This window comes from Myotis nattereri (assembly GCF_964212035.1).
Source record: "Myotis nattereri genome assembly, chromosome: 9".
NCBI lineage: Eukaryota > Metazoa > Chordata > Mammalia > Chiroptera > Vespertilionidae > Myotis > Myotis nattereri.
The window spans coordinates 10656609-10800787 of NC_138084.1; the positions used below are offsets into that span (position 1 = coordinate 10656609).

Sequence of the window (144179 nt, forward strand, 5' to 3'; positions counted from 1 at the left end):
TTAGTAGCCAGTTTTTCCTTGCATGTATTCAGCAAATAACTATTGAGCACTAAGGTATACTAGCACTAAGGTAACTTGGGGAGACAGAGATGAATCATTCAAAGATTCTGTCCTCAAGGAACCTACGATTTGGGCGGGAAGCAAATAAGATGGTACATGTGTATATATGATGAACCATGGGTGCTGTGTGCACTTCGGTACACGGTATGGAGACCAGAAGCAGTGTCAGAACCGGGGAGGACTCTGTGCTCTGCTGTATGATCAGCATCTAAAGTAGGATATTAAAGTAGGAGGCTTAATAAGTCACTTTTTGGATGAATTAATGAGTGAATATTTGAATGTATTAATTTGTATGCCTGCCGAGATACCTCCATGGGATATGGACATTTTTTTCCTAATATGACTTGTTTTCATTGTTCCCAGGCACCTCAGCCAGCATGGCTGTCTCTTTGCCACCCACTCTGGGACTCAGTTCGGCCCCAGATGAAATCCAGCACCCACATATTAAATTTTCTGAATGGAAATTTAAGCTGTTCAGGGTGAGATCCTTAGAAAAGGCACCCGAAGAAGCTCACACGGAAAAGAAGGAGTCCTCTGAGGGGAAACTCCCTCTAGAGCAGTCTCCTGCAGTCCTGGACAAGGCTGGTGGTGAGAAGCCGGCCTTGACGCAACCAGCACTGAAGCCTCACCCTAAGTTTTTGAGGAAATTCCGTGACGATGGGAAGGCAAGAGACAAAGCCATCCACCAAGCCAACCTTCGGCATCTCTGCCGCATCTGTGGGAATTCTTTTAAGAGTGGTGAACATAGTAGGAGATATCCAGTCCACGGGCCCGTGGATGGTAAAACCCAAGTCCTTTTACGAAAGAAGGAAAAGAGAGCCACTTCCTGGCCAGACCTCATTGCCAAGGTTTTCCGGATCGATGTGAAGGCAGATGTTGACTCCATCCACCCCACTGAGTTCTGCCATAACTGCTGGAGCGTCATGCACAGGAAGTTCAGCAGCGCCCCATGCGAGGTCTACTTCCCGAGAAATGCAACCATGGAGTGGCACCCCCACACACCATCCTGTGACATCTGCCACACTCCCCGTCGGGGACTCAAGAGGAAAGGTCGTGAGCCAAACGCGCAGCTCAGCAAAAAACTCAAAACTGTGCTTGACCGAGCAAGACAAGCACGTCAGCGCAAGAAGAGAGCCCAGGCAAGGACCAGTAGCAAGGAAGTGATGAAGCAGATCGCCAACTGCAGTAAGATACATCTTAGTACCAAGCTCCTTGCAGTGGACTTCCCGGCCCACTTTGTGAAATCTATCTCCTGCCAGATTTGTGAACACATTCTGGCTGACCCCGTGGAGACCAACTGTAAGCACGTATTTTGCAGGATCTGCATTCTCAGATGCCTCAAAGTCATGGGCAGCTATTGTCCCTCTTGCAGATATCCCTGCTTCCCAACTGACCTGGAGAGTCCGGTGAAGTCCTTTCTGAGCATCTTGAATTCCCTGATGGTGAAATGTCCAGCGCAAGAGTGCAATGAGGAGGTCAGCTTGGAAAAATATAATCACCATGTAGCAAGCCACAAGGACTCCAAAGAGACTTTTGTGCATATTAATAAAGGAGGCCGGCCCCGCCAGCATCTCCTGTCCCTGACCCGGAGGGCTCAGAAGCACCGTCTCAGGGAGCTCAAGCTACAAGTCAAGGCCTTTGCTGACAAAGAAGAAGGCGGAGATGTCAAGTCCGTGTGCCTGACCTTGTTCCTGCTGGCGCTGAGGGCGAGAAATGAGCACAGACAAGCCGATGAGCTGGAGGCCATCATGCAGGGACGTGGCTCTGGCCTGCAGCCAGCTGTTTGCTTGGCCATCCGCATCAACACCTTCCTCAGCTGTAGTCAGTACCACAAGATGTACAGGACAGTGAAAGCCATCACGGGGAGGCAGATTTTTCAGCCTTTGCACGCCCTTCGCAGCGCCGAGAAGGTCCTTCTGCCGGGCTACCACCCCTTTGAGTGGCAGCCACCTCTGAAGAACGTGTCTTCCAGCACCGACGTGGGCATTATTGATGGGCTGTCTGGACTGTCCTCCTCTGTGGATGATTACCCCGTGGACACCATTGCAAAGCGGTTTCGCTATGATTCAGCGTTGGTGTCTGCTCTGATGGACATGGAAGAAGACATCTTGGAAGGCATGAAAGCCCAAGACCTCGATGACTACCTGAATGGCCCCTTCACCGTGGTGGTGAAGGAGTCTTGTGATGGAATGGGAGATGTGAGCGAGAAGCATGGGAGTGGGCCAGCGGTCCCCGAAAAGGCGGTTCGGTTCTCCTTCACAGTCATGAAGATTACCGTAGCCCATGGCTCACAGGATGTGAAGGTGTTTGAGGAAGCCAAGCCTAACTCTGAACTGTGTTGCAAGCCCTTGTGCCTTATGCTGGCAGATGAGTCCGACCACGAGACCCTGACGGCCATCCTGAGCCCTCTCATTGCTGAGAGGGAGGCCATGAAGAGCAGCGAATTAATGTTGGAGATGGGAGGCATCCTCCGGACTTTCAAGTTCATCTTCAGGGGCACTGGATATGATGAGAAACTCGTTCGCGAAGTGGAAGGCCTGGAGGCTTCTGGCTCCGTCTACATCTGCACCCTTTGTGATGCCACCCGCCTGGAGGCTTCTCAAAACCTTGTCTTCCACTCCATAACCAGAAGCCATGCCGAAAACCTGGAGCGCTATGAGGTCTGGCGATCCAACCCCTACCACGAGTCTGTGGAAGAACTCCGGGATCGGGTGAAAGGGGTCTCAGCCAAGCCCTTCATCGAGACAGTCCCTTCCATAGATGCCCTCCACTGTGACATTGGCAATGCGGCCGAGTTCTACAAGATCTTCCAGCTAGAGATCGGGGAGGTGTATAGGAATCCCAACGCCTCCAAGGAGGAGAGGAAAAGGTGGCAGGCCACGCTGGACAAGCATCTCCGGAAGAAGATGAACCTCAAACCCATCATGAGGATGAATGGCAACTTTGCCAGGAAGCTCATGACCAAAGAGACTGTGGAGGCCGTTTGTGAGTTAATCCCCTCCGAGGAGAGACACGAAGCTCTGAGGGAGCTGATGGACCTTTATCTGAAGATGAAACCCGTGTGGCGATCATCATGCCCGGCTAAAGAGTGCCCCGAATCCCTCTGCCAGTATAGTTTCAATTCCCAGCGTTTTGCTGAGCTCCTCTCGACCAAGTTCAAGTATAGATACGAGGGCAAGATAACCAATTATTTTCACAAAACCCTGGCACACGTCCCTGAAATTATTGAGAGGGATGGCTCCATCGGGGCCTGGGCAAGTGAGGGCAATGAGTCTGGCAACAAACTGTTCAGGCGCTTCCGGAAAATGAATGCCAGGCAGTCGAAGTGCTACGAAATGGAAGATGTCTTGAAACATCACTGGCTGTATACCTCAAAATACCTCCAGAAGTTTATGAATGCTCATAATGCCTTAAAAAACTCTGGGTTTACCATAAACTCGCAGGCAAGTTTAGAGGACCCATTAGGCCTAGAGGACTCTCTGGAAACTCAAGATTCAATGGAATTTTAAGCAGGGCAGCCGTGTATGAGTTGGTTTTGCAAATGAGTTTTCCTTTGGGTTGCACTGAGGTCTTCTCCTAGCACCCTTCGGTCTCGTGTGCGGGGCTTTACCACTGAAGAGGTGGTAGGTTGGAGAGGCCACCGGGGCTGAAACCATGTCAGGAATGGTGGCTGATGAGCCGATTGCTTGTGCTGTTTAGGGAGTTCAGAGAAGCAACAGGAGAAATCAGTTATTTGAAAAGCTCAATAACTCAGAACAGAAGTAACTGCAGGGGACCAGAGATTAACAAGATATGTGTGTGTCTGTACGCATGAGTGACGTGAAAATCAAAGCCAAGGTTGTCAAAGAAGAATGACCAGAGCAGCTAGGGAAGTAATTTGTCTTGTGGTTTCCATTTCACCCCTCATTTATTATAGTTTGTATTGAGATACAAGTGTTTTCTATATCAATTTTGTAGAATTCTTTATTTTGTAATGTTCACATATCCTGGCTTATTTTACAGGATATGAAAGAGCTTTTCAGATTTCTCTAATAATAATAATTACAATATCTTACATTTGTATGGAACAATGACCCTTGCAAAGGATATTTAATGTGTTTTCTCATTTGGGATATACAGAAATACTTTATATCCAGAAAAATGTTTGGAAAATTAAACTTTTCCTAGGTTTAAATGATGTCTCTATTGGAACCTTAAAAGGTCAGGACGTCATCCACTGCCAAGCATTTTTAAATAATGAAGTGTAAAGAATACAGCTGTTAGCTACAGTTAGTTATTGAATCTTTTGGTAATACATGCCTACTTAGCTATCAGGAACCAGGTGTGATTTTTATTTTTACTTTTTAATTTTGATTAATTTAGTCTCCAAATGTTTTGTTCTATAATCTCAGAGCCACAGAGGCTTCTAAAACCTGGGTGTGCTCTCTGTGTAAAAACAGATTTAATAACTTGGTGTACATACCTGCCATATTTTCTATATATGATACCTGGGTCAATTTTACGAAATCCAGGTTTCCCGGGACCTTTCTTTCTACAATATATTACTCTTTCTTTTTTTAAAAAAAATTAATTTTAGTGAACTTCTGTATATTTTTTAAAAAATATTTTTATTGATTTCAGAGAGGAAGGGAGAGGGAGAGAGAGATAGAAACATCAATAATGAGAGAGAATCATTGATTGGCTGCCTCCTGCACGCTCCCTACTGGGATCGAACCTGCAACTTGGGCATGTGTCTCCAGGCCGACGCTCTATCCACTGAGCCAAACCAGCTAGGGCATGTGTTACTCTTTCTATCATGATAAGTGTACTGAGATTTTTGTAGCTGGATACCTTTGGACTTCTCCTACTTGCTAAGTTTAGGTACAGCCTGCTCACAGTACAGTGGAAGAGTTAACATTTGGAGGGTGTTTTTATTTTATGGCACTTTTGGAATATTTTTACATTTATTTTGCCTGATTTTTCTGTGGGGTAGACATAGACATTGCTGTTATCCCTATTTGATGGAGGGTTAAATGATTTGCCCAAAGTCGTAAGGGTAATAGATACCTGACCTGGAATTTGAACTCAGGCCTTTTGTCTCCAAATGCCATGTTCTTTCTACCACAACAATTCACTATTTTTTTTTTTTTTATAAGTTAGGATCGGACTTGCTTAGGACCCACCATTAATCCCTACAGTTCATAATTCTGGGATTATGTTTCTTGGAGGCAGGGATGGGGGGTGGTTTAAGCTATTGGTGTGCTTTAGGACTTTTGCTAGAAAGTGATGCTAAAGCTCCCAAGAACCTCCAGACTTCTGGTGGTTTCAGTTATTTGGAAACTATTGTCTGCATCCCTTAGGAATTTGGGACTTGCCAATTGCTGGCAATTTAGAGCAGGCATGGGATTTTATGTGTAGTGAGTCAAAACGATATGTTAGTGTTAATTAGTTTTTCCTTCTTTTGATTTTATTGTCTGTAAGTGTCACGCTTCATACAAAATATATATCGAGGAGCTTTGTAATTTAGTTGTCAAACATGCATCAGTGACATTTTCCTAAATGATATGCATTTGGTGTTTTTAATGGGGATTGAACCCAGTATTTTGTCATTTAATAAATATAGCAGTTTTTTTCTTACTTTTTATATATAGAATATATGTAAATCACAATGACATTTGTAATTTAGTCATCAAAACCATATACATATTTCAGTTTTCTTTTGTTCTTGAAAAATGAAAGTTTTGCATTTTATAAATGAATGGACTTCTAAGCCACCCATTTTTTTTTCATCCTGTTGAATGCTTACAGCATGTCTCTGTGCTAATAAACAGCGGAATCCATGCCATCAGCCTACTCCCCAAAGCATGCTGGCACTGGTTTGTGGATTTCCCCCCATTTCCACTGTTACTCAATTGGTGGCACTATAAATACTTTCCAGCATTAAATTCCCTTTTTCTAGCCTTGTAGGAACAATTTTCAGTGCATGTGACTAACAGCATGATTTCCAGCACAACCATCCCTATGATCCCTTAATCAGATCACATTTCGATAAACCCCAGGAACGTCTGGCCACGGGAATTTCAATATGTAGAAATTCTGCCTGTGGTTGTTTTTGCCCTTGTTGAGACCACAATATTGCAGACCCTGGTTTTATGCTCCAGTTTGACTTTTGACAATGCGCATTGTAAATGCAATCACATACTCCAGGGAAATGCAGCACAGTGAATGGAGCATTTCTTTGAAGTATAGGTGGGAGCTTCGCAAGTGCAATGCCTTTTCCTCCCGTGAAACCGATTCTACAAGTTTTCCTTCCAGCCCACCGAGGGGCACTGCAGGGACCAGCGATAATGGCTGATGAAAATGGATGAATGGTCTGTGTGAAGTCAAAAAGCACTTTGGGATGAATAAACGCGCTCCGAGAAGCAAGAGCAAGAGGAAAAGATATCTTTTCCTTCCATGTGAACTGGAATTTAGTTTTGCCTCAATTTGTTTTCACAAAATATAGATGAAGATAAAGATTTTGGGTGAGCGTGTGAGTCTTGCATTACATCAAACAGAATTCAAATTCCACACAGCTGGGAGCTAGGATCTGTAAGCACCAGTGGTGGTTTGGAGGAACAAATCACCCCTCACATGCAATGGTTTTTGATTGCAGATTTGCACGTATCTTCAGTTATTGTATGAGAGAGGGTCTGTCCTTTCAAAGCTGAGAGATTTTAAATGAGTGGCGATTTGTCCCTATTTTTTTTCTTTAACGACAGTAATTTACCTCAGATCATTTTTGGTGAGATTTTTTTCTTTTTGTGGCATTGTAGTTCACTTTATTTTCTTACAAATAATCACAGTTTGTTTCATGAACTTTGTTTTAGGGAAAGTTCAGGTACCAGGATGAAATGGATTTATTTGATGTGGGGAGACCTATATTTCCATGTCATATGTTTTCAAATTCAATGAAGCATGTGTTTCGATACTTATTTTTATATTTTAATATTTCTACTCCTCATTAATATTATGGTTACTATTAACAATGTTATGTTTAAGTATTTGAAATAAAAGTTTAAAATTTGGAAATAATGGGTATTGTGATCTATTTTCAAGTAATAATATTGAGTCCAACATTTGAAAAATGAAGTTACACCATTTTTCTTCAGGAAAAACAAAATAAATTTGTTGATCTGTAGAATAAAGGACAACAGAATTGTGATAATGAGTATCATTTATCCTAATGCAGAATGAGACAATTTGGTCCTGGATACTTGAGGTGAATAGTTAGCCTTTGAAAATTGTCGCATTTGCAAATCAGTAGGTTTTAACTCCTTTCAGAATCTGATAAAAATATGGATCTGTTCCCTAGAAAATTCACATATTCATAAACTCAACATTTTGGTCGGAGAGGATGACTTGTCCAGGGCTATGCAGACATTGGCAGAACTGAGCTGAAACCCAGGTTCTTTCGTCCAGTGCTTTTCCTAGTGATAATAATAATAACAACAACAATGGCTACCGCTTAGCAAACAGTGTGGCAAGCACTCTGCATACGGAGTTCTCACTGGATCCTTTTGGAGTTGGTACTACTCTTCTCTCCATGTTACACTCAAGGTCATGGAAGCTTATTTCAGATAGAAAATGGCCAAGTCACCTCTACACAATTTCCCCTCTGCTTACATCCTCCTCCCCTTAGCACTGCTCAGTCATCTCTCTGTCATCTACAGGAGACATCCTAGTTCCCTTCTACTCAGAACTGAGAGAAGGGCTGCCTCAGTAACCATACAGCTTTAAAACACCGAAGTATGCTTGTATTTGTTGGTAAATAGCTTGTGCTCCAAGGCCCCCACTACCCTTCCCTATTCCAGCAACTCTGCCTCATCCTCCAGAAACCCTCAATCCAGCAAGTGGCAGGTTAACTCCCAGCACAGCAGGAGCCTTATGGATCCAGCACCAGACTAGCATCTTCTTCGATTTACTTTACTTTTTTACTAGTATTTCCTTGCCTTGTTTCATTTCCCCCCCAACTTTTTTTGTGGTATCATGGGCAAACAAAATTATATACATATTTAAAGGTGCAACATGATGAGTTGATATACATATGCATTGTAAAATACTTACCACAATCAAGTTAATTACTGCATCCAATACCTCACATACTTGTGTGTGTGTGTGTGTGTGTGTGTGTGTGTATGGTGAGAACACTTAAGATCTGTCTTAACAAATTTTAAGTGTATAATATCAGTAACTATAATCACTACCTTGTAAACTAGTTCCTCAGAACTAAAACTCATAACTGAAAGTTGGTACTCTTTGGCCAATTATTTGAATATTACCTTTGAATTTAAAAATGAAGTATCTTATCTGGCCAGTGTGGTTCAGTGATTGAATGTCAACCCATGAACCAGGAAGTCATGGTTCAATTCATGATTTGGGCACATGCCTCGGGTTGCAGGCTCGAACCCCAGTAGGTGGCATGCAGGAGGCAGATGATCAATGATTCTCTCTCATCATTGATGTTTCTATCTCTCCCACCCTTCCTCTTTGAAATAATTTAAAAATAATGAAGTATTTCCTTACCCTTGAAAACCCAGCTATATTCTATAGTGTTCCCGGTACTTTTTCGAACTACTGCAGCCTATATTTTAAACAAGTATTTATAGAATGCCTTCTATGAGCAGGCAATGGGTGCTTGGCACTGGAGCTACAGTAACACAGATGGTTATGGCTCACAAAGACTTTGGGGGAGGTGACATCACCAGCAATAAACCTAATAAATGCATGACTACACACTCTAGCTGGCTTCATGAAGGAAAAGTGCCAGGTGCAATAAAAATACAATATAGCACAATGGGGTTTAATCTGGGGAACCAAATAAACCGCCTAGGAAGGAGGAACCTTTAGGAGGAGACTGGTAGAATGAGTGGATGGAGACAGGTGAGAGGTGATGGACTGGAGAACACTTAGACTGTGAGCAGATGCTGAGGCAGGATGTTTTGGAACAAAAGGAAGGGCCTTCCTGTAGGAGCTGAGCGAGCGAAGGTGAGGGAGGGGCTAGTGCGTGTGGAGAATCAGGCAGAGGCCTCATTGCACGGGAACAGGTTGATTGGGTCATGACTTTATTTTATTTTTGTTTTAAAGCAACAACAGATTGTGGTTTTTTTTTTAAAAAATGTTTTTAAAATTTGATTTTTAGAGAGGAACAGAGAGAAACATTGATTGGCTGCCTCCTGCATCTCCCCTCCCCCCTCCCCCGCTCCTCCCCCCCCCCCTCCTCCCGACTCACTGAGGATCAGGCCTGCCTAGAAACCAAACCAGGGACTCCTTGGTTCATGGGTTCATGCTCAACCACTGAACAACACCGGCCAGGCTAGGTCAAGACTTTCAATCCTACCCCAAATGCAAATGGAAACCATTGAAGAATTTGAGGCAGACAACTGATACAGTCCATGGCCAGAGAGGAGTGGGATATGAGTGGAATGCGTTAGGAAGGTGTCAAGTGTGAGGGGATTTGTCCAAGAGTGAGAAAAGTTATGCCTACACATTTAAATGACGGAGTGGCAACTTCAAACATCTTGACATGTTCTACATGTCCTCCTGCACACATCTCATGCCCTCCGACGACTGTGCCCCACCGGGAGGAGGTGAAGGGAGGGTCTGTGGGCGCCTCCCTGGCAGACTCATCCTCTCATGAAGTCAGCATTCCTTCCCCTGACTTGTTTCCTTCTTTCTCATGGAAACTTCCTTTTCCTTCTGACTTTTACCCAATCATTTTTCCCCCTGCTGATGGTGACAATGCTGTCTCAAAATACGTACTGACTTACTGTTACAAAAAAGGGAAAGTGTTCCTGCATGGATACCCAACTTTAAATTTGTCACCAGTTGCTTGAAGTGTATTTATTTTCTATCACTTTCCTGCCTTGTCCCCTTGCCTCATTCTACAGTGAGACTGTAACTTCCCCAAGGATCGGGCTCCACTTTTACATTTCTTTTGCAGGTCCCACCATATTTTGCGTAGACCTTGGACTGTCTATAAATGCTTACTGGTGGATACCCAAAGAGGCTACTCGGCTCTTTATCTTTAAGCTATACATGCTAATCAGCTTTTTAAAAGGAATGTTATTGGTAAGTTTTCCTATCTAGTCTCATAAAATTATGACTTAAATAAATACACATCTACTAGATTGACATCTGGAGAGAGAATGAGGTATTAGTTCTTTTAGAAATAAGATCCCTACTTTAGGTGTTTCCTGATAGAAGTAGGTTTGGCAAAAGCTGGCATCATCTATGCTAAATTCCCAGTCAAAAAGCAATATTCTATGCTATGGTGGAATTTGGTAGCATATAAATTATTTGGAATTCTTGTCACTGGGGATTAGAATGGCTGCCTTTTCTACCTAAATTTACCATGTTATCCATTCTAAACCTGTGTGACCTCTTTTCACTACAAAAGAGAATAAATTTAATCAAGACCTCACCCCATCTTCTGTGCAGTACACTTTTGTTTTTTTTGTTTGTTTCCAAGCTCTGCGGGATGAGATAGTTTGATTGGTAAAGATATTTGGAACACAAGGGATGCATTTCCATATCTCATCTTTCACTTATTTAGGAATCAGAAGGATAGTGAGACAACAACTACAGAAGTGAGTACATTTCAGTCGATATACAGTGAACTTAATTCAATGGACATTTATTGAGCATTAACTAATGTACGAGAAGCAGGGTTTGGTATTAAGAATACACACACATATATATGTATAGGTTGTCTCGTGCGTGTGTGTGTGTGTGTGTGTGTGTGTGTGTGTGTATCTTAGTGTTATGTTAGACAAAGAATAGGTTGTCCTTACTGGAATATAGATGGAATTCACCAATCAATTTAATTTAATTCAATTCAGTTCAACTGCACTTTAGAAGCCTACAATAGGCCAGGCATAATGCTAAGTACTAGGAATACCAAAATTATAAAGTCACCATTTGAGTTCTCATGAAATTCATAGTTGGTTAAAGTCAGACACTTAGTATACTTAGTAAATAGTAGTTTACTGGTTTAGGTGTAAGAGTAGAAGTCATTAGATGATGCTGAAACAGTATTGAGGAGAGATGATGAAGTCTGTGTAGTGTGACAATAATTTGAGATACTATTTAATTTAATTAAGATGCTATTCTGTAATTCTGTTACAAAATGAGTTTAAATTTCAGAACATGTCTGAAAATGACATTGCCCTTTTAAATAATATTCTCTAAAGATAATATTTTAAAAGATTTTACTAACTTGGATAAGTATAATTTTCTTATATTTGAACAATGGATATTAATAAAAACGACCTTAGTATGTGGCTCTTTTGCTATGTTTATTAACACTATATCTTTGTACCTGTATTTTACATTTTGATTCTTCCACAGAGAACTAATGAATGAATAACAATTTTACTTTTTCTAATCTGTAGACAAATCAAGATAAGAGTTTGTATCTGCCTCTAGAAGGAATAACTCTTTTGAACTCTGTGAAGGACATTTTAGCTCTACTAGTAACTTATACCAGTTTCTACTAACAGATAGAAAAGAAATTACCGGGATCCTGAGACTATTAAATAGTATAATTTTGCCTTTCATTGGGTAACTATAAATGTTAATAATTGGAGTAAATCAATATAAACAAGAGGCATTTTAATATTTTATTAGTTTCATGTAGATGATAGAAATAACAAAAAATCAAAACAATGGCACAGCAAATTGTTCAAAAGGAATGTTCATCAAACAACATTACTGAAACAAAGTTAACATAATTTAATTTATTCAAGTTAATTTTAACATCTAAGACATGAAACTGTTAGGAATAAAAGAACTTGGGTTCCAGGGTTTTATCTTTTGTATGGTTCATATATTTCAAAAATTTGCAATAGTAACTTACATTGTGGACTCTCATTGAAGACTGATGACAAGAGTCTATGGCTTAGGCTCTTGGGTTAAGGTAAAACTCCTTTCCAGAAAAATACTTTGGTGGTGGTGGTGGTGGGGAGATATTTGTTTCAAAGGTCATCTAATTATCGATTGATGTCTCTAAGCCTCAAATTAACAGTCCTTTTAACTTGCATTCTAGAAAGTATTTTATTGAACCTTAACTGAGGTTCATCAAGCTCACTGATTTTACAGTTTCACTGGCAGCAAACTCCTCATATTAACTAGACACATACATAAATTATTTCCCTTTGTTTGAAGTCTTCTACCTGTTAACTATAGGAAATTCTTTAAACTTTTTATTTTTTGGGGAAATAAACAATACTGTCTTTCTCTGTGAGATTTATCCCGTACCCCCTAATTTTTTTAGTGTACTCTCACTCATTTTTTTTTTTTCAGAGTACTAAGCATCAGTGAACTGATTCTCTCCAAGAATCAGTTCAAGTGACTGGCTTTGGTTTATCATTTGTATACCATATGATGAGGGATCCTTCAAAGAAAGTTCATGCAGATACTTGATAAAAATTTAACTAACTTGAGGATTATTCCTTTTCTATTTATTCATGCCAATGGAGTCTATCTATCTATCTATCTATCTTATTATTACTAATTCTGCATTTAAGATTCTTTGAAGAAATTCAGATCAGAAATATTCATTTAAGATATCTTTGAGTAAAATATTTTCAATTACTTAGTACTGTATTATAAGTACTTTTTACTGGTACCAAATTTCATCTAACTAAAAGCAAATGCAGACATTTTCAATAAAGGAAAGGATGAATATAATTTTATCATTGCTATGATTCTTTATAATTGGTTTAAAAACTCGATGTACTTGAATCTGGAAGGTTTTTGTAAAACTAATCAAACAACCTTCTAAGAAAGGATTTCTTGGCAGGAGTAAGAATTTTCCCAGAACCCTTTTTGTGAAGGGATTTCAGTGGAGGCCTTTTTAAGGGGGGAACTTGTTTTGGGGTTTGCAATGCTCTTGCTATCTTCACATGCTCATTGCAGTAATACTTGTTGCTTCCTTCCGACAGCTGGATGAGTGTGCGTTCCGCCAGATCCATGCACTGGGCATGGACCCAGTGCCCATCTCCATGAGAGCAATAGATCATGGCAGGCTTGTTTAGCTCAGTTGAATAAAATGGTACCCAAGTGTTGATATCCACATCACAAGTAGAGCAACATGTAATCCAGTAGCCAGTTACAGACTCATCTTCCTCATCATCTTCATTATAGGTGTCAAATTCATCATCACCATTGAAACTATTTGCTTCTGCACTGAAACAAAATTCTTCTGAGTCTTCGAAGGGCGTGGAGTCCCCTGGGTCTTCTGTTGATGTCTGACTATTGGTGAATGTTTTCTGATCTTCGTTCACATCATCTTCTGCACATTTCAACATGTAGAAATAGTATGTTTCTGAAACAGCTTGTTTATTGTCTCCTGGTATGCCAAGGAAAACAGTTCCATTGCCCATGTTGCTTCCAAACCATATCTTGCTGTGCTTAATATCTGGGGTCCAATCTGGGGTCTCCATCTCTCGAATCTCTATCTTGTTGTCTTCAAAAGAGATGATGTTGCAGACCATTCTCTTTTGATTTTCAAGCTGATAGCCACCCACAATAACAAATTCATCATTGTTTGTCTGAGTCAGGATTGCACTAGAGACAGAGATTCCTCCCGGCAAAACTGTGCAATTCACAGCTGGGCTACCCAGGGGGAGATCAACCCTTATTCTGTATAGGTTGGCAGGGCGGATGTTATTGGCAAGTGAATGTCCTCCTAAAATATAAATGGTATCATTTCTGGCAATGGAGACATGGAAAGATAGCCCATCCTGAAGTTCTGGAAGAATGTATGATGTAGAGCACCCAAACTCAAAATCCACCAAGAAAACATGGGGCAGGCAGTCTGCTACAGTATTCCATTTTTCTGTGGTTCTCTGGGCAGAAGATATGTATGACCGCCCTCCAAAGACAACACCCATGCTCTTGCCTCGACTATATACCACATCAATGGAATGACCGTATCTGGCTTCAGGAACATCTCCTACCAAGTCTTTCTCAGTGCAGCGAAAAGTAACTTTTTTGTTGTTCTTGCACACAACAGACATAACATACATCTTATCTGAAAGCTCATTGTTTGGTGTTTTCCCTCCGTGGATAATGTATTGTTGCCTTTCAGACTCTAAGCCTCCTTTGAATGTGCAAGTGGCTGGGTAGCGAAGAGGAGGAAGGTAGCAGGAATCCTTAGAGAAAACGGCAGGCTTCAATTTGAGATTGTTATGTTTTACATCAAAATGAAAAACTCCAGTGGGGCAGGACCTCTTGGGCCAGCCTTTTTGGCCGAAGAAGAAAACTTGTCCATCAAAATTCATTAGTGAGAAGCCTGGTTGAATTAAGGCTATGTTATTACTGACTGTAACCATCTGAAGTGACATATTTTCTGATTGTGAATAGTTCTTTTATCTGAAAGAATTACAAAAAAAATAAGTTTAAAAAAAAGTAAGTTAACTAAAACTCGTTCTATAAATAACTGTGTTTAGATCCCCTCACACGTTTTAAACAAAAGTTCTTCCACAAGCTTGTAGTGGGACTGAATTAGTACAATCCAGGCAGTTAGGTAAGCAAAGAGCCACAGAACCTTCCTGTCTAAATACTATGCAAGCAGCTGGGACACGTTTTAGAATTGGACAATCCGCCCTTAGATTTCTGGGAATTGTAGTCCCTTTTCCTTAAAACTCACCACTTAACGTCAGAAAGAACTACATTTCCCAGGAATCAGTTCTCTATGGGTTGCATGGCTAAGACAGGGTCCGTTGCTCCGGAGGGGGAGACTCCTAGGATTTTTTTTTTTTTCTGAAGGAGGACGTCAAAAGTGCGAGGTGACTAGATTTGGAGCCAGAGCGGAAATCTAGGGATTGGGAGGTGAGAGTGGCTACCGCAGCCCCAACATCCGGGTCAGGGAAGTCTGCAGCACCGGGAGCGGCTGAAGCCAGCCCTCTGCCCAGGGCTCCCGGGTGCTGCTCCGGGGGACTCTTAAACTGGCGACCTAGGAGGAAGAAGAGTTGCTGCGGCCTGAGTGGGGTTGCCTGGCAACCGGAGCCTGAAGGACGCCGGGCCGGGTGTCCTTGCAGAGGGCTGCCTGGAAGCCGTAGCGCTCCGCCAGGAATCGCACCCCTGAGCATCCTCAGGTGGCCGGGGCTGGGAGCTCAGGGGCGCGCCGAGGTTGGAGAAGCCGTGGCTGTTTTGCAGAACAGAAAGGCGAGGCTCAGAATACCTGGAGTGCAGGGTAGAAGCGACCTGATAATGATTTTACCATTCTTGTATTTAGTCATGAAAAGATACATTAATTAGACTTTGAGTGAGTGCCACGTCAGAGGCCCTTTGTTTTCTCAGCTGCGCTTGCTCTGGGTTTTAGGGTTCTTTTAGCGAAGCAGAGAGGACCCCTAAACCACCCTCTCTCTTTCTCCCCCTCCCTCTCCCTTTCCGAAAATAGAGTTAGTGGCTGTTAATTCAGGCCTCTCCTTCCAGCCCAAAACGTTTGAAGTAATTCTTCAGTGTTAAGCAGGCATTAAGCCAAAAGGCGCCACAATTATCCAGGATTTTAATATTTGTATGACAGTATTTTTCCCAAAGGTATCTGCTAGGTGAAGTAAGCTTGATGAATTTTTATTTTTATTATTGTCACCTACCTTAGAGAGATGTCAGGAGCCTTAATGAGAAGCACCTTCCCTGTTTGCAGAGTGAAGTCCTAGGCACTACAAGGAGAAAGGAAACAAAATAACACAGATTCCTTGACTTTTAAGAGTAAATTGTTTATATGCTTCATAAAACAGTGGCTGACAGTATGGACTCTGAAGGCGGACTGGCTGTATTCAACTCATGGCTCTGCCACTAAGTACGTGAATGTGGGCAAGTAATTTGATGTCTCTCTGCTTCAGTTTCCTCATCTGTGAAATGGGATAATTATTTTACCTGCTTCATAGGTTGGTAAGTCTTGATGAATAAGTTAATGCACACCTATAAAGGACTTCGAACAGGACTCTGCACATGGTACATGATAGTTGTTATGATTATACTTGAACTTATCAAAAGGAAGGTTGTTAGTACACAGTTACCTGCTGGTCATGGCCGATCATACTTATAATACTAAGATGATTAGAAGGGCTTTAAGATTCGGGAATCTGGTTAGTAGGTATAGACTGGTAATTATTTTTAGACTAATGAAAATTGGATAAGCATATGTAGTGGAGATGCTGGTGATGGGTTCAATTTAGATCAAAGGAAATATTTCACCCTTCTTGTGGCCCTTTCTGTAACCCCTCATTAAATATGCAGACTTATACTGGATTGTCTGAGTCCAAGTCTGGGCTCTAAAACTAGTTGCTCTAGAACCATCTTGGACAGGTTACTTTCCCCCTGTCTTTTCATATCTGTAAAATGAGGATAATATTAGTATCTATATATTGGTCTTCTAAAAATATATATTTTTATTGATTTCAGAGAGGAAGGGAGAGGGAGAGAGAGATAGAAACATCAATGATGAGAGAGAATCATTGATTGGCTGCCTCCTGCACGACCCCTACTGGGGATCGAGCCCAATAGGCATGTGCCCTTGACTGGAATCGAACTCGGGACCCTTCAGTCCACAGGCCAGTGCTCTATCCACTGAGCAAAACTGGCTAAGGCTACATTGGTTTGCTTTGAAGATTAAATGGGGGTAATGTAAATCCCTGTGTATGTAAATCTCATAGCAGAGTGCCTCGCACATAATAAGTATTCAGTAAATGTTGATACTATAATTTATTTTTATACCCCCTCCAAAGGTTCCTGGGACTATTTAGGATCTATGGTCAGTCCGAGATGTTGGTGGGGCTTTCTGCCTTGAATTACTTCTGTAGACGGATGTAATTAATTGCTAAATATCCTTTCTACCCATTAGTTTTAGTTGGGAGAGTCCTCAAGGTGAGATCTTTTAATAATCAATCATCCTGTGGGTTATTAAACCAAGTGAGAAATGAATGGTGTATGAGACGGACTGTTGCTAAAGCAAGCTTCTCTCTTCCTCAGACCACAGTGGTTTGTAGGTTCAGCAGCTTGCCCTGCTTTTGAAATAACGTGGGCAAGTGTTTTCTTTCTTTGTGGCCTACCCAAGTATACATGAGAGAAGGCATCTGTGCCACTAAGAAAGTGGAAAAGGAACTAAAAGGAAAAACTGTTGACCCTCAATTCCGTAAATGCAAACCCTAAGTGATCACACCCAGCATACTGTGCGATGATGGGCACAGAGTTGCCCACTTTTGGGTGGAGGGAGTCCTGAAGCCAAAGCCTGTTTGTTTTAAACACTGGTGAAGGCTGTTACTAGGATATAAAGCAGCCCATCCAGGGTGAACATACGCCAAGAACACTTGGTTTTAAGCAGCAAGCTTTAAAAAAACTGTTTTCATTGCAGCCCATTGGCTTCATGGTAAGGTTGTCATAGGGATATCGGCTTCTGATGAGTGAAAACATGATTAACGTAGATGAAACAGAAACATTTTCTTGGGCAAGGCATAAGGAATACTACCCATTTGTTGTAGCTTAGTTCAGATTCCTAAAGATTTTTGACCTGTTCTCTCTTTGATGCCCTGCCATTGGCCCACCTCATCATTTCAGGCACCTAAAAACAATGCTCAAGTTTACTTCTGTTAAGATGAATTAACGCCTCTTGTAACACAGTTCAGCTATTGGTGTACTTAATGTTAGATTACCCATAACTGAACTGTGACCAGATAACGTAGGTATGTAAAGAATAAACAGGAACATTGAAGGTGTTTTCACATTATTTTGCAATATTTATTTAGTTTTTGAAATTTTGCTTTCTTCACTTGAATATGTTTTTACTAGAATAGACTATTGTATATTTTCCACGGTTTTAATATGCCTATATTAGTGACATCTTTTCTTGTAAGAGTTTTTAAAAGGTTATACTAGAATTAAAATAACTAACTTTCATTAAATAGGCTGGATCGAACAGGCAGATTTTGAAAAAGAAGACACTGTTCTTCAACCAAAGGAAGTTTCAAAACCAACACATTCAGTATTCTTCTTAAAAGACAGAACTATAGGCTCAATGAACTTAAACAATTTTCCCAACCCCATGCGGACATTTCTCAGCTGGGAGATGTTCATTTGTGCACCGTGAAGCCAGGGCATAGCTGAGAATCAAAAGAGGACTGATGGTGTGAGGTCTGGGCTTGTAGTTTCTTGTGCCTGAATGGACTCCTTTCCTCTCAAAGAAAACCACTGTACTCCAAAGCATGAAAACTTACTCATCAGTGTCACCAATGTTTTTCTGATTGCTCCAAAATAGCAGGTGACCTCATGCAACTGCAGTCGTTTGGTGCATGTATTAACCATACCTGGCGCGGTTAATCAGGTTTGAGGCATACATTATCTGATTTGTTTGTTTGTTTTGTTTTGCTGGCAGTGAAACCAGAATGAGGTCTTCCTTGTGACATTTAGGCCAGAGAAGCATTTATGCGCTAAGATTAATAATGGGCTCTGATGCCACAGGGATTAAATCCTTGCAGCAGCTTGAGACCAGAAGGCCCCAGAGTTTCCAAACTCGACATCATCCCTTCCCCATCTGGACATCCAGTCCACCTGCTAACTAACATGCTGCTGAAGGGTCTTTCCCTTACAGTTGACAAACATAGGTGCCCATCTTTCAGCTTTGATAGAAATGAAGGTTTTGGACCTACCTGAGTGCCAGAGGGGCCGCTTCACCCCTCTTTGAGTCTTTGCCGCTAAGCCAGGTATTAAATGTCAGCGGGACTTGGGGAAGATTCACTGACTGCCCACTCTGGCCGTGGCAGGCAGAAGGCGGACGGTAAAGAGAGAGAGAGTGTGTGTGTGTGCGCGCGCCTGCAGATGTTCAGGCAAACACTGCTCTAACGGGAGTAACTGACTGTGACCTTTTTTTCTTTAGATGGTTGAGGGAGATATCCACCAGGGTGCACCCTCAAGATTTAACTATTTCCTTGCTGGTAAACAATGGACACACAGCCCGCTGTTCATCTGTAAAGACAAAGGAAAAATCTGGTTGAAACCTTATTTATATTTTTATTGAAAAAATTTTAGAAAAACACAGAAGAAAATGAATATCATTGCTGTGATTTAAATAAATACTATTATGAATCAAATGGGAAATTATTTTTCCTAAAGCAGTGACCATTAATACCATTGTTAATCACTATATATATATATATATATATATATATATATATATATATATATCTGAAATATATATATATATTTCAGAGAGGAAGGGAGGGAGAGAGAGATAGAAACATCAATGATGAGGGAGAATAATTGATGGGCTGCCTGCTGCATGCCCCACACTGGGGATCAAGCCTGCAACCCGGGCATGTGCCCTGACTAGGAAATGAACCATGACCTCCTGGTTTTTAGCTTGATGCCCAACCACTGAGCCACACCAGCTGGACCCATTGTCAGTCACTTTGACTTGGAATTGTTCTTTGACAGTTTCATTTTCTCTAATGTAAGCCTCAGAAAGGAGTTCTAATTATTGGAGATCTATTACTAGCTTATATGCGGGAGCTTCTGTGTAATGTTGTACAAGGGAATGATCGAGACGGTGGGCTTTGGAGTCAAGCTGACCTGATTTTCTTTGCTCACTCTGCCATTTCCAGGTGGAGTTACTTAATCTCCAAGCTTCTTTCCCCATCTCTGAAATGGGGATAATAGAAATATTTACATTAAAAGTTGACTTAATTTTTGAATAGACTTTCTTTTTTAGAGCAGTTTTAGGTTCACAGCAAATTGAGTGGAAGTTACAGAGATTCCCATATACCTCCTGTGTCACTCATGCATAGCCTCCCCCATTATCAACACCCCCACCAGAGGTACATTTGTTACAATCGAACCTACAGTGACACATCATTATCACCCAGAGTCCATACTTCGCATCAGGTGTGATGTAGTCTGCGGGTTTGGACAAATGAAAAATGACCTGTATCTACAGTTATGGCATCATATAGGATAGGTTCACTACCCTAAAAATATTCTGTGCTCTGTGTATTCATACCTCCCTCCTCTTTTTACTGTTCCCATAGTTTTGACTTTTCCCGAATGTTACCTGCAGGCATACCTAGGAGATATTGTGGTTCCAGACTACTGTAATAAAGTGAGTATTGCAATAAAGCGAGTTATGATCATTTTGCTGGTGGAGGGTCTTACCTTCAATTTGCAAAAAAAAAAACACACACACACAAAAAAGAAACATTTGTGAAGCACAATAAAGTAAAGCACAGAAAAATGAGGTATGTCTGTAGTTGGAATCACACAGTATGTAACCTTTTCAGATTGGTTTCTTTACCTTAGTAATATGCATTAAAGCCAGAACAATTCCTGGCTTGATACCTAGGTGTGTGTGTGTGTGTGTGTGTGTGTGTGTGTGTGTGTGTATGTGCGCGCGCGCTAAGGAGTGTATTTATCCATTTTCCTACTGAAAGACATCATGGTTGTTTCCAGGTTTGGACATTTATGAATAAAGCTGCTATAAGCATCCATTTGCCTGTTTTTGTGTGGGCGTAAGTTTTAGCTCTTTGGGTAAATACCAAAGAGTGGGATTGATGGATCATATGGTGAGTGTATGTTTTGTAAGAAAATGCCAAACTGTCTTCCAAAGTGGCTGTGTGACTTTGCATTCCAGCCATGCACTGGAGTTCCTGTTGCTGCACATTCAGTGTTGTCAGTGTTCTGGGTTTTGGCCATTCGGATGGTTGTATAATGGTATCTCATTGTTTTAATTTGCACTTCCCTGATGACATATTATGTTCCTGTGCTTATTTGTCATCTGTATATCTTCTTTGTTGAGGTGTCTGTTAAGGTCTTTAGACTTGTCTTTTTGTTTTGTTTAAAGCAATTAATTAAATATGGCCACCTATTCTTTAAATTGCTCTGTTTTATTATTGTTGAATTTTAAGAGTTCTTTTTGTGTTTTGGATAACATTTTATCAGATATGTCTCTTGCAAATATTTTCTCTCAGTCTGTGGCTTGTGTTCTCATTCTCTTCACAGTGTCTCTCAGAGAGCAGAAGTTTTTAACTTTAATGAAGTCTCTCTTATCAATTATTTCTTTCATTGATCATGCCTTTAGGGTTGTATCTAAAAAGTTGTCGAGATATCCAAGGTCATCTAGGCTTTCTTCCACATTTTCTCCTAGGAAATTTATGGTTTGTGTTTTACGTTTAGGTCCATGGTCCATTTTAAGTTAATTCTTGTGAAGGGTGTGCTGTCTGTGGTTAGATTAATTCTTTTTTTTGCATGTGGATGTCCAGTTGTTCCAGAATCATTTGTAGAAATACTCTCCATGCTACATTGTATTGCCTTTGCTCCTTTGTCAGAGATCAGTTAACTATATTTGTGTTGGTCTATTTCTGGGCTGTCTATTCTGTTCCATCAATCCATTTGCCTTTTCTTTCACCAATGCCGTAGTCTTAATTATTGTAGCTGACATAATTTTAAAACAATTAATTAAAAACTGTTGCATCAAGAAAAATATATACCACGTAGTAAGCCTATCACATAACCATAAAAATGTTCATTTCTTTATGCTCTATTCTAATGTTTATCCAAGGTCTCAGTCTGCCAAAGTGCTCAGCATAGAAACTAAACGTGAAATAGTAAACAATTTATTGTATGTCCACTATGAACAGTCATGGGGAGAAATGGGGAAAAATCACGGACATAGATCTTTTCCTTAAGGAACATGCATGATAGTAGGATGAAGCAACTTTTGATTGTGGATAAAGATGCCCCACATTCTTCCCATACTTACCCTTAAAAGTTCACCAAGAAATCTCAATTATAGGTTACTCAGCCCATTCTTAAACCTTGAGGCAGAATCAAATTCAAACTCCTCCTGAAATATATTGATGAAATATATTGATTTTGCCTACCTTAAATCCAAGAAACAGTGGACAATTAAAGAATACAAATCAGTGTAATTACAGAATAAAATAATTTTTATTCCACAGGCGACATAAAAGTAATGAGATATACTGACATAGTAATTGAACAAAAAGCAAGCATAATTGGAGAAAAATAGAATGTCAGAAATGGAAGACAGCTTCAAGTCCAGTCCCTTTATTTTTGCAATCAAACAACTTAAGGCCAGAGAAGTTAAGTAACTTGACCAGGGTGACAGAGCTGCAGGTGTGTGTACCTAGTGGGTTGAGCGGAGGTAGGGGAGAAATGCTATTCCGTGAACTCATGACAGTGTTAACCAAGAAGCCCAGGGCACTCCTCAAGCATCCCCACCCCTATTTTATAAATGTAGAAACAAATTACATCGTTGCTCAATGAGTTAGCGTTTGAAGTAAGGCTGGTGAACTTTACGTAGCATTTGGATAGGCATAGACAATTTAAGAAATTTTAATAGATGGTTGATTTTTTAAAATTTTTTTTTATTGATTTCAGAGAGGAAGGGAGTGGGAGAGAGAGAGAAACATCAATGATGAGAGAGAATCATTGATTGTCTGCTTCCTGCACACTCCACACTGGGGACTGAGCCCGCAAACCGGGCGTGTGCCCTGACCGGAATCGAATCATGACCTTCTGATTCATAGGTTGACACTCAACCACTGAACTACACTGGCTGGGCTAGGTGGTTGATTTTTAAGAAAATAATATGAATAGAAAAGGAAAGGGAGAAGTTTGGCTTGTTGAGTGAATCCCACAATATAGGAGCCACAACCGAAACTGACAAAGAGGAGAAAAGAGGAAGGAAAAGCAAATATATGCACAGAAGCAATCTACAGTTAGTATGATGGATTGTCAAGAGAAGAACATGACAAGTGACTTGTCATTTTTTTTGTTTAAAGCAATTAATTAAATATGGCCACCTGACCAGAATCACTGGTATTTGTCTATGTTCCATGTTTTCTGATTTGAGGTGTACTTTTTGCTATAAAGTTAAATGGGGGGAAATTTCATAGGTGTTTTACAGTGGTGTACTAATAAAAATTTCACTTTTAGATGAGGGAGTTTGTGTTCTTAATTTCTACCTTTGAGTATAGAAACCATGTTGGAAAGAAGAAATTTTGTATGTGTGTCTGTGTGTTTGTTTTGTGTACATTGAGGCAAAATTACAAATTCAAATGCTGAGATTAAGTGGAAGCTGGGGAATCACTGCATTATCTTTAAAGCCCATTTATAATTTCACATTCTTAGGAATTTAGAATTAAAAATAGTTGGGAAATACATCTTTAAAATCTCATTTCTCTTAAGAGAATGTCAAATGAAAAGGTCAATTTTATTTGCAAGATCTGGCATTTTGAAATACTTAGAAATGAACTCCTGCAAGCAGAGTTGATTTAGTTCCGTTGGTCTACACCTGCTCCTAACCCAGTGTGCACATTTTGCTTTAAAATAGGCTTTCTGGTGTAAAGTGCTCTGCACCGCACTGGGCGCAGGTGGCCGACAGGCTCAGGAAGCTGGAGAGAGGGGGATACCTTTAATCAGGAGTGGATGCCTTCCAGTTATAGTTGTGCAATACAGATTAAATAAGCATTAATGGGAGATTGCATCCCATGTGAAGGTAGGATTATAATGAGCTAATAAGCCTTTTATGATTTAAACATTATTGCATGATTATAGAGCTGTAAGTTGACTCTGGAACTACTTCCTTATGGATTCTTTGAAAGAGGCCTTTCAAGAAATGTTCACTCAAACACTCACTGTCATTGTCCATAACTCATTGATGTAGTTGATCACAATTCCGAAGGTAGGAAATCAATTTTGAATATGGTTGATAAATGTACATTGTACATTTTTTCTTAATAAATGTGCTAGCCTAGAGGTCAAATGATGTGGGAGTTTTGTTAGGGGATGAAGACAGGGTAGTTACTTGTGGTTACCCACAACTCTAAAGTTTAAAAAAAAGCAGGTAAAAGAAACAAAAATGGTGGTAAAAAGGTATTCTTCCTGATTTCAGAAACAACGGATTTTCTGAAATTTGTCTTATGGGTGTATCCTTCAGATTCCACATCCAAGGGTGATCTGTTTTTTAAAAAACGACAGGGATTGAGCAGAGAGAGGAAGTTTGAATGCTTAACTGTTTGCATTTTTCTTTGTTTAATGGAATGCAGAACTGTGTAATTGAAAACAGTCTAATACTCAGTTGACCTGCCTCAGTGAGCCAATGCCGATATGTCTGGATTGACTTAAACAACTTGGAGGAAGAGTATATTTGGGGGGAAATAAAATTGATTTTATACAATCTGCTGATGAACAGCCAGGCTTAATGAATGATAGCCTCAAGAAACGTCATTATAGTAGCTTGGATGAATGAGCAGGATAGGGAAGCAAATTTTTCAAGAGGAAAGTTTCTGCTTAAACATGTAATTTTATAGATTAGCATTATTCCCACCCCCCAGAGCTTTCTGCAGGGGGAAAGCAATCAACATGCTGAGTGCCAACATTCCTGGTAAAACGTTTAGTGATAATTTTTTCTTTTCCTAAATCTCTTTTGCCTTAGGTGGCTCAGCCTTCTTCTACAACTCCCCCCCCCCCCCCCGCCCTGCCTTTTCTTAAACTTTTAGTTTTGAAATAATAATAGATTTACAGGATAGAGTCACATGATGTTGTAAAGAAATGTCCAGGAAGATTCCATAATCCAGCCTTTTGCAATGTTAACACCTTGTACAAATGTAGTAGTATGATGTGGGAAATTGACATTTGTAGAATCCACACAGTATATTCTGATTTCACTAGCTATGTATATATATACACTCATTTGTATGTGTGAGTAGTTTAACTATAGCACACGTGTTGCCTTGCATAACCACTACCACAATTAATACATTTGTAATTGATCAAATTTTCTTTTTATGAATCATACATTTCCCTAGTCCCACTATAGGAATCTACTAACTAATCTAACACCACTATAGGAATCTACTAACGAATCTAACACCACTATAGGAATCTACTAACTAATCTAACACCACTATAAGAATCTACTAACTAATCTAACGCCACTATAGGAGTCTACTAACTAATCTAACGCCACTATAGGAATCTACTAACTAATCTAACACCACTATAGGAGTCTACTAACTAATCTAACACCACTATAGGAATCTACTAACTAACACCACTATAGGAGTCTACTAACTAATCTAACACCACTATAGGAATCTACTAACTAATCTAACACCACTATAGGAGTCTACTAACTAATCTAACACCACTATAGGAATCTACTAACTAATCTAACACCACTATAGGAGTCTACTACGTTACCCCATTGATACTCACCCATCTCCTCCCCTTGTTTATAACCCCAGCAACTACTAACTGTTCCCCATCTATCTTGATAATTGTCATTTCATGAATGTTATATAAATGGAATCATGCAGTCTGTACACTAGTATAGCCCTTTGAGATTGGCTTTTTCTCACTCCACGTGATTTCTTTGAGGATCATCCAGGTTATTGAATGAATCAATAGTTTGCTCCTTTTTATTGCTGAGTAATATTCCATGGTAGGGTCGTGCCACAGTTTAACTATTCACCCTCTAAAGGACATTTGGATAGTTTCCTTTCTTTTTACTATTGTGAATATAGCTGCTATGACCATTCATATACAACTTTTTGCATGGGAATAAGTCTTTATTTCTCTGGGGTAAATGCAAAGAGTGCAATTGTTCATTTGTATGCTAAGTCCATTTTTAGTTTTGTCAGGAACTGCCGAAATCTTTTTCAGAATGGCTGAACCATTTTGCACTGCCACCAGCAACATACGAGTTACTCAGTTTCCCTGCATCCTTGCCAGCATTTGGTGTTAACACAATTTTTTATTTTAGTCATTTCTAATAAGTTACTCATTGTGGTTTTAATTTGCATCTCTCTAGTGGTTAATGATATTGAATATCTTTTCATGAGATTATTTTCCATTTATATATCCTCTTTGCTAAAATATCTATGTGTGTCTTTTGTCCTTTTTAAACTGGATTTTTTCTTTAGTAAGTGTTGAGAGTTCTTTCTATATCCTATATGCTGGCCCTTTATTGGATATGTGACTTATAAATATTTTCTCCTAGTCTGAAATTTTTCTTTTCATCTTAACAGGATCTTTCACAGAGCAAAGTTTTTAATTTTCCTAAGGTGTAATTGATCAAATTTTCTTTTTATGGATCATACTTTTCCCTATTCCCATATCCTACAGATTGTTTATATATATATATATATTTCCTGTTTCCTTTATAAAATTCACTATTTTGCCTTGATATGTTTTATTGTCCTTATTCCTACTACATCCTTTATTTTAAAACTAGGGCCCAGCGCATGAAATTCGTGGATGGGTAGGGTTTCTAGGCCTGGCTGGCGATCAGGGCTGATCTGCAGGGTGATTGGCAGGGCAATTGGGGCCTCCTGCTGGCACCTGCCTGACTGGCCTGGCACCGCCCACTCGCTGGCCCTGCCCCCCCCCCCCCCCCCCCCCCCCCGTCACCAACACATGTCAGGACCTACACACTGTGGGAAGCTTCAGCTTTGAGTGTCTGCCCCCTGGTGGTCAGTGTGTGTCATAACAACCGGTCATTCCATGGTCATTCCACTGTTCAGTCAATTTGCATATTAGGCTTTTATTATATAGGATGTTTTCACTTCATTCCATATCACTAATCATGAAACAGATCATCATAGTCATTCCTGTTACAAAAATAGAGTCCTGTATTGAACATGTAGATTACAATCTTCATTAGGAGAGGAACTAGAACCTGTTCTGTTAAGGCAAACTTCATGATATCTATGTTCATGGTAAGCATGTAGTAAGCCCGAATTTTTTATTACATGCAATTCTTCGTCACTTTTCCTTAAGATGAGATTTGGTCAAGGAAAAAAGTATAGCTAAGACATGCCTCCTACTGAGACCTTTGCATGGATGACAACACAACTTCTCTTTTCTAAAGTCCTCTCTCTCAGTGCTTCCTTTGATATTCACTGCAGTGTACCTGGGAGAATTTTTGTAAAATATAGATGCTTATGCCATCAACATTTTTGGTGATAATGAAAAATTCCATGCCTTTTCAGTGTTAGAATAGATTTGTTGGCAGAAGCTTATAACTTGAAGTGCAGTGTATTCTTTGATGTTAGAATTGTATGTTATTATCTCATCCTTAGGGGGAAAAATGTAAAGGAGTTGAGATTCTTTTATATTTTGTAAGATTTGTATTTATGCCTTCTTCTTTATTCCTTTTATATTTTCCTTTGTTTCCTTGTTTGTATTGGTAAGTATTTGAAACAACAGTATTACTGGGTACAGAATATAGTCGGAGGCATAGATATACCCATCCAGGGGGGAGATAGTTGCTTTTTGCTTAATTTCCTGCTGACTTCATATATACCCTGAGATTCATAATCATGAGCATGTCATTATTATTTATGACATTGAGAGACACACAATAGTTCTCATCAATAGAGTCATTAGATGACAAAAACCCCAACTAAAGTTTCCCAGATTCATAGATTCACTCACGGTGGTTGGACTAGATGACCTTCCTGTTTCTCTCAAGTCTAAGAATCTATGGCAACTTCTGTCACTGGTCTTTTTTCTCTTTTCTTAATATGAACTAAAAGACCTAAAAAAATTAGAGGATGCAAAATAGGTGTAGTTGTCAAGGAAGAAGCAATTAGTTCACACCGGGTCTCTTCTATCATAAATTAACTCAGTACCCTTACAGTGCAACTTGGTCTTTTTGAGATTTGTCCATTTTCCAAACTACAAAGGGAGACCCATTCTATGATATATCAAGGTTGATGGTTTCGTTTCCTTATGCAGGGAGACTTATTTTGATAATATCCCATCTTACCTTTGAGCACAGTAGATTTTTGTTGAGCAGAACTATGAGAATTTGAGGAAGTGCGTTTTGATGGCTCCTGGACAAATCTTTAAAAATGTGTTATTTATTTAAGTATCAGTGGTAAGGCTCCCAGTTTTTTTTAAAAAACCTGTTTGTGGACATAGAGCTCTCTCTGTACTGTTAAAAAGCAGGTTATGGCCCTGGTTAGGTCACTCAGTTGGTCAGAACATTGACCCAGTATGCCATGATTGTGGGTTCGATCCCCAGTCAGGGCACATACAAGAAATAACCAATGAATGCATAAATAAGTAGAACAACCAAACAATCTTAATCTCTCTCTCTCTCTTACTCTCTCTCTCTCTCTCAGCAATAAAATAATTTTAAAAAGCAGGCTATGCACATTGAGAGGAGACTAGCTCATGGCATCTTGTTTCTTAAGGCTTACACTCTTGTCTTTGAAAGTTGTGTGTAGGTAAGCTGCATGGAGCAGGCATCTGAAGGTAAACATCAACGATGTGCTAAGTCAATGGTGGTAATTCCACATCCCATATTTCATAATAACCTCCTTTCAGAGAGCACACACTCTGATGGGCTTGGGTGGTGGTAGAAAACGACTCCAGGGAGGGCTCCTGTGCTGTAGCTCAGCGGCTCGATAAGAAGAGAACCCTGTTCCTCACCAAACCTGTGGTTTCCTGTGATGTTTAGTCGTCCGAGGAGAGCAATGCTTCCTCCCAGTGTTTCCTACTGGAGGCTGTGATTGTGATGGTGATACTTACGATTTACTGGTAGATATTTATACACATTGGCTTCTCATCATATGTTCTGGGTCTTTCATGTGGAGCTTCTAAGCCCAAAAACATGAAAACCAAAGCAAAACAAAGAATCTTGTTATCCAGGCAAGTCTTTCTCCCTCTCTCTCTCTCCCTTTCTTTTAGAAAAATACTTTATGATAAAAACACAAACACAATATGAATAGTAACTGAAAAAGCATTGCTTCCTTTTAGAAAACCACTGGGATTTGCATAAACCACTCGACTGTCTGGCGAACGCTGAGCTGCTCTGTCAGTCCCGGGGGACTTTTCACATTAGGTTCTTTGTATTTTCACAGACAGGGCAAGTTCTACATTTGAAGGTGGGTATTTGTTAAGTGCTTCCTATAATGACATTTTGTGAAACTGATTTTCCAAAAGTCTTTATAAAAAAGTCAATGAAAGCATAACCTCTTCTTTACTGTGATAATCATGTGAAGGAAATTAAAGGTCTTGAAGGATTTTGAATTTGTGCTGGGCACAGTCTGTTAATTATTTGCCTTTAGTGAAGCTGACATGTGTTAAGGCGAACTACTCAAACTATTCCAGTTTGAGAATTGGGAAGTTTAAAGGAATTTCTGTCATCACTTAAAGTCTTAAAGGAGACATCTACAGCAATCTCCAATACGGATGATGGTTGCTGTGTGGTGTTTGCTTGCTGAAGTAGTTACCCGAGATGGTTCGAGCAACATTGATATAATTCAGTGTTAGAGTTTTGTTGGGGTTCAATTCTGGAAAATTGGATTGACACTGACATTCTTGGAATTAAGTACATGTCCTATTGGTAGTCGCATAATAGCTACCTGGGAATTTCTTATTATTTTTTTTTATCTAGGAACTCCAAACATAATTGATTAAACTTTGGATTGCTGAAGGTTGGCAGTGTTAGAAGTAAACTTTCATAAACCTTAATTGATGCTTTTTCCTATATCTAATTCATACAGTAGTTTGAACCCTAGCCAGTTGGGCTCAGTGGATAGAGCATCGGCCTGCGGACTGAAGGGTTCCAGGTTCGATTCCAATCAAAGGGCACGTATGTGGGTTGCAGGTTCAATCCCCAGCCTGGTCCTCTGGCCCAGGTCAGAGTTCCTGTGGGAGGCAACCAATCAATGTGTCTATCTCACATCAATGTTTCTCTCTCTCTGTCTCTCCCCTCCCCTGCATTCTCTCTAAAAATCAATGGAAAAATATCCTTGGGTGAGGATTAACAACAACAACAAAAATAGTTTGAAACAGTTTCTTTCATTTTGAGTTGGTACAGAGCTCCACGTTTTATTTTCACCCCGTCTTTTATAGCACCCTGTTTTATCTGGGGTTGTAGTGAGTGAGAACTCATCTTGATTTATCTGAAGGTAATAGCAGCGCCTCCAAAGTCAGAGGAATGACAGTCAAAAGAGGTCTTTGTGTAGGCAGAGGACCAAGTGCTAAGCCCGATCCACTGTCATCACCATGATCATCGTGGCTAACACTTCTTGAGGTGCCGTGTCTATTCATTTAATCCTCACTCCAATCCTGGGAGGTACATGTAGCTTCACAATTTCTTATTTAAAACCTTGGGGTCAGGTGTATTTCAGATTTCAGAATAGTTTGGAGTTCACAAAGGTAATCAGGGCAAATGCCACATATTACACAAAATCTCCAGTGGGGTCTGGAAAAGCATCGCAAAAGCAAGCCAGATAGTATTTCTACAGGGAACTATGTGAATAGTTACTCTGAGTGAAATAAAAATTAAAGCTGTAAGTACTTTCATGTTAATGCAGATCATATCCTTCCCTCAAATGAGGTTAGATATCATCTTGTGAAAAGATTTTTTTTTCTGAGCTAACCAAATAAATATGATTAATAACAGAGAACTGATTTTTTTCTTGTTTTAGCAAAATATAAGAATCTTGGTGCTTTCTCTGTTTGTTAGACAGTATTGGAGAACCCCTCCTCTTTACTATCCTCCCTGAATCACACCAGCTACTTAGGCAGTAACTGCTCCTGTGCTTTTCATAGATAGTCAGTTTTCTCAAAGCGAGGTGAGACTAACTTTCCATCCAGAATGAATGGAATTTAACAAGGTGAAACATCATCACTAAAGACAAAGTTTAAACTGTGTGTGGATTGAGGCAGTCACTGTGTCTTAGCCATCGGGCATTTAGTTATGGCAAGTGAACTGACACTGGAGGGGCCACCAGCGACGTGAACGCAGTCTTCAGCTATGTAGCAGGAGTGCAGTATTTAGGGTGGGAGTTAGTCCCATCTCAGTGTGTCCAGACCGTGTCCGGATTTCATTTCCGGATGGAAAGGAGGCGGTGTGTAACCTTTTCCAGGTAGCTTAGTCAGGAGGATGAAAGGACTTGAACCCATGTCCGGTGAGGCACAGGTGAAGTAAGTGGGCAAGTTTACATGATTGTTTTACCAGTTTCTAGCCACATCAGACTGTAGTGCCTGCTCAAATGAGAACAGATATTCCTTGACTCATGATGGGTTTGCATCGAGATAAAGCCAGCATAAGCTTTTGAAAATATTGTATGTTGAAAATGCATTTAATACTGCACTAGACAGTATCAGTTGTTTAGCCTCATAATCGTGTGAATGACTGGGAGGTGCAGCCTCTTGTCACTGCCTAGCATCAGGAGAGAGTATTGTACTGCATATCATAAGCCCAGGAAAAGACCAAAATTCAAATCTGAAGTATGGTGAGAGCATATTGCTTTCACACCATCGCTAAAGTAAAAAAAAAAGAATCTTAAGTTGAACCATCTTAAGTCAGGGACTGTCTATAATTTTAGCCTCATATTGATTGACTGCCAGCTCTATGCCCTTTCCTGAGCTGTTAAACATTTGGGATACAAAGATGAAAAGGCGTGAATTAAGGAGATAGAAATGTGGAAATTGAAGCAAAAATAAAATTGTGATAGCACTTCAGAAGCTAGGATATGAATGAACTCTGACCTCTTGAACTAGACCTTATTACTGTTGTAGTAACTATCTTGACCTGTCCTTTTGAGTCCTGCAATTCTTTCACCTGCTCATTACAGTATTTTCTGAAAGGCTGGTACTGCATGACTCTGTCCAGCTCATGCTTTTCTTCGTTTCATAGATAAAGTGGCCCCGTGAATAGGAATGCCTGCCCAAATACCAGAACTGGAGACCATGGATGAAGATCAAATAATTAAAGAAGTCTTGGATAAGTTTGTTAATTGTCATGAGCAAACATATGAAGAATTTCTGAGCACCTTTACTCATCTTTCGAAAGGTAAAATGGAAAAGTAAACTTTCTATAGTAGTAGAGATAAAGAATTTTAGTGTAATTTTATGTCTTTGCTCCTTTTCCAAAAGACTGTTTGATGAGCATTCATTCATTCATCCATTCCATTCCTTTGATCAGACAATTCTTATCAGGGCATTCATGGCTGATTCATGTAAATACCAACATTTTTAATGCAACCAGGAGTTGTATGATTGAGTAAGAACTGTTGAATTTGAGAGTTAAAAAGGACCTGAGAAATCAATCAGTATAATCTCTTCATTTTATTTATGGAGAAACCCAGGTGCAAACAGTGGAGGGCTTTTAAAGCATGTTTAAAACTTTAAAGAAATATAGCACAGGATAGGCTGTGGAGTTATACTGCAAACATTTGTATCCTGGCATCGCCACTTTCTGGCTATGTGATCTTGGGGAACGGGGTTATCGAGGAAAAGGGGAATAATAATAGACCCCCAAAGGTTGGTGCCAGTGAATTGAGAGAATCTGTGTAGAACTCTCAGCATGTTGGCTAACATGTAAGTACTTACTGAAGGCTAGGTATTGTTGTTGTGTGATGATGATGATGATGATGATGATGGTGCTCTGATTTTTGTACAACGGAAACGAACTTTTAGACCAGAAGTGATTAACTGAAGCCTCAAGGCCAAGCCTGTGTCGTGTGTGTGTCATTATGTTTTTTGTTTGCCACCCACAGTATTGTTTTTGTTTTTTAAATTGAGCCAACATTTAAGAGTTGCGAAATTGTACATAAAAATCTTGATGTGTTTTTTCTGATAAGTGAGATCTGGTACCTGTAATTTCCCTGTCGGCAATATCAGCTAGAGCTCAGGAGCCCTTGCCCCATGAGCTCCCTAGTTTGTAGTGCTCTCTGGCACTCACACAATCTAAAAATGTGTGTATACATCGCCTGTTTCATTCACTTAAGTGGCTCCTGTAGGCATTTGAGTTTGTAATTTATATTGTAAATTCTGCTTCGGATCTTCATTGGCTTGTTCTCAACCTTGGTCCTTTCTGGGTCATTAATCCACACTTGTGAGGCCATTGGTTCTCCATTTAGCTGCACCTTGGACTCACTGGAGGAACTTTTAGAGCAGCGGTTCTCAACCTGTGGGTCGCGACCCCTTTGGCGGTCAAACGACCCTTTCACAGGGTTTGCCTAAGACCATCCTGCATATCAGATATTTACATTACGATTCATAACAGTAGCAACATTACAGTTATGAAGTAGCAACGAAAATAATTTTATGGTTGGGTCACAACATGAGGAACTGTATTTAAAGGGCCAGAAGGTTGAGAACCACTTTTTTTAGAGCATATTGATACCAGGGCTCACTCTAAGTTTTAGCTGGGGTCTAGAAATCAATAATTTGTAAAAGTTCCTCTGGTGATTCTAACATGTACCTGAGAATGAGAATAAGGAGTTTCATAATCTTAAAGATCATGACACTCAAAATACTTGTCATGCTTTTAAGTCATGATTCATGTGTCCTTGACAAATGTAAAAGTAGGGTTGTTATCAGGAAGCAAAGAAAAAGTGATTCTAACTTGTTTCTTTTGTTGTACAAAGTAGCTGGAATATCAATATCTGTTTTGTTTACCCTTAAAAGTTGTGGACTGTGGTTTTGTTTATCCTTAAGGGAAATGGAGACTTTAGGAAATCTCTAGTTACCTTTAGGACTCTGAATGATCTATATTGACATGATATGTGGATCAGATTAATCATGATAATGGCCGAATCACCTTCATCTATGAACTTGGGTTTAGGAAGATGCTTGCTTTCTTTGAGGAGAATGATTTAGTTCCATAATTACTGGACCCAAACGTGCCAGTATGCAATGTCTAGTGGTGTGTGTGTGTGTGTGTGTGTGTGTGTGTGTGTGTATGTGTGTGAAAACGGGTAGAACCAGCCGAATTTATGCAATTTGGTATGCCAATGGCATTTTGATAATTAAAATTATTTTGCAAATTATTTGTAAAGCTGACTTTATTTTTGTACTATGGCAGAGTAAGAACGTGCAAGGACTTGGGTGTTTTAAGGAGGTTATAATATTTTGGTTTTGGGGGTAAGGAGGGCTCTTCTCTTTTCAGAGTTCTGTATGATAACTGCATGCTGAGACAGAAACTGTTACACATGTGGTCACTTCATTTTGAGTTTAGTTTGGGCCCCAAATTGAGCTGAAATAAATGATGATGCAAATCACATAAACTGCATCGCCAAGCACACTAGTTTTTTTTTCCTTTCAAAATATCCCTAGGCGCCATTCACATTATAAACTAATGACCTGAAAAAATTCCTCTTAAAGCACAAAGAGTTGTGAGTGCAGAAATGTGTCTTAAATCAGTAAGCATCCTTTTTCCTCCTGAAACATTTAAGTACTTTCTGAAGAACCAAACGGGACTTAGGGACAGGCCTAAGAGTTGAGTGATAGGAGAACTGATCAAAGTAAATATGGTTCATTTAGTTGTGTGTTTTTTTTTTAAGTATGTTTTTTTATTGATTTCAGAGAGAGGAAAGGAGAGGGAGAGAGAGATAGAAACTTCAATGATGAGAGAAAATCAATTGGCTGCCTCTTGCACGCCCCCTACTGGTGACCAAGCCTGCAACTTGGGCATGTGCCCTGATAGGGAATCAAACTTTGATCTGGTTCATAGGTTGATGCTTAACCACTGAACCATACCGGCCAGGCTTTCATTCAGTTTTAAGGAAAACATGAAAGTTGTTTCTTCACAGTTTTCCCCTTCTTTTCGGCCCTTAATTTCTCTTAGTCTGTTTGGTCATTTTGCTGCTATGTAGTGGAATCTTTTCTCTGTTAAAGAGTATGTGTGGTTAAAACCATGCATACTTATGCACATTTCTTCAATAAGTTTTGTTTCTCAGGTCTATTCTCATTTCCACTGATTGACTGTTCTATTTAATTTTATAATAGTTATATGCCAGAGTGCTGATGGGATTCATTTTCTTTCTAAGAGTGTTAAAAGGGTCAGTAATCCTATTAAAAATATTTCCCTGGAAAAAATTAAACTATAGCTTTATTGAAAGATATTCACATTACCACTACAGTCTCTTGGAAAACAGTTGGAAACTGTTCATATTATAGCATAATTCTCCCTACAGTACATTTATTTCAATCATATTTTACAGGTTTTTAATTTTTTTAGAACAGCTCTGGTTTTTAATTTTTATTTATTTATTTACTTTCAAAAAAAATTTTTATTGATTTCAGAGAGGAAGGAAGAAGGAGAGTGAGACAGAAACATCAACGATGAAAGAGAATCATTGATCGGTTGCCTCCTGCATGCCCTGCACTGGGGATTAAGTCTGAAACCCAAGCATGTGCCCTCACTGGGAATCGACCATGATCTCCTACTTCATAGTTGATGCTCAACCACAGAGCCACATTGGCTGGGCTGCTCTGTTTTTTAAAACCGAGGCACATATTTGATAATAGATATAATGTTTTATCAAAATCTTTAAGGAGACATTTATTTTAAAGAGACAGTTATAATTGAATTCTCAATAGTGTCTTCAGTTCAAGAGAGTAAGACCAAGTTTTAAGATTTACATGAGAAAATAAGAATGTGGATTTTTGGCTTTATTCATTATTGATGAAGACATTATTATATTGTTGACATTATTGTGGCTAAAGATAAGATGTTAGGTTGCAGTCTTAGGTGTCTCAGTTTCTTTGTGAATATGATTAATTTATAAGCCTTTCTAGAATATCCATCTAAAGGGAAAAATGCTCTTCTTCCTTGTCTGTCATATTGCTGTCATTTTTTTAGGTTATAAAAACTTGGACATGAAAACTTATATTTGATTTTTTGTTAATGCATTCATTCATTCTCTGAGTCCTTATAGTCTAGGTATTATTTTAGGTGCTGAGGAGCAAAGAATAATTGTCCTCAAGCTCTAGATGGTCCAGTGTGAGAGAAAAATAAGAAAACAAGAAATTACACTAATGTGTGAAAAGTACCATAATGGACAGAAGCAGAGTTCTGTGAAAGCTCATAGGAGGGATACACACACACACACACACACACACACACCTATTTTGTGCTTCAGGCTAAATGATTAATTTCCATTAAACTTTTTCTTTTTGCCAGCTATTCATCTTAAAACAGTTTGGAAATTGCAGTGAATCACTATGATTTTATCATTAACTCTTAAATAAATCCTTGTTTTTCATTCTCCCATTTCATTCTTAAAATCCTTAGGATCCAGTTTCCCAAGTGATTCTACCAATTTCTATATTACCATTTAAAACAGCTTTCTGTTCACTGCTATATTTATCCACTTTATGTCTGGATCAAATATTTTGTTTCTGATTTTAATGTTTGATTTTTGTTTCCAGGTTTCTTTATGCTATTCTCATTTCACTTGCAATACTTTGTCCTTTTAGCGTTTTACTATTCTTTCCACAGGTATTTGAATAACATTCTTGTCAATTCACCCTCTCTATTTCCTTTCGTACTTGTTAATATTTGAACTAAATTTCCTTCCTGTAATTAGAACATCATATATCTGAGTGTTCAGCACAAATGGCCATGCCCATGGCTTTATTCACTGGTGGTGGTCAGACCTTTGATTGTTTGAATTAATATCTTTGAAACTTTTAGTTTCAAAACCTCTGAATAGACTTTAGTTTTTCTTAGATTTTACTAATATTATGTAATCACAAGAGAGTTTAATCTGTACTTTTTACTTTATTCATATTTAGTTATTTAAGGAGCTATGCCAATAGTCTACCACCATTACGTATTTCAGGAATGTACACTTATCACATGATTTGTGATCACTAGGCCTGCGCTGCTCATCACAGGAGCCATTAGCTACAGGTGACAGCCGAGCATTTGGAATGTGGCAGATGCTACCCAGGAACTGAGTTTTAATTTTTTCTTAATTTTAATTAATTTAAATCTCCATCAAAACACTAATAATTCAGTTATTGGATAACTTTTAAATGTGTTTGGGACAACTTATGAATCAAAGTTTTTAAAGTGTAAATTGTATGAAATATAAATACAGATCAAGTATTTCTGGTGGAAATTTTGCATGTGAACTGAGATATGTGATGAGTACAGAGTGAGCACAGGATTTTAAAGACAGTTAAAATATGATGTGAATATCTCAATATTTTTGGACTACATTTGAAATGATAATATTTTAGAAAATTGGCTTAAATAAAATATATTATTAAAATTAAATTCACTTTTTAAAGAACTTTTAAAAAGTATGCTTGAAAATTTTAAACCACACGTATGGCTTACATTGTACTTCTACTGGGAAGCGCTGCTATGGGCTAGTAGTTTCAAACGTGGCTGATACTCAGAAAAACTTGTATAGTAGCAAACTTTCATAGAAATAGAAATTTCCAGACACTATCCCAGGCTTATTAAGTGAGAACCCAATAGCTAGGTGTCTAGGAAGTTTTATATTTGCAGAGCTCTCTAGGTAATTCTGATGCCTCACTGGTTTTGAACACCACTGGTTTAGATTACAAATTCTGCTAATGCAGACCCTTCAAAAGCAAGACTACCGATACTCCTTTAAGACACCAGCTCCAGGTTTGTTTCTGTCTAAACTGTAGGCTTGGAACAGGCAGTCCAGTGCTCCTTATTTTAGACTAGAGGCCTGGTGCATGAAATTCATGCATGGGTGCAGTCCCTAGGCCTGGTTGGTGATTGAAGTGCAAGTGTCTGGTGGAAGGACAGGTCCCAGCTAATCTCTGGGCCCTGGTCAGCACCTGGACCCCCGGGCCTCCACACAGCCCCCTCTGCCTGAGTCATGGTGCCCGAGTTCCCACTCGGAGATGCGACCACTCAGAGATGTGGTGAGCATGGCTGGACGCTGTGGGCTGAGGCACAGAGTGGGCCTCTGGGCCACCCAATGGCACCGCACGGAAGTGGGCGGGCAGCGTGCTCTCGCCCGCCTCGCAGACCGGCTCCTGCATAAACCCATAGGGAGCTCTACTGGCCCATGTGGTCCTGGTGGCTGTGGTCCTGGTGGCTGTGGCCTGGTTCACCCGGAAGAGGCCATGTGGGTCCAGGGCAGGTTCCACACAGGTGCTCGGCGCGGGGTGAGGGAGAGGGGAGGAGGGGGTGGTCCCCTGGCGTGCGAGCCCTTGTGTCTTGGGGGAGGGTAGCAAGGGGAGCGAGAGTGAGCTCGGCGGTGGACACCCTGTATTCCACACCCCCCCCCCCCGCCCGTCACTCCCACCCCCAGGTAGAGGGCGAGAGGTTGCAGTGTGTGGCCGATTCCCGCCATGTTCCGAGCCACCTCCTGGTGGTCAACGCATGTCATAGCAAGCGGTTGAAGGACCGCCTGAGGAGACAATTTGCATATTAGGCTTTTATTATATAGGATTCCTTCATTGGTATATTCACTAAGCATTTGTCTTGAGTAATTTATTTACCACAATGATGCAAACAAATAGCTATTTACTACGCCTTTTTATAGCTCAGAGAAATGAAAATCGTTGTAGATTAGCAATTTGCTTGAGATGCAGCCAAGCATTCAAACTTCAGGCCTCTGGCCCTCCTCTGTACTTCTATCCCCTTTCCCCCCAGAAATATCTGGGATTGTGAGATTGTAAGAAATCTAGTGTAATATTATTGATAAGTAGCTAACAGTTACTAAGTACTTGGTATTATGCTTAGTACTTTACTTGGATCATCTTAATTAATCCTTAGACTAACCTAGTGAGTATTTTTACATTTTAATTTTTATTATTCCCAATTTACAGATGAGGAAACCAAGGATTAAGGTTAAGTAACTTACTGATAAGGACTGAATTTGTCCCCTCAAAATTTATTCATTGAAACCTTAACCTCCAATGTGACTGTATTTGGATTTAGGGTCGGTAAAGAGGCAATTAAGATTAAGTGAGGTCATAAGGGTGGGTCCTGATCCAGTATGACTGGTGTTCTTGTAAGAACAGAGAGACTCACCAGGGAAGTGCACACAGATAGAAACGGCTGTGAGGGGACACAGCAAGAGAGCAGCGAAAGAGAGGGCTGGGGTGGGGGGCTCAGGAGAAGCAAACCTGCCAACACCGTGATCTATCTCAGTCTTTCGGCTTCCAGAATTGTTAGGAAATACATTTCTGTTGTTCAAGCCACCAGCCTGTGGTGTTTTGTGATGGCAGCTCTAACAGCCTTGCCCAAGGTTATGTGACTACTTAGGGTGGCCTTGGATTATGGCCCTAATCAGTGTGGCTGCAAAGCCCATGCTCTGACCCACTTCACTTTTCTGCCTTACCTTAAGCGCTGGGCAGTTCTCAGGATCTGGGAGTCTCTGGCATGCAGGTGATTTGAGCCAGAAATAGAAGTGCTACCTCAAAACAGGATTCCTCTATCTTTTCCAGAATGTGGGCTTCATGGGGCCTGGTTGCTTGTGGGGTTTGTTCACCATTATTACTCCAGGGCCTGAACCAGTGCCTGGTAGACTGAGTAGATGCTTAATAAATATTTGTTGAGTAAGTGAAAAGAAAATAGGAGAATTCAGAATGATGAAGAGACAGACTGAGATAGGCCTCAGACTGAGTCCTAAAGGACATTCACACTTAATGGGTAGGCACAGGAAGAAGAGCCTGCAGAGTGCACTGTGTCCCGATGCCCCACTTTGGGGTGTGATATACTAGCTAACTGGGAGCCATCGTAGAGTTTAAACTCACACACATACACACACATATATATACACACACACACAAATACAATACACACACATACACACATACATACACATATACACATACACACACACGTGGTGGGAAAGGTAGAGGCAAGAAGGAAAGACAACTGGAACCGGATGACAAGCTAGGAGGCTGAACAGAAACCTCTGTGTGGAGATATGGACTAGGGTAGTGGAAGGAAAATGGGAAGCAAAAAGGGCCATTGAGATGCTGCACTTGGTTACAGGTGATTGACAGAGGATTAAGGAGAAGAAAGAGTCCAAGGCCAGTCACCAGCACCTTGCCTGGGAGACGCTGAGGCCCACGGAGGCCACAGCTCTCACTACAGGAGTCCTTTACGTTTTCCTTATTGAGTGCATGTTCTGTCCAGAGCTTAGAATCTTGGGCTGGGGTTTGGCTTATACTTCCTGACTGGTACATTTCGAGTTGTCCGTTCAGCCAGAGGACTATCACTGCTCACATTTAACAGCTTCTAAAAATGTAATTAAAAATGAAACTGGTGACAGTGCAGGAAACAGCCCATCTCCTAAGCTGACATATCATTTTGGTGCCCAGAGCTGTTTTGAATGTTAGCATTAGAAATGCACCTTTAAGCTTCCATAGGGCCACAACGAGGCTTTTCCCACTCTGAAGAACTTCAAGATCTGTTGAGAAAAACACCACTGAGGAAATGACAGAAAGCAGCTGGCCCTCTTAACCAATTTCAGAGCAGGAAAGGAATGTCAGCCGAGCATAGAAACGGCTTTCTCTCCTGAAAGACAACACAGCAGCGCAAACACGTCTTGCTGGGCAGCCTTTTGCGGTTGTTTTCCGTAGAGCATTAGCCAGAGACCAGCAGGCTTAGCATTGTTTTGATGCCCTTGCAACGGGCAGATCGTCTGCCACAGGAAGTTGGAAACGAACTGACCGGCTTTACCCTTCCAGGTGGCACTTAAAGCCACATTTTCTGTGCTGTTGTTATCAGTCATTCAATTCCCTACTGAATATTGAGTGGTGTTTTTAGTTCACAGGCCATTTGCAATGTCTTTCTGTTTCCTTTTTTTTCCGTTAGCCACATAAAGGAAAAAAAAAGGCCACTCTGGAAGCACCCCTGCATATGTGAGTTGAACAGGAAAGCGCACAATTGAAAATAACACAGCAAACAGCAATAAACATATTTTAACTTAAGACATTAGGCTATTGGGATGTTACCCTCAAGAGAAATTCATAGAAGGCATCTCATGAGGACTTGCCAATAGAAGCAATGAGGAAATTAGAAAACTCAATTAATCTGGCATCCCAAGGGAGAGAATAAGGTCGTGGTGTTATTTTAAAGCTTTTTATTGATGGTTTCTTTCTTTCTTGGTATTGCTGCAAAGGATAAAAGGAAAAGAAAAAAAGCTTATGGTTTTCTACTGATCATAAATTCAGTAGCTATCTGTATGTGACTCTTTTATCACAACATTACATCAAACATCACATAGAACACTGAAGGAGGAAAATAGTATTGGGTGAAGCTAATGTATAGCACAGTCCTATGGAAGAAACAGCATCAGTAGCATTAACCTGTTCTTTCTCTTTGGGGGAACATCTGCAAACTGTAATTAAGCAATTTTCGTTTGTTTCCCTAATTCTTTTGTCATCACTAAATCACTACACTTAGGGAATAAATTGACAAATTATGAAACACCGAAAAATGCTCGTTCAGTTGCAGAAGGAAATTTCCTCCCTCAGATCCTGATGGATTTTGAGCTGATGGAACCATTTTGGTGTTAGATATGTTAGCATAAATCTTCAGCCGCAGTTGTTATAATTCATTTTTAGTCTACCCATGCATATTTGGCCCATAGATATTCATTTGTTTTCTGTGTCTGCTGTAGTTAGGTATAATTGGATGAGGAAAGAAAATGTATTTGAGTATTTACAACATTTTGAATTACAACCATTAAATTTTACTTTGGGTGGTGTCTTTAGTGCGTAGTAGTTTGTTACAATGAATACTTTTTTCTAGTTGTTTTTTTTTTTTTTTCAGTGAAGAAAGATATTGTGGGAAGTTTCTAAATTTGATTTAAGTGCAAATAAAAAATCATTTTTTTACTTCTCAATATCTTTTCAACACACACATATATATTTTACAGTATATTTTATACATACATATAAATTAGAGAGGTGAACTTTCAGTAGGCAAATGGCATTTTGAACTTTTACAAAGCACAAGCAGAGACCTTTATAGTAACACAAATAAACTTTTAAGATAGTCACTATCAACCTTTAAGTAGCCAATTTAAACACTGATAAGTACATGCCCATTTGTTTTGCTTGCATTTCTCTTTACCTTGAGATGTTATTTTGACTCGTTGTTCAAGATAGTGTTATACTGATGGAAAAGAGTAAATTACCCGGTTTGACACTGAGGTGATCATAAGACTGCATCCCCTGATTCAGCTGAATGGGTACAATAGTCACATCTGGATGGTTTTAGCAAAATGTTCTGTCAGCCATAAAACAATAATATTTTCTTTGAAATGGTCAGCTAAACCCAAAGGATGCAAACAGGAAACTGTATCTTGACCAAAACTCAGATCTTTCTTATGTGAAAATCAAACCGCAATCTGTCTTGTATGACATTTTTAGTGTCTTTTCCCCCTACTTGGATTCGTCCCAGATGAGAGAGATTCATGTTGCAGCCCATTGCTTCATTAGCACGGGGAGGAATCATCACACTGTGTTTATGTGTTTTGTGGATTTTACAGTGTACGAATTGCTGATTAGATTGTGAATCAAGTACCATATTTTCTTTTTTTTTTCTTCTTCCCCATAAGTTATGTTTTGTGTGACTTGTAGCCAGTCATTTAATTTCTGGGTATTGCGTTCAGTCCCTAATTATAGCACCAATCCCGTTTTTCTTGCTAATGTGGAGGTCATTTCAGTACTGACTGTTCTGCTATATTTTAGGCATTGAGCTGGAATCTGGGAATACAAGGTGAAGGAGACAGGGTCCCCACTCTGATGTGTCCTTCTTATTTATTTCTGTGTGCTGTGTGTTCCGAATGCTCTCGACGTGTGAAGGCACAATAGCAATGCAACTGCTTATAGACTGTGTAGAGGTTGGTTGGTAGGGCAATACTAACTACTCTAGTTGGTGCTGATGAAACAATATCCAGAATGTTGTTGTTGGTTTTTTGATTGTCTCAGTTTTATTTTGAATAAATACTGTTTATGAGTTAGTAAAATAGCAATAAAAATGATAAGAACTGTGAATTTTTAGACTGCTTCTTTTTTATATTTTTACTTCAAGCTCTCTTCCCCTCCCCCACCCCCACCCCCCCGGAGGATGTTCTGGAGTGCCCTGAAAGAACGAGGGAATGAAAGACATGTAGCATTTAGGTCTGCTCTTGCATTTCCTAATGCTGGCTGTATGCCAATGGATGAGTCCTGGATTATACAGTTTTGTGCAGAAGAGGTTATTCTACCTCAGAAAGTTTGAAAACTTCTAAGAAGCATTTATTTGGAAAGGAGAGAGAAAAAATTTATCCCTCTAACTTTCTTCCACCTACGTGAGTAAAAGAGGTTGTCTTAAGTAGACGCATCTTTGTGTAGGCAGACAGAAGGGCATGATTTTGGGGTGAAGTGATGTAGTTGTATGAAGAGTTTCATTTAGTGCCCTTATATTTCTGATTCGTCGTGGGCAGGGCCAGTGTAATGGAAAAGGCACAATTCTAGCTTAGAATTCAGAAGTCGGACTTCAGGCATTTATTAATTCTTTGAGACCTCAGGCCTGTCACTTACTCTCCCTGAACCTGTAAATCAGGGATAATTCTGCCTGCTCAGGGTGTCTCATATGGTTGTGGTGAGGATCAGAGGAAATATGTATATGAAGGTGCTTGGTAAGTTTTAAAGATTTACTCAAGTGTAAAGTTTTATGATTATTGGGACTATTATGATTTAAGAGCGGGGCATAAGGTTAAGAAATCTTGCATCTACAATATGAAAAGTGTAAAATATTATCTACAATGTTAGTTGTCTACAACATATTCCTTGAAGTAGTTAAGACCAACTATTAGTATGTATTGAATAGTGTCTATGTATATTGTCTATTGTGTAGTAAGACTACAGGGACTAATCCTACACTGGCCTCTGGTGGATGGATTAAATAGTTTGTCTACGCATGGCCTTCAGGCAAGGGTATTTTTATGCTTTGACAAAGATGAGGTATCAGATACTTCCTTTTTTATTCTCAATTTTTAGATTCTACTGCATGGACTCTTTACCTGGGACTTTTACCTTAAGTATGTGTAAAGGTCACCCGGGAGATCTGCTTATTAAAATGCAGATTCCTGGGGATCAAGCCACACATTTTGATCTCATAGTTCTAGTGTGCAGCCCAGGAACCTTGACTTTCAGACCAGCGGTGAGAAGTATACCGTAAATGAGATCAAGGAGGGTACGGGGAGATGTATGAATTCCTCAAAATTCTGTGCTTTTTAAATATTTCATTTTTCTGGGAAGAAGAACCATAGCTTTTGTGAAACTCTTTGCACTCGCCACTCAAAGGGTAACAACAATCGTTTTACTTTAAATATAACTTTTCATTTCATGTCACCATTTTATTTATTTATTTATTTATTTATTTATTTATTTATTTATTTATGTTAATCCTCACCCGAGGATATTTTCTCCATGATTTTTAGAGAGAGTGGAAGGGAGGGGGCAGAGATAGAGAGAGAAACATTGATGTGAGAGAGCCACATCCATTGGCTGCCTCCTGCATGTGCCCTGACTGGGGCCAGGTATCAAGCCTGCAACCAAGGTACATGCCCTTGACCAGAATCAAACCTGGGACCCTTCAGTTGTGGGCCGATGCTCCAACCATTGAGCCAAACTGGCTAGGGCACCATTTTATATTATTCATAAGGCACTTTGATGGTGTTGTGGGTTACAGGAATAATTTTACTATGGTCTTGTTAAACTCTGATCCAGAGGCTAGAATATAATAGTTTACAGACTTTTACGGCAGACTTTGGTTTAGCATACATTCTGTCCCAAGCTGAAGGATTACTGTTCACATGTCTGTAGGGCCAATGTTACTCTCCATCACAGGGAAATCTCCTGGCGACTTCTATTGCCGAAGAACTGGGTTCTTTGTGAGCAGTCGCCATTAGCAAGTGCACAGGCAAGAGTCTTGGGAGACCACATGGGCAATGGAGGCATCTTATTGATGTAGTTCTAGGAAATGCCCCTCCAGTACTTTCATTGCTTTTGGTACCTTTTCTGTTGTATATTTCATACATGAAGGCACTTGGTAAATTCAGAAAATTTACTCAAGTGTAAACTTTTATGATGAGGGTGATTATGATTTAAAAGAGAGACATGAAGTTAAAGGAATTTTGATTCTAAAATAGGAAAAGTGTAAATGTAAAATATTACATATTTTTTAAGAAAGAAGAGATACATGTAGGTATTCTCCCTAGATTGCAGATTTAGGAGGAAATGCTTCTTGACTTCTACAAATAAAATTTATTTTGGAGTCATGGGAGGAAAATTAGAAAATACACATACACATCAAAACACAGAGAAAAACAAACAAACAAAAAGCCATGCTCTTTCTATAGCAATGGAATTTTTAGCTACTCTGTGGCCACTCAAAATAAAGATTACATTTCCTAGTCTCCCTTGCAGTTAGGTGTAGCCGTTTGCCTAAGTTTTTGCCAATAAGAAGTGAGGGGACTGATATGTATAACTTCTGGGCCATATCTTTAAGATACGTGCCCTGGCCTCTTTTAAAAATTCCTTTCCCCCTGGCTGGAAATAGGCAATCATTGGAGCAACTCCTTAGACGCAGAAATGGAAGCCGTGTGCTGAGGATAGCAGAGCACCCCACTAACCTTGATCCTTGGATCATCGCATGGAACAGAGCCTGCCCACCTGCCCTCAACTGTTACTTGAGAGAGAGAAACAATTTTTGTCTCAGTTGCTCTGTTTTGGTGCTTCCATGATACAGTAGCTGAAGCCATACCTTCACTAATAACGGAAGGGAACAGATGTACTACACACTTTATTCTTCTGTTTCTTCATCCTCTTGCTTGGAGCAAGGGTGTGGTGGTGTATCATCTTGGACCATGTGGAGGAGGGTGCTGCCCTAGGGATGGCAGAGCAGAAAGATAGAAGGAGCCTGGGTTCTGGAATGACTGTGGAGCAGAACAGCCATGTTAGCCCTGACTTATCTATGTCCATACTCAATTAATTAATTAATAATACCATAATCCTGTGTTTTAGAGATAAACTATGGGTGTATTTATCCTTCCTGAACATATATATATATATTATATATATATATATATATATATATACACACACATGTACATATATATATTCATATTCAACAGAAAAGTTCAGGAAGGATATATATATATAATTATACAGATCTAATTATGTGTATATACATATATAATATATATACATATATATATAATTATTAGTTAAGAACATGGGAATTGATGACAACCAGGATTTTAGTCTAATCTCTACTACTTCCCAACTAGGTGGTCTTTAAAATATCTCAGCTTCACAGTTATCATCTGAAAGATGGATATAATACCTCAACCTCATAGACTTGTTACTAGGATTAAATGATTATATATATAAACACACACATACACATTACATATATGTTTATTTATATTAGCAGTATGTGAATTACAGTAAGGGTTCAACTGAAGTTTCATTTATATAGTCAGCAAATTTATTTTATAAAAGTGGGATTATACTATAAGTAAAGAAATCAGGTACAAAGGACCACATATTGTATGATTCCATTTATATGGACTGTGTAGAGAAGGGAAACATAGCTGTAAAAAGTAGTTTGGTGGTTTTGCTTGCGATTGGAGGTAGGAATGGGGAGTAACTGCAAATGAGCACCAGGGACCTTTTTGGGATAATGGAAATGATCTAAAAATGTAATTCTGATGATGGTTGCACAACTCTGTGTATTTACTAAGAATCAGAGACTTGTACTCTTAAGATAAGTGCATTTTGTAAGTTACTCATCAGTAAAGCTGTGGAGTGGCAGAGATGCTGTTCATGGATACTTAGGTCCTGACCTTGAGTTCTTCACATGACCTTGTGACTCTGGATTTGGCTCAAGAAATAGGAGGGTCCTGTTTGTTTTAAATATTTCCTATTAAGAAAATAAGTAATTTGTGCATAGATTTGAAAGTGTTAAGTAGGTAAGGACTGCCATACAAAAAGAAATGGACTATTTGGATGCAGCAAGATCTCAGTTTATTCAGCGGTTCTCAACCTGTGGGTCGCGACCCTTTCACAGGGGTCGCCTAAGACCATCGGAAAACACATATATAATTACATATTGTTTTTGTGATTAATCACTATGCTTTAATTATGTTCAATTTGTAACAATGAAGTTGAGGGTCACCACAACATGAGGAACTGTATTAAAGGGTCGCGGCATTAGGAAGGTTGAGAACCACTGGTAGACAGTGTCACCAGCAGCTGTCACTCTGGTAGGGGTTCTGGGAGCTACGGGAAGCTGTGCTGAAAGATGCTGCATCTGCCCCCCTTGGGCCACCTCCCTTCAGTGGCCTTGACTGGATCGGTTGGGAAGGAGCCGACCTTGTGGGGTGATACGTGTGGCCTCTTTGCACCAATCTGTAACCTATTTGACAAGCTGCAAGCACACTGTATTCTCTACTTCCACCATCACAGAAATTGTTAAGAAACCAAGATGTTACCTAAGTCACACTGAATTAAATTAGAAGACTAGTACAGATTGCAGTAGAAAGATAAGATTAACATTCTGAGATATCTAGAGGGAGGGAACATAAGCACTTGGCGATGATGTCTTCATTTCTGTTTCAGAAACACAGAATTCCCTTGGTGAGTTTTTCCAAATCTTAAACCCATTGCTGAGGCTCCCTTTACCCCTCACCCCGATGACTACAAATGCTCTGTACTTCCTACCTCCCGTATTTGAACCACTCTGCTCTATTCTACCCACTTCCTCTGAGGGCACAGCGCCGTGACTCCCAAAGGCCTGGGTCAGGTACAGAGTTTTCGTTGTGCCCGTCAAATATCACCCCTCCCATGTGTCACCAAGTGTTACTCCCATCTCCCTGGAGTATTTGGTGACTCTTCTCAGGGTCTGTGCTTTCCCACCTCGCCGCTTTGCTCCCTTTGTGGGAGAACTCCTCGCAGTGTCCACCTGTTGAAACTGTAGTTTGTTGCAAAGCCCAGTTCAGACGCCCCATGCCTGTGTGAAGCCTTCCGTGGTTCCCAAACCGATGGCGAGCTTTCACCATTCTTTACCATTGCCCCTCCCTTGTATCATCTGCCATGGTTGTGTTCTGTTTTGGTGGTTTGCATACCTGGCTGAACTTCCTAGTTTGTAAATTCTGTGAGGACAGGATTGCTTCTTTCCCATCTTCGGCACCTTGCACGTGGTTGAGGCCCAGAATATAACTTTTGGATCGAATGAGTTGCCTAACTCAATGGCCACTCAGATTTTCTTCCTGGAAAGAAACTTTCAGCAACTTGACACTCTAAACATTTTTCTCTCTGTAAGTGCCTAGCACTGGACATTGAAAAATTTCAACTTCCTGCCATTGTGTCCCTCACCTTGGGCTTTTGACACAGTTTTTTTCCGGCCTGGGTTGTGCATTTGCAGCTTGAGAGCTATGCCTGTGAATAATGAGTCAATTATCAACCCGCCTCAGGGAAAGCGCGATTACTCCCCACTAGCCAGGCCGAAGTAATCCTCTCCTCTCTGTGCCCTTTCAATGCAGAACATAAAACAGGTGGAATTCAGAGCACTGCAGAGGGAATTTAGACAAAACATCGGTCTGCTGAATTTAGCTTCTTTGGATTCATTCTGATTTATGATTGATTGGTTTTTAAATTGCTTATTTAATCCTAACTACTGTCGCTCCAGGGGAGGCCAGATACCACGTAGCATGTGATCAGGAAGCAGTTGAGCAAAGTAGTTTGGCTGGACAAATGAGGAGCAGATATTATTGTCCAGAGAAACATTGCTCTAGGCTAGGAGTATAATGTGAAAATCACCCCATGGCTTTCAAAGTACCCAACCTTGTTATAAGCATGATTGCTTAGCCCCTATTCTCTTTGCAGAAGGCCTTTTGCAACTGCTCAGAGTTGCACAGAAATATCCCCCATGAATTTTTCGTTCCTTCTAGCAACATATTCAGTATCTGTTTGCGGCCGAGAACCTGCTCTTGATTTATATTGCTCTTGACCATGGTGCAGAAGAACAGAGCCTCAGCCGTGCTGACAGGACCTGGCCGTGAATTCGGATGAGGTTGGTGTAGATCTGTGAAAACTCCCCTGCCAGGGTGGCGACGCTTCTCAGCGCGTGGACACTGGTTTGGCTCTTGTATGGATGAATCTGAGTTTTTACAGAGTTTCTTTCAAAATAGACTTCTCTGAAAGTGATCACTTTCATCTGGAAGCCATATAATCAATGTATGATTAATATTAATTTATCAAGGCATCAGTAGTTTCAATCTTTTCAAGGAGCGGAACCTTTTGCTTTGGCCTGAAATTAGACATTGTAGGTACAGCTGGTGTGGCCTAGTAAGGCAGATCTGTTGGAAGTTTGCATGCTCAGTATGTAATAAATTTTTTTTTTTAAATTCCATTGCTTCAGAATAATAAAACCTTTAAGAAACCTTTGTTTCACTTGTATTGAAGTTTTGACTCAGAAATGCCCAAGGAGCCTGGCTGGTGTGGCTCAGTGGTTGAGTATCAACCTATGACAGGAGGCCACTGTTCGATTCCTGATCAGGGCACATGCCTAGGTTTTGGGATCTATCCCCAGTGTATGTGGGGGGCGGGGGGGGGGGGGGTAGAGGGGAGGCGGTATTCAGAAGGCAGCCGATCAATGATTCTCATCATTGATGTTTCTATCTCTCTCTCCTCCCTTCCTCTCTGATATCAATAAAAATATATTTTTTTTGTAAAAAGAAATGCCAAAGAGATGCTCTTTCAGGTCTGAACAACCTACTTGTTCTCTGAAATATTGCCGTTAGATTTTTATTTATTTATTATGTCTGACACTTATTTCAAAGCAAGAAACATTAGGGACAAGTTGAAATACTGAAAAAAGGACTGATGAAAAACAAACACTTGGGTGGCTCATGTGGACTGTCACCAGGCCACCAGGACAACTCTGGGAAGCAGTGTCTCTCATCAGCTTTAGGCCCCTTTGGATTCATTTTGACATTATCATACTGAAAAAGAACTTCTTTCCTACCTCATTCTGCCAAGAGATTTATTATTTGTTGTTTTTTTATGAAAGCGATAAAAGCCTTGGAAGGATCACTTCTGGGTCTTTGGAGTGATATAGTATGTATTCATGTGAAGAGTAGGAAGGAGCCTTAAACCGTAGGAGCAATTGGAGAGAGAACAAGTTCTTTCCTGAATCTTCTTCTTGCTGACCTAAGAACATCCAAACCTGTAGAGAATTTTTCTAAGAATTTATTTGAGCCAAACTTCCTGTTGCCAGGAAGCAAGATCTCAAATGCTCAGGAGAATAGGAGAATAGCAGTTTGCAATTTCTTGTATGCACTTGCTATTGAGGGAACTTAAGGAAGATTAAGTGAAGGTGGGAGAAAGCAAGGCAGGGAATGGATCCCAGGAGAGTTAAGATTCTGTGCTCTGTGGGGTTATGTCTTCAAGGGGTATTACTTCTGGCATTTCAAAGGTGTGTTGATCTAGATGCACAGGAACAGTGGGCAGGCTGGCTTACACACCTTTCTGAAGAAGTTGTAGGCATGGGCATGACTACCCACCATGATCTGCCCAGTTAGGAATTTGTAATTTATTTCAGCACCCTTAATAATATTTTAAAAATGAAAGTTTTGTTTCCAAAATGAAGAAATTTTAAAAGCATGAACAAGAAATTTTATTAGATCCGAGTCCCCACCAGCATTTCAACATCAGCATCAGAAGTGGGGACTTCATTATATTTTGCTCTTTCTTTCAAAGGAGTTTCATCTGTCAGATACCCTGGTTATTTTATTGGAAATGGCAGTGCCTTGTGTGATATGAGAACAAATAGAACGTGTCCTTATGGAATATCTGTTTCACTAAATGCCTTCCAAGTATTTAAGTCAATAGACTGTTACAATAGTGTGCTTGGTACACAGTATTTTCTTAGTAAATACTAGATTTAGGCTGTTCAAGCCTTAAAGGATAAGCAGGGAGAACTGAAGTAATTCCACTTCGTATTAGAACAGTGCACTGAAGAATGGCAGGTGGCCACAGGAAGCCCTGATTCTAACTTTGAGGAACCCTTTCATTTCTCAGAGAACTTCTTCTGTTTCCAAGCATTTTTAGAACTATCTTGCTCTACCCTGCTACTATACTGCTTATCTTTGCCCTAGGACTGATTTAGGACATCTTCGTGGCTGTAAAAGAGGAAGATCTCAGGGGGATAAATCCTCTAAGACTATTCCTTCCTCACTTACCTGATCTTTCACAGTGCTGGTTATTGCAGCAATATTCTGAGCAACTCTCCCATTACCCTACTCACTGAGCGCCCCCAGCCCCTTTACCCCAGCAGCCCAAGCTAGTGCTTCACATTAGAGTTGCTGATGGGATGTTGAGGCCAAAGGCAGGGGTCACCTGTCCCAGGAGTAGCTTGTTAGGAGCCATGGATGTTGGTGCAGGAGGCAGTAGGGAGAGCTGGCCTGAGTGTGTGTCATTTACTAATATGACCCTTTTACAGAGAAAGCGCTAAATTCAATCAATATTTGTGTTTTGCCTCTCTGGCTGATTGAGTTAATAATTATACCCCAGGTTATCTTACCTCTGCTCCCCAACAGTATCTCAGCATTAATGTCCTTTAGACATCCCTATAGGTTTTAATTCTGCTAGTGATGGGTATTCAGAAGCAAACAAAGGATCCTGACTGGATTAGCATCAGGCTATGGTCATTAGGACAACAAGAATCTCACCTATTTTCATGCCATGCAACTAACAGCTCAAGAGCAAGCATGGCCACTTCACTGGGTTAGGCTCTCTCATAACCCCTCCAGTTACATACCTGCCTAAGGAGCTCACAGAAGAAACAGTCCCTGTGTCTCATGGTAGAGTATTGTAAGGGGATGAAACCTTACTCTACCACCCTCACAGCATCTTGATTTCTGCCACCTGGTCTCTTTGGACCCTTTTATCACTTGTCTAGTGATCACTGATGTGGAGTCCTGTATTTGTTATTGCGGTTGCAGCAAATGAGTTCTATTTTGGAATGTACCATGCACCTTTGGTTCTTTTTGTACTATTGTAAACTTTTCTTCTTTGTCTTCTTTTTGGAATTTTTTTTCTTTTCTCATGTCGTTCTTCTATTTTCTATGGACTTGTTCCCTTCCTTTGTGGCATGATTCCCTTCCTTTGTGGTATAGACAGTGGTTAGGAGCATGGGTTCTTAGTCAGAAGGCCTGGCTTCAAATCCCCACTCTGCTGTTTACCAGCTGTGTTACCTCAAACAAAATGCATAGGTAAAAATATGAGAAAAATACCACCGAAAAAATGTTGTTGCAGCTTTTCTGTCCTACTAGGAGTACTTTTCAAATTTTTATGTTTTATCTTACAAATGTTCTAAAATCCTCCATATATTGCTTTCATATAAGAAAAAAATCCCCCTCAAATTTAGGAAAAATAATGAGGTAGGTAATGCCAAGGAGACTTGGAAGTACTATACTTTAACAACATTTTAACAGTGACTTAGAACAATGTTGGGTACATAGTAAGCACATAACATATATTTTTGTGTAGTAAATGAAATAGTGTTATCTTTTTTGCATTTATAAATTTCTTTGAAAACTATTTTTTTTTTTTTTTGGTTGGAAGGAAGATTCTCGACTGGAAATGAACTAGACTGATTGTGGTGGATGTTTTCCAATATTATGTCACTTATCATTTCAGAGGATAAAGTGACCCTAAGAGGCTTGTTTGGAACCAGATCTTCAGAAGACATATTTATTTCAGTACAACTTACTCATGAAAATGGACCAAATGATCACCGCCTTAGGAGTAAAGCCATCTTTCTTCGTACTTCATCACAGTCTTCAGAAGAGGAACAGGTAGTACTTTTAGAAACAGTCTGAGAAAAGACGTTCTTGATTAATTAAAAAAAATCTGGAAGAACATCACTGGACAGTTATTAGACCAATAACTCAGACTCCAAATTCTAGAAGGCGTGTCATTGGGATACTTTATTGAAAATCATTATTACATTGTATGATTTTAACAGCCATCGTTTATGATGATAACTTGGTTATCCCCAATTCTTGTTAAAAACCTCTTAACAGCCTGGCTGGTGTGCTCAGTTGGTTGGAGCATCATCCCATACACTGAAAGTTTGCGGGTCGATTCCTGCTCTAGGTTCAATCCCGGTTGGGGCGTGTATGGGAGGCAACTAACCTACATTTCAACCGCTGTTTCTCTCTCTCTGCCCCTTCCCCCACCTCTAAAATCAGTAAACATATCCTCAGGTGAGGATAAAAAACAAAACAAAAAGAAAAACCTCTTAAGAATTTGTCATCTACAAGTTCTTCTTGAAATACATTTTAACTTGTCCTCTATGTGGAACCAAAGAATTCCTTTTTAAATTCTCTGTGTAAAATGGGAGTTTCTTCTACCTGTTCTGAATTCATCTCTTTTGAGCTTAAAGTAGAAGCTGTTATCTTTGTTTTTTTTCCAGGATTTGGTCAATGAATATTATAGTCTCTCTCCCAAACCTTCAAGACTTAAAAGACTGTAGTCTTATTATCCTTAGCTGTGGTTTTTAACTATCAAGGAATCTAAGTGAAAGTTATTATTTTTTAAAACCAAATGCGTATTTTATTTAGGTTGAAATAAACTATAAAGATTGATTTTCTTCATTAAAAATAACAGCAATATTTTCTGTATATTTTCTTAGATAAACTACAAAACACATTTTTGTAGGTTGTCCAGGTTTTGCTTATAAATCAAGACAAGGCAGTAGATATAGTCATGGAAAATTGCCGCAAAGGATTCAGAATCTGGAGAAGGGGCCACGCATAAATGGATACACTAGACAAGAAATATAAATTTAGAAGGCATGGGGAACCAGGCAGAGGCTTCACTTTAGTGGCGAAGCTCTCTGAATGTCCGGACCCAAGGCTTTTTATTTACTAGAATATACATTTGCCTTTTAGCAAACCAAACAGACATATCAAAGGTAAGGTTTGGTAAACAGTCAAAGGTTATCAGGTTAGGAGATTGCCCTCAGTCACCATTGTCTCCACAGAACAATCGGTGCATAGCTTTTAGCCCTTGCTAAAGCCCAAGGTCCATCAGCCTTCTGACGGACCTCTCACATTTACATGTTAACTACTTTTTGGTATTTGCCTCCAGCAAAAAATGTTCTACTTTTTAAGCCATTTGAGTTTCTGCTTTATCACATCTTCCCTGTGATATTGTGGACAGAATTGTATTTGTGATTTTATCCAAGGGAACAAAAATCTCTGCATTAGAAATGTGCTAATATATAGCAGAGGCTATATATATATATAGAGAGAGAGATAATTGTGGGACAGAAACTTTGTCCCCCAGTGAATTCACTATCTAATGGCAATCTTTAGCCACTGGAATTATATCTTCTATTGAATCTTTGACCAGCATGTTGGACACAAAGGATTGTTCAATGGCATTGCTTTCTAATAACTTGAAAAAGTTGTTTTAGCATTTTCAGGTTTGCCCTTCAAGGGTTCACCGGATGGGATGGTTTCATCATGCATAGCTAATTAACAAAAGCTGGAAGGAAAGTTTTATTGTCTGAAGGGCTACAGGATCAGTGCCTTTATTTTCAGTTGTTCCATTTTCCCATCAATATGTCTTCCTTGTATTTTTCAGATAGTGCTGGATGAAGGCCAACAAGTTGGCATTTCCTTTCAAAGTGATCCAAATTGGGCAGGAAAGGTGAAGGTAAGGCATGATTTAATTTTTGTTTCTGTGGCAAAACCCCCCAAAAACTATAAAAGCAGAAAAACCTGCAGGACTCATTTGCTGTCTCATACAGGTTGGGGAATTCAGCAGATTTTGTCCTTATACTTTAAAAAAAAAATTGTTTTTGAGAATGTTACACTATGCATGTTTGTCTAGGTTCCAGATCTTTTCCCCCAAAGCTTAATAAATGGAAGGGGTGCTTCAATAGGGAAATGTGGCTCTAGTCCCCTTTAGCATATACCATTAAGAAAAATGGGATTTAACAGATTCTTCCATTTTCGTACTGAAACTGGCATAGGGAAGATAAATTTTTCCTGTCACTTGGATGCCAGGAAATAACTGCAGTTTTGTACTTACAAGCCCTGGAAGCTACCCTTTGAAATGCCTACGTAAGAGCCATGGCCTGACAAATAGAGCTGAAAGAAGAAAGGCCCAGGCTATCTTTTGAATTCCAATTATGAGTTCTAAATTTGCAATTTGAAGGTATTTTGTTATGCACATATTTCAGGTCATAAGCATAAAAGGTGTTTTGACATTATGCCTTTACTCTAGGTCTCCTTGGAGCCGGTGGTGAAATCATTTTCTTATTTACACTCTTTGATATTCACCTGAGATGAATTAGTTTGGTGTCTGAAATGTTACCATTTTGTTAATCTAAAATGTCTCATTGTCAGCTTGCAGGGGAAAGCAGTTACTCCTCGTGGAATAGTTTTTCATTGAAATGTAGCTATTGTGTCTGTAAAGGTCATTTGCTCTGCTTTTTTTAACCTTTGAAGTAATATTCAGTTTTATTTGTTCGAAAGAGAGAACACTTGATTTTTTTGCCCTGCTCACCTTGCTTGTGATTTACCTGGGCAGGATGATTTTTTTTTTATAATGATATTTATATTTTATTTTATTTTTAAATCCTCATCTGAGGATATTTTTTCCATTAATTTTTAGAGAGAGTGGAAGAAAGACAGAGAGAGAGAGAGAAACACTAATGTGAGAGAGACACATCTATTGGTTACCTCCCACATGCCCCTGACCAAGGCCAAGAGCCTGTCACCGAAGTATGTGCCCTTGACCAGAATCGAACCCAGGACCCTTCAGTCCACAGGCTGACACTCTATCCACTGAGCCAAACTGGCTAGGGCAGGATGATTTTGTTTTGAATGAACCCTTCTCTCCTGCTTGCTTTCTTTCTTTCTTTCTTTTTTTTTTTTTTTACTCTCTGGCTCTTTCCAGTGAAAAATGTGCTGTTATGATAATAGCCAGATCCACCACCATCATTTGCTTGAGAATCAAAAGCAATAAAACAGCAGCAGCAGTTATAATCCTATACAATAAAAGCCTAATATGCTAAGTATCTGGTTGTCTGGTGACCAGGTTGTTCAACCAATCAAAACGTAATATGCTAATGATATGCTAAGGCCACTCAACCACTTGCTGTGATGTGCACTGACCACCAGGGAGCAGACAGTCGACTAGTATAGCAGTAGCCAACGGATGGTCCGTGGACTACTTATGGTCTGTGAGGTCTAAAAGGTTAGTGACTGTTGGACTGGTCGACCAGTCGCTATGATGTGCACTGACCACCAGGGGTCAGACGCTCCAACTGGTAGGGTAGCTTGCTGCTGGAGTCCGGCTGATCGGGACTGAGCGAGATTCGCCCTGCAGCCTTCCTGCGGTCCCTCCCCAGCCGATCGTGCACCAGTGGTGTCCTTCGGCCTGGCCTGTGCCCTCATGCAATCCAGGACTCCTCAGGGGATGTCAGAGAGCCAGTTTCAGCCCGAACCCGCAGGCCACTGCCCTCGGGAGGGCGCCAGCCGCAGGGCTCAAGGCTGGTGATCCTCTCCTGATCAGCACTGATGGGGCTGGAGCCCGCAGGCGCAGTGGGACCGGGATGAGCGGGAGCAGCAGGTAGGAGCTGCAGGTGGCATTGGACTTTGGGTTTCGGCCCAACCCCTGCAGGCCACCGAGAGGGACCCCACCTGTGCACGACACTGTTTTGGACTTTCGTGGCTGTGGAATATATTCTGGGATAGAATCTGGAACGAAGTCCCTTTTCAAGAACTCCCCAGATGGTTCTTTTCCCTTTCAGTATAAAGACCTTACTATGGTGCCTGCAAAATCCAGGCCAACTTCCAAATTTACTGCTTCTTTCAGATGTCTCTGGGAAAGCTGTGTGAACACAGACCTTTAGCGGGGACTCAAAAGTTAATGAGAAAATTGGGTTCAGTTGCTCACTTGAGTGTTTTGGAAGTGGATTCATTGATTCTTAATTGCCTTTTTTTTTAAAAGTCTAATACATATGCATAAAAATAATGTTAATTCTTCTCTAGGTAGATAATTTCCTAGAAGTAGAAGATTTGGACATGGATGAAGAGATTAAGCCCCAAATGAGCAAGGGTATGCCTTCTGTTTTCTTTCTAAACTGCCTGGCCTCTTTCTAGAAGCTACAAGTAATACTTTAGGCAGCTTTTTTTTTTTTTTCTTTCCTGGCAATCCTATCTCCATCTTCCTGAGACAGGGAAAACTGGAGTTCTGCAATTTCTTTTTTTTTTTTTTTTTTTTAAATATATTTTTATTGATTTTTTACAGAGAGGAAGGGAGAGAGATAGAGAGTCAGAAACATCAATGAGAGAGAAACATCAATCAGCTGCCTCCTGCACATCCCCTACTGGTGATATGCCCGCAACCCAAGTATATGCCCCTGACCGGAATCGAACCCGGGACCCTTCAGTCCGCAGGCCGACGCTCTATCCACTGAGCCAAACCGGTTTCGGCTGCAATTTCTTTTTCAATAACAGAGATTTCAGTGGAAAGGTCAAAGCCTGTTGAAGATTGTAAAGTCTTGCATCTTAAATGAAATAAAGATGTCCACTCTCCTTCTACCCCTCCCCACACTGATATACCATATGCTTGATTTTTGAATGATTGTCTCAAGTAAAGTCATCTAAGTCAAACCCAATTTCTTAGAAGCACCATGTTGTAAGTTGAGGTTATTTTGGAATGAAACATAGAACATCAATTGATCATTAAAATAAAAAAATATCAGAATTCATCATAAACAAAAAAATCCAAATCTTTGCTTTCATAAAAATTTATTAAATATGTAAACCAAACACTTAAGACTGAAGGTATATTATAAATGTTTCTTTTTTTATTATTATTATTAGTTAAGGTATTACAAATGTGTCCTCATCCTCCCCATTAACCCCTAACCTCCCCCTCCTCACACCCCTCCCCCGCCCCCCCCCCCCCCCCCCCCCCCGCACACTCATGCTCCCATCCCCCTGTTGTCCATGTCCATTGGTTTGGCATAAATGTTTCTTTTGGGGGCATCTTCCCATATGGGCTGGACTGAGAGAGGCTTTATGCTAATTAACTGATGATTATGTAGATGAGTCCTTTTTCCTTTCCTGGTTAGCATTTTTGTATAAACATAGGTATCCTTTTTTGCTTAAAGGACTTTTGAAATATGTTCCAAATTAGAGTTGTTTGTTTTGAAAACTCTCATTCCTAATTTAATATGCAAGAATATTTCAAAGTCAGTGTTGAACTAACATTAGGGAAGGGGCAGTTTCCATGGGATTTGGTGTTGCTTACAGTGTTTAGGCAGTCATAAGCATAATCATGAATTATGGTCACGATTATTGGATGGGGACTTCTTTATAACCAGACAGGAGTTAGCATGTCTGGGTGTACTTGGTTTGGGAATGGTGACACGCCGTAAACCCTATTCTGGCTTCTTTGGTTGCCTGGATTGAGGGTAATTGGAAGCAATTAACATTTATATTCTGCTTCTGAACATCACAATACTCTACTGAACGGTTTGTTTTTCAAGCATTTTATTAACCAGCAGACTTGGTTCAAGTGAGATCAGAAATCTGATGGAATCACATAGTCCAAGGAAAGGTTCTCTTAACTGTGATACCCTAGGTTGCTCTGAATTTCTGTGTAAGAGCAGTTTAGGGACTCCAATTGCATTAGAAGGGATAGCTATGGACTTAGCAAGAGCCAAGTTTGTAGAGCAAGCACACTGGTTTGGGGCTGTGGGCGACTTTGGGAGGGCCAGCTTGTTAAAAAGGAACATTCCTGGGCCTAGTGCCAAGAGAGAGTCTAATTCAGAAGGTCTTCGGTGGCATCTCGTGATCTGTGTTTTCAGCCACTACCCCGGGGGATTCGGACAGAGTTCATGTGTGTGGATGACACTTGGAGACAAATAGTTCCAGTTTGCACTTAGTACATTTACAGTATAAAGTTAATTTTACAGGAGGGCACAAAAATACATTGGTTGGGCATTTTTCCTGATGGTTTAAATTTCTTGCTTCCTGCGAGTAATGAGAAGATCTAGTATACACTGACATAAACCTACTTAACCAACGAATGTGATTTTGGTTATAGAAATCTCTTGAATTAGCCTTTTTCACTTTTTATTATTTTCATATTGTTTTTCCTTAAATATTTTTTCAAGTTATGTTTTTAATGATTTTTTTAAAAATCAGGTCTATTTCTTTAGTTTGAAAAAATTGCATAAAAAGTCTCACTAGTAAGATTTTTCCAGAAATCGGATAACAGGCCGTCTTGCACTTACATGAAAAAGGTCACTGAGGCCTGAACCAAGTCTCAGTAGACTAGAATGAGCTAGTCAAGACCTTCCCACATGTAAAATAATGTGGAAAACCTAGGCTGCGAAGCAACCCTGGCTTCATTGTCCTATTCCAGTTACCAGCAGGGACCACCAGGGCTTCACAATTTTCATAATGCACAATCTGGGTCACTTACAAGGAAAAAATTAAATAGTTTGTGCCAACGCGAATTGTAGTTTGGGCCTAATTTGTATTATGCCTCAGGAATGTGAGCAGAAGGCAAACAGTTATGTCAGATGGGAAATGTGACATTTCAAATAGGCGAGTTGCTTGTAAAATTTTGGCAACTGAGAGGCTTACTGATTAGAGTCTGTTGTTATTGTTTAAGCAGCAGATATGCCTAGGGCAACCAGGAAGTGAGCTGAGCATTGTTTTTCTACCATTGATGTCATTTGCTCACCTTATTTGCTTTCGTAAATATTCTTTTAAGATTCAGGTGCAGGATTCTTCCCCAGTGTTTGGCTTTATGATGCTTCCCCCGTGTTTGGCTTTGGCAGCTCAGGCGGACACAGTTTTTCAGAGGAACCAGCTCACTGCAGTGGTGTCGAGCACTAGTAGTTGCCACTGAGTTTGGGGCCCTGTGTGTATTTGAAATCAAGTTAACCACTTTTTCCTCCTTTGAATTTGAGATAAGGCAATTAACCAGCAGGGTAATTACTAGCGTACCCCTGGCTTTTATCCAGAATCATCATTATTTGGAGTAGGTATTAGCTATACTGAGCCATTAGAGCAGGGAGAATCTTCTGTCTATCTTTATTTATTTCTCCCTTCAGTTGGCCCAGCCTGCTCTCTAGCTGAGTGCAGTGGGCTGAAGAGCCTTATTGAGGCCTGTTTCTCAGGCTTATACTCTTTTAGTCAGTGTGTACTTATTCTGTGGTTGATTGTATTGGAGGAGAACGGGCAAATAATTCCTGCCCAAAGATTGGCAGCCTTATTTGATTTTCATTTTCAAGCTCTCCAGTACTCCCAATTCTAACAAAGGTATCAGTCATCTCTTTCTTGTTTTTTTTTTTTTTTTAAATTCTTTCCTTATCTATAACTTTAAGCAGCTTTATGTAGCTTATCATTGACCTGGGACTCTTATTCAACAAATATTTAACAACTGTGATTGGTGCCTGGAATATAAGGGAGAATGAAATTGATCTGGTTCCTGTTCTCATGAAATTCATAATTTGTTGGAAGAATCAAATTTTAACCAGATAATCACACACATATAATTATAAATTATTCTAGATCTCATGAGAACATGCATATGGCAGGGGAACTTAAATTTGTGTGTGGGTCAGAGAAAACTCTCTGAGAGCTTGAAATCTAGAAGATGAGTAATCTTTAACTAGATGAGTGGGGTGGAGTTAGGCTGAGGGTTAGGAGAGTATAGGAACAGCATAAGGCGCAGCATGTATAACGGGACTAGCTAGGAGATCGCATGTTTCAGCCAACTTAATGTTTAGGCATTTCATTCATTTTATACTTAGTACTGTTAAAATCATTCCTTCATTGCCTAGATCACTGAAAACACAGAGAGGGAAAAATTTTTTCTTTCAAGTGTTCCTCTATCTTTGTCCCTCCAATTTTTATATGTGCAAACTTAACAATCCTTTAAGGTCCAGCTCAAAAGCCATGTCAACCACAGGGCAAACCTGCTGCCCAGGCCTCATGATTTCATGAGGAAACTTTCAGTCCATTCCTGAGAAGAGAACAGAATTGGGAAAATAAGAAGCCCATTGTGACTGCAGAACAAGCAGCACTTTTAAGTTCAGCTCCATCCATTATATATTTCATATTTTGCTCCCCATCTTTCTGACTCCTGTATTTATTTTTTATTTCTGTACTTGGAGGGAGAGGGATATGATTTATTATCATTGTTGAATGCCAATATCATCCTTGAAGTAAGTCTTCCCTGAACTTGGCCACCTTCTCCTTGGATAGCAGTTACGTTTCTTCTTTTGCACTTTTTAATCTATCTTTCTTCTCCTACTTTCATTTATTCTGAATTTTATGTCTCTTGAGAACTGCCTATCATTTATACACATGCATCTATACATATATACTTATCCTGCCAATTGTGTTTTCTTTATTTCTTACCTATTTTGTATTAATCCAGTATTATTTTATTATTATTTCATCTTCCTATATTTTTACTGGGTAGAGAATTCTAGGTTTGTTATTTTTTTCTTTCAGCACTTTAAAGATGATATGCTAATCTTTTCTTATCTTCATTAATGAAAACTATTGAAAAATCAGATATCAATCTGATTATTGTTCTTTTGAAGGTAATACGGTTTTTTGATGATAATATGTTTTGTTTCCCTCTCATTTGGCTGATTTTCACTATCCCTTGGTATTGTTTTATTTGTATTTATTTTGTTTGGGGTTTGCAGAGATTCCTGTAAGTGTTGGGATATCCTCAGCTGCTCTCTCTTCAAATATTACCTGTGCCTGAACATTTTTACATATCCCCTATATCACTTAGGCTCTTATCAGCATTTCCATCCTTTTTTATTTCCTTTCTTGCTTCAGTTGGAGTATATTCTACTATCTGTATTGTAGATTACTAATCCATTCTTGAATTGGATCTAATTTTCTGATAAATCCCTAAATGTTCCAGTTGTTAAAGTTATCAAAAGATATGGAATATCTATTTTTTGAAAATATATTTTATTGATTTTTTTACAGAGTGGAAGGGAGAGGGATAGAGAATTAGAAACATCGATGAGAGAGAAACATCGATTAGCTGCCTCCTGCACACCCCCTACTGGGGATCGCAACCAAGGTACATGCCCTTGACCGAAATCGAACCCGGGACCCTTTAGTCCACAGGCCGATGCTCTATCTATTGAGCCAAACTGGTTAGGGCTGGAATATCTATTTTTATAGACTTTAGTTTTGCTGCAATTTTCCATTTTTTGTGATGTATTTTTTAAAACATATTAATCAGTTATTTTAAATTTTGTGTTTTATAATTTTAATACCTAAGGTATACTATGGGTCCATTTATATTATTAATTTCCCCTTTTGATCTACTGTCTTTGTATACCTGATAGTTTTTTGTTTAAATGCTGAACATTGAATGCTACATTCTGAAATACAATGTTTGTCTCATGGAAAATCAATCGTGTGATTGAGTGGTGTTTTGAACCAGTTTTTTTCTTCTTTTTTTTATGTAGATCAACATTTTTACTTGAAAGAATGACAAACTATAGTTTTCAAAAAAATCAAGTAAATAAAGTGAATAAAGTAGGCCTATTTCTTTAAGACAAACAACTGATAGTATTTTTTTAGTGTGTTTTTATTGATTTCAGAGGAAGGGAGATGAAGAGAGAGATTGAAACATTGAGGAGAGAGAGCTATCTACAGTATCTGCTGTCTCTTGCATGCCTCCTACTGGGGATCCAGCTCGCAACACCAGCAAGTACCCTGACCAGAAATCAAACCTACAATCTCTTGGTGTATGGGACGACGGTCAACCAAGGGAGCCACTGCCTGATGCAACTGATAGTATTCATTGTCAGTGACAAAATTGACAGTGCATTGAGTGAAAAACAGAGTTTTGGAGACGTGCATCCAGTACTGTGAGCTTGACACTTCCCCAATATTTAAAGACTTTTCTGATAAAATTGGTAATGTTAGCTAATGTGATTGTTATACTGTATAATGAAATATGTCTGTATTTGAGGGACCTGTATAAAACAGTGAATAAGTATTTTCCAAATTTGTGATGTTACAAAATCATGTATTAGAAAAAGAACCATTCAACATGTAAAATTGACCAAGATTTTAACATGACGGTATGAAAAATTCACCGAAATGGTTTCAGGCTGCACGTTGAATTTATTTTTTTTACTTTATCATTTTTTGAGATCTAGTATAGTATCAAAGAAGAATGTCCATGATTATCTAAAAAGACTATTAAAGTACTCCTCCCTTTTCCAATTATAAATCTGTGTGAGACTAGATTATTTTCATTGACATCAAGTGAAACAATATTCCAAACTTGAGTGCTTAACAAGTTTAGAATCCAGCTTTCTTTGCTTAAGGCAGACAAAAAAAAAATTTTTTTAAACCATATATTAGTGCTTCTCTTCTCACTATTTTCTTTGTTTTGGGAAAATAGATTTCTCATTAAAATATTTATTTTAATATATAATGATATTTTAAATAGTTCAATAAATATTTGAAAAAAGTCTCAGTCTTTAATTTATAATATGATAAATATTCTTGGACATAACCTTCATAAACTAAAGTTCTCTGGAGTTTTCAAAAAAATTTTAAGAATAAGGACCACTGAGATAGACTATCCTAGCTGAAAGCTATGTGTGGAAGAGGCTTGGATTACTAAAGCACTTACCTACATCCTTTTTCGTCTTGGAGAATGCCCAAAATTTCAAAAAAATTTTTTGTCATTTCTACATGACAAGAAAGGAACAGATTGGTTAATTTAATACCTATGTCACACAATTAAATATTATTCTTACCTAATTTATTAGATGTCAGATAGATTGCTTGCTTTATAATGTTGTATTGGATTCTGTGAGTATAGCTTTTGACTTGCTGATTATTGACTACATACAGAAAGACAAATGGCATGAGCACATAGTTCATAAATATTGGAAATTCTTACGTAGTTGGGAAAGAAGAGATTGAAGTGTTTTCAGTCTTGCTGCCCAGCATCAAAATTTGTTTTTGAGAGTTGCCTTGACTCTACATGTACATCAGCCAAGAGAGTGGTATTTAGTGAAGATGAAAAGCAAGGCCTTTGGTATTTCAGAAACAATTAAGATAGGATCAAGTTTCTTAAAACATTTCAGTTTTAGAAGGTTTTACAGAGATACCAAATTCCATTCCCCACCATTAATGAATACCATCATTTTTCTCCTGGAGAGAACATGCGTATATAAATAACACACCCGTGATTATAGAACGGCTAAAAGATAAGGTAGCTTTCTTCATAACTGTCTTATCAGACTCTTCTCATCCATATTGGTTTTACTCTTTTATGAATCTATCCTCTTTAGAGTTAAGGTTGTTCAATTTTGTTTTGATTATTCTCTGCTTGATTTTGTGTGTGAAAATCTTATTCCCGTGACAAAGTTTAATTATTGAGGGTAAGAACTATACATATTTTACATCATCCACAATGTCCTATCAGCACACAGACTCTTGATACTTGCTGTTCAGTTTAAACGTTGAGATGCAGGAAATTTATTTCCTGTCCTTAAGTGTTTATTGAGACTATACTATGTGTAAGGTGCTGTGTTAGGCACCAATAGATACGCATTTGCACATTTTGCTTTTGTACTGAAGAAGCAAATGGCAAAGCGAAGTGTGGAGGATTCTGAGTCTTCTCGTTTTGAAGTTGTTCTCATGGCAGTAGAATTTTTATGAAAGAAAACGTCTTCTTCAAAATATTAGAGGTGAAGAGGTTTAGCAAAGGAATTGCAGAGTTCCCCTCCTTGGTGCATATGGTTCTCAATCAGATTTTAAATAGCTCTGAAGGCAGAATTGATTTTTATCTTACACTTGAACTGATGTTTGCACTGATGGTCAATGGGTCTGGTAGACATTGGTTTTTACATTAAGAGGCCCGAACCTTTCTCGTCTTGCCTTTGTTGTGGGCAGGCCCCTAACCAGGCTTGTACCAGTCCTAGGCAGTTGCACTGAGTTTGGCTTTGAACTCATACATAGATATATTAGAAAGTCAATCTTCCCACCAACCTTAAATGAGTTTTAAAAAAGTACTTCTCTGGGCATAAAATGTTTGAGTGCACTTACAACTGACTAGCCATACTAATGAGCTGTTGCAGTGACATTTCTTGGCCTTGAGTTTGGCTAATCTGATAGATTTAAAATATATATATATAATGAAAATGCTTATTCAAAAGAAGTTTATAATGTGGCATCGTGGGCTCTGCAGACAGACTGCCTGGCTCTGCAGACAGACTGCCTCGCTGTGCCACTTTGTGGCTGTGGCACCTTCAATGAGGTTACTCCTAGTGCTTAGAGCTCATTGCCTATAAAACAGGAAGTAATGGAGCTGTTGGATTAGCTGAGTTAATGCATATAATATATCAGCTTTATAAGAGTTGACTATTATTATTGTTTTTATTTCTGCTAGTTAATCAGGTCATATTTTATGGTTTCCATAATTAATCATAGTAAAACCACCTTGTTCACCAATCCTCCACTCACATGCTCAGTTTCTAGGCTATGCTCTTTGTTGCTGGAGTCTTATGAATTTTGTAATTATGTTTTTTTTGTGAAGGTGACGGCATCACAATAGCGAGAGATGTATTTCATATAAGATTCAGTGTTTGAATATCGAATTATGCTCAGTTATCTCCCCATATATGCTGCCACTGGCAATGGTCCAGGCATGCCTATTGTTAGTCACTTCCAGGGAGAATGTATTCTTCCGTAAGATCGTCTTTGAGTAGCAGGCAGCATCCCTGAGCCAACTGCAAGTTATTGGGTATCTCCTGCAGCCTCTGGTCCTGTGAAAACTTACTGAGGGCGAAGCCTGTTGTGCTTCTATTTGTGTGTTTTGTGTGTTTTTTTGTCCTCCTTAAAGAAAGCTGTGGGAGAATATCACTTACTTGTGATGTCTCCACGTTCTCTCACACGTGCAAATATAAGGGAACACATCCCTTCATCATGAGCTGATCAGAAAACCAAGATTGGCTCTTGAATTCTTATAACTGTGCCAAATAAGCCGGAAACACGTTTTGTTGTTTGCAGGTGTTGAAACGTAGAGTATGCATTCTGAATGTGACAGAGTAGTTCATTTTTCTGTTAAAAGTTAAAGTTCTTTCCTTCTGGCATCATTGTTTTTTAATATGCTTTTTTGTTGTTGTTGTTGTTGAAATATTGCCATCTCTTTACAGGATGAAATTCTACACTCTATTTCCTTTCTCTTCTCCCCTCAGGAAAATATGGGAAAATGAGGCAAAAACAGCATCTTCTTGCCTTATTTTCCTGTAGAGGTAGACAGTGGGTTGAGGGGTGAGAGGCATGAACAAGTTACTCCCCAAACAATATTTCACTGAGACCTTCTGGATGGACTCTAACTGCAACAATGGGGTAGAAATAGATGTACCAGGGACTTCTAGTTTCTAGAAAGGGGAATCTCAAACCAGGACAGGCCTTGTGAGATGGACCTACTCTACCTGAGCATATTTGCTTTATTCTTGGGACCATTACAGGCTTTTAGATGATTTAGGTCCATTGTAAATTCCAAGAAAGGATCAAATGAAATATTTTCTGTCCAGCAGATTTGCCGCTGCTGCCCGGGGAAGTGGAGGACGTAAGCACCCACATTCCTTCCAGCATTCCTCCTGCAGCTGACATTCCTCCCGCAGCCCAGCCTCTGACCCCTGCAGTCAATCCAAGGCCCACGGTGGAAAGAGCGGACACGCAAAAGGACGAGGTACTCCATGGTAGACTCCATCTGTCTCGAAATTGCAGTGGTTTTGCAACTTGTCCTTTCAGAGAAATGCTCCTCTACCCGTCTCTCTTGTATTTTTCTCAGATTTGGGAAAATTCCAAATTCAAGTTGCTTATTTGGGCCCCTCTCACGGCCGTCTATTGCTATTGTATATGTTTCTTTTTAAACACAGAGAGCGATTGTGTTTTTACATGGAAACTAGTTTTTTTAGAATATGTTTTTACTGATTTCAGGGAGAGAGCGAAGGAGAGAGAAACATCAATGATGAGAGAGAATCATCAGTCAGCTGCCTCCTGCATGCCCCCTAGTGTGGATGGAGGCCTCAACCCCAGCATGTGCCCTGAATGGGGATCGAACAGTGACCAATGAGTTAATGGGTCGATGCTCAACCACTGAGCACACCGGCCATGGAAAATATTTTTATTCCCTGACGTATCTCTATAGGCCAGTGCTACCTGGGGACAATGCAACCGAAAGGACAGAGGAAGGGGACAGATGGCTTTCTTATGTCTTTTAGTCCGAACTGGCCTTTTTTCTTTGTATTATTGTTCCTAAGGCCCTGTAGACATCCTGTATTTGTTAAGGTAAAGCTAGGCTGCTCCAGGAGAGAACCCCAACAATAATTCGGTGGTGGAGGGGATAGAAGTTTCTTTCTTTCCTGGAATAACCTGTGGAGGGTCTCTCAAGTTAGCAAGTGGCTCTGTTCCCTGGACTCACCACGGCTCCTTCTCTCTGGAACTCCACTCTGCCTCCAGACACTGTCCTCAACTGCATGCTTCGGGTCAGGTCCCTATTTTTCCGGGGGCAGGGGATGAGAGCGCCTGCTGCAAGTCAGGTCCCCATCCTTCCGGGGGCAGGGGATGAGAGCACATGCTGCAAGTCAGGTTCCCATTTTTCCGGGGGCAGGGGATAAGAGCCCGAGGCAGCCTGCTTCCCCAGGCTCAGAGCTCAGGGCTCCATTTCTGCTCACGCCCTATTGGCAGCCACTCAGTCACATGTTCCTACCCACCCCAAGGGAGGCTGGGAAGTGTCATCAGCTGTTTGCTTCCCCAGCAGGGTAGAATGGAATCTCTGCCACATGAGTCCTCTCCCAAATGCACCACTTGAAAGTCACCCTTCGCCATCCTTTACAGCTCTTCTGCATGTACTCGAAAAAGGTGCACCATCAGAGGCTGCCAGATGTGACCTTTATCATCCAGTTCACTCGAACATGAAAGGGGATCAGGAACAGAGGTTGCCAAGGGCTCTTCACTATCTCTTTCTAAGAAAGCCCTTAGGATGTTTCTTGATTATTTAATTATCAGGTACGAGTCTTGCCACTTGAAGATATTTGGTTATGGAAGCAGTCGTTCAATCAGAAATAATCCATGCATTTCAATTTTAAATTACCCATTTATTATAAGACTTTGTTCACTGGTATGGCAAACTTATGTCTAGGGTGCTAGTAGGCTTATGTTAAACCCCTAAATTGGTTACCAGGTAAACTGGCAGGGATGGCCACTTTTCGGTGTGCTTTTTGAATTGTGGATTGCTTTTGTTGAATAGTAAGAAACTAAAATTGCAAGGTTATTTCTGGCAGAAATGAGTTTCTTTCAAAGACTTGTTTATGACTTCCATTGTAACCATACAAATGATTTGACCAACTCGTGGTCACTGCATCTGGTGCCATTGTGGAAATGTTTATAAAATGATTTTAGTTGATGGGTTAAAAGAAAACCCGGAATGATTTCTGGAACCTGTCAAACATCCTGTAAAATGCTATTTAAAACCCTGTATATGATTGTATCTTCAAAAAGAATATACATTTCTTCCCAGAAAATGTCAACATTTTAAAATATTGGAATCAAAATGATATAAACATGTTTGTGTTGGCAAACTCATGAGACATAGATGAATAACTTTTGAATATCCCTTGGTTTGGGATTTTTATTTCTAATCACCATTTGGAAGATAAACTTTTCAGAACCGTCTAGAAATCATAATACTGCACTAACTCTGCCATGGTTTAATAGTATTAATCTTACTTTAAAGCACCCAATGCCAGTATAAGACCGTCAGCATCAACTTCCAGCAAATGTGTCCTGTAAGGGCCTACCAAGGGGCTAGACCAGGGGTGGGAAAACTTTTTGACTCGAGGGCCACAATGGGTTCTCAAACTGGACCGGAGGGCCGGAACGAAAGCATGGATGGAGTGTTTGTGTGAACTAATATAAATTCAAAGTAAACATCATTACATAAAAGGGTACGGTCTTTTTTTTTTTTAGTTTTATTCATTTCAAACGGGCCGGATCCGGCCCGCGGGCCGTAGTTTGCCCACGGCTGGGCTAGACCCAGTTGCTTTCTATGACTTCAGTCTGCAAAGATGAAAATGTACCCTGGATGGCCCAACATCCTGTAATTGCCTAATAGGAATCCACAGCTTCCTAGTATGGATCAGACCAATTTTTAAAAAAATTGTTGTTGTTAATTTGATCACTGGTTTTATACATGTGCATTTCCCCCCTTAGAGTCAAACATTTCCCAAGAACCTTCCAGTTTCTATTTGTGAATAATTTCTTGCCTTAGTTAATATATTTTGATGAAAGTAATTCACATTAGAAAGATGAAAAATTGTGAGTTCCTCCTCCCCATCCCCAACCCATAGAAGAGGTCATAGAAGAAACTTGTATAGTATGTTTTTAATGGGAGATCTCCTGTTTTTCCAATTCATATAGGGTCTTCAAAATTTTTCACCTATAAAGACAGTTTACTTACCATATTGCTTTGTAATAGAGCCTACAGCCAAATGCTGCTGTCATTGATTTGAGCATTAGTTCTGCTTTCTTTGACTTGCCTATGTGGTATCCTGAATGAAAATGACTCCTCTTGTAGCAGTTGCACTTAGAATAAGTCACATGAGCAATTTAAGGAAACTAGCAGTGTTCTGCCAGTGTATGAATTCTGTTCCCCAGAGGCTCAAAAAGATTTCAATTAGATTTGAAATTATATACCTGAAATCTACATATTTCAGCTCTTTAGGCAAAAATAACAAGTTAATAACTTAATTCACAGTTGTTTTCTGTGTGATAGTGCGAGACTTGGCATTCCATTGCACAAATGCTTCTCTTTGAAATAAATCAGAATTGGAGTTTGCAACTAATTTGGAGTCTTGTAGCTCAGGACCCTAAGATGAACCTTACTTGAAAGAAGGGAATTCCCAAAGTGTGCCAGAGTAGCCAACAGCTGAAATACATAAACAGAAGTGCGACTTTGATGTCTTTTGAAAGCTGCCATTTTAAAGTTCGCAGTGAAGTGTTCTGAGTTGCAGTGTGTGTCCCCTTCTTCCCTCCCTCCCTCCTTACCTCCCTCCCTCCCTCCCTCCCTTTCTCCCTCCCTTCCTCCCTTCTTCCCTTTCTCTCTTTCCTTTTTAAAAGTTAGGTTTATTGAGATTGCATTTACAGAGTAAAATTTACCATTTTGGCATGTATATAGTAAAAAATACTAAATAAAAACCCGAAATACTTTTTATTTATATTTAGGATTTTTAAATGGCATCATTAACATATATAGTAAAATAATAGTTACTTTTTAAAAAATATTATTTTTATTGATTTCAGAGAGAGAGAGGGGGGGGGGGGGAGAAACATCAATGATCAGAAAGAATCATTGATTGGCTGCCTCCTGCATGCCCCCCAAGGGGATCAAGCCCACAACCCAAGGGATTCCTGCCCTTGACCAGGAATCTAACTGTGACCTCCTGGTTCATAGGTCGACACTTAACCACTGAGCCATGGCAGCTGGGCAATAGTTACCTTTTAAGTCCTATGTTGTTTTATAAATTTCTAAATGTTATGTTGATTTATAAATCTATAAATACTAGGGTATTCATAATTACATATTCACAATTACTTTGCTCTAATAACTGATTTATTACTATTCAGTCTGCAAGAGCCATTGATATATACTAAATGTTAATAAAACTCAGAATAGTACGTTAATACAAAATTATAATGTCAGAGGCTTGGAAAAAACCCAAGATGCATACTAGTAAAAATGTATGCTAAAATTGCTACGATTTACAAATTATCCATCTATACCTCCCTTCCCCAACCACTCTTTGTATCTATGTGTGTGCATATTCTGAAAGAACGTTAGGTAGAAAGTTTACTTTTGAAATTATAGTGTAAAATAAACTAAGTCCTAAAGTAAGTTAGACACCTCAACTTCAGTAAGAAGTCAATTTTTTCTTCAGTTGGGTTCACTTTTTGTATTATAACATTTGTTCTTACTTCTCATACTTACAATTTCTTAAATAGTTGATATTCTTTCTTGCCCTTAGTTCTTAGACGTTCATTTTCTTTTGCTTGGGGTGTTTTCTGTCCTCTCTGTTCTCTCAGACTCACTCTCTCTTTTCCTCTTTAACTTGTACTAGTCCTTTCTGAGCTGGGATCAGCTTAGGCATCACTCCCGGAAGTTCTCCTTGACCTCCAGGCTGGGGTTAGTGTCCCTGCTCTAGGATCCCATTGCACCTTGTATGTACTCCTGGAACAACATTGTGTTATATTTGCTTCTTTTCAATTTGCTCGACCGCATGTAACTGTAATCTCCTGGTAGGCTGGGATGGCAGCCTTTTCATTCTGGTACCATTGCTCTCCTATGCCTAGCACAGGGTCTGGTAATATAAAAACAAGGCATGATGCCTACTTCCTTTAACCAGGTATGCAAGGCAGCAAGGGTCCCCTGAGCCGGAATGCACTGGTAAAATGGTGCTCCCCTGTGTCCCTGTCAGGGTCCTTCAGGATGGGGCCAGGCCTGCAAGCCGCAGTGCTTATCGCTGAGTAGACCTGGAGACTGCAGGGATGCTCACATGCAGGAAATGAACATGTTGCCTGCTTGTGTTTCTTCACTTGAGCTGCTTTCAGCACTATTACTGCATGGCCACTTTGTGGCGTTGAAGTTTCATCTCAGAAAGTGACCACGATGATCGGTCCCTCTGCAGGCTGACTGGCCCCCTTTGTCGGCTGCTCCAGACGGCATGGTATTATGTGGAGCCTTGAGTGCTTCCAATTATATGCTATGGGATTTGTTTAGCTTATCCAGGAAAGGGCTTTTCTCCCCGGCGGCGATGACCAGGCCTAGGGAAGACTTCCAGGTTGATTTTTCCTGTGTGTTTGGAGAAGGGGAAGCTTTCCCTGAAGACTCTGGATTCAGAACTCACTTCCCTTTCTAACTGACTGCCTAGTCTGGGGCACGTGACTTCGCCGTTCAGTTCCTTGTGAGATGGGTTGTTTGAAGATCACTGCTCTTGCCCACACAGTTCCGAGTACCAGGGCTGGCCCTTGGTGGGAACCCACTCCAGTGAGAGCTCCCATCACCCTTGTCAGGAGAGCGTGCACTTTCTAATAAAGAGGAAATCAACAGGCCTCTGAAATGTGTTCTCTTGCTGGTTTTACTGAGAAAGGATGAAAGATGGCCAGGTGTTTGCTATTAACCCTGCACCCCTATGAGGTTCAACTTATCCAATGGACAGGAGATAATCTATTTTTTATGGTTGTGGTTTTTTTTTCTTTCTTTCACCTTTAATAACAGCACGGTTTCTGAGCTATATGCTCCATTATCAAGAACATTGCAAAAGCCACTCAATGAGATCATTTTCCAGGCAAGAATATTTAAAGCTGATTATGGCTTCAGGGCATTTTTTTTCATTCCTGCATAAACCATAGTTTTCAATTATTTCAGAACCACCATACATATTATAGAGCTGCACAGGGGTGCCAGATGAGTTCACGTGTCACACACCGTTTGCTTGGGGAGAGGCTCTTGAAGGGGTGATACAGTGAGATTTAAGGCATTCTCTTTTTGTTTAGTGGGACATACGCTTTTAAAAAAATCTAACTTCTTTTAGACAGTGCTTAAAACACAGATTATGAATAAATTGATACAAAATTATTATACCTCTTTGCATTTACTCTGGCTTGTAGATAAATTCTGTAATATTTTAAAAATTCTTGGTAGGACAAAAGGATCCTGGACTTTTAGATTTAAGGAGATACTGTGTGTTTTAATTCCTACTCTTATTGGACCAGGAATTATAGGTATTATCTGAAGAAGTAAATGAAATAAGTATAGAGTACTTTTAACTTTAAAAATTGTTTTGTTAAGTCCTAGCCAGTTTGGCTCAATGAATAGAGTGTAGGCCTGCAGACGGAAGGGTCCCGGGTTCGATTCCGGTCAAGGGCACATGCCCAGGTAGTGGGTTTAGTCCCCACTAGGGGACATGCAGGAGGCAGCCAATCAACGATTCTCTCTCATCATTGGTGTTTCTATCTCTCTCTCCCTTTCCCTTTCTCTTTGAAATCAATAAAAATATTTTAAAAAAAGATAATTGTTTTGTTGATATGTCTTTTATGGTAAATGGTGAAAATGTATTCAAGGTTGATCAAAATCTTCAGGTGTATTTTTTCACACTTTAAATATAAACCTTTAGTTTTTCCATATGCTTCCAGTCCTAACACTACAGGTGGTAAAAATGTAATGAATGTGTGCAAGAGAGATTTTCTGCTTCTTGCTGTGGGCAGAATTAGTTAGTGATATTGTTTAGAGGCAGGGAGGTACAAATGGGGCATTTTAAGGGGCTTACATTAGGTCAAATTGAATAAGTGACTGTATTTCTTTCTTAAAAGACGGCCTTACCAGCTGAGAGAGTTGGAGTCTAAAAAATGTTTAATTAAATATAGGGAATTCACGTTTTGGACTTTATCTTCATTTACAATGGTTGTAAATGATTTTCCTCCTTTGCTACCTCTTGCAGATACTCGGGGATGAAGTTCAGCCCTTCAGACTTGATGAAGAATTTGATTATGACACTGTGATGCTAACCCCCAAGTTCACTCCTGCAGAGGTAGAAGCCATCAAAGAACAACTATCCAAGCACAAGCGAGAGAACACCAACGCGGACTTGGAGGAACCCCGTGACTGATTCACCAAGACATCTTCCTGTTTACATTTATTTTGTTCTTATTCAAGCAAAAGTAGAATAAATGATAAACCTACTGGAAGCCCCTCTGTGGAAATTTATGTGTGCATTGATTTGTCAGAGTTACTTGCCTATAGGGAGATGCTGCTAACAAGACCACAGAGATCTCCGCCCTCACAGAGCTCCCTTCTGTCACGTTGTTGCTGCATCCATGGCGGGTAGGGGGCGATGGAGGTGGCAAGTTGGGACAGGAGTCAACACCCACTGAAGGGTCAGTTTGAAGAGAGCAGTACAACTAGGTAACACGGGGCATTGTAACAAAGATTGGAAGCATCTTCCCACCTTTTTGGGGATGAAGGACAGTTACGCATGAAAAATGCGTTGTGTCACAGAGAGAAGTACTGATTATGTGGGGAGGTTATTGGCCGCAACTATCCAGACATATTGGTATGAATCTGATTGCTGAGAGGCTGGGCTTCTAGGATTGATTGGGAAAGGCATGACTGGAAAAGAAGGCAACTGAGAATTGATTCTATGTCATGTATTAAATTCTTGTACTTTGTTATCGCCATTGTGATAGCTACAAAGTGCAAGGAATGATCTCTGTCTGCAGAAGCATAAAATATAATTTGAAGAGGCAAGACATAGATAGAAAAAACAACTAGAGAATGTGAAGCTTATGAAGTGCTAATTGTGTAGACTACCCATACATGCCTTAAGGAAAGGAGAATAGATGGCTGGAGGCACAGGTGCAGGGGGAGTAGTATGTATGAAGTCATTTTTATTATTGAAGGAATCCGTTACAAATCAAATGCACTTAGTCTTAATTAGTTTTCACTCAGGCCTGTGCTCATGTACATGCATGTGTGTGTATATGTGTATTCATAGAAATGGCCATTTATATCCTTATGAAAGAATGTTCTCGATTTAACATTACAGTAGAGTCAAGTGATTTCCACATTTTTTTTTTATTTAGTCAACAAACTCTCATTAAACACCCTTTATGTGCCAAGGCAATGGGGCGGATACAAGTAGATGTGGTCTGATGTTGTGGGGAAGACAGATGTATACATAAATAATTATAGTAGAGTTATGCTGTCTAATAGAATAGCCACTGGCTGCATGTGGAGCACTTGAAACGTAGCTCATGTGACAGAGTAACTGATTTTTTTAATCCTCACCCAAGGAGTGAGGATATTATTTCTATTGATTTTTAGAGAGAGTGGAATGGAGGGAGCCGGGGAGATGGAGAAAAACATTGATGTGAGAGAGACACATCTATTAGTTGCCTCTGGTTTGCACCCTGACTAGGACTAGGGATTGAACCTGCAACTGAGGTATATGCCCTTGACTGGAAATTGAACCAGTGACTCTTTGGTCCATGGGCTAATGCTCTAACCACAGAGCAAAACCAGCCAGGGCAAAGAACTGATTTCTAGATGTTAATTTTGTTTTAATTTAAAATAAGTTGATATTTGATACAGTTCTTATAAAAATTTCTAGTACATTTGGAACAACTTAGATATGTGCATCTGTACTTCTTCAACTGTACTTTTATGACATGTAAATACAGATCAATTATTTTTGATTACAGCTTAGTGTCTAAATTGGAAATATGCTACAAATGTGAAATACTCATTGGAGTTCAAAGGATTAATATGAGAAACTGTAGACTGTCTTGTTATATTTTTGTATTGATTACATGTTGAAATGATATTTTGGATATACCAGATTAAATAAAAAGCATTATTAAAATTCACCCCTTCCTTTTTACCTTTTAGAGGAGGCTCCTGGAACATTTACAATCACACATGCGGCTTGCATATTCTTACTTGCAGCTCTGCAGTAAAGAGTGTTGTAAGAGTCCTGTGTATGTGAGCTCCTGGGACAAAGCAAGTTGGAGTGATTGCACCATGCCATGGAGAGCTGGGGCGTCTTCACAGAGGAGGTGGCCTTTGACAGTGGTCAGGAAGAAAGGAGTTTTTGACTGTAGGCTATTAAAATAGCTTGTCTGGGAGATGATAGGAGCCCGAGTTAAAGCGGTGTACTTGGAAGTAAAGGGCATACATTTGATTAGAGCTTTGGATGCAGAACTAGCAAGGATTGTTGACTGATGTGGGAATGAGAGAGCAATTGCGAGGTTAAGGAGATTTTAGCATGCAAACTATATAGCGCACCAACTTGAGGAGGGAATCCCGTGGTGATATAATTTTTCACAGGATCAGACACACTCTTTTGACTCAATCTATACACAGCACTTTGGCATTTTAAATAAAGAAAAGACTTCACCATTTTAAAGGCATCTCAATTTTATGGACTTCAATAGTTTTCTAATAGAAGAAACAAAGCCATCCTTCCAAGTGTTTAAAAAGAATAGCATTTTTGTGTCGTATTTCATTACCTGGGCTGGGTCGGTGGCAGGTGAATGATACCGCAGAGCATTCTGTCTGTAGAGTTGGTGTACTGCGTCTTGGCTTCGGTCCTTCCGGCAATTCTTGATTCCTGCATTATTTGGGGGCAATTGTGCATTACAGCAAAAGTGACACTGGAAAATGGGTCCCTGAAAGCCTCTCAATGAAATAGATTTGTCTCAGTTGTACCGTTACTCTTGCCCTAACTAGCAACTCCTCCTCCATGACTTTCAGCTTTATGGATCCCCTGAACGATGTAAATGGCTTGTTTTACGCTGGCTGGCAACCCCTAGCCGAGTGCCTCTAAGAGAAGCCCGCGTGTGTATTGATGGATAATGCCTATGTGGAATAGGTAGCGCCACCCGAGGTAAGATTAATGCGCAGTAGAAGGTAAGGAGGTGCACCTGTATGTATACACCAACATGGGAGGGGAGAACATGAAAAATTGTTAAGTGTCTTGAAATAATGTGGCGTTTGCCACGCAAACTAGCTTGAATGAAGATTTCAAGCCTGCCACCCTGCGTGTGGTGGCACACTGAGCAATCTTAGAGAAAAAATATTGACCGGGTATTGAAATTCCTGATTCTTTCATCAAGAATCCCCACCACCCCTATGAAGAAGATAGAACTGTATCCTCAATTAAAAAGGAAATGTTCTTTATCTGCAGTGACTGTATGGTCAAATTTAAATATGAAAGAGACAATTTTAATTTCATGTGCTTGTTTCTTGGAAGTTGATGGTAAATGAATAGATAGTGATTTGAACGAGGCAATGTTATTGAGACTTTTCTAGAAAAATATTTCTCAGTATGAGGAAGAGAAATTCATACCTGACTATGGTCTATCCAGTCCTTACATAATATGGCCACCACTTACCTTCTTCCTCATTTTATATCAGGTCCTGGCCAGCTTGTATTTGTTTTCCTTTTTCAAACGCTCCACCTTGTTCCTACCACAGGGCCTTGGCTCTCACTCTTCTTGGTACCTGGTCTTCCTTGGTCTTCAGAGGCTGGATCCTTCTCATTATTTAGGTCCCAGGTGAGAAGTATCTCCCTAGAGCCTCTCTCTGAACACCTATCTAACCCCTTTGCACAAACTTTCACCCCGGTAAAGCAGAATCCTTTATCATTTCACTTAATAATATTAGTGCTCAGAAGAGTCATCAAACTTTAGAGGTGGTTTGAAAGCCTAATTCCCCTGCATTCTTTATATTTTCACTTATTTTGAGTACGTTGTGAGCCACAAGAGGGTTCTAAGCAGAGAAGGGACATGATCTGACTTCAGTTGATGGAGGATGGTAGGAAGGGGGTAGGGCTGTATTGTATTGGGGGAGGTCACCCGGATGGAGGGGTGTGCAGGGCTGGAATGTGAAGGACCTTCACACTTTTCTCTCTGGAAGTTCATATGACCTTGTCATCCCTGGTATTCTGAAAATGTAGAATGTGTTGGCATAGGTCTCTTTTGTCCTTTGTGCTGGGAACTAAGTAGCCATTTAGTCTGCAAACCTATGTCCTTCAATTCTAGGAAGTTGTCTTGAATTATTATTGTTATTGTTATTATTATTGAAACTGTCTTGAATTATTTTTTGATGATTTTTCTTCCTTTTATTTTCTCCTTTCCAGAATGTTCATGTTTTGGATGCTGAACTTCCTAGATTGCTACTCTAGTATTTTTGTACTCTCTTCTATCTTACCCCCTGATTTTGCTCTATTTTCTGACATTTTTTTCCCAACTTTATCTTCCACATTTTAATTGCAATGTATTATTTTCTTTAAAAAAATTTTTAGTTTAGTTTTAAATCTACAAAACAGTAAAGCCATTTCCATGGGAAAAACAAAACAAAACAGAGTTGCATCTTGATGAGACTATTAGGCAGAAAAGGTGAAGAGAGTGTCTTATCCTTGAGAGTGTGAGATAGTGCCTCTTGATAGTAATAAGCACTTGTGCTTATTATGTTGAATGAATGAGCAATAGGAAGTGGAGCAAGATGTCAGGAGGGTTTTGCATATTCTATCATGTTATAGAAAGCCTCAGATGTGACCACATGGTAGCTAGTTGAGAGCTAGGACCCCTGGCGCAGGGAGGGAAGAGATCATGAGGGTGCTGGCTGGGTTGCCTTTGGTATGTATAGAACATTCATGTGTTAGCAGCTCCATCCTCAAAAGCAGATCCTCCTCCTCCCGATGTTCCTGTTGCAGAGTGTTGTTTTGCAACACTACATTGGTTAGCAGAGCGTTGTTTTGCCTCTGTAGTACCTTTGATTCCAGTCTCTTCTCTGTATCCCCCCTTGCCACTCTTCAAGCCTTCATTTTTACTTACCCCCTCCTGGGAGTCTTCTTGCTTCCCAATTAGTCTCTAAATGTCTCTATTCTCTCCATTCTAGCTTGTTTTGCAAATTGATTTCATGTGAATCTTCATGTTGCTATCTTGTTTCAAAACCACCACTAGCTGCTCATTGTCTATTGAATTTGTGAAAACTTCTCAATTTAGCATTCAAGGCTCTTTTCCCATGGACCCCCATGCTACAGACAACACTGACTACACGTGGCTCCTGAAGGTTGCCTCCCACCTTCACGCTTTTCTTCTTACTGTTCTTTCTTTCCGGATGATCCCCCTTCATTTCTGCCCCGTGTATTTCCACTCATCCTTTATGATGCTCCACAGGGGTTGCCTCCTTCATGCAGCCTTTCTGATCCTCCCAACCAGCTTTCATTTCACCTTCCCCAGAACCTTGCTTTCATTTTGTAGCACTATGGGTGCTCCCCACTTTCTGCCTTGTATCCTAGCCATTCGCGTACATGTCTTCTCATCTGACCCTGAGGGCAAGCACCAAGTCTCATTCATCCTTACAGCTTCAGCTAAGCACTGTCTCTTGCTTGTGATGGTGCTCCCACTGACCTCATTTACTTCCAGAGCCCAGGTGGAGTGCCGGCAACAATGGATCCCATTCCCATTTCCGTATTCAACCAATATTTATCTAGTGTCTGGTTTCTTGGTTACAGTTTATTATAGAAACGAATAATTAATGCCGTGATTTATTAGCCCATTGAAAGTATAGTAAAGAAACTAATGCAAAATGTCTGCACACGCTGCACCAGAATGATTTATTGAGTCAACAATCAGAACCAAGCAATTCTATCCAGTGAAAAGTGGGAGGGGAAAAAAGACCCAGCAGTATAATTCTACAGTAAGTAAATTTGGCGTAAAGGGAAATAGAAAGACATTTTAGTATCCGAATAATGGCAAATCAGTAGTAAAAGTTATGGTACATGATATATAATTATAATACTTTTCACGTTTATAAAAAATATGCAGTCTCTTTAAAGAGGTTTTGGTGTTGGTTCCACTTCAGATGGTAGTAGATTAGCTCCATTGTGTGCACTTAGAATATTGACATCCACGTTAAGATAAAAGAGTAAATTCAGTGACTCTCCAAACTGTATTAATATTGGCTATACCCTCAGAAGAACTTAGCATCAATTTTAGTTTAGATTGAAAAGTAGTTTCAAAAGACGGCTTATGTGCAAGTGGCGGTAATGGCGCTTGAAGTAATTAGGGTGTTTAACAACCAGGCAGAAAAACCCCACTAATTATCCTCATCTTCTTTTTCCTTTGAAAATATTTTAATCATACAGATTGGGACTTGAAAAAACACACACCATGGGGTCAGATATCCTTGCAAAAATGATTTTCTAGGTCCTCTGGGTTTAAATGGGTTAGTGTCTCAGACTTGCAGAGGACTTAGGTTTGGAGAATAAAGGCCTGCTGATTCCTGGAGAGGCTGAGCTCATGAAGACTATGCCTTTCTTTGAATGTTTTGGTCACTGTTTTGATGCATTTGACGCTGATCATTTTTGATGAATATATATATATATATATATATATATTATATATATGTATAATATATATATATATATATACACACACACACATATATATATAATTTTCCAACTTACTTTCAAATCTAAGTTTTATAGATTAGTCTGTATTGCTTTTTTGTTTTGTTGAAAATTGAGTTTGCTAACATTTCTCAGGGGAAAAATCATGCAGCTTTTGTCTTTGTTCAATGGTCTTCCTATGTATTGTTCTGGTTTTGGGGCTTTGCCTGCAGCATCTGTATCTGCCTCCCCCATCCCCACTCCCATCCGCCAGGTGTAAGTAGCAGAGAGAAATGCATGCTGGCTGTTGTTTGTGTTTAAACAGCTGAACACCTGGCTGCTCACAGGCAGGTGCACAGAACTCTGGAGAAGGGATTTGAAGACAAAGAGAAGAATATATGCATGTCGCGAATAAGGGCCTGGGTGTTGGACTTGAGATTCTTCTGTGTTCATAACACAATAGGACCCTTACATGTCAGAGGCTGTGTGAAATGTCAGTCATAGTGTTTCTGGAAAATTTCTTTATTTACATCATGGCTTCTGTATTTGTCAGTGTGAATGAGCCCATTATATCTTATTACTGGTATTGTCCTCAATTTGTAAGGACCACAGATCATTTTCCATAGTTGGCACTCAAAGTGATCAGCTCTCATTGTGCTGAGTTAAGGTCTAGTATGCTGTGTATCAATAAATAACCAGCCCAATGCCATCGCAATGAGAAAATAAACTTTGTGAAAACTGTGCTTCCAGGCTTGTTTTCTCAAAATCTGACAGTCATGACATCCTAAGCAATAACTGATCAAAATAGAAAGTATTAACAACACGCTGAGTATCAATTAGGTGTCATACTTTCAGCATCGTCTTAGGTGAACTGGGGGAGAAGGAAAAAAATACTTTACAACATCACAGGGAGGCAGATTTGACACAGGACAGAGAAGTCAGTGCAATATGCCAGGGAACCAGGTAGTGACCCAGTAATGCATTAGCTACATTCATTGCTGCAAATAACGTATTGACCTTTAATAGCTCAGAAGAGAAGCCAATAAACATTCTTCATACTTTCTAGAAGTTGAGCTCCATGTTCTTTGGGGAGAGATGGCACCAATGGCCAATACCTGTATATGTTTGCCTCTCCCTGCTTATCCCACTCCCCTGTTAGACACGCTGCCACACCACAGGTGGCACACGTTCACCTTGTGGTGGTGAAGGGTTGACATCAAAGGCAAAGAAACCCTTGAAATCTATCCCTCTCAGCCCACAAGAGCAGCTCCTCTCCATCACAGCGATGAAAGCCGGTGATAACGGGGGCATTCCCACCGCTGTGCTCTCTGTTGTGGGCGGCTGGCAGTTGACACAGGTGGGCGTAGGTGCTGCCCTTCTTTTGAAGGTTATCTGTTGAAGGGGAATGCCGCCTCCCTGGGATCGGTGCCCTGCTTTGGTCCATGAAGCTGCTTCTGAGAAGTAACCAGGTGGTGAATACCTGCCCAGAAAATCAGAGGTAGCTGTCAAGAGACCCACTAACACTCAAAAGCTGCCAGGCAAGGTGGCAAGTCTCTGCAAAGAGTGTTGGGCTGTTGAGCAGCTGGCTCCTCTACCTCCTCCCATGAGCTAAATGGGAGGGAGGCTGAGTCTGTTCAACTTGGGGTGTGCACCGCCAAAGCGCGTAAGAAGAGAAGCAAGTGTTAAATGGGCCTGCCATTCACCGAGCAAACATCATTTCGTTTAAATTACACTGTGTTATTTTTATCTTGATCCACAACCAAATGGAACTCATTGTAATACATTTTCCCTTACAAGATAGTTGGCTCATTAATAAAACCCTAGGAAGGAGACAAGGGTAAACAATGGAACTCCCACACATTAACACCATAATGTACTACAATATTCTTCCTCCTTTTCATCACAATCCTCCATGTAATTAAATCCCAAGTAAGTCAGCAAACAATTCCCTCAGCTTCTTTTATTGCCCCATGTTTGAAATGAATTAGTGTTTTTTTTCATATTGCTAAGTAGCAACTAAGCACACACTTCTGCAGTGTTGAAAGTTTTCCTGTAGACAATAGATATTTGTTGAGTGCTTAGGATATGCAAAGCACCAGCAGTGAACAAGGCAGAGTGCATATTACTGATAAGTGCTACGAAGCATGCCCATCTGGATGAAGTACAATAGAGCATTTAGGTGCTCAGGGTGAAACTTATTAAGAATATTACAGTTAAGCTGAGACTGGAATGGCAAGATGGAGCCAGGCTTGCAATGACCTGGCGAAAGAGTGTTCCTGGGTGAACCAGTAGCTAAGTTAAAGACCCTAAGGTGGGAACAGGCTTGGTGACCAGAGGGACATGAAAACCTATGTGGCTGGAGGGTAATGAGGGCAGGTGCGGGAGGCAGAGGTTGCTGGAGACCAGGTGATCAGGTCGGGGGATCAAGAGAGTGTATGACATTGTTGGTCATGGTCAGGACTTGGTTTCTAATCTCAGTGCTACGGGAAACCCTTGGGTGGTTCTTTTTAAGCCTTTGATGAACTTATATTTTAAGAGATCAAATCTGCTTGATGGGGTTGAGTTGGGTCAAGAGAAGAAGCAGGGAGACCTGCCAGGTCTGGTGGTAGGTGATGGTGGCTTGTTGACTTGGGTGTCAATGGTGGAGGTGGAGGCAGGGGGATGGATCCAGGATCTTTTCTGGAGTTGATGAGACTCAGTGAGGGCTTAAATATGGGGAGGTTTAGGGGATGGATAGAAGCCGAATCCTAGGTTTTGGCTTTATAGGCTTCTCTTCCAGTCTCCACAGGTTAAAGCCAGGATAAAGAAAAAAATGTGTTGAAAGAGTGTTGAGATTTGTCTGGAATTTATGAACATAACACTGTATAATATTATAAACTCCTATAATATTAGGAGGTTTCACTCCCAATTAAACATCATGTTCTCTTACTCAATTATGATATTTCTCAAGTCACATGCTATCGTCCTTCTTTTCTGTTTTGAGCTGTTTGTTACAGGTCCATGCCAAGGTAGGTTGGAAGTGAAAAGCAGACAGTTGGAAACTTTTATAACAATTTGAAATCGCTGTGACATCTAAGAAGCATTTCTTTTTTCCAGTATATTTGCAAGCCAACCTCTAGTGATCCCCGCCCCCTCTACCCCCCATGCATGAATTCGTGCACCGGGCCTCTAGTGTTCTATAAGTTGCTCCCAATGGGCGATTTGAAAGTGGTTTGGCCACTTCAGAAAGCCATCCAATTTGGAGTTGGAAGACACTTCGGAGACTGTTTAGTTCCACTCCCTCATTTTACAGAGGAAGAAGCTGATATCCCAAGGATATCGTTTGAGAAGAAAAAGTCCTCTTGGATCCAGAAGCCAAGCATAAAGGGCACGTGCTGATCTTTCCCACCACACACTGAACAGAGGTGGTGGGTGGTGCTTCACAAGGCTCAGTTTTCAGCGTTGTGATTTCAATGAACTTCCTTCACAAATCCACATCTCTGTGAAATCAGAGCATGGGAACTCATTTTTTGCCTGTTTTGACATAAACCCAAGTTCTGTTTAGTTGTAAATTCGCCTGGACAAATACAATAACCTGCTATTGCAGCTCAGTTTACACATCGGCCATGGGAAGTGTTTGCCAAGGGACCTTTAGGAGGTGCCTTTCACGAGGAAACCAAGCAACAGACATGACTTGTCTGCACCCCTCTTTATCTAGCTACAATAGGATTTTACAGGCATCTAACTGTTTTATCGAGGGTCTTCAGGGCTTCGTGGTCTTGATCCATCTAAGTGTCTCATATTTCTCTTCCTGGGCCATTCAGAGATATTTTTAAAAAGATGACCAAGTGATAATCTCACTGAAAGTCAAGGTGCCCACCCCTGGTTCCCAAACCTGCTGCACATCAGAATCACTTCGGAGAGGTTTGCAGATTCTGACTCACTAGGATCGGGCAGAAGCTCAGGAACCCATTTTTTTATTTTAGGTTTCTTAAATAAAGGCAATAATTTAGATTTGCATAATACAGTCTGTGCCAGGCACTGTTCTAGGAACTTTATATACATCAACTCATGGTGTTACCTCTGTTTTACTAATGAGGAACTCAAGCCACAGAGTAACTTCTCAAGATTACAGAGCCAGTGTTGGAAACTGGTTGGCGGGGAGAGGGGGGTGTCTGTCTACAGGGTCAGCCTTGGGGAACAGTGTTCCAAGTGCTGGGGGCCCTGAGGATGGCTGGTAGGGGGATGGTATAGTCCAACTCTCTCTCACCCTTTGCATAGTTATCCATTTCAGCACGGGAAAGATTGGGCCACTGCCAATTTCCTTACGTCAAAATGTCCTGCATTCTTCATGTCATGTGGGCATAACATAGTTTCCTAGGTGGGGCATTTGAGCTATTTCCCTCAGACATCTGATTGGACCCAGTGACTTCTCCTGCCCCTCTATAACCCACTACTCCCCAGAGTGTCTGGCTTCTATCAGACAAAATCTCGTATCTTGAATTTTCAAATAAAATGGGGGAAATGGAAACAATATGTACTTCCCAGTGGCTCTTTATGAATGATGAGACAGTAATTTTAAAAGATCTAGAGTTTAGTGTTGTGGACACAGTCTATTACAGATAATTTTTATTCTCACCTCACTTTGACCAGAAGGATGGTATGAAAGCTACAATGAATTATCGTGATGAGAGCTGCATTGTGGACTACATAAAAACAAGGTGAAACTTTAAAAGGCCTTGAACTCCTTCACGTAGATCCAAACATCTAAGAACACAAGTTTCTAGGAATATTTCCTGGAGACAGTTCTAGAAATTAAGCTGTTTAAAAAATTAGAGCTCTCATAAGTGAGCATTTACTATATGTTAGACATGATTATAATTTCTTTAAGTAAATTAACTTATATCTCTTACGTCTCTCCAACAGCCCACTGGGAAGGGACGGCTATGTGTTACAGATGAGAAAATGGAGGCACCGAGAGGCTGCATAACTTGCCCAAAGTCACACAGCTGGCAGCCGGCAGAGCTGAGTTTCTAGGCCAGGTGCTCTGGCTCTGAACCACTCTTACTGGCCATTGGTTGGAATTATACCAACTCACTGTGGTGATGATGTTGGTAGCCCTGTGCCGATCAGAGCTTGTCATTTCCTATGTCCTTCATAAATGAAAAAAAAAAAATGGGCTCAAGGGATGGCTAATAAATGCCCTAAGTTTGATTGGCAAGATCTTTCAGTACATGGACTCCATGGAGGTGTGGAGAAGTGTATGATCACAGGATCCTTAATTGTGAAGATAATGGGTAAATGGGGGTGAGAACTCTTCATGGTGCCATCATGTTGCCCTTGTGTAATGTTTCCCTGTCAGAGGGGGGTTGATTGGAATGACTCAGGAGTCAATTTAAGGGCCCAGGAGACAGAGAAACATCGATGTGAGAGAGACACAGTGATTGGTTGCCTCCTGCACCCCAACAGGGTTGGGAACCTACAACCGTGACCTTGACCAGAATGGAACCCGGGACCCTTCAGTCCACAGGTTGATGCTCTATCCACTGAGCCACACCGGCTAAAGCTTGAGAGCCTTTTTAAAAGGAAGGATCTATTTGCTAGCAAAGAAGGAAGGCCGGTCTTGGGGCATGAAACCTAAGCCACCAGCAACATGGCCAGGTAGACGAGCACATTCATCCTTCCAGAGTTTTGTGAGCGTTTTTATATATGGAGCAGAGGGGAGAAAGATATAAGCCCTGAATGAATGTACATTAACTTGAGGCAAAGGGACAGGGGGTGGCGGAAGGCTAGTTCTGGGATAGGCGCGGACTCCAAGGAAGAGGTGTGTGCTCACTTCCATGGCTGTGGACAAGTCTGGGAAGTTCATGAGTGAGCAAGAACAGAGGCTCTGAGATTCCAAGGCGCCTGGCTATTCTATTCTCTCGTTAGAATAACAGTGGAAATACCACCTGGAAACGAATCTAAAGTCCCCACATACACCGAGGCGTGTGAGCAGTCCTTTGTCAGAGCTGTTTGCCTCTATGAATAGGTCGCCCGCCGCTGTAATTTTAATTTAGAACATCTCAGACTTATTTTCTTGTCACTTCGCTTTTAAAAAGGCTTACATCCCTTTCAAAGAGACAAAGAGCTTGTAAGTGACTAATTTTCTAAGGTAAATGCTCAAAGAAAAAAGGGAGTGGCAGAGGTCTTTTTTTATTTATTTTTTTCACCTTAGGGAGAATTATATTTCCCTCTCACCTCTACATTTGTATTTACCGCCACACTGACAGCATCGACATCACCTAGGAACCGCAGAGACTTAAATTCTCAGACCCCAGCCCAGACCTACTCAACTAGAAACCCTGGGGATGGGGCCCAGGACCAGACCAGTTTCCCAGGTGAGGCTGATGTTCCCTAAAGCTGGACAGTCTTGAGGGCTGTTGACAGCAGGCCCTGTGCGAGGATCTGGGAAGGGGAAGGATTTCATGTCACTTGAATGGTTATTTGCAATTTGCATCAGAGAGGCAGTCACCTGCTCTGCCCGCACATGGTACCCTCAGTTATGCGGAAAGAAATTAAGGTATCTGACGTAAAGATGTTAGATGAACTTTAGTTTAGCCAAGCCGGTCGAATCTGAAAGACTTGCATAATAGGGAGGAACAAAAACAGAAGAATCAGAGATGCAGGGATGGGCAAAAGCATCAGGTGTACAGGGATGGGCAAAAGTAGGTTGGTAGTCGTGAGTCATGCTGTGCCATTGAGTTAGTAAAGCTATTGTAATAATCGTAACCCGTATGTCTTTTTCCATAGGAACAACTGTCTAGAAACCACCCCTGCCCCCAACATCTATGTTCACTGTTTTAGAGTGCATTCTCTAGTTTACTAGTAATATACAAAGCGTTGCCTGATTTTCTAGCAAATCACCAAATACCCAAACTTAAGGAAAGCCATAAAGGAGGCAAGGGGATTGAGACAATTGTACAGTCTTCTCACATGCACGCTTTCCTTTCTTAAGCTCACCTGGCTCTGTCCTGGGACCAGGTCTTTTGTTTATCAGTGCTTCTAAATTTTGGATGAAAATGGGAATCACCTGCAGATATATTTAAAGCCAAACTAGCAGAGGAGGCTCTGGTAACAGTGGTCGAGGTGAGAGTGGGAGCTTTTGGGGCCACGAGTTCAGGTGAGCAGCCTGGGCAGTGAGCTCCCCCTTCTCTGCGGGACCCCAGCTGGCCAGACACCCCAAACAGCAGAGTTTCAGAGGCCTCCTTGGAGTTCTAGGCACGGGGATGGAGGTGGGTTATCTGGAGCCATTTGGAGCGTTCTCACTTAAGGAGACTGCCCTGCGAAAACAGCTTTTGTGCCTCAGCTTTGACTCATCCCTGAAAGGCAGCCCTACCAGGTCAGTTCCTGTGGCCACAGAGACGTGGTGCCACCAGGCTCCCTCCGGAACTCCGCTCAGAGCAAAGCTGGTAGAATTGGATTTCTTTTTCACTTTAAAACGTCCACAACTTCCATCATGTATAAGACTGTATTCCAGTGGTTCTCAACCTGTGGGTCGCCAACAATGAAAATACATCCTGCATATCAGATATTTACATAATGATTCATAACAGTAGCAAAATTACAGTTATAAAGTAGCAACCAAAATAATTTTATGGTTGGGGGGTCCCCACAACATGAGGAACTGTATTAAAGGGTTCTGGCACTAGGAAGGTTGAGAACCACTGCGTGTATTCCCAGAACAATACTTAGGGGATACGAGAAGCTTCCATTGAAGGAAAGTGCATCACAGCATGGAGCGCCTATTGTTCCCATGGCCTGCTGTCCCCGTGTGACCTGAGGCCAGGGCCCACCTCTGCCTGTAGGACATGCTGCAGCTCAAGTCCTGCAAAGAACTTGGAATAGAAAAGCAAGTATGTGCAGCCCCAGGTGGAATGGTCATGGGCAGGTCTCACCACTTGATACGATCACATTGCAGGGTGGGTTTCAACTGATGCGTATTGAGGGGGCACAAAAATTCAGTCTATGATAGGATTCCTTTGCTGGAGAAGGTCACGGACCAGAAGACTGAAGAAAGCCAGGGGAATCTGTGATGATTTGATTTCAGTGGACGTCACTGAGGGCCGACCTCTTCCTCCCGTTGTCTGTCCATCTGTCCATGTGACCGTGTCTGTAAGCAGGTCTCCTGTACTTCCCTCGCTCACTGTTTTTTCTTTATGTAGACATCTAAGCAATCTTTTTTAAAAAGCCACCAGAACCTATAGAAATTAAGTATAAGATGCTTTGACTTTTGACTGTTACACTTTTTCATGTTCTGTTTGGCTTAAAATTAAATGTTGTTGCTAATCTTTAAAATTGCACGAAATGAAAAAGACAGATATACACAAACACATCATCTGGAGGAACTATAGGCAATCTTGAGTTCTGTGATTTTAAGTCTTCTCTCTATGAAAGCTGACTTAAAAAAATGAACATCTATTCTCCGAAGAGGGCTTCCTGAAGTGAAAGCAGACAGGTAAACATCACTGGATGTAGGATTTATTTTTCAGTGGACTACATTTCACATATAAGAAGACTGCGGGAACAAAACATTTTGCATAATATTTAATTAGTGGCTGTCTGCTTGGTAAAGCCGTAGGTGACCCGTGAAGTAATCAAAATGATGATGGGCACAAATTGCATATGCAAAACTGAGACCCGGTGGGTGTCCTCCACCCTGGGCTTATCCCCAGGGAGCTGCTGGCTCCTGACAATAGTGTGCAGGGTGCTTGCTTTCTCTCTGCCTCGGTGCTTTTCTTTCCAGCAGCAGAGAGCTTTTAAAAAAATAAAGAACCTCACAATAGCCGAGGAGGTGGGGAAGCCAGGGGTCGGAGAGTGCCTTTTGAACTGCCAACTGGAGCACTTATTGCCTTCACCACACCTGTGTGCAAGTCAGGGCGTACCTGGTATTGCTGTTCAACAGTCTCTTACCATTAGATTGAAGATTCCTTGTGGTCGAGACGGTGTCTCACGTCTCTTCTGCTCTTCCTGGAGTACTTTCTCTAACATAGAGGATGGAGCAGGGACTCAGCAAGGGCTGGAGAATGTAATGGAAGAGCTGTGGTGGTAGCGTGGGGTGATACTTGGAATTATGTTTGTTTTGCATTTCTCTGCATACCTGGTAGGATGGTGAAAAGAGGGAGGCCGAGAGAATTATTATCCCTGGGTTGATATTTAAAGCAGTATTTTTTGATTCTGCAGTGAGATCTTTGTCAAGAGAGGAAAAGCTGTCACGAACTCCTTTTATTGTACCCCATCCCAGTTGTCAAGGGGAGGCCTCCGTGAATTATAGCCTGAGGATTTTCCAATTATAGAGGCGCTCCCCCCTCTGCCTGGGGCAGGTAGGGCAAGACTTGATGTCCAGAGAATGATAATATGTAGAGGAAATGGAAAATCACGCAATCCATGATCTACTCTTTCTGGCATGGACGTGTGAGGCGGCATTGGGAGAAGAGAGGGAGAAGAAAAGTGAGGAAGGAGTGAGACAGTTTTTTTTTCTTTATTGATTTCAGAGAGAAAGGGAGAGGGAGAGGGAGACAGAAACATCCATGATGAGAGAGAATCATTGATCAGCTGCCTTCTGCACGACCCCCACCTGGGATCGAGCCCTCAACCAAGGCATGCGCCCCTGACTGGAATCCAACCTGGGACCCTTCAGTGCACAAGCCGATGCTCTATCCACTGAGCCAAACCAGCTAGGGTGAGACAGAGGCTTTGATCTTTCTTTTGGGCTGAGTCCTGGAGATGGGAAGAGTGTATGTGTAAGTGTAACTGTGTAAGTGTGTGTGTGCGTGTGTAAGTGTGTGTAATGCCAGCAGCAGCAGGTTTGGGATTCTGGATGTAGATTTGTTTCACAGACTGCCTTTCAGCAACCTGTGGGCAGCTTCATCAAAGGACACTGGTCAGCACAGCCCGGTTAGGCAGAGAAGGGCCTGGCTTTTCTGAACCTGCCTTAATCCTCAGGTGACTGAAAGGGACCTGGAGGTGCCTCATGCCCCCAGGACTGACCACTGAGTTGTGCAGAGCCTGACTGAGGATCTTGGCAGAAAGGGGTTGCTTCAGTGGGCACAGGAGTCAGTGTTGCCAAGGACGGCAGGGCAGGGATCGCTGGCCAGGCCTCAGGGGTATGTCCATCTGTACCAGCAGGAACTGAGTCACGCCAGCCACAGATTTCGCAGACACCAGAAGAATGTCCAGGCACATGCTCATGCCTCAGAGGTCTCTGGTCCGGAGGTCAGCCCAGCTGGGTCCTTCGTACCAGGTGCCTGTTGACATCTCAGGATTCCAGCCATCTCCTCTCTGCCCTCATGAGGGCATCTTTCCTTGAAGGTGCCGTCTTAGGAGGAGCAGGGCCAGAGGGACCAGCCTCTGAAACATGGAGCACTTAGCCAGGCGACCCAAGCTGGGATGTGACACCGAGAAAAACTCAGTTACTAGGCTGGACAAACCTTTCATGCCTTTTCTCCAGCTATCAACTGGGCGAAGGCCTGCGAGGGAAACTGGATCAATTACAGAGGAATAAGAAGGCTGTTTGTGTTTTGTACATCTGAGCATGGTGTAAGTGAATATTGATCCTGCTACAGCGTGTATGTCTTACGCTTCTTAAAAGTCTTCAGGACTGAACGTTTCCCAGGATCCTCTGTGCTCTCCAAAGGGAGGCCTCTGTTTGTAGAGGCGCCAGCAGGAGGCAGTGCCTCCCGAGGTGGAGGGGATGTGGGCGACAACCTTCCTGGTTGTTTCAGCTGAGCAGAGAGGAGCATGGGAGACGAGCATGACGGTTTGGCCAAAGCTGCTAGCAAGCAGATTCAAGCAAAGAAATGTGCTTATTCTCTTAGAAAACCCCCCTTCTTTGCCTTCACACGGTCAGCCCAACCATCTCATTTTACCTTCAGTGCCAACTCATCCGCAGAGATGAGTGGAAAAGCCAGTTTGAGTTTAACTTTTTAGACTAGCAACACCAAGGTTGATAGCCATACTATGGGAGTGAAAGAGACCCTCCAGCCCCCATGCAAATAATGAGCTTTTCCAGATAGTGTGTGTGTGTGTGTGTGTGTGTGTGTGTGTGTGTATGTGTATGGTTTGAAAGCAGCATCTAAGAAAATGCAAAGTTTTGAGAATTAGAAATGTTGAGAATTAGAAATAGCATGAATGGAGGACCTAGCCAAGCCCTGGCATGCAGAGGGTGTCATTCATAATATGGGGGCAACTGTAAAAATATGGGTTAACCAGATTTTTCTTGGGTGGATGATAAAACTAGCCTTCACTCTTTAACACCAATGACAAGGCAAAGTTGGGTGAGGAGAGCGACCAAGTGACTTTGTCATCAGAGTATTCTGGTTGAAAGCGGGGAGGGCTATCATTTATTCTGTGCCGAGACCTTGACATCTTTCCATGCGATATCACATCTAGTCCTCTTACCATCCTCATGAAGTAGAGATCCATGTATTGATTCTGTTGATAAGAAAACTGAGACTCCCAGTGTCCTGCCAGGTGTCCAGCTGACGGGTGAGAAGCTTTGAATTCAAAGCTGGATCTGATTTAAGAACCATGCTCTTCCTGCAACACCACACTGCCTCCTCTTGGAAGAGGTGAGAAAGTCTCCCTTAAGGATTCAACCATTGCACTTTGGAGAACAGATCTCATCTAGAAATTTATAAAATATCTGCTCTCCCTCCAGCAGTGAGCAATGAGAGCTGGGACCACATGTTTTGTTTATTATCGTCTCAATAACACATGACACATGCATGGCACATTGTACACACCCGTGTTTTTTTACTGGCTGGTTGGAAGCAACCATATGATAGTAGAACCCTGAAGGTACACTAATGCAAGTGTTAGGGATTGTTCTTTGCAGATGAATAAGCTTACTGATATGCCTTTGATTCATTTAGAAAATGAATTAGATTTTTTTCTAAAATTACAGATGGTTTGAAAGAGTCTATGATATTCATACCAACTAAAAACTTATACATGATTCATTAGCAGCGGTTCTCAACCTGTGGGTCGCGACCCCTTTGGCGGTCGAACGACCCTTTCACAGGGGTCGCCTAAGACCATCCTTCATATCAGATATTTACATTACGATTCATAACAGTAGCAACATTACAGTTATGAAGTAGCAATGAAAGTAATTTTAGGGTTGGGTCACACCATGAGGAACTGTATTTAAAGGGCCAGAAGGTTGAGAACCACTGCATTAAGGGGTCAGACGTGTCAAAGAATGGGCAGGCCAATTGATGGAGTGATCACTGGTAGGGTTTTCTGAATCCCCTCACTCCTCCCCTTATTTTTCTTCTTCCCTTCTTACAGACCTGGATAAGATTTGGTTTCTAAATGCTGGATGTGGGCTTTGTGAAACTTGGAGGGTCAGGACAGGAATGGGACCATGATTTCAGCTTGGAGGCACCTATACAGCCAGCAGCTGAGATTCAGGAATGGCATGGAAATGGACTGGCTGCAGTCATATACTGGCTACAGTATGAACAAGGAAGGAACAGGATGGGGAGAGAACGAACTATAGTGAATGGGAGGTGAAAATGGAGTTCCTAAGGGTAACCTGATAACCCAGTGGCTGCTGCACTGCGCTGTGTGGAAACAGACTTCCTTCCAGCTGACTTCGGAGCTGAAAACGCAAAGGTTAAACATGTGGAGAGGCCTGGGAAGTAGTGCATCTATTATAATGCGGGTGGACGTTGTCTCCGGCTCAGACATTTCCCTCTGGGAACCACACGGGGGCAATGTTGCATCACTCCTTGCGAAACCTCAACCCGCAGCTGGACTCCCGGTAAGTTCAACTGCTAAGCAATAAATTGGGAGAAGCAGGGTGATGCTGGTTTAACCAGTGAACCTTATCCTTGTATTTGGTACCTCTGATTATATTTTCCATGATAAAATATAGCATACTCCAGGAAAAGTAATACATGTTCACCCCTTGTTAGCACACTTGTGTAACTCAAGGAACTAACCATGGGAAGAGTCTGAATTTGTGTTTTAGGGTCAGTTTCCCCCAAGATCAGACTAATTCATTCTTAATTTACTTTATTCCATCCAGCCAACACCTGCATGAGAAGAACATTTAGTGTAAGAAAACAACCCTTATGCAAAAGATGCTACAGGCAGCTTGGGTGGGGTTATAAATTGGATGGGGCGGGGTCTTAGGGAATTACCAGGGCGGAGCAAACAGAAATGGCTGCCAGTCAGCCCTGCGACCGGGAGGCCCCAGCACAGGAGCAATGATCCCTGCCAGCACCTCCGTCTGGGAGAAAGCCACCCCCTGAGTTCCTGTTCCGATGCCAGACAATCCAGTTCCTCCTCCTATGCGTCTGTGTTCCCCGGAGCCTCGCTCTGGTGCTGGAGTTCAGAGGAAGCAGGACCTTGTAAGTTCAGTTCGTTGTATCGGCCTCTTAAGAGGAGCAGCTGGGTCTCCGGCAGCCTCTGTGTCCCTGAAGCCCCAATCTGCACTGGTTTTTACAGCCCATAGCCCGTTCTGCGCCTCCACGTCTCCTACCAGACTCAGTGTGCTTTCTTCTTTACTTCTCTAGTTGTAAGACTTCCATTCAGCCAGCTCTCCAGGTTCTGGATGATGGTTGTTCTGTGTTTTAGTTGTAATTTTGATGTGGTTGGGGGAGGCGGCGAGTGCAGGCATTTACCTATGCACGCCATCTTCCTGTTAGCCGAGGAAACCACTTTTTAATATAAGCATCTCCATGAAAAAAATCCTGCTCAAAGTCACGAAATGTTCCTAAACAAATGATATCGTGGTGGATCTTTTTCCTCTTTGTTAGGAAACAATCCCTGAGGACATGTTTGGGGTTTGAATTCTTTCAGCAGATTCTTGAGTCCTCTGATTGCCAACTGTGTTTGGGGAGAAGAGTCTAAAATGAATATTGCAGTGTGAGCAAGTCCTCCGGGTTTGGAGCCTTGAGAAGTCTGATGGACTTAGATTAAATATTGAACTTTTGATCATTTTTAGATGAGGTTATAGGCGTTAGAACTATTAGATCTAGGAAAGGCTCAGGTGTAAATGATTTGCTTCGATGGCGAGGGTTAAGGGAGAGCAGGCCGCTAGATTAGTGGTTCTCAGATCACCTGGAGGACTTGTTTAAACAGCGCTGGGCCCCAGCCCCAGAGTTTCTGATTCAGTAGGTCTGGAGGAGGGCCTGAGAACTTGCCTCTCCAACCAGTTCCCAGGTATAGTGCATGCTGTTGGTCCAAGGACCACACTTGCAGAACCTCTACTCAAGATCTATTTCTCTGAAAGAATGAGCTAGAATTCCTAGTGGGTAATTCTCATTTAGATGCTCTGCATAAAATGTTGAAAAACATTGACTCAATGAAATGAATAGCTTGATGTAGGATCTAAGTTTGTGAGCTCAAATGCAGGCCCCATATTTTAGAAGCTGTGTGAATGAGGGCCCTGGCGTAATCTCCTAGGCCTCGTTTTGTCATCTATAAAATAGGGTTTTTATTCAGCTATCAAGATTTAAATCCTGGATCTGCTAATTGCTCTGGGACCTCATGCAAATTACGTAGCCACTCTGAGTCCGATTCCTCATGGGTGAAAAAGAGAGTTCTTCATTCCAGAGTTGTTTTGGAAGTTGTAACACATTTACTATTAAGGATTTTCTGATTGTTTCCCCCCCTTTTATTTGTTCCTTCCTTGGTTGATTTATGTACCTGAAAGCACTTCAAGAAATATGAAACATCGTAGACATGTTAGTTTATACTTTACAGAGAAATTGCTTTGGGAGAAGCCTTCCTGGATCACTTAGAGCAGCGGTTCTCAACCTGTGGGTTGTGACCCCTTTGGCAGTCGAACAACCCTTTCACAGGGGTCGCCTAAGACCATCCTGCATATCAGATATTTACATGACGATTCATAACAGTAGCAACATTACAGTTCTGAAGTAGCAACGAAAATAATTTTATGGTTGGGTCACAACATGAGGAACTGTATTTAAAGGGCCAGAAGGTTGAGAACCACTGCCTTAGAGGCTTGTTTTCATTGACCAGCCTACTTAGTTCAGATATATTGGCTCTGTTCTTTCCATAACCTCACATTTATTTAATTGCAATCACTGGACAAACCAAAAGTTTGCATAATATAGCTCAGGTTGCAGGAGGAAGTGCTGATGATTCCTGGAATCTTCTCCAGATTGGGTTGCTCAGCTCTGCTTCTCTCTTTCACCTCGCATTTTAGAAGATATGAATAAAGACTCAAGAATTGGGTGACTAAATGCAGCTTGGCTTAGGCAGTGGTTCTCAACCTTCTGGCCCTTTAAATACAGTTCCTCCTATTATGACCCAACCATAAAATTATTTTCGTTGCTACTTCATAACTGTAATGTTGCTACTGTTATGAATCGTAATGTAAATATCTGCTATTCAGGATGGTCTTAGGTGACCCCTGTGAAAGGGTCGTTCGACAGCCAAAGGGGTCGAGACCCACAGGTTGAGAACCGCTGGCTTAGAGAGTTGAGGTCGGCTGGGTGAGGCAATCTTTCCAGATCCCTTTCCCAGGAGAGGCTGGTGCCCAAGGAGAATGTACTGACTGGTTTCCGCATCACGGCTGTGTCGACTTGATGTCAGTATGATTTGTTATAAAGCGAAAAAAGAGCAAGTCATATGAATGTTGGTTTGAAGATGTTAAAGACCTAATTTTGATTCTGCCTATCACTAGTTGCATAACCGTGGGTTAGTTATTTCCCTTCACTGTGCCCCCGTTTCCCCATCTGCCAATGAGGGGTTTGCATGGGACCAGGCTCCTTAAATAGCAGTCTGTAGATAGGATTCATGGATCACCTCCAACTTCAAATCTTGTAACTGTGCATTTTAATGGAGAGGAGACCCATAGCTTTTATCAGATTCTTACAGTCTCCGAGGTGCTAAGAACCTTAACCTTAGGTGTTACTGAAAATCATACCAAAGTCTAGTCTTGCATCTCTGCCTGTGCTGCCAAATAGCTATTTGGATTAGGTTTTTCATTAGTAAAAAGAGATCCACTCACCCTTTTGGTATTGTATCCATACTGCTTACAAGTCATACTGTTGAAGGAAATGAACCTTTTAGGCCATGTTGAGAGAATGGAAGGAGATCAATGGCAAAAGAAAGGATAAAGTCCTAGAAAGCCTTCTTGGTAGAATGCAGCAGCAGCTTTGTGAGTGTGCCATTGTCCACGGGCTACAGAAATTGGGCTTCGTCAGTTTACTTAGAATTGATCAGAGTTAAAGTAAAGGATACTCACTAAGTCAGTTCACGAGATGGATGATAAACTAAAATGCCGACCTTATTATTTACAATCAGAGAGAATTCCTGCCTCTGCCTGGATGGCCCCCTTTCCAGGCATTGAGCTAAATTATTACTCAGTAAATGGTTGAATAAGGATTTAAAGCTAAAGGATGCAAATAGTTTTGAGGGGTTTTTCTTTTGGGTCAGAGTGAGGCCCCAGTGCGTCAACATCACTGATTATGTTTCAGAAAAGAAACATGGACTTTTTGCTTCCTCCTATTCAGGGTTGATTGGTTTGACTTGCCTGTAGGTGGACACGTTTATTTCCAAGTTGTTTGGGGCATGCTTCACTTTGCCCCCAGCTACTGCCTAAAAAGCCAATTATTTTTGTTATTTAAAATATTCTTAAGAACCACTGTGTGCAAACCCAGTTAGGGGGAGGAGATATAGAGTGTGCTTTTCTGTTCCCAACACCCTCTAGATTGTTGGACCATGTGAGAAACAACTTGTCTAATTTCATATAACACAGTGCTGCATATTATTACTCTTAAGTTTCTATGAACTATTTCAATGCAATTGAGGCTTTTGTTCAGATACACTTGTTAGGAGTTGTTCTCCCCTTGGAGCTCATAGCTGTAAGAAGTCTCTCTCCTAGTTTCTGGCGTCCTCTCTATTTCCCAAGAGAGAAGACTATTCATTCCTTTACTAACTTGTCCAGTGAAAATAAATATCTTACCACTTTGGGAATGACCATATTCAACCTATGCATCCCAAATAGACATATTGAGGTCATCAGGACACTCCTGCAGAAACTTGCCCACCTGAGCACGTGTGTTATAAATTAAATCAGTAGTTGTTCAGGGAGAGATGCAACACATACAGTAGGTGCACCTCTTAGCAAGCAAGCCCGGTGTGGAAAAGCAGGCATTTATGCAAAACAGTCAAGAGAGTCTCACTGTTCAAGATGAGCTCACCAGTTCTCTCCTGGAATTATATTAATTTGATTTATCAAAAATTATTTACCCAGAGCTTGTCAGGAACTTGTATATTCTATAAAGTGGCGTGCTGAGTTGGAATTCATGCTGCCTCATGCCTGGGATACTAGTGATGCAAAATCAGAGGCAGAACATTTCAGTAACTCAATTCTGCAGAATAGGATGCTAGCTATAGTCAGACTCCTCAACCTCTGATTTCCATGCAGTTGCCTATGATTCTATCAATGCCGAGCAGGAAGTAAAAACATGAAACAGGTGAGGTTTGCTTGCTTCGACCCTCACTCCTCTTTTGCCTTATCCCCTCCCCCTCCTTGCCTTGCTGATGGTCTGGTCTCAACTACCAGGTCACTGCCTCCAGGTACTCTCTCTTAATTCTCTATAAACACCAGTGCCTAAGAAAGATACCTAAATTCATTAACCTTATCTAAGTCATAAATGATTGACCATGGTTTGATATGTAATTTACCCTGTATGGTATTTGAACTTTAACAGGAAATAAATCTCAAAGGAATACAGGTCATGTTTGAGAGAGTGGTGGTGGGATCAGGGGTGTGCTTCTTGGGTCCCAAGAAAGCATATCCCATTAAATCAGACTTTCTAGGCTTGAATTCTCTGTGCTTGTTTCTAACTGAGCAACTGATATAAATAACATAGTGGTTACTACCACTGCTTTGAGATCAAGCATGCATTAAGTGGTGGGGTTGTTTTATAGTAATTAAGTGGTAAATCCTCTCTGAGGTTGGTATGTGTTTTGAAGACTTTTGTAGTTGATTAGCAACAGCGTGAAGCTGAGAATTTAATCAACCACCGAAGTTGTGGGGTTCAAGTTAATAGGAACATCACATTTGCTTTTCTGTATTAAAGAAAGGAAGAAGGGAAGGGAGAGAAAGGAAGGGAGGGGAAGGAAGGACAAGGAAGGATGAGGAAGGATGAGGAAGGCCAAGGAAGGCCAGAAAGAAGAAAAGAAGATTCCTATTTATTGACATGGAGCACTGGGCTTTTTCAGTTTCATTGCAGGTTGGAGAAATTAGTCCTTACATTTCTCAGTCCCACTGCCAGGCTATGCTGCAAGTTGACTTCATGCAAGGGCCTCAGTTCATCTGGGGAATGAGTGATGCTGACGTGTAGGCCAAGGGCAGAATTTCCTTGAAATGTGAGCCAGTTGGCTTTGTCCCTCACTCAACCATACTGTAATCATTGGTTCCTCAGGAACAAGGATGAAAGAATGTGGATGTATCCATATAACCCATCCCAATGTTGGGAAGCATATCCAAGGTTAAGTCTATTAATAGGATTGTAGTGTCCTCATCTTTGCGTGTAAGGAATAGCACCTCCTTTCTTCCTCCCTCATTCACTCACTCATCAAATGTTTGTTATAGCTCAGGCTCTTTTCTGGGCTTGGGCTGAGGAAAGTACTAGAATTGATAAAACATGATTCCTGATCTCAAAGAGCTTAGAGTAAAGCGGAAGAGAAAACTCCATACTGTTTTCCGTAGTGGCTGCACCAATTTACATCACCACCCATAGTGCACCATCATTCCCTTTCCCCCTCAGCCAACACCACTACTACTACTACTACTACTACTACTACTACTACTACTTCTACTTCTTCTTCTTCTTCTTCTTCTTCTTCTTCTTCTTCTTCTTCTTCTTCTCTCTCTCTCTCTCTCTCTCTCTCTCTCTCTCTCTCTCATAAAGGGCATCCTAACAGGTGTGAAGTGATATCTCATTGTGGTTTTGATTTGCATTTTTCTGATGATTAGTGATGTGGAGTACCTGTTCATATATCTGTTGAACATTATTATGTCTTCTTTGAAGAAATGTCACTTCAGTTCCTTTGCCCATTTTTTTTTTTCAAATTGGACTATTTGTTTTTTGGTTGTTGAGTCGTAGAAGTTCCTTGTCCTTTTCATGTCAATCATACATCAATAAGGTGATTTTTAAAAAGTGGAGAGAGTGTAGAACACTGGTAGTGAGAATACTTTGTCATATATATTGTATAAAATGAGTTCTGGGTGGGATCTGGTGGGAGAATTTTGCTTGGCTGCTGACAGGATGCAACAAAAGATGGCAGGAGAGCAGAGTGCCCTGGAAGAGAGAGGAATTGTTAAATAAAGGTTTTGTATTAAGTGTTCTAGATTCTTTTCCCATCTCGAAACTCCTACAACACTTGGATTTGGAACGATGCTACTTAGCATTGAATTACAACTTCTGCTGGAGTGAGCCGTGGAAATACAAAGGTGAATAAGACAGGGCTCTTGTTCTCAAGGAACTTACCATCTCTTAGGACACTAAGATAAGTAGACAAGTGAGTGAAACTGACAGTGTGGCATCTAACACCCAGCTATGTGTAGGAAGACAGCGGGCTGACATAGCAGGGCAGGATGTGTTCAGGACATTGCTTTATAAGGGTCTGATATGGTTAGAGTTGGAGTTTAGAAAGGTCACAGTGGGCTGGAGGATGGGATGGAGCGAAGCCAGCCTGGAGTTGGGAAACCAGTGAGAAGGCAAATGCTCCGTTGAGTAGGCAGCTGAGTTTGAGTGGCAAGCCTGACTCTATGGCATTGTAGGAAGGAACTGTGCCCTTTGGAAGGAATTGTGCTCTGGGAGTCTTGCCAAGTCCTAGTTTTGCCTCCGCTAACAACCGCATTATTTAACCTCAGCTTTGCCTTTGGTCATTTAGAAGACCTCAGAAGTTCTGTTTTCTTGTCACTGCTGTTGGTAACCAGAACCTTGGCAATAAGGGCTGGACATTGGCCTTGCTGCGAGAAGACAGAATAGGAGGGGGAGAGGGATGGCTGGAAGACAAGACCCAGAGAGTGAGTGAGTTGTGGGTGGGTGCTGATGGGGGAAGTTCCCATGAGGCTCCCAGATGCTTGGGTGCTGGGGAGGATGTAGTAAAAGGAGACAGGAGAGCAGAATGCCCTGAATAGGGAACAGAGAGGAAAGTCCCTACATTTTATCACAGACCAACCCTAGGTGACCCTTCAAGACAGATTTTACAGTAGCAATAGTAATAGCAATAAATTATATAGCTCTAAACACTTTAGGTATATTAACTCATTTGATGAGCATAACAACTCTATGAGGAAAGTGAAGTTCAGAGAGGGTAATAACTTGTCTAAGGTAGAGCTAGTAAGTAGTAGAGCTGGGTTTTGAACCTGGGCAGCCTGGCTCCCGGATCCGTGTGCTTATCACTGAGCCGTCTCCCAAAGTATTGGTAAGAGAGGACATGAGTTTATAAAACCCTGGATTATGTCTTTTTCTTTATCCCAGCAATTCTAAAGCAAGTCGTTCCAATTCTATGTTTAGTTTAAAATAGAGAAAGAGAGGGAAGGACATTGTTCTTGTGTCTGTGAACTCCAGGTGACAGCAAATGAATGAGGAGGGCAATTACCAGGAGCCAGAGGCTTCTGGGATGCCTACCATGCTGGCTGGACCATTGGGAGATGAACTGACTGCTTCTGAGGGCCTGCTGTCTTGTTAGAGCTTAAAGGTGATGTTATTGAACCTGTGTCTTTCCTCATCAGCCTGCCCCTGGAAACGGTGGGCAGTGGAAGCCAAGACGAGCAAGGAGATCAGAGGCAACTGAGACCTAAGCAAGCCGCGGACCTGGAAGATGAAAAGGTGAGTCTTGTTTGAAATTGCATCTTCTGGGGCCACTTCCATGCCTGAGCTTTCGGACAGAATTGTGGAGCAGACACTTCTCTTTATTTTTAAAAGGTAAGACATTGATTGTTCTGGAGGCAAGACACTCACCTTAGCTGTGAACTAATGCTTCAGTCGAATGTAGAGGTCAGGGTCTCCCTGGCTTTCTATCCCCTGGGCGATGTTTTATAGCAATTCCCTGCACAACAAGTTGCTATAGTTACCTATTGTCTATGCTTCAAGGGGAGACATATCTAGGCAGGCTAGTTAGCATGAGAGAAATAGGTGCTGAGGCCTGACCAAAAAAGAAAGAAAAAAAAAGAATGGGACAAGTAGATAAATATTTTCATTCACATAGCAATAAGTTTTAGAGCATTAACCCAATTCAGAGGCTGGACAACGTGTATCTGTCTGCACTCCCCTTTTCCTAGCGGAATCAGCCAGGCTCACAGGGCAAGCCCAGACAGCCATATTTAATATAGGTGGTCACATCGCCATGGCCAAAACTAATTGGACCATGGTGACCCATGCTGGGACACCTGATTCTCTTCCCTGGAAATTGGTACTGCCTTAGAGTTTCTTCTTTCTTTGGATGATGGTGTTGTTTATTGTTATTATTCGCTCGTACTGGCATATATGAGTCCTGTTACTTATCACTAAAAACTTTTACTTTGCTTTAATATAGGTTATCCCCAATAACCCCATTATGGGCTGAATTGTGTCCGCCCCCTCCCCCCCAATTCATGTGTTGAAGTCCTAACACTCAGTACCTCAGAATGTGACTGTATTTGAATACAGGGTCTTCAAGAGGTAATTAGATAAAAATGAGATCTTTAGGATGGGCTCTAATCCAACATGACTAATCCAGTAAGAGGAGATTAGGACGCAAACACACATACACAGAGGAGACACAGGGAGAAGGGGCCATCCAGAGCTAAAGAGGGAGCTCCTCAAGAGAAACTGAACTTTCTAATATTTGGATCTTGAACTTCTAGCCCGCAGAACTGTGCGGAAATAAACTTCTGCTGTTTACGACACCCCGTCTGTGGTACTTTGTGTTGGCACCCCTAGCAGACTAACCAACGCTCTCCAAGATATGAGGCCATAATTCCTCCTCCCTCTGCCCCTGACAAAGAAAACTCAATATGGAGTAACTGCTGGTTCTTTTCTTAATGACAACAGCAAAGGGATCTTTCACCTCGCTAAGATGTAAGCCAATATCTGGCATTCAGGGACCCGGAAGGAGTACAGCTCTAGAGAAATCCATCTTCTTAATGTCCCTGTTTGGCTTCCATTAAAAGTGTTCAGCTTCATGTCTTCCCAAGGAAAGGTGCCTCTGCTAAGCTTTAATTTTACGTGGGAAAATGATTCTCCCCCCACTAATTGGAATGAATGGGAACTCGTTCTTCCATTCATTTAAACTTAGGCAAAAACAAAAGGAGTCCTTTTACAGGAAGTAAAAGGGCTTACAGATTCTTCCCATTGCCCTTGAGGTCTGAGGTTAGTGTATGAAAAGGCTTTTCCATCAATTACCGTCAGATTAGAGAATTATGTAGAGAAAAATGTCCAGGTCTTGCTTTTAATCAGGACAGGGTGTTTAGGGAAATGCTGCTAAGATTAAAAATAAAAGTTGAGACAAGAGGTGAGGGCCAAGAGTGACTAGAAAAAGAAGAAGATGTTGATGTAATTGAGCTAGAGCGGCATTTAAAAGGTCACTGAGCAGAGACAAGGTGCAAAGAAAGGAGGACAGTTTGTAGATTCAGGTAACACAATATGTGATACTAGAAACAGGCCCAGAAAGAATCCTGCCATTTGAATTTGTGCCCCCAGGCAGTTTAGAAGGAAGGAGAGGAGAGGGACTTTGGGCCATTTTGTGACACTCCTGTTTCTGTAGAAGAGCATTAGTTAGAACAAACCTGGCGAAGAAGTTTCAACTCGTATGCAGTTCTGATGATTCACTACGCTATCTCCCTGGAGGATTGCGTTCAGATAGATTCTAAGGTTGCACTCAGACTCAGTAGGAGAGGCTATCAATAAGGGATGATCAACGCCTACCATCCATGAAACCCAAAGTCACAGACAAATGGGACCTGTGATAGGTTTTGTTTGGCCCAGGTGGTCTTCTTTAAAAACTAAAAGCTAGGCATTTAAAAGTACAATTATTTTTTTAAATTAAATTTTCAGCTCCTGTTAAGAAATTGTAACATCCAGCCATACTGGTTATTACTGACTGACAATATCATGGAGCTAGGGAGTGGCTCATTTCAAGCGCAGCCTCTGGACATTGGAGCCTTTGACCCCCAGTTATCCCCCCTTCTCTGGACTCGGGGATCATGTGGCTATATAGATTGAGGTAGTGTCCAGTCCATGATGTTGCAAGTCAGAAAAGACAGAAACTTCAAGACCATTCCAGGCTGAGAGAGGATGGAGGACGCGTCAAAAGGGGCAAAGGCAGGGGGTCTTCAGTGTGAGAACAAGAGCTCATTCCACAGCGTCTCATCTCTGAAATAAGCAGGGAATGCAGTCTCTTCTGTAGGGGGTGGCAGCCTGAAGTTCTCTGAGGATGGAGCTGTGGCCTGTAAAGGCTGAATTCTGGAGAAGTACTTGCTCTTCTTAAGGATACTCTGTGCATCACCTTTCATGGGTTGAAAAGTGAGACATTTCACCAAACGACCACTTGATCTTTTTTTTTTTTTTTAATGGAATCAGCAGTATAGACTAAACCACTCCCCCAAACTCCAGAGGCACATGACCAACTGTCTACTTGCCATCCTTTTGTATCAAAGAGACTTCAAACATAAGGGTCAAAAATGAAGCTCATTTCTTCCAAATCGGCCCATTGTGGTGCCTTTATCTCCCGGAATAGTACTTCTCTCCACCAGCGATGAACCAGGACCCGCTTCCTCAGCCCTTCTCCAATCATTACGAAGTTCTAGTAATTTGGTCTGTAAATACCTGTTGACTCCACCCTCCTCTCTTGGACTCTATTGTTCTCAGAGTCCTCACTTCTATCCCTTTTTGCCAAAACAATGGCCAAGCCCTCCTTCTGGTCTCTCACACCTCTCTCCCCCCACTCCACCACTTCAAAGCCATAGCATCTTTACAAAACCTCAAATGCTCATGTCTCCTCTCTGATTCGAATAGCCCAATGCTTCTATTGTTCTGACACAAGCCCGCATTCCTTTGCACTTGCATCTTCACAGAGGCTTGGTTTTTGCTCTTTACAAGCCTTACATAGCTGTCACCTGCCCTTGTCCTTAGCAAATCAATCTTCATAGGACAGCAAATCACTCCAGCTCCCAGCCCAAGGCATGCCTGGGGATGTGTTTTGTAAGAGGAAAAAATAGAGACAAATTATTTTGCTTTGCTTTGGGTGATACTCAATTTTTAATTTCCTCTGTCAATTCTTGCTGTGATAGCAGCGGTCAAATCCAGAGTTTCCCTGCCACTTCCATGTCAGCAGCCCACCTTTCCTGACAAGCTATAGAAGAGGAATTGGTTTGCATGCAGGAGCGGAAGAGTGACAGAGTGGCTCAGGGCCCATTGGAGAGTCAGTTCTAGAAGCACATTTTGGAAACATCTGTTTTTGGCCATCTCTGTAAGTCTTCTCATCTTCAGCGGATCAGCTGGGGCCTCAGACCCTGAACCCTGATGACTAGAAGTGAGCGGTAGTCTATGGAGGTGCTCTGGCCAATATGGTAGTCACTCCCAATAGGTGGCTGTTTAAATCTATTAAAATTAAATGGCACAAACTATTCATGTCCTCAATTGCAGTAGACATATTTCAAAAGTCGAAAATGCACATATAGCCATAAATATGGCTGTTGTATTAGACAGTGACTATATGGCCATCATTGCAGAAAATCTTATGGGACAACTTCCTGCAGACAGGCCCTCCACTTGACATAGATGATGTGACTATAGTGACACATTTTCTTTCCATTGACAATAATCAATCTGCTATTTTAAGTGAGAGTTGTCATTTTGTTTTCAGTAAAACCTTAAGGGGGGAAAGTGAATCCATGTAGCCTGCTGGGAAGAAAATAGGTCCAATGGTAAAACATGGAAGGCAGTGGAATTTGGAGAGAGAACCCCCTTTAAGTGTCCTGGGGGGAAGAGTGAGGGAGGATGGTTTATTCCCAGCATGTCATGCTGGCTCCCATGTGGACACAGGATTATCATGTGATCTGTGTCCAGCAGAAGGCCCAGTCTAAGATGCTTTTCTTTATTAGTATTATTTTTAGTGCTTTGCCTTTTATTATCCTGCATCCTTGTAAAAGAAAACAGGTATTTGACATAAAGTGGGTAATGACTTGTGCAGAATTTACTATATTTACTATAAACCAGAGAGTGTAAGCCACTGCTCAATTCTCCATTTTGACCCATTTATTATCATGTGACCGTCTGGTCTTCACCAATGAGATATCAGAGAAACATGTAAATTACGAGAGAATTATCTCAGGTAGGCCCTCTTCACTTTTCCAGAGGCTCGGGCTGATCCTTTCAGGAGAAAAATGAGCCAGTTCTTACACTGGGACTAGGACAATTAAATGCAAGAGATGCAGGAACTTCAAAAAATTCCTGCCTCTGTCACAGCACCTCCATTCCTTTTCTGAAGTATCTTTTGTAAATTACCTTTGTATCCACATGCTAATCTTGTTGCCCAGCCTTTTGTTTTCTTTCTGAGGCTGTGGGGAAGGGAGCAGTTCTATTTTGGTGCTTGGTGTAGGCAGGTGATTAGATAAAACTTCACACTTCAGCTGAATGTTTGCTATTGTCCTCCTAAGGAAAAGTGATGAGAACAGTAACAGCCAATGTTTATCAAGGATTTGCTCTGCAGCAGGCTTTGAGGAGAGGGCTGCGCTTGCTTGGTTTCATTTGGTATTTGAGGAAATCTCCGAGGTGATGTCCAGGGAGGTCAAAAGTGCAGGTCCCTGTCCTGGCCTTCCCATTGACTAGCTATGCCTCAGTTTCCTAATTAAGAGTAGTTCATAGTATTCACTTCACTTCTTACAGGATTAAGTGAAATATGGAAACCACTTAGAATAGTGATTGCCTATATAAGAAACAATACTTATCCTTACCATCAGTCTCCCTATTTCTACTGATGAGAAAACATGGGTTTAAGGAAGCTTAAAGAGCTTAAGTAATGTTCCCAAGGCTAAATATTTAGCAAATGGAGGAGCTGGAGTGGAACCCTTGCCATTTTTATGCCAACATCCAAATAACTGCTTGCTAATGCATTTGACTATTTCCAGGCTATGTCAATGTGTTATCAAGTAAGGTAATGTATGTGTATATAGTTTAAATATTAGTCATGATGAGATTATCATCCTCATCTTCAATGAAAAGGCTATATGCTAACTTTGTCTCAGATTGATAATACCAGCCCTACCCCTAATAAGTAAATTCTCTTTAGCTGCTGAGAAAGGAATGCTATTGTCTGTTACTTTTAGCAGAGGTGCTGGAGAGTTTCCAGTTTGTACTAAAAGAACACATTTGGGGAGTCATCCTGAAGAGCAGGAATCCAGCCTTTCTTTGTGGGAGGGAAGGCACCAATTAGGATTTCAGGATAACAAAGAATCCTAGGTACTGGTTGGCAGTTATTCTTAACAAAGATTTTTTTGACGCTTATGGTGTCAGAAACTGAATTCTGCACCATGTATACAATGATAATAATTTAGACACAGTCTCTACCCTTAAGGGGCACAACCTTTAGTGAAAGAGGAAGATCCATAAGCAAATATTTAGAGAATTTGGCTTTATAGAAGTGATACTTTCATTTCGGCATGGATGTGTGAGTAGGAGTTTTCTGAGGAGAGTGGAAAAGGCATTTTAAATGGAAGAAGGAGAAAGAACAAACCAAAGAAGCATAAAGGAATATTTTTTGACTAATTGGTCAGCTGTTTGGAATGCTAGGGCTTAGGACAGACACACAGGAGCAAGTTTCTGGAGCTGAATTTGGGCAGGTAGGCTGTGTTGAGAATCATGCTGAGAAATTTGGACTCTATTCCAGATGCTAGGAACTACTAAAGGCATTTCACAAAAGGGTGACTGGATTAGCCTTGTGTTTTAGAAGGGGAAGTTGGCACCTGTATGGAGGGCAGGTGGAGGAATTGTGAGTTAGAGAGACTAGTTAATGGAAGATTCTGGATAATCTAAGTGAGAGTGCCAAGGGTCTGAATGCTAAGGGAGAGGATGGATGGAAGAGACATTTTAGAGAAAAAATGGGCAGGACTTAGTGACAAACAATAAAGATTAAAAGGGCCCTAACTGGTTTGGCTCAGCCGATAGAGCGTCGGCCTGCGGACTCAAGGGTCCCAGGTTCGATTCCAGTCAAGGGCATGTGCCTGGGTTGCGGGCACATCCCCAGTGGGGAGTGTGCAGGAGGCAGCTGGTCGATGTTTCTCTCTCATCGATGTTTCTAACTCTCTATCCCTCTCCCTTCCTCTCTGTAAAAAATCAATAAAATATATTTTTAAAAAAATACATGAAGATTAAAAGGGAAGAGCTCAGGTTCATTTACTTAGTGCTTACTCTGTACCAGAAATATGCTACGCACCAGAGAAACAAAGCATTCGTGCAGTGGTTTCTGTGTTTAAGTAGCTGGAAGGGGAGGCAAGAATGATAATAGATATAGACAATGCAATGCCATGCGTGCCGTGATAGGTTTGTGTACAGAGGCAGTACACAGGAGGCTGCCAAGAATGACTCTAAGTTTTCTAGCTCCAGCGACTCGGTGGATGCTAATGTATCTTTGAATGGAGAGGAGCAGGTTTCTGGAGGTCTTTGTGTATTGGTGTTTACGTTAGGAGGAATTTGGAACTTAAGATTTTCTAGCAGTAGTCAGTTCCAGTCAAACTCATCCTGGATTTGCAAGAGTTACAGAAAAAGGGGGGGGGGGAACAACAACACAAAAGAACAAAACACCAGCAATCTTTTAAAAACCCTGCTGCCATGGTGTTTCTCCTTTAAAATTTTACTTATTTTTGGTATAACTATACCTAGAGAGAGAGACTCTTAATTGCCTCTTTACCTCCCACAGTCCTGACTTGGCTTAAAAAAATTCTTCCTGCACTAATTACAAGGGCTCTGTCTATTCACCCTGAAAACTTCTGGTTCAATTATTTTTATTTTTTAAATTTTTTTGTTAATCCTTACCTGAGGATCTATTTCCATGGACTTTTAGAGAGAGTGGAAGGGAGGGGAAGAGACAGAAAGTGAAACATAGATGTTAAGGAGACATATTGACTAATCGCCTCCTGTACCCCAATCTGGCTGAAGATAGAGCCTGCAACTGAGGTACTTTCCTTTGACGGGGATTGAACTGGTGACCCTTCAGTCTTCAGGCCAATGCTCTAAAATGCTCTAACCACTGAGCAAACCAGGTAGGGCTGGTTCAATTATTTTTTAAAAAGGGAATAGCAATAGCACTGAGCTAAACTTGTTTTTATTTTGCAGCAAGGGGATGATATGCTCAGACGGTCTCACAATCAGCATTGCCCTCTGAAGGTCAGAGGACCTATGGCTTTACAGTGGCCTTACCTAACATGGGTTCAAAAGTGCTTTATGGGAGGGTGGAGCTTTAGGCAAACATTTCACAGTCTGCAAAGATTAATGAAAGAGCCAAGAGTACAGACATTAACTTAAGCAGCTTTATGGAAAGCAAGGGTTACAAAAGGTAGCAATGCGTATGTCCAGCTAACGTAGACTATTTTAAACTCTGCATTTGTCTTTTTTTTTTTTAAATAGAAGATTTCTTCTAAGGAGCTCACAGAATTTTGCCAATGCTGTCCCAGTTTCAACAGTCATTTGGAGCCTCTAATATGCTCGTTCACTAGAGAACAATTATAACTCTGATGTTAGGAATCAAGGATGACATATGATTATAGGTTTCCCGTGCACTAGGGGGAGAGGCGTTTGATGCATCACTGTGCTCAGGAGGAAAGACTATAACTCAGAAATGAGCATAAACAGATTCAGGGCATCGCTCTACGTGAGCATAAAGAGAAGCATCTGAGGCCAGCTGTGTTACACGAACGGTGGTTCCCCGGCTTTTGATTTCACTGAACAAGAGCACCGTGGTTTTGAGGACAAAACCTATCATGTACTAGTCCTCTTATTTATGAAAGGACGTTCTGCCACCCAAGTGTAGGAAGGGCATTGTGGCAATGATGGCCGTGCACGCAACAAAAGCCACAGCCAGACTACAGTTCCCAGCCTTTGTGGTGGGAGTGAGTTTCAACCTGCTCCTAGCCCTTAAAAACGTCCCACAATCCTCCTCTTTCTGAATTCCCCATGTGTGGGGCAGATGCTAAGGATTCTGCCGAGGACCTGAGGCCTAGGAATGACTGGGTCACAGGTGACAGGAGCCTGGGTGCCCAAACAGCCACTGCTGACCCACAATATTCTCACTGGATCCCCAGTGAGCAGGTGCAGAGCTGACACCCTGACCTCTGAGGATGGGGCACGGGCCAGCCTGCTGTGCCCATATCTCTGGGAACTTGATGAGGCTCATTCTGGAAAAGAGGGAAACAAACAAACAAACAAACTGGAAAGTGAAACCAGCTGCTAGAATCAATTGCTGCTGCCAAGTAAGAAAGTGGTGCTCAGGTGACATTGACAGGTGTCGCAAAACAAGGCAAACTACAAAAACATAAGCAGCCCAGCCGGCATTCGCATCTACCTATGAACCAGGAGGTCACGGTTCGATTCCTGGTCAGGGCACATGCCCGGGTTGTGAGCTCCATCCCCAGTGTGGGGCGTGCAGGAGGTGGCCAATCCATGATTCTCTCTCATCATTGATGTTTCTATCTCTCCCTCCCTCTCCCTTCTTTTTGACGTCAATAAAAATATATTAAAAAACAAAACAAAAACAAAAACAAAAAACACAGACAAACCTAAAATAAGCCCAGGAAGGACCACATTCCTTACCCATCCTCCAGCCTTGCATGCTCCTTCTAGCACCTCCTACTGGCAGAAACAGCATACTGTGGTTTGCTGAATGCCAGCCGGAAATCAATAGGGATGAGCATGGAAAGGTGGGTTTTGAGAAGAGAGACAAGAGCTTAATTACCACCATAGTAAGAAGTATACTCTTATTGTATTAAACAGCCACGATATTGGGTATTTGTTACTGTAACTGGTCGACAGATCTCCAAACTAAATTTAAATTGAACAACGGAATTTCATGAAAACCCACTATATTTGTTTTTCTTATCTCATTTGTGATCTGATGAAAATTCACCTGCTGGTACTTTTCATGGGGAGGCCTGTGGACACTGCTGGTGCGGATAATGCCACCCTTCCTCCAAGTATTTGTCTGTGTTCTCAGATATTCACATCTGTCGATGTCGGAGAAGGAAGGAAGGATTTGGCTGTGGGCAGGAACCAGGGGAGAGTAGAAGACGAAGTGGTGGTTTAATGTCAGTTTTCTTGGGGATCCTCGGATTGGGTTTAATTCCTCTGGTTAGAGGAGTAGGAGTGAAAGCTGAGCTGTCTTGTGAGAAAACTGGTCAATGGAGTCTGGTCAGCAGCTGACAGAACTGTTCAAGAGAAAGTGGATCCAAGAAGAGCTGTCATGGGGTCCAGGTGACAAAGTGGGGCATAGAGAGGGGGAGGAGTTTATATTCTTTGCACTTCTTCCTGGGCCTCGGCGATGCTCGGGCAGCACAAGAATGGAGGGCTGTGAGGACGTCCCAAGCAGGCACATGAGCTGGCCTCTCTGGCTTCATCTCTTCCCCTTCACCCCCTCTTCCACTGCCCCGACTCTCCTGGTCTCCTACATGTTGCTGGGATGGGACTGCTCTCATCTCAGGACGCTTGTACTTGCAATTTCCTTGGCCTGGGATGCTCTGACCTCAGATTCTACCAGCTCATTCCTTACTCCCATCAGGTCTCTGCTCAGACGTCATTTTATTAGCAAGTCCTTCTCTTATCGCTCTGTCTCACCTTCCACAAAATAGACACAAAACCCTGTCATCATAGCACTTATATTCTAGTGTGGAGGTGCATTCCATAATAAAGTGAACAAAGAGGTATATAATGTGTCAGAAGCCTCAGACAGGTGGCCCCAGGCACACTGTCCCAGCCATCTCCAGTTATTGGAACCATCCAGTAGCCATTTCACGTCTGGTGTGCACAAAGTCTGGTGTGCAAAACTGTGAGCTTCATAATATGATGGCTGTCTTACTGCTTAGTTTGTGCGGTATGTTATGGACCAATAGGTAATTAATAAATGCTGAATGTCACAAATGCAGCATTGAAGCAGAGAACACATGCAGACACAGACATCTTGGACAATGCCTGCTGCAAAATTATTCTCTCCTTTCACGGTGAAGGCTGGAGGTGAGTGCCTCTCCAGGCCTCAGATCTTAGTCTGTGGATGAACTCTATGGAAAGCGCTGATTTGGATTCTTATATAAAACTGCTGGTCTCCTGGGGGCTGGTAGTGCAATTTGCTACAGTGGCCACCCTCCAATGGCGCTACGGGTCATTACTGCAGGCTGCTTATTCAGCCATCCCTCAACCCATGGTTCCGTGCCGCGGAATGTACCTAACTCTGCTCCCTAATCTGCTTTTCCAGAGGTACCTGCCCTTCTCTCTTCCCACTAATTATTTTTTCTGCCCAGAGTTACTTTTTTTTTGCATTGCTGGGTCCAAAGAGCCTTTGAACCTTTATTCCTCCAAACTCTCCTTCATGTTATGTTGCAGAAAAGCAGAATAATAGTGAGATTCAGGGTACAGGCCCTGGAGTTAGACTGCCTGAGTTTGAAGTCTGCTTCTGCCTCTTACAGTATGACCTTGCACACTCTGTGCTTCTGTTTCCTCAACTACAAAGTGAGGGAAATGGTAGTGCCTGCCTCGTCCGGTCGGCGTGAGGATAAAAGGATTCATTCATGTATAATGCACAGGACAGTGCCTGGCAGGTAGCAAGTGTCCAATAAGTGTGGTCGACCTTTATTATTCATAACATTCACCTTGCAGGATGGTAATAGTCTGCCAATTTGTGGGTCTGCTCACCGGCTTCTAATTTCCTGCAGGACAGATAGTGTCTTGAGTATTATCGCCGATGGCCTCCCTAATGCCCTGCACAGAGTGTGACACATATTAGCACTCAGTAATGCTTTTTGAATGAGTGAATGCCACAAAAGCAATTGAAAGACTCTGCCTATCAGTGGCAGGTCAACAATAGTAATATAAGAGAAGGGCAGCAGAAGCTGGACAATAGCTTGATGTTGTAGAATGTACTCTATATCAGTCCAAGAATCACAAGGACAGAATGTTGATTGGGAAGATAGGTGTAAAACAACCACATTCTTATGTACGTTTCCCATGTGGTTTACTGTAATTGCTGTGTGCTTAAGGTGCTTGAACATGTAAAACAGTAATGATCAGGTTGCTGAAGAAGTTGGGATGTGGCCAGCTTGAACCTGAAACCCCTTAATTATTCATGGAGGGACTGCATAAAGGAACTGAGAACTACTTATTTATACATAAGACCCACCTTGTTGAAGAAAGTATTTAAAATGGCCTTCAGAGAATCACATAATAATTTGTTAAGATAAATGAAACTGAAGAAAATGAATCAAGTCCTCAGTAAAATATAGATTAAAATGCTAGATGAACCTGGGAGTGAGGTTTGTTACAGAAATGCTTGCAACCCCATACATTTTTCCAGAGGTTGGTTACCAATATGAAGCTGAACTTTCTACCGGTTTTTATGTGAAAACTATAGAATAACCAATTATAGGAGGAGTCACACTTTGGAATAGGAATGCTAACAGCTAGCATTTGTCAAGTGCTTACTTGGCGACAGCTGCGGCTCTAGGTGCTTTGAGTGTATCAACTCCTAATCCTCACATTCATCCTCAGAGGTAGGTCCTTGGCCCAGGTCATGCAGTTGGTACACCGTTTCCAAACCAGGCACCTTAGCTCCATACTTTTTAAAAAAACCTACCATTTGTTTAAAACAACTGGCTCTCATAGCAACAACCTGGAGGACACTTTTGCTTGTTAGTTCCTGAATTTTCCTGGGAATGTCATCTGGCAAGTATAAAAGACAACCCTGTCCCCTCCCCCCACCCCCCATCAGAAAAGGAAATTGAGTGCTAGCTGGTCTAAGGCAGTTCTCAAACTTGACCTGAGCCTCAGCTGGTCACTTGTTAGAAATGCAAACAGATGCTCTAAGGGTGGAGTCAGCAGCCTGCATTTGAACAAGTCTTCTAGGAACTTCTGATGTGTGCTCAAGTTTGAGAACTGCTGCTCTAAAAAAAAAGGTGTTTCTGATGCAAAGGAGACAACTGTCTCCTCAGGACCTCGACAAGGAGCTTTGGCAGGTAGAATGGCTCATGAAATCATGGTGTCAGCCTCAGAGGGATTGGGCTCCTGTACTCACTCCCCTAGAAAACTAGGAGACATTATACAACCCAGTGTCTATATTTCTGACTAACCCATCAGGCCAACGGGAAAGAATGCGATCACAACAATACTGCTGTCTCACATGAATTAGCAACACACAGTTTGACAAAGTGCTTTCCTTATATTTTCTCATGAGATTCTCACACCACTCATGTGAACTAGAGCCTTTTATATTGAGAAAGTTTAACAGGTGAAGATTTAGAGGCTCAGAAAGTTTGATTTGCTTAAGGTCATACATTGCTACACCTCAGAACCAGAACTTGAGTATTATCTCTTCTACCTCTAGTGATTTCTCAACACTTCTTTCCTCCACCAGCCATGCTCACTGTCTTTCACCTGGATTATTGCAATGGCTTCCTTACTGGTTTCTCTTCCTCTTTCTTATCCCTCACCAATCTGTTATTATTAAGTCATTCACTTAACCTTTTTTTTTTTTTGAACACCTGCTATATGCCAGGTACTATTCTCAGTGATGAATTATGGCAGTGATGAAAGTCACAGAGCAGTGATCAAAGCACTCACAGACCTGGCATAGCGGCAATAGGGATCTCTTACAATTTTAATACAGAACATGTTTCTTTTATGTTTAAAATCATTTAAAGGCTTTCGACTGTACTTAGAACATAGTTCAAATACCTTGTCATGGCCAACAAGGCCTTCGATCAATCCCTGTCCCCTCACCAGTCTAATATTCAGCTCTCCACCTTGCTCGCCATATTTCTTCTACACTCATTGAATCTCAGCTCCTTGAACACCCAAACTCTAATCTTTGAACATCCCTTTCCAGTGCCTGAAACGCTCTTCTCCTTGGTCCTGATATGTCAAAATCCTTCTTATCCTTTGGGTCTCAAACTAAATAGCACCTATTCAGAGAGGCCTTTTCCATCTTTCTTAGTGCTTTTGAGGTGCTATAGCAAAATGCTACAGATTGAGTAGCTTACAGAGAGAGAGTTATTTTTCATAATTCTGGAGGCTGGACGTGCCATTATGGTCCAGAGAGGGTCCTCTTTCTGGTTCATAGCTGATGCCTGTGTCTTGACCTGTTGTAATTGGTCAGAGATCATTGTGGGTTTTTGTTTTATAGGAATTATTAATCCCATGCTTGAGGGCTCTATCCTCATGACCTAAGCATTTGCCAAAGGCCCCATCTCCTAACACCATCACAGTGGGCATTAGAATTTCAACACATGAATTTTAGGAAGATACAAACATTCAGACAAAACCACCACTCACCATGTAATATCCAAGATGGACTCTTCACTTGTGTTATCACCTGGCTGGGATGGCTGAATAACCAGAGCTCATGGGACTCTTTCTCCCCATGGCCTCTGAACACAGCTAGCTTGAGCTTCTTTACAGCACGGCAGTCTCAGAATGATTGGATCCATTGCATGTCAACAGCCTTCCCCTAGAGCAAGCATTCCAAGACAGGATTCTGCTACCTCTTTAAAGCCTGGATGAAGCATTACTTAGCCATATTCTACTAGTCTACACACTCTGAGAACCAGGCAAGATCCAAGGACTAGTGACAGAGACATCTCCCCTCAGTGAGTTGGGGCAACACCAAAGAATTTGTGGACAAGCTTATTCCATCATAGAGCACTTTCTACAGCCTCTATTGGCACACTGTTTTTGTCTCACCGTGACATTTAAACTGAATTGGAACTGTCCAATTTTAGCCAACATTGTAACTCTAGAGGCCAGTACAGTACCTTCAATAATTCTTTGTTAAATGCATGAGTGAATTAAAAAGGTTTGCTCTATATTTTGGATAATCCCAGGAAATCTGAGAAACAGGAAACAAGACATGAAGCTCCAGGAGGGGCCATGTCTGTCTTGTTCACTGTTGCTTCCTCTACAGGCAACACAGTTCTTGGTACATATTTTAGGTGCTCAACAGGTATTTGTTGAATGAACAAGTGAATGCATGCATGCATGCATATATGTATGGGCCTAGTTCCACTACCCTTTCAATGGCACCAAAGGTGAATGTATGGGAACCTCAGAACATTTTTTTATTTTCTTTTTAGTTAAGCCTCACCCGAGGATTTTTTTTTCATTGATTTTTTAGGGAGAGTGGGAGAGAGACGGAAAGACAGAGAGAAACATCAATGTGAGAGAAGCACATTGATTGGTTGCCTCCTGCACAAGCTCTTACCTGGGCCCGGGCTGGGAAGGAGCCTGCAACCAAGGTATGTGCCCTTGACTGTAACCAAACCCAGGACCCTTTGTCCGCAGGCCGATGTTCTATTCATTGAGCCCAACTGGCTAGAGCAGGACATTTTTTTCTGTACCAGCTGCAAAGCTACCTCCATCTCTGCCCTTCTTGGTCCTCTTGAACCTGTAGCCTCAAGGAACTAGATAGAGTCACATTCCCCATACCGTATACCACACTTCACACATGTATTCTCAGATTCTTCAAGTAGGAGTAGGAGAGGGACACGGTGAGTTTTAAAATTCAATCAGCTCAGAAAAAAGCTGCCTTCAAAGCTAAAAGTTCTCTTGGCTGTAATATTTAGGCTATTGAAGCCTTTCAGCCTTTTCACGTAGGGGTACATTGGAAAATAGGAAATTGGAAAAGGCCTTGGATAGGAATGCAGAGAAAGCCGTAAGTGCGTGAAGCTCTTTTCTCTGTGCCCAGGAGAAATCCAAAGGGGGGCTTTGTGACCATTTGTAGGAGTTACTGGGACCCTCAGGATGAGGGCCATTTCCTGTAATGGAATTTTGCTTTTCAGCTCCATAAGATGGTTTCTTTTTACTCTGGTGAGTTTACTTTGTGTACTTTGAATCCAGGGGTTGATCAATTGACCCGGACAATTGATTGTCAAATAAGGGAGTCCTTTGAATTTGAATCTTTGGTTTAAACTTTCTGATCATTAGATCTTTATATCAGACTGCCTACCACAGATCTCTCTCTTGGCCATCCCAGTTATTTCAAACTGCACTTGCTTCAATTAGAATTTTTCTCTTCTCCCAGAAATGAGTCCTTTCTTTGATAGACCCTAGGCACCACTCTCCAAGCGTCAGTCACTGAGCAGAAGCATAGAGATAGAAGAGAGAGGAAGAGAAACACTGATGGCTGCCTCCTGCACATCCTCTACTGGGGATTGAACCCACAACTCCTGCATGTGCACTTACAGGAAATCCACACTCAACCAACTGAACCACACTGGCCAGGGCTATTTTTACTTTTTAAATATGACTATAAAAACAGTCTAAGTTAGATACATGGCTCACATTATATTTCTACAGAAAAGTGCTGGCATTCTGTCCTAGGACACCCATTGCCTCTTTACCACACACAGCCTGTCGTATGTGAGACCTCACCGCCTGAAGGGGTCAGCCTAATGCACCAGCAATTGGCTTCTGATCCCATATAATTAGTCTGGATTGAACAACCAGCGTTGAGAACCAATGTTATAATATTTGGTTCCTTGTGTGGTCCCTGATGTGGGCTCTAACTCCATGGATGTGAATAAAACATCAGAAAAACTCCACCAACCCTGCCAGAAACTTCATGCTGGACCAACCAAATAGAAAGTTGTAAGGAGATGAAACTGCAAGGTGATATATTGGGCCTCCTGGTGACCCAAAGCCTTCCTTGGGTGTACAGGAGCCTTGCAGAGGACACCAGTTTGCAGAGTGGAGAGTGGGTCCATGTGCAGGGCCCAACACTGTGAACTAACAGTGGGACCAGCTGCACCTCCCACGTGGAGTTCTGTGAGATTCCCTCATGTCGTTACCACAAATCTCTCTTGGTTTAACGTAGTTTGAGTAGATTTCTGTTTCATAAAGCTAATGATTTTTACACAGACCTGCACACCCACACACCACCATTGGGGAACAAGCAAAATATTTGTAAAAATTTTAAAAAGCATAAAAATATATGCACAGTGAAATTAGAGAAATGAGCATGTATATGAAAGTGGAGAGAAAAATAGAAGGATGGACTAGAAAAGAGGTCCTCAGGGTGTTGTCTGGGGGTTATTAGGGGCCCTGAAAACATTTTCAAAGGGTTCCCTATAAAGTCAAAGTTATTTTCCTAGTATTACTAAGACATTATTTGCTTCCCATGTTCTCATTCTCTCATGAGTGTCTGGTGGAATTTTCTGGAGACAGTAAAATGTGTGATATAGCAAGATTAAACACAAAAGCAAATATGAGAGCCCAGCTTTTTCTTTTTTCTGTTAAAGAGATTTATAAAAATGCCAATGTCACTTTTCTCACCATTCCTTTTAGAGTCTGTAAAATAAAATTATTTTGTTATAAGACTATATTACTTATGAAAACATGTAAAGAGTTTATTAACTATTCTAACACTTCTCCATTTTAATTGCTAATATGTTAAACATCAATAGATATAACCCATGTAAACCAAAGCTTTTTGTGTTCCTCCATAATCTTTAAGGGTATAAGTGGCGCTCAGCAGAAAATAACAAGATAAGTCAGCAAAGAGTTCGGGAGGGAGACTGAGCTTAGAGATGCTCTGAGATTTTATTTTCTGTTCATGATACCTAGTCTCAAACAGCAGCCGAACAAAGGTGTGATGACAGTGATTCTCAGCCTTGATTGACATCCAAATCAACTTAGGGGACTAAAAAGAAATATATGGTAGATCCCCAGGTGTTTCTTTGCGGGGCATGCAAAGAGGAGCAGAGAAAACACATCAGTTAAGGCCAAAGCCATTGACATTCATTATCACGTTTAAAGCCAACGGGGTGCCATCCCCAGCCTGGCTGTGGACCTTTTCCTGGCAGCTCGGTGGGTGGGTGACCTGGGGTGTGTGAGAGGCTGGCTGGTTAGGTCAGAGGGAGTTGCATGCACCCTGGTGGCCCGTGCTCTCCCGCTGACCCCCGGACGACCTGCCAAGGCCACCACTGGAGTTGATGGCGTGGGTTCATTCACAGGTTCTCAAGGGCACATCCTGAAGCCCAGGAATCCCACTGAGTTGAGAATTGGAAAAGATGAGATGCTGTAAACATGAGCTGGTCCCTGTGCTTCATTTCTACAGTTTTAGCTCTTTAAAAAATGTCCCCAGGGCTGACGGTGGCTTCTGAAGCAGAGGCTAGCTGTATTTCAAGAGGCGGGGCTGGACTTTGTCGTATGAATAGCAAACCAGCAGAGGATTTTCGTGTGTGTGTGTGTGTGTGTGTGTGTGTGTGTGTGTGTTCGTTCTTGCTACCTTACAGGAAGGAAGTCCCCGAGACCCCTCCTGACTGCAATACTCTGCAAACTCATACTGATTGCTTCTGAGGATTTAAAGATTGCCATGTTTACCTGCGCCCATCCTGCGCACAGGGAGCCTAGGAAGGGTTGATGTGGAATTTTCTGTCACTCTTGGGTGATACATTGAGGTGGATTATGGGCTTATTTTGGTTCTCCGGAATGTTTTCCCTTCATTCATGTTCTTCTGGAAATAGACACTGCTCTCCTGGACACAGGGGTATGCTATGATACAGGACTGTCCATTCATAATATCCTGTCCTTGGGAACCAGGTCACCATGCAGTACAACTTTAGTAACTCCCAGCGCCATCACTGACATGGACTTTGATGTGAATGCTGACCCCTGGGGTTGTCTGACAGGCCAGGCTTGATCCAGCATCTCAGGGCTCTGCTTTTTTCATTCTTTGTTTCTCAGCTCTAATTCTGCAGCATTGACTCTCATGTACCGAAAATATCTGACAGCACATAATGGGGCCACCTGCTCCACATCCAAGTCCTACAGGGAAGAAAGGGACCATATCTCCACATCCTTGGCAAATTCCAGGGGTTTCTTCTGACTCTGCTGCTCAGGTCTTATTTGTCCTTGAACCAATCACCATGAGAGGGGCATATGCCAACCACGGGAGCCAGTGAAAACCTACTTCTAGAGCTGGGGCTGAGGGCAATGCCACACATCACATGGGGAAGATGGTGAGAAGGTGTGGTTCCTAAGGGAAAGCCAGAGCTCTGTTATCAGGAGGCAGAGGGAAATGAGTGTGTCCATTCAACTTTCTCCGAGTTGTTGGCAGGATTAAATGTGATAATGAATGTCAAGCATCTAGCACAGTGCTTGGCACATAGGACGTGCCCAATTAATATTAGCTTAGTATTTTAGTTACTAAATACACCTTTCAAGTATCTGTGTATATGAAAGTATGTGTGTATATGAAAGTGACTAATGGAAGATTGAAAGATAAGTGAATTTATTTCTCTATTGACTGGCACTGGGGTATGCAGTTTCTATCTATCTATCTATCTATCTATCTATCTATCTATCTATCTATCAACTATCGATCTACCTACCTACCTATCTTTCTATAGTATACACATAGCACCTCCAATGATATGTGTATAGTGTAGAATAGAGTAGAAACTCCAGGTAAGTAAAATGAGTACCCATGATAGCATTCCTGGAGATGAGCTCATAATGGCCTTTTTGTGACAGGAAACTGCGACCCTCAATGGGACAAGGACTTGCTAGAAGTTCACGTGGTGCCAGGTTGGGCACCAGACCCCAGGCCCTTGGCCCCCGCCCAGCTGTCTTTCTCCTTGATTGTCTTGCTCTCCTTACCTGGCCTGCCTTTCCCAGGTGCCTCTGTGGAGCTGGACTTGCCATCCAAGCTGACGATGATACACGGCCCTGGGAATCCCCGAGAGGGTACTTTGGAGCCACACTGAACACGCAGGTTAAAGGGAGCAGCTGCATCTGAAAGCCTGTGGACGCTTCTATCTGAGGAAGCGCTGTCTGCCACTCTGTCCCTGCGTGCATCCCTTTCACTGCCTCTAACCTGTCATAATACAGAAAGCTGCCAATTAGAAAGGCCACTTCCAGCTGTTCTGGCCTGTGCCTACTTTACAGCGACTCCCTCCCGCTCCCGCAAATGGGTCCCCACTGCAAGATTGCTCCCTGCTGGCAACAGGGCACACAACAGCCAAGTTTATGTCAGAAAGCTGAAGTCAGTTATTGCCAACAACAGTAATAATGGTGCCGGGAACATGACCTAGTTTATTGCTCAGCACCTAGTCTAAGTTGATAAGTTCTTCCTGAGAGACTGACGGGTCATGTAGGCACCTGAAAGGAAACATCGTGTAGGACTGTGGTGGGCACAACTCCAGGGCACAGAAAGAGAGGGAGGGGGGAGGATGGAGGGACGGAGGGAGGGAGAGAAAGAGAGAGAAATAAATGCTACCGCCCTAACTGGTCTGGCTCAATGGGTAGAGCGTCAGCCTGCTGACTGAAGGGTCCCAGGTTTGATTCCGGTCAAGGGCATGAACCTTGGTTGCAGGCACATCCCCAGTAGGGGGTGTGCAGGAGGCAGCTGATCGATGTTTCTCTCTCATCGATGTTTCTAACTCTATCCCTCTCCCTTCCTCTCTGCAAAAAAATCAATAAAATATATATTTTTAAAAAATGCTACCATTTATTGACAGGCACTTGAGTACGCATTTTAAACACATTTCTCTAACCTTCTCCGCAACTGTGCAAAATAAATATTATTATCCCTGTTCCGGTGCTGAGAAAACCAGAGCCCAGAGAAGCTAAGTAACTCACCCAAGGGCACACTGCCAGTACATGGAGAAGCCCAGTTCAGATCCAGTTCTGTCCGATTTCAGAGCCCAAGCCATTTACACATCGTGCTGCATCGCCTTTGTCACGTTGCTCATGCTCAGCTGGTGTCTCCAGGGTCTCTTTCATGAAGCGGCTATAAAATGATTCCGCACGCGTACTAACTAGCAGTGGGCTGAAATTCTCATTTGGATTAGTTATGAAAAATGGAGCGTTCCTAAGACAGGGGCCTGGAGCTGCCCCGGGAAGGGTGTGTGCGTGTGCCTGTGTGTGAATCTTAATTGTGCCTACTGTCGTTGCAGCCTACATCCGCGATAATATCTTATTAATTGTGGCCCTACATCTCTGCTGGCAGCCCCGTGTAATCCTGAGGCAGTAGGCTAGAAAGTGACTAATGAGAATAATTTCCTGATCGATGGGGCTGTTCTTTCCGGATTTAAAAGGGCCTTGTTAAAATGACAGAGTCTCATTTTCACACTGTATCTCCAATATCTGGATGTGAAAACCCGAACAAAAGAAAACATTGCAGAAACGTGGAGAACGGCCGCTGGAGCCGGGCATTCTGTTCTGCCCCGGCATGCTGAGCCCGCTGATCCAGCAAAGCTCCAGGCCGCAGCTGCTTGCCAGTTGACCAGATGGGACTCTGGGCGGTTGTTCTGAAGGGTCTCGCCCACCCTCTTTTGCCTTCACCGTTTGCTTGCACATGTCTCTGTCTCTGATAAGTCACCACTTAGTAACGATGCTTCTAGCATATGCCTGGCATTGTGTGTCTCTCTCCTCTTTGCTAATATCTGAGCTCAGCCTTGGTCCTCACAGGGAAGTGGACAGGACAGTGATGGGCATGGAAGTGGTCACCTTTGGGAAGTAATTTGAGGCACTGATCACACCTTTCTGTCTTCAAACATTTTATTTTTCTTCAGTAGACATTATACCCATTTACATTGGCCATTTACTGTGTGTGTGTTTTAAACTCTGAAGAACTTTAATAATTGAGGTCTCTTAAAAAATTAAAATAATCCTGAGAGGACAAATCCCAAAGAGACCATCAGTCATAACTCTTTTAAGAACTCCCTAAGCACATCGGCCCTCAGGTCTGGGCTGGAGGTCCGGTGTCTGGGACTGAGGAAGGCACGTGCAGGCATCAGGAGGGGAGGAGAGCAGAGAGAACAGCACAAGACACAGTGTCTGTATCTCAGTTTTGCAGAGAGGTGGCCGTTTCCCCTGCCAGCAGTTGGAGGAAAGGTCCAGGAAGGGCTAAGGATCCTGTGCTTCGGACCCTTTTTTGAGTATCTGGCAAAATAGTCCTTTTATCAGGAAAGGGCAATGTTTCTTGGCAAAGAGGGTCACCATTTTAGCCCTGTTAGAATAGCATTTTGACAATGCCAACTGATAGCATCCTAGACATTCCCTCCGTCTGTGTGAATGGAGCCCATACAGGCTGGGCTGACTACCAACCTGGTGCAACAGGTGGGGAAGGATCCCTCCTACAGGGTACCTGAGGGTTAAATGAAGGAGGAGATGTGTTGCTCTAGGAGAGTGTCATTGCGATCTGATCAGCCAGGAGATCCTTGACCTGGTCTTATCCTTGGTGTCTCAGAAATGCTTGCTGCCCAGTAGGAGTTCAGTAAAGGTTTTCAGAATGCATTGAACAGATGATAGACTGGGAGGAATACAGTTATAGAGTGGAGTTTTACATAGTTTTCAAGGGTCAAGGTTTAAGGGTAGCTAGCATCTCTTCTTTGTGGCAATCATTGGTCAAAATATTATTCTTGTAAAATAAATTCTATAAGATTCTTAAATCTGCATATGGTTATTAGGGCATTCCACCCATTCTTTTATCTGCTCATCCATACTGCTAGGCACCCATGTGTTCATCTGTCCATCTTTTCATTCTTCCTGCCCCCAAATATTTATTTCGTGTTTGCTCTTTGCCAAGTTAACTTTTAGAAGCTGCGGCTAGAATTTGTCTGAATAAGCAGCTTCTTAGAGCCAAGTAAATGGCTTTGACGCTGGGTTGACAGTATGTGTGTGAAATCCACCCATCCTTTCAACATATACTGCTTGAGCACCTGTTACATGGCAGGTATGATGCCAGGTGATGGGGATACAGTGGTGAGCAAACCTAGACATGTCTCTGTCCTTAGGTAGCTTATAGTCTATCAACAGTAGAATGAAATGATAACTCCACCATAAAATTTCGACTGTGTTAAGTGCCATAAAGTTCAAGTTCATGGGGCTGTTGAAAAGGACATTAGGGAAACTGACCTAGCCTGAGAGCTTAAATGCAGTTTCTATGAGAAAGGGATCAATGAGTTGAAATAGGAAAGAACAGAAGGAGCTAAGGGTATGTGTTCCAAGCTTGGGGAATAGCATGTGCCAAGGCGCGAGTGTATTTGTTTTTATGGCTGTTGTAAAAGATTGCCACAAACTGAGTGGTTTAAAACAATGCAAATGGATTATCTTATAGTTCTGGAAAGAAGAGAAGTCCGAAGTAGGTCTCAAAGGGCTAATAGCAAGGTGTCACAGGGCTGCTTTCCTCCTGGAGGCTCTAGTGCGGAATTCATTCCTTATCTTTTCCAGCTCCCAAGGCTGCCTGCATGTCTTCCCTCATGGCCCCATTCTTCTTTTTTAAAAAACATGTTTTATTGATTTTTTTACAGAGAGGAAGGGAGAGGGATAGAGAGTTAGAAACATCGATGAGAGAGAGACATTGATCAGCTGCCTCCTGCACACTCCCTACTGGGGATGTGCCCGCAACCCAGGTACATGCCCTTGACTGGAATCGAACCTAGGACCCTCAAGTCCACAGGCCGACGCTCTATCCACTGAGCCAAACCAGTTAGGGCATGGCCCCATTCTTGCATCACTCCATCTCTCCTTCTGTTATCACATACTGGAAGCCCAGCGAGCGAAATTGCACAGCCCTGCCCACCCATGCGCACCCCGCCCACCTGCCCACTGCCCCGCTGTGCTTGTAATCCTGCCCACCCTTGCGTGGGAGCCTTGTTGTGCTTGCAGCCTCCTGGTGACCGGTCTTTAGTCATTAAGGCGTTAGGACCACTGGGTTTTTATTATATAGACTAGAGGCCCGGTGCACAAAAATTTGTGCACTCGGGGGGAAGGGGGGGTCCCTCAGCCCGGCCTGTGCCCTCTCACAGTCTGGGACCCCTCTGGAGATAACGACCTGCTGGCTTAGGCCTGCTCCCGGGTGGCAGAGGGCAGGCCCAATCCCTAGGTGCAGTCCCTGGTCGGGCTCAGAGCAGGGCCGATTGCGGAGTTGGGGCGCCGCCCCCGTCATGCACAGAGCAGGGTGATTGGGAGGTTGTGATGCCACCCTCAGTCACGCTCAGGGTAGGGCCGATTGAGGGGTTGGGGCACCGTCCCCTGTCAAACTCAAGGCAGGGTCGATGGGGAGGTTGCAGCGCCACCCCCTGTCATGCACAGAGCAGGGCCAATCGGGGTTGGGGCACTTTCCCCTGTCACTCACAGAGCAGGGCCCATCAGGGGGGTTGGGGCTCTGTACCCTGTCACGCACAGAGCAGGGCCCATCAGGGGGTTGGGGCGCCGCCACTCTCACACTCAGGACAGGACCAATGGGGAGGTTATGGCTCTACCCCATCACACACAGAGCAGGGCCAGTGGGGGGGAGGGGGTTGCTGCACCGCACCCTGTCACACACAGAGCAGGGCCGATCACGGGGTTGGGGCGCCTCACCCTGTCACACACAGAGCCGCAGGGCGATCAGGGGGTTGGGGAGCTCCCCCCTATCAGGCACAGAGCAGGGCTGATCAGGGGGTTGGGGCGCCTTGCCCTGTCACGAACAGAGCAGGGTGGATAGGGAGGTTGTGGCCCCGCCCCCTGTCACACACAGAGCCGCAGGGCGATCAGGGGGTTTGGGCGCTGCCCCCTGTCATGCTGATCCCGGTGCCGGAAGGCCTCGCGGCTCCGCTGATCCCGGTGCTGGGAGGCATATTACCCTTTTACTATATAGGGTAGAGGCCTGGTGCACGGGTGGGTGCCAGCTGGTTTGCCTTGAAGGATGTCCTGGATCAGGGTGGGGGTCCCCACTGGGGTGCCTGGCCAGCCTGGGAGAGGGGATGATGGCTGTTTGCAGCTGGTCACACACCCTTCAGGGTGGGGGTCCCCACTGGGGTGCTTGGCCAGTCTGGGTGAGGGGCTGAGGGCTGTTTTCAGGCTGGGGGTGACTGAAGCTCCCAACCGCTCCTTTCTTTCTTTCTTTCTTTTTTTTTTTTTTTTTATTCTGGGCCAGCTTTAGCTTTGAGGTTTGGCTCCAGCTCTTAGGCCTCCGCTGCTGAAAGTAGGTTTCGGGCCTTTGCTTACAATGTTGCGATCCTGCTGGCTGAAGCCGGATGGACTAAAACAGGTTTCTGGGGTTTTGTTTAGCTTCTATATTTGTTACATAGTTGCTTAGAGTGGCAGCTCAGAGGCCTGCAGCGGCAGGCGGGGAATGGGCGGGGAACGTTGGAGTCCTCCGTCACTGAAGCAAGCAAGCCTCATGTTAGTTTCAAGCTGCCTGGCTGCCGGCCGCCATCTTGGCTGGCAGTTAATTTGCATATTGCCCTGATTAGCCAATGGGAAGGGTAGCGGTTGTACGCCAATTACCATGTTTCTCTTTTATTAGATAGGATTGCCAAACCTCTGATTCTGTTCCTCCTGCACCCCTGGTAATTACGGTTGGGCCCATCTGGAAAATCTAGGAAAATCTCTCCTCTCAAGGTCCTTAACTTAATTATATCTACAAAGTACCTTTTGACATGGAAGACAACATGTTCACAGATTTCAGGGATGAGGATGTGGATGTCCTTGGAGGGGGGTTGTTCTATAAGGAAGTATTTTGATTCTTAGAGTGACGGGGAGAAGCACCTGGCTGGAGTGGCAAGGACCAGGGGAGGTGAAACTGGAGTTTTATACAGTGGAACAAATAAGGCATTTGTCAAGTTTGTAATTGTCTGCTGCCCTTGGTCATCTTTCTCCACTTGGGGAATTTCCCACACCATGCACTTTACCTCCTAAAGTGGACACTGGAACACCCTTTCCCCCTATTTACTAGCAGCTGGGACGCAGCCCTGTTCTAAGCTCCAACAATCAGACACCAACCTGTGTGATTTCATTTCAGAAGAGAGTAAGGCTAGGTGGTGGCTGCCACGTGGAATCCATTCTCTGGTGGGTGTGGTGGCAGAGGCATGGATTTCAGGAACATCTTTGGTGGAGGTTCTGGCGTCCAGAGCTCGACAAGGGTGGGGTGGACTGGGCAGTCTGTGTGAGGGATGAGGTGAGGGAGGGCTTTGTGGGAAGAGACTGGGTGAGGTTAGCTGCTGGCTGTGGAGCCTCTGACTGTCTCTCCCACAGGTTCTTTGAGTTATGTTTATTCCCCAATACATTTATTTTAGTCCAGTCATGGTGGGTCTGTCCTAAAGTATTCTGACTGCCCCACAAAGCCAGGCTCTAGGACAGTGATGGTGAACCTATGACACGCGTGTCAGAGGTGACAGGTGAACTCATTTTTTTGGTTAATTTTTCTTTGTTAAATGGCATTTAAATATATAAAATAAATATCAAAAATATAAGTCTTTGTTTTACTATGGTTGCAGATATCAAAAAATTTCTATATGTGACACGGCACCAGAGTTAAGTTAGGGTTTTTCAAAATGCTGACATGCCGAGCTCAAAAGGTTCGCCATCACTGCTCTAGGAGGTCCTGTAAGTCCTGGGAAAGACTTGGATCTTTACCCTAAAAATAATAGGAAGCGATATAACTGTGCTAAGTAGATGCTTTGGGGAAGAGTGACATATTGGAATCTACTCAAGTGCATTCAGGTCACCCTAATATGTTCTAGGTTGCAAACATATCTTACAGGCATGGTGAGGCAAAGATGGCCCACATTTTCTGTACCATGTTGGTAAGTTGCGGTTGATGGGGGTGTTTGTTCTGGTAGAAAAGAAGCACAGAAACAGTTCTGGAGTTAGATGGGGGTAGTGAATGCGTTTATATCAGTGATTCCCAGTATTTTTAACACTGTTTGAACATCATTTAGCATAGCATATGTAATGGTGATTATATTCCTACAGCATGTTGGAGAAATGAGGAAGACTGTTCACAACTAGAGGCAACTGGCCTGGGGTCTCCAACTTACCCTAAGCCCAACCAGTGCGGAGGGGCTCAACATCTGGAAGCAGCTGTAAGTCACCTGTAGCACCCAGTCTGCCCTGAGGCGGGAGTTGGGAGGCTCTGGGTTAGAGGGTCGGGGATGGATTTGAATCCTCTGACTGCTGCCTCCTTGTTTGTACTGCTCCTCTCTCCCATTGCTTCCTGGTCTCAGTCCATCTGTCCGTGGTCTTATTGCTGCTACACCGACTGTCTCTGTTCTAAATGCCATGTGCTGCTTTTGATTTGTCAAGTGCCTGAAGTCTCATGGGCTATATTTGGAGTGGTCCACGCTGACCCAGTTATTTGTTGGTGTACAGACTGTAGAAGCTGAGACATGTCACCGCTGCCTCTACAAGTGCTATTGATGGGGAAGTTCCTGTTTATGAAAGATAACGGTTCAGTCATCTTTCAATTAAACTTAATAAGAAAAATGGACCTTTGAATTCCACTTGGAGGAAAGGGCATCTGAAACTGGAGAGGCGTTAGAGGCTCCGGGAAACAGTTGGCTTGAACAAGGTCATGGATTAATTAGAATTGGGCTTAATTAAAGCTCTGTGGGCATCTGGTCAACTTTGCCAACAAAGGAGATGATGTGGGTATCTCTGAACGGCCTCTTCCTCTGCTGGGCACTCATCCTCTGGTTTGGGCCTCAGTTCCAGCTGCTGTGAGAGACTCCGGTGCCTGAAAGCTTTTCCAAGTCAATTATTTAGGCGTCTCTATGGCTAGTTTGGTTAGGGAGCTATTCCAATGAAGCGAAGTCTTAATCCCCATGTGGGCCCTAAGTTTTAGTCTGTTCTGCAGCCCCTATGAAATATTTCCTTATGTGGGGTGAGATCACACTTCCTGGGCATGAATTGGGTATAGGCTGTGGGGTGAGTACTCATGTCCCAACCAGCTACGGTTGGTTCCTCCCTATTCACGGGATTCACATCTGTGGTTTTGACCAACTGCGGATTGAAAATATTCAGAAAAAAATTTCAGAAAGTTCCAAATGCAAAAGTTGAGTTTGCCATGTGCTGAGCACTATACTGAATCTATAGGAGTGAAGTGATGTGTAGGCACACCCTGCTGTAGCCTCTATGCAAATATAGGTTGTAAGCAAATACTATGCCATTTTATGTAAGAGACTTGAGCACCTGCAGATTTGGAACCTATGGGGCCTTCCTGGAGCCAGTCCCCCCTGAGGATACCCAGGGGTGACAGTATCTCCTTTCTTATAGTTGATTCAGGCCTGGCTCCATCTACTGTTTGCGTTGCAGAGATGCTCAGCTAGTGTGTAACCGTAGGTAACTGGGGGCTAGAGTTGTGAATAAATGAGAGCACCATCAGGGCACACTTATGGGGCAGGCAGCCATGCTCATCCTTTTCTTTCTCAGACCCTGTTCTACACCTGGCTGCCATTTGGAAAGTAGCTGATGAACTCATTCCTACTAAGGCAGCAATGACCCACTGTGGCTTACAGCATGACCCATATGAGAAATGCTTATATTTTTGACAAAGGCCATGCATTTTTTAAAAACCAGTGATTTTTCAAACCATCATGTAGCAGTATTTAGGACTGGGTAACCAACCATCTGGTTTGTATGGAGCTGAGGACGTTCCCAGGATGTGGGGCTGTTCGTACTAAACCCTGGGACATCCTGGACAGACTCTAAACCCAGTCTGCCCAGGACATTTTTAAAGAATTTTTAGGAAAAGTATGTGAGGCAGGAGGATGGGGCTAGGACGGCAGTGCCAATGGAGGCTGAGCACAGTGATCTCAGGGTCCCTCCTTCCCTTCAGCCAGAACAGCAACACTTTTTATGTGTTTCATATTTGGAAGTTGCGGATGATATTTCCCTTGAAAGGCACTGAAAAACCTTGCACTCAAAGGAAGGGCAAAACGAGTCTTTGAGAAGAGCAGGGGCAGACTTTAGGGGGCAGAGGTGCTCCAGTTCCCCCTTTTTCTCCCAGAAGGCATCGCTACGCCGCTGGCATGAAAAGCTGAGCTTGGCTGTACTCACAGCAGAGACAGGAGGCGTTACCTTGTGTGGAGAATCAAAGGGAAGAGGCTGCTTTGGGAGCCAGATAATATTTGGCATGATCATTTGTGTGTTTCTCTGTATTTCCCCCTTGCGTGCCTCCTCACTCTCCCTAGGGGTAAATTTCCTTAACCTCAGGAGGGGTTGTGTCATGGTGGATCACCAAAGCTGCCTACTATGTACTTTTTGTCCAGGCTTTTGTTTTTACAAGTCTCATTTTATTGATGCAATTATGTTAATTATCTTTGAATACTATGGGAGTAGAGGGAAGATTTCTGCAAATGTTAGGGGACCAAAGGCTAAAGGACTTTGAACATCAAGGATCTAAAGAGGTGATAAAACCTTAGAAGACAATAGTTCTTTCTGGGCGCCTGTGAACTGGAATCCAAGTTATAGCTATGTACATTTATAGTCTCATAATCTTATATGTGTACATTTATAATCTCATCGGATATATCTTGATATGTGTATTTTAATATTTCAAATGCAGTGTGAAAGGATGACCCTGCCTTCCTCTGGAGGCCATTAGGAGAGTTGCTAGTTTTCCTAGTCACCATGAACGCCCAGTCTCCCGGGGCATCCATTGTCACCATGACCTTTAATTCTGACTCCCCAGTGCGCTTCCCTGGCCTTCCACCCCTCCCTTTGGTTATGACTTTGGAACCCTTTGGTCATTATTAGCCAATGCCTCAACATCTTCAACATCTTCTCTGAGTGCTGTCATTTTACTGTAAAAAGAAAGAGCTGCCCCTGATGATATCGCTTGCTCTGCAAAGCTCTCATGTGAACCTTGTATCTCTCGCAGAGCGTGTACCCTTCGTTTTTCCTTCTGCTGTTTCCAAACGATTTCTTCTCTATCCCAAAAAGAAAGTCTCCTCCTTCTAGTTTTAAAATAATGGAATAGGGAAGCATTTCACTACCCACTCTTGCACTTAAGAATAAGAAACAGAAAATCAAATTCCATCTGAAAGAACATGAGAAGACATTTATAACTCCGAATCATAATATTTGAGGAAGGATGTCAAAAACAGTAGAAGTGAGATAGTGGCTCTTCCTCCCAGAGAGGGTGTCGGTGGCCGCTGATCTCCAACAAGGCTCACAGAACAGACATTCAAAGTCAGGAACATACCCTTAAGGACAAAGCTTTGTTGTTTTATTTAAGATTAAGTTCAAGCGCACCTAACTGAATCTCCAAAATAGCAACTAAGATGTTTGTTTCTCTTTCATGTTAGAGAAGTCTCGAGGCTTTTCCTCGAGAGCTGGTGTCATGGCTCCACTGGTATCAAGAAATCAGTTTTTGGGGAGGCGGCGGCGGCGCCCCAGGTGCTGTGCCCAGACGCCGGCCCCGGAGGCTGCCGCTCGGCGCGGGGCGTGGCGCTGCCTCCAAACCCGCGGAGCCCGAGTCTGAGCCCGCAGCTCCCGGGGCCGCGCCGTGTCTGCGGTTCTCCACGGCGTGGCCCCGGCCGCCTGGATCAGCGCTCCCTGCCTCTCAGCGGGCGGCCGCCCGACGGGCTCCCCTCAGCCCCGGGCCTCAGGGCGGGCGCGGCGAGGCCGCCGGGGCGCTTCTGTCGGGGGTCGGAGCCGCGAGGTGTGGGGCGCCGCGGGGCTCCGGGAGGGGGGAGCGCGAATCTCCTCCCCGGCGTTTCCCGCAAGCGCGGCCGGCGAGTGGGCGATGTGAGGGCGGCCGGGCGCCGGGGGAGGGCATGCTCGGCGGGGCGTCCGCAGCGCCCCTGCCCCAGCGCCCCCTCCGCGCCGCAGCCCGTGATAAAAGCGGCGCCGCGCTTCCTGACATGAGACCCGCGCTCCCGCCGTCCGCCCGCCCGCCCGCCCGGCCGCGCGCCCGGGCGGCGATGACACGATGACACGGCGCTGGCGGTGGCCGCGAGGCGCCGGGCGGGCGGTTGGCTGACCGTTGGCTGACAGTTGGCTGACCGGAGAGCGGCCGCCGCCAGCGTGTCCGCGGCGCCCCGCCAGCATGGGCTGCGCCCCGAGCACCCGCAGTACCGAGACCCAGACCGTGTGCCTGGGCGCCCAGGAGGCCGAGGATGCGCAGGACCCCGGGGCGGGCGGGCCGGTCGCCCTGCTCCGTCCGGAGCCCGAAGCCTTGGCCACCACCAGCAGCGCCCTCCCCGCGGACCCCGACTCCAAGAGACCAACATCTCATGTGCAGTTTGGCCCCATGAGGTTTCATGCACATCAACTCCAGGTACTTTTAGCGTTTGTCAGAGATGATAGCCAGTGGAAAGGCTTCCGTAAGGCGTGTGAGAAAGCAGGGTTCAAGTGCACGGTGGCCCTGGAGGTCCAGCTGTGTTAGCCTGTTTCGTGGCTGCAGATCACGCCATCATCATCATCGACCACAGAAACCCCCAGCAGCTGGACGCCCCGGCGCTGTGCAAGTCTATTCGAGCAACAAAAGTTTCAGAAAACACAGTTATTGTTGGTGTAGTCCCCAGGCGGGATGGAGAAGAGTCTGTGATGTCCCTCATTAGTGCCGGCTTTAGGAGGAGGAGGTCCGTGGAGAACTCCAGCCTCCAGGCCTGTTATGCGGAGCTGCTGCAGCTGGAGTTTGGAGAGGTGCGGTCACAGCTGAAACTCAGGGCTTGTAATTCAGTATTCTCTGCACGAGAGAAACTCCAAGACGCCATTAAAATCACGAGTGAGGACAACTACATACAGTCTGTAAATCCAGCATTTGAAACAACAGTGGGCTATGCGTCGGGTGAATTATTAGGGAAGGAGTTAGCAAACATGCCTCTACATGAGAAAAAGGCTGACTTGTTCAGTACTATAAATTCATGCACGAAGATGGGCGAGGAGTGGCAAGGCGTTTACCACTCCAAAAACGGAGATAATGTACAACAAAATGTGAAGATGCCAGTCATTGGACAGGGAGGAAAAATTAGACACTATGGGTCCATTATGTGCCGAGTGAGCATCGGCAACAGTAAGGCTGCGAAGGTCACAGACTCCGTTCATTCTGGCCCTCCCACAGATAATCCATCGGGTAAACATAAAGACAAGAGGAAAAGGAGTGCTGCCTCACGAGCCAGCAAAGGTGATCGATATCATCAGTGCTGCCCAGGAGAACAGTTCTGTGCCTGTGTCGGAAGCCTTAGACCGCGTCCTGGAAATTCTGAGAACCTCGGAGCTGTATTCACCACAGTTCGGGGCGAAGGAAGAGGATCCTCACACCAAGGACCTCATTGGGGGGCCTGATGTCTACCTGCATCAAGTTTCGGGCCGCTTACTCACCTCCGAGTCCCTTCACAATAGCCCACCGCGGTTAGCTGAAGCCCTGGAAAGCGATGGCGACGGGGACTTTAATGTGTTTGAACTGGAGACTGCCACTCAGAAAAGGCCTTTGACTTTTCTTGGTCTCCAAATCTTTGCTCGCTTTGGGGTCTGTGAATTCTTGAAGTGCTCGGAGAGGACGCTGCAGCTGTGGCTGCAGACCATGGAAGCCAACCCCTACTCCTCCAACCCCTACCACAACTCCACCCACGCCGCCGCCTACTTCCTCTGCCAGGAGAGGATCAAGCAAGCGTTAGACTCCGTGGACGAGGCCGCCGCCCTCATCGCAGCCGCCATCCACGACCTGGACCACCCGGGGAGGACCAACCTCTTCCTGTGCAACGCGGGCAGCGCGCTGGACGTGCTGTACAACGACCGTGCCGTGTTGGAGAGCCACCACGCGGCCCTGGCCTTCCAGCTGACCGCCAAGGAGGACAAGAGCAGCATCTTCAAGAACGTGGGGAGGAATGACTACCGGACGCTGCACCAGGCCATCATCGACATGGTCCTGGCCACGGAGATGACCAGGCACTTGGAGCACATCAATAAGTTTGTCAACAGTGTCCTCAAGCCCTTGTAAGAGCTGGAGGAAAGCGAGGGGAGTGAGCCAAACCCTCGTGACGTAGACACGATGCTCCGGTCTCCAGAGAACCGGACTCTGATCAAGCGGATGATGATCAAGTGCGCAGACATGTCCCACCCCTGCCGGCCCTGGGAGCAGTGCATCGAGTGGGCTGCACGCATCTCGCAGGAGCATTTTTCTCAGACCGAAGAAGAAAAGAAGCTGGACTTGCCTGTGGTGATGCCAGCTTTTGACCGAAACACCTGCAGCATCCCCAAGTCCCAGATCTCCTTCATCGACTCCTTCGTCACAGACATGTACCGTGCTTGGGACGACTTTGTAGACCTACAGGAGTTACTCCAGCATCTGGACAACAATTTTAAATACTGGAAAGGACCCGACGAAATGAAGCGGCGGGGCGTCCGACCACCTATGGCACCAAAATAGAGAAGGCTCCTTCTGTCCGAAACTGGACCTCTGAAACTGCTCTACTCGCCTGATATACTTTGCCAGTGATTCTACAAATGAAAAGAAATTAGGACTGAACACTTTTTCATAAAATTTTATTAATGACTTTTTCCAGAAGTTTGCCTTATTTTGAAGTGTTTATACCAGATATTGTCATAGAAGCATAGCAAACAGAATATTTACTAAATTGACTTTTTAAAACCAATCTGTTTTTATCTTCATAGGTAATTTTTAATTCTATATATTACAAAGGTTCTGTATCTTCACACTTTCAATAAATGTAGTACCATAAAAAAGGAAAAAACAAAAAACAAAAAACAAACAGTTTTTGTTTGTTTGTTTGACCCACCATCCTGGTGTGTGGCTTTCATCTTTCTGACAACTCCTTGATCCAAGGGTTGGCTGGAGCATCAACCATGACATCTACTTTCCAGTCAGTAGTAGGTAGTAGAACCAAAGCTTTCTCCAGCTTCCCCTCTTCTTCTTTTTTTTATTTTTTAAAAATATTTTATTTTTTACAGAGAGGAAGGAAGAGGGATAGAGAGTTAGAAACATCAATGAGAGAGAAACATCGATCAGCTGCCTCCTGCACACTCCCCACTGGTTATGTTCCTGTAACCAAGGTACATGCCCTTGACCGGAATCAAACCTGGGACCCTTGAGTCCGCAGGCCGACGCTCTATCCACTGAGCCAAACCGGCCAGGGCTCCCCTCTTCTTTTTATAGAGACTTTGAGGGGAAGCAGAATGGGCCACCCTAGAATGTACCACTTTGGTTTGTGCATTATTTTGAGCTGAAGTCAATCGGAGCTCAGCAGCCTCAGGAAGAGCTCTTTACCTCACCGGTAACTTCCTACAATAATTGAGATGGGAGGGCCTGTACCAGGAAGAGAGTTATTACCAGAGATAATCTTTTATATCAGAAAGACTCATCTGCTTGGCAGGGCAAACATTTGTTTATCGGACATCTGTTCTCATCTTACTGTGAATTGTCGTCCTGCATTTGAAGCCCCAGACCCCCACCCCTTCTCCTTAGTTCAAGATGGTATATGAGGCTCAACTGCCCGACTGTTGGGAGTCTCGTATTTTTAGGGGGTTTCTGTACGTACAAAATTTGTTTTTCTCCTGTTCCTCTGTCTTAAGTCAATGTCATGATTAGACCAGACAAAGACCCTAGAAGGGATGATGGGAAAGTTTTCTGACTCTGCACTTTCCAGAATTCCCTTCCTGAGTTAGCCACAGAACCTAATTATAGTCACATCTAGGAAAAGCAATCTTTTAGCAATTTACATTGCTACCTCCAATAATATGTTCAGATAGAAGAGCAAAAGAGAATGCATGTTAGTAGCCAGGAGTGGCCTTGGTCTCATTCTTGTTTGGAAAAGGGAGAATAATGGGGACTAGTTACAGGAACTTTGCTAGGCTGAGCTGGTAAAGAGGATGGAGGGCAGGACTGAATGAGAAATTACACAGATGAGGCACAATGACTGGAAACAAACTGCAGATGAGAAAGAGAATCCACATTGTGAAAAGACAGACGGCTATGGTCCCTGATGGCTGGGGGGAAGAAAAAGCTAAAAAAATTAATTCCTCTCACAGTTCATATGAGAGGTTTCTTTCTAGTTTGGTGAGTTCCTTACATATTTTCTGCAAGTATTTAATAGAGTGAGAACTTATCTCACTGATGAGTAGCAATGAAAAAGAAATGACCCATGGGATCTAAAATAAAAAAAGAAAAGATGTTTTGATTTTATTTTGTCTTGGGCGGTGGAGTTATATTCAGAGACTGATTCTGTCTTTAAGTGTTGCCAACAATTTATTCAGCACAGGTTTGCTGTGGGAATTATAATAATTTCACAAGCCAATAGCATACAGGAAAATATCATTTGATAAGCCAAATAAAGAAATAATAGACTCCAAACAAATGATGGATTAAGCACACTATTGTTCCAGGCAAGGGGAGGTGAAAGGAATAAAGTTCACATTTAGAGGTGTACCTTTATATGAGTTTGGCTTCTCAGGAGAGACGGCTTAATTAACCATGAGCCTACTTCCAGCTGCCAGTGCCAAAATGAAAGTCCTTTGTTGCTAGAGCACGTTGCTAGGGAACAAAGACGCTGGTGTTGGTGGACAGGCCAGGCTGCTCTGAGGGTCATCACTCCAGGGACCACTGCCCCGTTTAGTGCCACTGCCAACCAAAGAGTTGCCTTGGCCATGTCAGGAGCAAATGTCTCAAGATATTTGGAAAGCTGTTTAGGCCAGCAAAGTGTTGCCTTGCCCAGACGGAAACTCTCAAATAGTTCCCACAAACTTTCCATATTTATGGTCTAAATGTCCCCCTGCCATAGTTGTTTCTCCATGTGTTCTTATTTATTTTTTATTTTTTATAATAAACTAGAGGCCTGTTGCATGAAAAGATTCATGCAATAGGCCTTCCCTTCCCCTGGCTGCCAGCACCAGTTTTCCTCCGGCACCCGGAACCCAGGCTTTTGCTCCTCTGGCCCGAGCCGCCTTCAGTGCCTTCACTGCTCTGCCTTGTGCCTACATATGCAAATTAACTGCCATCTTTGTTGGCGGTTAATTTGCATATCTCACTGATTAGCCAATGGGAGGCGTAGCAAAGGTATGGTTAATTACCCTGTTTGTTTATTATTCGATTAGATTTTTATTGACTTCAGAAAGGAAGAGAGAGGGAGGGAGAAATAGAAACATCAATAATGAGAGAGAATCATTGATCGGCTGCCTCCTGCATCCTCCCACTGGGGACCGAGCCCACAACCTGAGCATGTGTGGTATTGAACCCTGACCTTCTGGTTCATCAGTCGATGCTCAACCACTGAGTCATGCCACCAGGCCAAATGCTCTTATTGATAAGTCCCCAGGAGGGCCCCTCAGCTGCGGATGCTTATCAAAGACAACAGATGAGATGAGGATGCATTGACACAACTTCCTTCAGATCACGGCAACTTTAGTTCTAAAAGTAACTTTTTTTCTTTGTCATAACCAAATGGATTAAAACAACTGCACTTAAGTCATAAACAAGTGGATTTGAAGTCCTATCAAACCAATACCAGGTACATGTCAGGAGGAAAACTGTTGGCAGATAAAGAATATTCAGAAAATGATTGCCTTTGAGAAGCTAAAACTATGGTCAAACACCTCACTATTCATGAAAATTAATGAAGTAATTGCTTCTAGAAAATAAGGATCTAGAAAGAGACACTGTTAAGCTTTGCCAACAAAAGAACGGAATGCAGCACTTAAGGGAGAGACACTGGTGAGAATAAGGAAGAGGGAAATGAAATGTAAATTCACATAAACATTTTCTTAAGAAGTTAAGACAAAAATAACAGATGTAGAAGATTGACACAATCATACCCATAATTGGTGTTAATGAGGAAGGTAACCTCAATATAGAAACTGAACTGATACCTAAGGATGTAATTTAATACGGAAACTGAGCTGATATGTAAGGAAGTAATTTAAGAAAACATTTCAGAAACAGAAGAAAACTTGAAGGTATAGGTAAAAAGGTCACATCATAGCCTAGAAAAAAACAGCCTTGTTAAGCGAGAGAAAGCAAGGCATAGACCAGTGGTTCTCAACCTTCTGGCCCTTTAAATACAGTTCCTCATGTTGTGACCCAACCATAAAATTATTTTCGTTGCTACTTCATAACTGTAATGTTGCTACTGTTTTGAATCGTAATGTAAATATCTGATATGCAGGATGGTCTTAGGCGACCCCTGTGAAAGGGTCGTTCGACCACCAAAGGGGTCGCGACCCACAGGTTGAGAACTGCTGGCATAGACTCTTATGAAAGAGGCTGCACTTCATGCAAATACAAGGATACTTTTCTATGCACTGAATATTCCTGAAATTATCTCAAAAAGCTGGCAACAGTGCTTGCCTCTGGGAAGAAGAAGTGTTTTGTGTGTGTGTGTGTGTGTGTGTGTGTGTTTTCCCCCTCAACAGAGACTGCTGGCTATTTAGCAAACATTCATTTTCCTGTTCTGTCTGAGAATACAGAATCCCACTTTACCATGATATTTTGATAATTGCCACCTCTCTTTTAGCTTGTGGTTCTCCACCAGGGAGGCCCCCCTCCCACGGGAATTGTAGCAACATGTGGGCACATTTTGTCACAGCGCAGGCTGGGTAAGGGTGTGTTCCCCTGGCATTTGGTGGGATGCTAGGAGAAATGCCCCTGAACACCCTACAGTGCGCAGGATGGCATTCCACAACAAAGAGTTATCTGGCCCAAATGCCAATAATGCTGAGGTTGGGAAACCATGGCTTAAGTTATAGACGATGGGGTGTAAATAGAAGTGGTGTGTGGAACTTCTGGTATTTGCAAGCACCTTTTCTTTTCTTAAAATAAAGGTGATACATCATCCTTCTTCTTTCCTCTGTCTTGGTGTTTAGAATGTGGATGTGATGTCTGAGACAGAGCAGCCATCTTGGACCATGAGGACAAGGATCACATCCTAAGGTTAATGGAGAGAAAAGCTGATATATTTCTTCCTTCTTTCATTACTTATTCGTTTACCTAATATTTATTTGATGCCTACTGTGTCTGGAGTGTGGTGAATAAGGGGAGGAGTAGGAGGAGGCTGAGTTGGAGAGGTGATGGGGGCTTTGTGGGCACTGTAGGCATTGGCTTTTACTCTGAGTGAGATGGGAAACCACTAGGGATTTCAAGCAGCAGCGTGGCACAATCTGACTTAATATTTTTTGAATGTCGGATAATATGTATGTAGTTTTAGCAGACTTGATATTTTATCACGCTGATTTTTTTTTGCATCTCTGAGCATCACCATAGTTTCTTACTGATGTTTGAACTGCTTTAGGATGGGGCTGTTCTCTTCATGGCATGTCACATGAAGTCATGTCCAATTGGCAGCAAATAATGACCAACATTGGACTTGTTTAATTTATTAATTTCTTCCTCAAGTGCCTTTTTGTCCTGCTTAACAGATTTTGTTTACCTCAGGGTTGTGAGGATATTGTTTTTTGTTTTCTTTTAAAATATATATTATCTTTCACATTAACATTTATAATCTGTCTGTAATTGACATTTTTATGGTATGAGTTATGAATCTAACTTCACTTTTTCCTTCATGGACACCCAAGTAACCTAACATCACTTACAGAAAAGATCAACCCTACTGCATTTTGATGTCATCTTTGTCATACATTGAGTGATTGTAGTCATGGGGTCTGTTTCTATATTCAGTTCCAGTATTCTATTTTCACGCTTGTACCTATACTACACTGTTAATTACTGTAGCCTTATAATGTCTTGACATGATGTGTTAATATCTGGTAGTATAAGTTTTCCAATTGTGTTCTTCCTTGTTGTCATTATCTTCCTTGGCTATTTTTGGCCTTTTGTTATCTATGTAAATTTAAAGATTAGATCACACATTTTCTAAAAATAAAGCTGCTGATATTTAGGTTTTAGGAAAGATTATTTTAAATTTACAGATCAATTTGTGGAGAATTGCCAGATTGATGATATTGAGTCATACGGTCCCTTGATTTACTTAGGGGTTTATTAAATCTCTCTTAATAGTATTAGGTAGTTTTCTGTGTAGAAGTGTTGCACATCTATGGTCAATCTATTGTTAGATACAGTCTTTGCCATTTGGGTCTTTTTATGTTATTGTAAATAGTATCTATTTGAGAATCTCATTTTCTTCCCCCTGGTCTGATCTCTAGCCCAGAGCCTGAAATCTCAGAGGGTGAGGATTCATTTGTCCTTTCCTTATATTGTGGCAAAAGGAAAGGGTGAAGGAGAGGGAGAGACAGAAAGCAAATTACCCAGCAGGATAAAATCTAGAGTCATTTGGAAAATGGACTAAAATAATGCTCATTTGAGGGCACTTGAAATATCTCCATGGTGACTACCATTTGCAAAGTTCCAGACATGATGGGTGCCTGTGATATTGTGACCATGTCATTTCATGTGGAGCTGGTTAGCTCTGCTAAGAGGACAAAGCAATCTCCTAGAACAACCTCTTAAGTGGTGACCCGCTTTGTAAGTTGTTGTGCTTTTTTTTTTTGTGGCTTGATTTTTACTGCTTTTGATTTTCCTTTCTGCTTGCGTTCGTCTGTAAACTCCCTGTGATCAGATTTTATACCTCTCAGTGATCATTTCAGCTTCAGAGACGAATGCTTTTGACTCTCAGCCCAAACCGAGACCTTTTTCTCTTTCACTTTTCTCTTTCACTGATAACCTTTACAGAGCAGGAGGCTTCAGCCTTTTCTCTCTTTGTCTTGTCCAGCCAGGTAATTATTCCTAAGTTGTCAGCTAAGAATGGCAATATATATTGGCCTGGTTCTTTGAATATAAATATAACCTCAAATATCAGGGTTTGTGCCTTATTGTTCCTGGGCCAGACTGTCTGTGCAAATATTGCCCAACAGTGAATAATCAAGGTGGATAATGCCATTTCTTAAACGACTTGAGCAAAGACACTCTGTAGGCAGCGGTGTGATGAACAGTTTCCCTTGATGCTGAATCAGTTCTTGTTTTTGCTCATGAGCACAGTGGATACATTAAATTTTGTCTCCCAGCATCTACTCACCCTCCCTCTTAAGCAGGACTTTGTTTCCCTTCTAGGTAAGCACTGCTTCATCACTATTCATCTGTTTGTTGGATGGAGTTGATTGCGGCCCTGGCTCCCAGGGCAGCTTGGCCACCAGACATCTATATTCTCTTCCTAGCGACTGCTTTAGGGATGGGCGTGCGGCCTTGTCAGAGGCAATAGTTCACACGGAGGCGTTTCTGGGGATGTTGGTAGAAAAGCACTCTCTCCTTTGTATTGGATTTGATCTCAGAGGTTTTGTTCTGGAAAAGGGGAGGGCTGCCGTGACCAAGTGGAGCTTGGGATGAAGTCAGTGTGTGGGAGAGCAGCGCCGGGAGAGGGTGAGATATCATGCTGGTGACCTTCTCTGGGTCTCTGAAGTTGAGATGCTTTACATTTAAGTCTTGTGAGCCAGTGCATTTCGCTTACTGCTTAAACCAGTTCAAGGCTTTTGTGACTTGTGTTTATGTGTGTGTATCTGTCTGTGTCATAAAAATATTTCTAACTGATACAATGGCAGTGAAGTGAAAAGTAGAGGCTTAGCCATACAAACTTTGTGTAGGATTCTTTGATACAAAGGCATACTGACTTGATTCTTGTCCATATGATTCTGATATATGAAGGCTGCTGAAAATGGAACTCAGTGGTTTCTTTAAGTGAAATGGAGCAGGCAGGCTTTCTACAAGTACCTCCTTTTCCCAGCTTCCTCGTTTCTGTAGCTGTGCTGAGGCTGGACCTTACAGATAGACCAGAGGTCTTGTGCCAGTGTGAACAGATGCAACCGTCTCCACTGCGGGCAGCAAGAAGGTGTGACAGAAAGAACTGTGCTCTTGCTCTATTTTCCAGTGGGATAGAATGTGACCTCGAACAAGTCCATTGGTCAGGGCGGGGCTGTTTTCCTTGTCAGAAATATGAGGCGAATAACCCCTGTCCTGTCTCTAGGTTGTTGTGACACTCAAATGAGATTAATGTAGAAAATTTTCTAATAAGGGTCTATTAAAATTTAATTTGTTGATGATTGATGAAGTCGACCATACAAGGAAAATTCAAGAATGACATTAAACATGTCTATATTTCTAAGTCCCGGAGCAAAAAGAACATTTCTTTTAGTAAACACTTGAACTGTTGATTATATTTCAAAATCAGGGTATTAGTATATTTTACCAAAGGCAGACTTAATTCACTGGTTTTGCTTCACTGGTATTTGGCAAACAAGAGTGGGTTCACAATCTTTAGGAACACTAAAGGTGGCTTTTTTTTTTTAAATCAAATTTATGGCATATTTGAATAAAAAAAATTAAAGAACTCATGATAGGTTTTAGTTGCCTCCTCTTGCCTCAGACATCTCATCCACAGCCCAGGAGGAACTCTGATTTCTAAGCTGATAAATACATGGAGTTACCATGGTGACAGTTACTAGTCCAAGGGTGGAGGGATGTTCTGAGCTGGCCTAATCAGAGGGAGGGGCTTGTCTTTAGCTCCTGCTGTCTGTTGGCAGGGGCATATACAGACCCAACAGTCACTGGCAGCCACGTTGCAGTGATGAGGGAAAGCAGCCCCTTGGAGGAAGCTGACATTGAGGAGAATGGTAGGGGGGAACCTGGGTTTTTATGGCATCACTACGTTTCTGGGAATCTAGTTGTAGGCTTTCTGGTATTTCTTTATTATTTAAGCCTGTCTGACTCTGCATTTTCCGTTAATTGTAGCCAAAGATATTCTCAATGACCCCATATATTTTTAGAGGCTTCTGGGAACCCTTGAGATGGAATTACAGCAAAAACTATGTGTTAGGGTATCATTTTTCCATATTTGTTAACCTGCAGTCAAACTTCTTTTACTTTCTTAGGAAGACCAGAATAGAGATGTTAGTAATCACTTGGATTCAGAATTGAGAAGGGGTCAATCAATGGCATATTACTATAGTAATATTTTTAACATAAGTGTGTTCCATACAATATTTGACCTGTACTTATGCTAAAATTATTTATTGTTCATACACAATTCAAAATTCTGTGGCTAAATCAAATACTGAAGTATTTTTAAATTTATAAAAGCAATTGTGAAAATGAAACTATAGGCTAAAAGGGGTAAATTTTGTTCCCTGCTAGCTTGTTCCTGAATGTAATTACTGGTCACATGCACATTAGGATTACCTAAATTTAAAAATATTTTCTTAGAACAAGGTGATAATTAAGATACATTTATAAAGTGAATCTTTATTCTGAGACTTTTAGGTCCTGGGTGAAGGAGATATTTTCACAAGGTCTCACATGCTACACTACATAAGCAACTTCTTTCTATATCTTCGGGTATAGTTGGCCCAGAGCCTCGAGTAATTATTGTTTTATTTCTTTCCAGACAAAAGTGAGTCTGAGCTAAATTGCTTGGTGTATGTTGAAGGGATAAGTCAGTAAATTCAAGGTCAGTCAAAAGTGCAAAGGGAATGAGTAGAGTTGCAAAGAGGAGACAGAATTAAGAGTCAGGATGTAGGTATTTAGGGAATGCAGTGGGGAAGATCTCAGTTCATTGCTGAAAATCTGGCCAAAGCAACTAGTTGAGGACAACACGTAGTCTTATTCATCTTCATAATATCAGACTTCAGTGCAATTTTATTTCTTGGAGCTAAATTTTCTCATAGGTAAAATAAAGAAGCAGAACAGCATAATCTCTAAGGAAAACATCTACCTTCAGAGGTTCTATATAATTGTAGGTCAGGCATGTGGTAACTAACTGTCACATTATCTTTTCATCATATTGACGAACAATAATGGAAATGATTGATATTATAAAACAACCACACTAGTTAGTTTTTAATCTTTATTTCCACAGCTGTTTCAGCAGCACCCAGAGGACTGTTTAACATAGAGTAGGTGTCTAATCAATGATCAGTGATCAGTGATTGCAATAGTAATCTACTCAGTATGAGCACCTTTGGTGGCTTTGCACACATTATCTCATTTGCTCATCCAAAAACTCCAAAAGACAATCCTTATCCTACCCCCGGTAGAGAGCATGAAACTCAGACTAAGTGTGGCTCGTGAAACTGCCTATTTTCACAGCTAACAACTGCAGAACCAGGATTCAGATTCAGTTTGGACTCTGAAAGTTGTGCGCTTTCCACAGTGTCATGCAGCTTATTTGTAACATCCTAACTCCCTGATAATCTCCAAACTAAGGTTTAGCTGACTTCTTCATGGGGTTTCATATCTGGTGCATTTATAAAAATGAGATGATAGTGGGGAGAAGAGATGATGACATAATAATAATCCTCATCAAAAGGGTCCCATCATAGTGCAAAAAGATCTACTTTAAAAAAGCAAGGTGAGCCCTACATAAAGATAACAAAGCTTTAATTTAGCTCAACAGCTATAAACTCTCCTCAATGTTATTATCATACAAGCAATAACTCAGGTTCTGCCACGAAAAGATAAATCCCATATTTCTTCAGCATGCAAGAAGGGGCCAAGCAGGCAATTGTTGATGTCCTTATGAGCAAGCTAACAGCATCGATACCCTCCCCTTTCCTTTTTTTTTTTTTTTTATCTCCTTGCTGTTACCGGCAAGTCTAATCAGAATGATATGCTACGGATATTGTTTTATTTCTTTCCGTTTTATGATACTGTTGTGATCACATAGTTTATGCTTCTCTTTGTATCTGTCATGCGAGCTGGCATAATTTAGCTGCTCCATCACTTTTTTTTTTTTTTTTTTTTTTTTTTTTTTTTTTTTTAAATTAAATCTTTATTGTTCAGATTATTACATTTGTTCCTCTTTTTTCCCCCCCATAACTCCCCTCCTCCCAGTTCCCGCCCCACCCTCCGCCCTCACTCCCCACCCACTGTCCTCATCCATAGGTGCACGATTTTTGTCCAGTCTCTTCCCGCATCTCTCACACCCCTTTCCCCCCCAAGAATAGTCAGTCCATTCCCTTTCTATGTCCCTGATTCTATTATAATCAACAGTTCATTCTGTTCATCGGATTATTTATTCACTTGATTCTTAGATTCACTTGTTGATAGATGCATATTTGTTGTTCATAATTTGTATCTTTACCTTTTTCTTCCTCTTCCTCTTCCTCTTCTTAAAGGATACCTTTCAGCATTTCATATAATCCTGGTTTGGTGGTGATGAACTCCTTTAGCTTTTCCTTATCTGTGAAGCTCTTTATCTGACCTTCAATTCTGAATGATAGCTTTGCTGGATAAAGTAATCTTGGTTGTAGGTTCTTGGTGTTCATCACTTTGAATATTTCTTGCCACTCCCTTCTGGCCTGCAAAGTTTCTGTTGAGAAATCAGCTGACAGTCGTATGGGTATTCCCTTGT

At 42.0% G+C, this 144179-nt stretch overlaps 3 protein-coding genes and 1 pseudogene across 13 annotated transcripts; 3 read left to right on the forward strand and 1 right to left on the reverse strand.

The window, feature by feature from the left end:
* Positions 1–437: 437 nt before the first annotated feature.
* On the forward strand, positions 438–3569 carry RAG1 (recombination activating 1; the record flags this gene model as incomplete). The annotated part of the gene is made up of 1 exon (XM_081099297.1): positions 438–3569. One exon carries the CDS (start codon positions 438–440, stop codon positions 3567–3569), a length of 3132 nt encoding a protein of 1043 aa, XP_080955423.1.
* Positions 3570–12842: 9273 nt separating this feature from the next.
* On the reverse strand, positions 12843–14426 carry RAG2 (recombination activating 2; the record flags this gene model as incomplete). The annotated part of the gene is made up of 1 exon (XM_081098386.1): positions 12843–14426. One exon carries the CDS (start codon positions 14424–14426, stop codon positions 12843–12845), a length of 1584 nt encoding a protein of 527 aa, XP_080954512.1.
* Positions 14427–14752: 326 nt separating this feature from the next.
* On the forward strand, positions 14753–75385 carry IFTAP (intraflagellar transport associated protein). Of its 10 annotated transcripts, none has more exons than XM_081099341.1 (9): positions 14847–14913; positions 15686–15886; positions 28864–28991; positions 31757–31912; positions 52552–52709; positions 54505–54576; positions 56922–56988; positions 66500–66654; positions 73463–75385. In XM_081099341.1, the coding sequence occupies exons 4-9, from the start codon at positions 31780–31782 to the stop codon at positions 73628–73630; spliced, it is 753 nt and encodes a 250-aa protein (XP_080955467.1). In that variant the 5' UTR covers positions 14847–14913; positions 15686–15886; positions 28864–28991; positions 31757–31779; the 3' UTR covers positions 73631–75385. The 10 variants fall into 10 exon arrangements, with proteins under 10 accessions (XP_080955472.1, XP_080955471.1, XP_080955469.1 ...); XM_081099344.1 differs by lacking the exon at positions 14847–14913 and adding an exon at positions 15104–15277 and having other exon boundaries at positions 15825–15886; XM_081099345.1 differs by lacking the exon at positions 28864–28991 and having other exon boundaries at positions 14813–14913; positions 15825–15886.
* Positions 75386–130921: 55536 nt separating this feature from the next.
* Positions 130922–133246, forward strand: LOC308525106 (high affinity cAMP-specific and IBMX-insensitive 3',5'-cyclic phosphodiesterase 8A-like; annotated as a pseudogene). The gene has a single exon. The product of its transcript is annotated as a high affinity cAMP-specific and IBMX-insensitive 3',5'-cyclic phosphodiesterase 8A-like (transcript).
* The last annotated feature ends 10933 nt before the right edge of the window (positions 133247–144179 follow it).

What these genes read in the sequence shown, in the direction of transcription:
- IFTAP (XM_081099339.1), top strand. Translation starts at nt 31,780, where the DNA reads ATGCCTGCCCAAATACCAGAACTGGAGACCATGGATGAAGATCAAATA. An exon ending in TAAGCCCCAAATGAGCAAGG is followed by an intron (nt 56,989 to 66,496) that starts GTATGCCTTCTG and finishes TTTTCTGTCCAG; the next exon opens with CAGATTTGCCGCTGCTGCCC. An exon ending in CGGACACGCAAAAGGACGAG is followed by an intron (nt 66,655 to 73,462) that starts GTACTCCATGGT and finishes TACCTCTTGCAG; the next exon opens with ATACTCGGGGATGAAGTTCA.